The sequence below is a fragment of the Stegostoma tigrinum genome, chromosome 14 (genome assembly GCF_030684315.1).
Source record: "Stegostoma tigrinum isolate sSteTig4 chromosome 14, sSteTig4.hap1, whole genome shotgun sequence".
NCBI lineage: Eukaryota > Metazoa > Chordata > Chondrichthyes > Orectolobiformes > Stegostomatidae > Stegostoma > Stegostoma tigrinum.
Genome location: NC_081367.1, coordinates 40,958,736 through 41,084,602, shown reverse-complemented (window position 1 = coordinate 41,084,602; position 125,867 = coordinate 40,958,736). Strand labels below are relative to the sequence as shown.

The 125,867-nt window shown below is 41.3% G+C and overlaps 2 protein-coding genes across 4 annotated transcripts; both read left to right on the top strand.

The window, feature by feature from the left end:
• Nucleotides 1-12,363: 12,363 nt before the first annotated feature.
• Nucleotides 12,364-25,919, top strand: polr2h (RNA polymerase II, I and III subunit H). The gene is made up of 5 exons (XM_048542362.2): nt 12,364-12,544; nt 15,192-15,275; nt 16,144-16,237; nt 19,007-19,090; nt 25,520-25,919. The coding sequence occupies exons 1-5, from the start codon at nt 12,472-12,474 to the stop codon at nt 25,635-25,637; spliced, it is 453 nt and encodes a 150-aa protein (XP_048398319.1). The 5' UTR covers nt 12,364-12,471; the 3' UTR covers nt 25,638-25,919.
• A 1,454-nt stretch (nt 25,920-27,373) lies between these two features.
• Nucleotides 27,374-114,069, top strand: LOC125457409 (uncharacterized). 3 transcript variants are annotated; one of them, XM_048541573.1, is made up of 13 exons: nt 27,374-27,645; nt 66,479-66,664; nt 71,237-71,299; nt 84,353-84,472; nt 86,952-87,031; nt 89,731-90,058; nt 94,293-94,366; nt 96,252-96,335; nt 97,095-97,224; nt 98,465-98,587; nt 102,488-102,618; nt 106,666-106,789; nt 113,801-114,069. In XM_048541573.1, the coding sequence occupies exons 1-12, from the start codon at nt 27,570-27,572 to the stop codon at nt 106,756-106,758; spliced, it is 1,488 nt and encodes a 495-aa protein (XP_048397530.1). In that variant the 5' UTR covers nt 27,374-27,569; the 3' UTR covers nt 106,759-106,789; nt 113,801-114,069. The 3 variants fall into 3 exon arrangements, 2 of the variants coding, with proteins under 2 accessions (XP_048397530.1, XP_059507081.1); XR_007248622.1 differs by lacking the exon at nt 113,801-114,069 and having other exon boundaries at nt 98,465-98,496; nt 106,666-106,779; XM_059651098.1 differs by lacking the exon at nt 96,252-96,335.
• The last annotated feature ends 11,798 nt before the right edge of the window (nt 114,070-125,867 follow it).

Genomic DNA, 125,867 nt, shown 5'->3' with positions numbered 1-125,867 from the left:
GGTGACCAAAATTGCACACAATACTCCAAGTGCAGTCTTACCAACATATTATGCATCTGTAACATAACATCCCAACTCCTATACTGAATGCCTCAACTGATGAAGGCTGACATGCTAAATGCCTTCTTCACTACCCTGCTTCAATGGCACATCCACTGAATTAAATGTTTGAGTTCTGAAGTTTGAGTTCTGAAGAATGGTCAATGGATGTAAAATTTTAACTCCAATTTCTCTCTACATATGCTGTCCAATCTGCAGAATTTGTCCGGACATTTCTGTTCTGGTTTTGTTTATGATTTTGAGCATCCACAATTCTTTCAGTTTTTTTCTATTTAAGTATTTAGTTCCTTCACTATTGCACAGTGGCAACAATGTGGACCATCTAAGAGAAATTCTGCATCAAGGCTCCTTCAACAACACCTTCTAAATCTGTGTTCCCTACTATCTAGCTGGACAAGGGCAACTGGAGCATAGGAATATCACCACCTGTAAGGTCTCCTGTAAGTTCCCCTCCAAGCCACACATTATCCTGTTATAGAACTATTTTGCCACTTCTTCACTTTTATTGGGTCCAAATCCTGGAACTTTCAACAACAACAGCAGTTTGGTTATCCCTGCATCAGGTCCCAGTGGTTCATGAAGGTGGCTTCCCACCACCTTCTCAACTGCAACTGAGGATAAGCTACAAATATTGCTGACCAGCAACATCCACATCCTCATAGCATAAAAGAATACAAAGATATTTTAACAGATTGTCACTAACAAATACACTACGATCAACACAAGACATTATTTTGTGTACCTGAGAGTTTAAATTCCATGTTTGTTTCACAGCTAATGAAAATCATGTCTGTTAGTGTAATCCCTCTTCTCTCAACTCTAACCGTTGTTATTTTTTGTAAAAAAAACCTTCTGCACAAAATTACGGTAGGAATCTCGTGGTTTCTGGAATGTGCATCTCTCAGTTAGAACACTGGCTTTCATGAATCTACAACAGTACTGTCAGCAGTTGTAAAACAATACTGTCCTAACCCAGTGAAGAATTACTGAGCTGCTAGCCCAGCTGGACTGTTACTCATTGAAAGTAGAACTATCTCCATAACAGAATAGATGCATTACTTGTTTGTCCCTTTATTTGATCATGCAGTAAATGTACCTTGGCAGTAGGACCCTGAAAATGCTGGCCTCAGGATTAAGTTTCATTGTTGAGGAGGAAGGGAAGTAAACTTGTAGCAGCTGCAATTGTTCCATGAACCTAGGAGGTGCTATCCTAATACTTTTTAACTCAGCAATAAGCAAAATGTTGCAGATTTTCTTTGCCGTTTTAAAGGTGACCACTGGTAGTCTCTTCATGGATGGCAGGTAAATTGTATAAACTTTGACAAGAGCAGACAAAATTAAGAGTCTGAAACTGAAATGAGCACTGAAGCCTCATTCAAATGTAGAAATGAGCCCTACATTTACGGTCACCTGAATAAAGGCTCTGACCATTTTAGCAGTGACCTGAATTCCCATGAATGTTGGCAACTGGCCATTGTTAAATCGCTAATTGTACCCATTTCAAAGAGCAGGCTCAATTAAATTTAACCATAATAAGTTTGTATGTAATGTAAATTGAAAAAAATTCAAAAATGTCCTATTTATACAAATTCTCGATTCCAGTAATGCAATTTAAACATAAGACTAGTTCCCTTCTTTTTCCCTAACTGTCTGAGCCCTGGGTACTTGATAGGCAGAATGAATGTTTTAACTAGCACATTAATTGCAACTGATCCTGCAGTTTCCACTTGACAATTAATTAATTATACAAGAGAGAGTGAGCAGCTAGCTCCTCAATCAGGGATAATATAAGCCAAGGAAACTGCAAATTCTCAACCTGTTTTGTGGAACTGCATATTGTTTCTTGTTACTTCAGATTCCAGGCAATTCCTTAAAATTAAATTCATGATGATACATAATAACATAACCAGAACTACCTAGAACTGACCGCAGTCAAGCAAGACTATTTATTTCAGATAATGACAATGGCACAGTATTTTGTTTGTGAAGGAAATAAATGACTGGGGACTCGGGTCTCTGAATTACAGCAGGCTACGGAGACTTGCTACAGAAAACATTTGCCTCCCATTTTGAAGTTGCTGATAATAATATAGAATTCTTTTTTATTTCGTGAGCAGCTTATGAGCAATTTCCTGCATGCTCCCATAATTTTTAAAGTTCAATCCTCGCAAAGCTCTGTTACCATTGCTTTCTTAGGTATTGGAGATGAACAAGTATTCTTGGATATGTATGTACAGTATGTACATGTAAATATATATATATCATAAATATATAGAAAACATGTTGAATGATATACTTCCACCACTTGAGTATTTTTCCAATATGCCTACCCTAATTGAACAATATTTTGGACATTATGTGTCATTACAAGCAGGAGGTCCAATGGACATGAGATGCTGAATGGTCATGGACACATACCTATTCCATTTGTGTCTGCTCTGAAACCAGCGAAGCAATGATGGTAAATCCTGTCAGTGCTTTCAATCGTATCATCAGTTGAACAATATTAACAACTGGTCAAGAAATACAAATTCTTCATGATCTAGAGAATGAATTTATTTCTAACTAGTAAAATCAGTGATCTCACAAATTTTGGTATAGAGAGATAGATTCTAGGCCAAATTTCCATCCTGAGAGAATGTTGGGAAAATATTTGACAGGGTGCATGCTGCACTTGTCTGATGGCTCCTTGATTGGGCCTCAAATAAATATTTGGGTAATCTGCCAATGCTCAGCAAAACCACTTTAGATCCAACTTGCCAGTTGCTATTGGATCCCATGGGTTCTTACTTACCTAATCAACATGCCACATGGGATCTCATCAAAAATCTTGCTAAAATTCCATGTAAGTGATTGAAACATGCTACCCTTATCAACCATTTTTGATGTAGCTCCTCAAAAGATCAAGTTAATTAGACATGACCTGCCTAAACAAATACATCTCGACTGTATTGAGTACAAGAGTTGGCAGGTCATGTTGCAGTTTTATAACACTTTGGTTCGGCCACATTTAGACTGCTGCGTACAGTTCTGGTCGTCACATTACCAAAAGGATGTGAATGCTTTGGAGAGGGTGCAGAGGAGGTTCATCAGAACGTTGCCTGGTATGGAGGGCGCTACCTATGAAGACAGGTTGAGTAGAATAGGATTATTTTCATTAGAAAGACAAAGATTGAGGGGAGACCTGATTGAGGTCTACAAAATCACAAGATGGATAGCAAGAAGCTTATTCCCAGAGCGGGGGACTCAATTACTAGGGGTCATGAGTTCAAAGTGAGAGGAGGAAAGTTTATGGGAGATATACGTGGAAAGTTCTTTACGCAGAGGGTGTTGGGTGCCTGGAACGCGTCGCCAGCGGAGGTGGTAGACGCAGACACAATAGTGTCTTTTAAGATGTATCTGGACAGGTACATGGATGGGCAGGGAGCAAAGGGATACAGACCCTTAGATATTAGATGACAGGTTCAGACAGATGATCTCGATCGGTGCAGGCTTGGAGGGCCGAAGTGCCTGTTCCTGTGCTGTAATTTTCTTTGTTCTTTGTTCTACCCTTAACAAAAATAGTAGGAACTGCAGATGCTGGAGAATCTGAGATAACATAGCTGGATGTACATAGCAGGCCAAGCAGCTTCAGAGGAGCAGGAAGACTGATGTTTCAGGCCTAGACCCTTTTTCAGAAAAAAATTTCTGAACAAAATCATTTATGTATTTCACAAACAGCAAGAGCACCAACACAATGCCTTGTGGAACCCCATTAAAAATAGATTTAGTGTTACAGAAATATCCCGCTAACATGGGTTAGGTGGATTGGCCATGCCAAATTGCCCATAGTATCCAGGGGCATGCAGCCTAGATGGATTAGCCATGGGAATGCAGGGTTACAGGGATTGAGTAGGGGTGTGGGCCTGGGTGGGATGCTCTACGGAGGGTTGGTGTGGACTTGATGGGCTGAATAGCCTGCTTCCACTCTGTAGGGACTCCACAATTACCCCTTGCTTCCTGTCAGCCAACTTTGGATTCAATATGCCAGTTTGACTTGGATTGCATGGGCTCTTACTTTCTTGATCAGTTTGTCATGAGGAATAAAATCAAATGCCCTGCAAAAGTCCATGTAAACCACATCAAATCCATTAACCTCATCAAAACTCTTGGTTAACTCCTTAAAAAAAATCAGATTTGTCAAACGTGGCCTTTCCTTCAACAAATCCATGATTATTTTCCCTGATTAATCCAAGTGTCTCCACAAGCAGATATATTTTATCTATCAGAATGATTTACAATAACTTCCCCAAACTTTAAGGTGAGACTGACTGGCTTGTAATTTCCTGGTCTATCCCCTCCTCCCTTTTTTTGATAATACAATCATGCGTTCCTCCATAGCAGTCCTCCAGTCCTCTGGCACCTTACCTGTGTTCAGAGACGATTTACAAATTACTGCCAGGACCCTGATATCTCCTCCTTTGCCTCCCCTCATTACATAGGACACATCTTATCTGGCTCTGTGGATTTATTCACTTTTAATGCTGCTAAACACTAGTACCTCCTCACTCCTGATATTAATTTATCTTAATATTTCACAATCATCTATCCTGATGTCTCCACTTGCATCATCCTTTTCCACTGTGAAGACTGACGCAAAATGTATCTACATTTTCCAAGTCCACACAGACATAACCTCTATGGTCCATACTCTTTGTTTCGTTATTCACTTGCTTAAAAAAACTCTTGGATTGTCCTCTACTCTACCCACCGATGCTTTCTCATAAATTGTGTTAGTTTTCTAATTTCCTTTTTAAAATTACCCCTCCCCCCCCCAGCTTTTAATACTCCTCTAGAGACTCTGATATATTCTGTCCTTGGCGTCTGCAATTAGCTTTCTTTTCTTAATCCTATCCTTTATGTCCCTTTGCTTTCAAGATTTTTCAGGCTCGGTCCCATCTTTTGTTTTTACAAAACAGGTTTCCCATGTACTCTCACTATTTCCTCCTTGAATGTCTTTCATTGCTCTGGCATAGTTTACTTTTAAACAGCTGTTCCCACTCTACTTTTATACTGCTGTCCTAAATGTAACTAATTTATGGTCACTATCCACAAAATCCTCACCTACTGATATACCATCCCTCTGCTTGGGCTCAACTCTGAATGTTAGGTGCAGAATGTCTCCTCTTTTGTTTGGTCTTCTGTGTATTGGCAAAAAAGATTCTCTTGGAACAATCTGCCGTTGCCTGCATGACAGACCACAGCAAGAAGACACAACACGGCCAGTCACACTAGTCACCCTACTGTACATCAGAGACATATCAGAGATGATCACAAGACTGCTGGGCCCTCAGGTATCAGGGTAGATCACAAACCAACAACCGCCCTGCAACAGCTACTGGCAAATGTAACGGATGCCATACTCAAAACCAATAAAACTAATGTGATATATAAAATACCACGCAAGGACTATCAGAAACATTACATAGGCCAAACTGGAAGAAAACTGACAATAAGGATACACAAACACCAACTAGCCACCAACATACGTGATCAATTCTCACTGGTCTCAATTCATACAGACAAAGATGGACACGAATTTGAGTGGGACAACACATCTACATTAGCACAAACCAAACAGAGACATGCCAGGGAATTCCTGGAGGCCTGGCATTACAACTATAACTCCATCAACAAACACATAGCACTGGACCCAATATACAATCCACTGAAAAACAGAACTGGAAGTGATGCCAACCACCACAGCAAACCGAGGCATACAAATAACAGGTGGCAGCGAACACCAGTGCTTCACCAGAGGCACACTGACGATGTTACCTAGCAGGGTGACTAAACATTTGCAATCAAACACACCGGCTCGGAGAGCAAGTCTACAATTTCATCCACAACCCGAGCTTCAAATATTCTCTGGAATATATTTTAATAAGATAGAAAAGTTGTGTAAACAGAGAAGTATGTGGGAATGTGATCTCATGAGTATGAGAGACTTGGTTGAAAGATGGAACAAAAATAAAGTTGCTGGAAAAGCTCAACAGGCCTGGCAGCATCTGTGAAAGAAAAAACAGAGTTAATATTTTGGGTCCGGACCCGAAATATTAAGGGCCTATTAGCAATTTTAGGGCCTGAACTCTCCCATGTCCCAGCATCCGACCCCACAACATAGGGGTTTAAACCTCTTACTACCACATAGCTTGTCATTACACACCCACTGTGGTTAGTCACTAACAGCCCCCATTAACAACTATTACCCTCCCAGCCTGATCGTTAGCAACTCCTTTGTCTGTCCAACTGTCTTTCTCTCTCTTTGGGTCGTATCCCATCGTTTACTCTCTACCCAACCCACCTCCCCATTTTCTGTATATAAACTGACATTTTCCCAGCCGCCATCAGTTCTGAGGAAGGGTCACTGGATCCAAGACATCGAATCTGTGTTTTTTACCTTCACAGATGCTGCCAGGCCTGCTGGGCTTTTCCAGCAATTTTGTTTTTGTTCCTGATTTACATCGTATGCGGTTCTTTTGGTTTTTATTTGGTTGAAAGATGTGCAGGATAAGCAGCTCAATATTCCTTGTTCTAAGCTATTCAGCGAAGATAGAGGAGGGATAGGAGAAGAGGAGAAGTCACAAAATTGACCATGGAACCAATTCTAATGTGAAGAAGGGGTGACATCTGGGAAGCCTTGTGGACAGAAGTAAAAACACAAGAGGGGCAAACATGCTGTTCATTGTGTACTATAGGCCCCTGATGGAGGATCATGTATATATCAAATTTCAAAGAAGTGCAAGAAAAATTTGGTAGTAACAATAAGGTATATTAACTACCCAAATGTTATTGGTATAGTTTTAGTGTGCAAGACAGGGAGGGAAAAATTTTCTTAAATCTCACTCCTCACGCAAACTATATTTTCAGTTTTTCTTATTATTTACCCAATTGTCTCAATCCATTCCCACAGTTTATCCTGAATCCCATACTTTGAATTTAGTTATAAGCAAAATTTTTTTTGGAAGATCAAAAACACCACATCAAAGAATATGAAGAAGTTGGTCAGCTGTGATCTCCTCCATCTTAAGCCTTATCGATGTTTAGTGCCAAGCAAATAATCCAAACTTGACAACTGTTACATTATAAACAAGTATGTTTCACACCAGTTCCTCTCTACTATATCTTTATAATTGTAACTTTTCAAAATGCTTTCCCTTTTTAATCTACTTCTGTCTGTTTTAGAGTATAAAATGGTTAAAAAGCAGTGACAAGGCTAGGGTGGATGAACTCTAATGTTGAAACACCAAATGAAATGTTTTTTCTTAAAAAAATTCCATCTTTCTTGCAATAGAACACTTAATAGGACTTCACAGTTTTTGCCTCTAAATTGAGTATATGGTTTTGTATTTCCAAATCTTCACATGCATTGAATATTACCATCATTATTTATAGAGCAGTGACAAATAATCACTATTCAGTTTGTATTGGCAGATTGTGGAAATGGTATTGAATCTGTTAAAAAAAAACCATTGTAAGTAGCTTTGTTTGATCTGGCAAGTTCGTAGTTAAATAGACCTTCAAAAAATCCAGCCAACTTCTCTGTTAATAAGTTACTGGCCTCGATGTTCCTGTACAGTTAAACCCAGAAAGATGTCCAGAGGTTGCAAACTTAAGTCAGTGCAGAAATTTTAAGTGTTTTGTACTCACGTTCTTTGATAATTTACTATAGCCTGTCTGTCTCTCTGTCTGAATCCACCATATCTGCTGACGACAATAGCTCTATTCTGAAGTTATAAAGCCAGATTTGTAAATCTCTGCAATTGTTTGGTGGTTCTCTTCAAATTATGACCAAATTTTCAGGTGCACAGGCAACTACAATTGCCAGTTGCAGTCTCCATCAGCAATTCCAGAAATCATTGCACCCCTGTCATGATGCACTTATTGTGAACAACGTAGTCATCACACATATGCATGGCACTGTGATGGGAAGATGCCAGATTGCAGAAGAGTGAACCTCTGGTAGGTCATGCTGACAGTGATGTATTATTTTATTAAGAAAACACTCAATGGCATTCATGTCCCTCTGGATCCTTCTTCTCATCCCCTTCCCTCGGACTACATTCCTTCATCTAATCCCACGCTTGCTGTGTATTCTCCATACCCTCTGACCTTTTGATGAAAAAATAAAGAATTTACAGAGGGATACTGATAGGATAGGAGAATGGTCAGAATCTAGCAGATAGAGTTCAATGTAGATAAATGCAAGGGTGTCCAAGTGGCCCGACAAATAAGAGGGCAAATTATTATTTAATTGGGAAGCACATCCAAAGTGCATCAGTGCAGCGGCATCTGAGTGTGCTTCTGCATGAATCACAGAAAGTGGGTATGCAGGTGCAGCATATAACAAGAAAAGCAAATGGAATCCCAGCATTTGCTGCAGGAGGACTAGATTATAAAAGTAAAGAAGTGCTGTTACAATTATATGAGGTGTTAGTGAGAACACATTTGGAGTGTTGTGTCCAGCTTTGGTCTTCTTGCTCAAGAAAGAATGTAGTGGCACTGGAGACAGTTCAGAAGAGGTTCACCAAGTTGACTCCAGGGATGAAAGGGCTGTCATACAAGGAGTGGTTGAATAGCTGCGGCTTCTTCTCACTGGAGTTCAAAAGAATGAGGTGGGATTTGACTGAGGTATATAAAATGCTAAAGCGGACTAATAAGGTGGACGTTGGATGTATGTTCCTTCTTGTGGGACAGTCTCGAACAATAGGTCATAGATATAGCATGGGAGCAGGTAAGTTCAAAATTGAGATGGGGGAAACTACTTCTCTCATAGGGTTGTGATTCTGTGAAACTCATTGCTCCAGATTGCAGTGAAGGCAGAATCAATTAACAAATTCAAGAAAAAAATAGTACTGTTTGTGATGAAAAGCGGGAGAAAGGGAACTGTGAAGCAGGCAGGAAAGCGGCATTGAGACCAGGATAAGATCAGCCATGATCATTTTAAATGGTGGAGCAGGCCTGAAGGGCTGAATTGCCTACTCATACTCCTAACTCCTATGTTCCCCTCTCTGATGCTGAATGAACTGTGCTTAGCAAGGGACGTAACCAGCTTAATGAATTTCAGGCACAACATGGTGCTAAACTCTTCTTTTGTTGTCTTTGTCTCTGTGCCCATGACCCTGGACAGGAATCCTCTCCCAGCCACAAAGGCTGTTTCCCCTATCTCCAATGCATCCCCTCCACCTGGACTCCTCTGTCTGGTCTTTTGCAAGCTCTTCATTTCTTCATTGAGAACTGCTGGTGTGACACTGGCCACCTTAATTTCTCTAATCCCTTCACCCACTCACATCTATCTCCCTCTGAACTTGCTGAACTCCGTTCTCTCAGGTCTTGTTATCAAAACTATCAATAACGGTTGAGTGGCTGTCATCTGCCATGCTAACTAGTACCTGGCAGAGTGCCAACTCTCAGACACTTCCTCCTATCTCCCCCTGGATCATGACCTGACATTGATCATTGAACATCGGGCTGTAGTCTCCAGGACTATCACTGACCTCATCTCCTTCAGAGATCTCTCCTTCACAGCTCCCAATTCATAGGCCCCCAGCCACGTATAACCCGCTTTTCAAAATCCACAATCAGGACTGCCGAGGCAGGCCCATCATTTTAGCCTGTTCTTACTCCACTGAACTTATTTCTTCTTATTTTGACTCTATTTTTACCCTTCCTTGTTAAGTGTCTTTCAACTTCCATTCATGATTCCTCTGATGCTTTATGTTGGTTCTATAATGATGGTCCTAGCCACCTCTTCTTCACCATGGGCATTAAAGGCCTTAGCAAAGCCATCCCCCATCAGGATGGTCTGAAGGCTCTCCATTTTCTCCCTTGAAAAGAAGCTAATACCATCATACTTCACCTGGCTGAGCTTGTTCTCACTTTGAACAACGTTTCCTTTAACTCATCTGATTTACTGCAAGTCAAAGGTGAAGCTCATTGATACTTGCACGGGCCTCGGATTTGGCCATCTCTCTAATGTAGTGTTTGGAATCATTCCTTTTTCCAGTTGTACTCAGGCTCCCACTCACAATTCTATCTCTGATGTATTGATGATGCCTTTGGTGTTGCTTCCTGCTCTTGTCCAGAATTAGGACAATTCATCAGTTTTATTTATAGTTCTGAAGAAGAGGCATAGCCAGGCTCAAAATACTAACTCTGCTTCTGCCCACAGATGCTGATAGTCCAGCTGAGTTTCTCCTGCATTTTCTGTGTTTATTTCAGATTTCCTTAATCCACAGTATTTTACTTTTATTGTTACTTTGTTAAGGCTGATGCAAGAGAAATACCTCTTGCAGTATCCCACAAAGACAGGATGTTTTTCTTGCTGTAGGAGAGACAGAGCATGGGTTGGCACTGATGCCTGGAAACGTAGTAGCAGCTGCATCTTGGCTGACACCAAGCACCCTTGTGTTGCATTTTGGGTCCGCTGGCACAATTCTCAGCCTGATAACTGGTAGAATGACATTAACAAGATTGTACAACACCTCAGAATCAGACTCGGGACAGGTTAGAAGCTACCAAATTTTGTAACCTAAGAGAGCCTTCTGAGCAAAAACCTTGGCGTTCATCAAGGTAAAATGCTGAAAGTTTGCTGACTGCCTCCTATTGGAGGAACTATTCAAGTGCTGCATTGACTCTCAAAGTTCCAGCATTAACCATTAACTGGATGTGAGTTTGCTCGCTGAGCTGGAAGGTTAGTTTTCAGACGTTTCGTCACCATTCTAGGTAACATCATCAGTGAGCCTCCGACGAAGCGCTGGTGTTATGTCCCGCTTTCTATTTATCTGGTTAGGTTTCCTTGGGTTGGGATTAAATCTACCATCCCCTGAGAAAAAGAACAGGAAATGACATCACCAACCCAAGGAAACCTAACCAGATAAATAGAAAGCGGGACATAACACCAGCGCTTCGTCGGAGGCTCACTGATGATGTTACCTAGAATGGTGACGAAACGTCTGAAAACTAACCTTCCAGCTCAGCGAGCAAACTCACATCCAGAACCTCAACCTGAGCTACAAATCTTCTCAAAACTCGTTAACCATTAACTATATGAAGTTGGTACTAAGCATTATAGCAGAGTTGGAGACAATTCCCACAAAAACCTGTAATCAAGCACTTTCATACTCCAAAAACTTTGCTTGAGGCTTTCAACTTTCATATAGTTGCCACCTCTTCAACTGTCAATGACACCTTTCACCACAGTCTCTAGGAGAAGTGGTGTATTTTCCACTTGCTCAGAACTTCCTCAATTCTTAGATATGGATTTCAGTGCTGGAGCTTTCACTAAGCTTTCAGTTGGTAATCACTTATCCCAGTGGAATGTGTCTGTACTGACACCCAAAACAGGAAAGGCAAGCTCTGATTCTGTTTAGGCAAAGCCTGAAGCTGGACAGCTGAAATTTTTCACCAGGAAAGACTTGAGGAGCAATGGCAACAGTTTTTCCACTGACTCTTCAATTTGACAGCTCAATGTGGTGAAGCTGGCAAGGAAACCAGTTATATTCATCATCTTATTACTCCATAGGATGTGAAGAATGCTGTCAAGGCCAGCATTTATGGCCTGGCTATTTGTCTGAGAGCAGTCTGTGTGTCGTCAGCACACCCACAGTACAGAAGTTCTTGGATATTGTCCCAGCCACAGTGAAGAAACATGACATATTTCCTCGTTCGGATGGCGTGACTTGGAAGGGAAATTGTAGATTGTGATGTTCTCATATGTGCCTGTTGACTTTGTCCTGCTGGGTCACAGGGAGAAGTTTTGGTCCAAAAAAACTTGGCAAGATGCAGCAGTACATCTTGTAGACGGCATATACTGCTTTTATTGCGTGTTGGTGGAATGAGTGAATGTTGCAGGCGGTGGACAAATGTGGGTGGATGCTGCTTCCAGGAAGAATGCTGAGCCCAGCCTTGGTTACTAGCAAGTGTGGACTTGGTCTTGAAGGCCGCACGAAGAGACAGCCCGTTAATGCTATTTCTGAATCCATAGCTGGCTAACAGACCCAGAGAAGTCCCAAACAATTTATAAGTTTCAGATTTACAGTGCCTGTCGTATTTTTCATATGTTTCCATCAACGTTTAAGAAACTGTTCAAAATATAAAGACCTAAAAGAACTAAGCTTGTTTATTTACGTTTAGGAGAAAGAACCTTTCAGTAAACCCCATGTACTGAAACACAAAGCAATGCCTTGATTAAAGATGGCGGAACTGCGGTCATATACTCACATAGAGCTGCTGCCAATCTACTGGGAGGCAGGGAAGGTCTGCCAGTATCCCGGCATACTCCGAGAGATTTGTCGTGGCCTGTTTGGCAGTAGTTTGAAATTCTCTTGCTTGTGTTTGCTAGAAGTTAACAGTAATTTTATTTGTACAAGGATGGCAGGAATTTTATTTGAGGATATCTTTGATGTGAAGGATATTGACCCGGAAGGTGTAAAGTTTGACAGAGGTAAGGGAAAGAGATGAGACCTGCTGCCTTTGCTTCCTGGGTGTTCGAGTTCCCCAAATGAATGGGTTCAGGCAGTTCATGTCCAACATAGGGAAGGGAATAGAGTGATTCAGCTTTCGTCCTCCACTTCTAACTAGCATTTTTTACAGTCTTCCAGTGCTTCGTTTAATACTAGTATCTAGTTCATTGATTTACTCCTACGACCAATTCCTGTGATGTTGTATATGTGTTTTCCTGCAATTGTGGAAAGTTGCAAAAGCCCCATTTCGGACCGAGCAAACCCAAACTGCTTCCATAGCAGGCAATAATTCAGATCATATTTACACCTCCTGTTCTTATCCTTACATTTTTTTTAATTAAACCTAATTTTCTAATCAAGCTGTTCAGGGATGTTATTACACCGACCGTTTTATTCACTGTTCTACTTTCACTATTCAGTCTCAACACGCATGTGGCCCTTCCCCAACCATGAATGTGGCTGGAATTGAATTCCCACAGCCTCGAAACAAATAAAAAAAAAACTTCTTTTGCATTTGGATTCCAATAATATTCCTCATGAAGAATAGTCTTTATTAATTAGGTTGTTTCTACTTACTGTAATTCAGCTTCTGCTGTAGAAAATAGACACAGGACAGGTACCGTTCCATTAAATTGGTGGAAAAAGCTTCAAAAAACATGCTTCACTCTTTAATAATTTTAAATTAATATTGTATTGCATCAAATATGTGTCCTATCAAGCCAGTATCCAATTTTTAAACCTTTGTATTTTCTCATGGGCATTAATGACTTGTTATCACTTATATACAATTGACATTAGTACCTATTGCTTTATTTACAATATATCTTGTATGGAAAAACTTAAATTTCCATTATAATTTGCTTTTACTGATGTGCTGCTTTTAATTAGCTGTGGAGCCATAATACTCTTACATCTTTCTGCACTTCCTCAACAACAAAACAACTTCTGTTTGAAAAATAATTTTGTTTTTTAACTAGAATGCATCACTTCATGCTTTGCGATTATCTGCCTAAATTCATCTGCATTTTAAATTCTTATTCATAACTTTGTTACCTTAGAATTTGATTAGTGAGAAGGCTTCCTATTTGACTTCCCATATTCTGTCCTCTGTGAACTTGAAATCACTTCTATTGCTTGTGGCCTAACTTGCACAGAATTCTTTTTTTCATATCATTCTTGTCCTCACTGACCTACTTTGTTTGCTGTTTCAGCAATGCCTTGATTTTAAAATTCACATCCTTCTTTTCAGATCCTTAGCCTACTCATCCTGAACACTGTAATTTTAACCCTTTGAGATGCCTGCATTTCTTCATTTCTGGCCTTTTGAGCTTCCCTGATTTTAGAACATAAGACAAAGGAGTGGAAGTAAGGCCATTCGGCCCATCAAGTCCACTCCGCCATTTAAATCATGGCTGATGGGCATTTCAACTCCACTTCCCTGCACTCTCCCCATAGCCCTTGATTCCTTTTGAGGTCAAGAATTTGTCGATCTCTGCCTTGAAGGCATCCAACGTCCCGACCTCCACTGCACTCTGCGGCAATGAATTTCACAAGCCCAACACTCTCTGGCTGAAGAAGTGTCGTCTCATTTCAGTTTTAATTTTACACCCTCTAATTCTAAGGCTGTGCCCACGGGTCCTAGTCTCCCCGCCTAACGGAAACAACTTCCAAGCGTCCACCCCTTCTAAACCAAATATTATCTTGTAATTACTTCATTTGTGGTTGCGCCTTACGTTTTGCTCAAGAGTTCTCTTTCTAAATCTCCCTCTGTCTTCTAGCTCTCATTTATCCTTTAGGATGCTTCCAAAACATGACTCTGACCAATCTTTTGATTGTCCAACTTACTGTCTTCTGATGTGGCCGGTGCCAAATTTTGTTAATGCTGGTATGCTTTCCCAAATTAACAATGTTGTTTAAATGCATGTTGTTGTGTTCTACCTGCCAATTTTTCATACATTCTCCAATTTAACAACATTGCATAATATGTTCCTTTTAGTCTGTTTAATTCAAAATAGGATTTTTTTCAATGTGCAAATGTGACACTGCTTTCTCTATTCCTACATCCAGTTCATCGATAAATGCAGTGAAGATAAGTGCATCCACAGTTGTACTATGAAAAATACCACTAAGCCTTTACCAGAATGATCCAAACTTCCCCAACTCCTACAGTTCTCCTTTTGACCAATTTTTTTTTATCTTCTCCCCTCATTCAAAGCTCGGTTATCTCCTTTAATATTCTTTCACGTGACATCTTGTCAAATACTCCTTGAAGTCTTTGTACACTGCACTAAATATACTGCACCTCCATGTTTGCTTCCATGCTAAGTAATAATGCATAACAATTTTAAAATATGATGAACAAAATATACTCTTGCCTAAATTTGGCTTTTCTGCTTGAATTAATTTGTTGCCCTTTGGGCTGGTGTGAATCTTGTGTATTTTTAATGAGGGAGAATATACTATAATACAAAAAAAATTAATTGACAATAAATATGCAATCTTAACAAGATATTACTCTTACAAAAAGATAGTGTTTGATTGTGAATGATAGTTCTGATAAACTGATCAGTAAAAGCAATATTTAGATACCTTTGGGCATATAATAGAACTTCTGTGTCATTTTTACAGTTTCTCGCTTACATTGTGAAAGTGAATCCTTTAAAATGGACCTGATTCTTGATGTAAATATACAGATTTACCCTGTTGAACTTGGTAAGAATTACAATTAATACACATTTTTGTAGTTACTCTGTAATAAACTTCAGATTCAGTTACAATCCAGCTGAATCAACATTGCTATAATGCTCGAGTTTGAAAATGTGTATTTTATATTGTGACACCAATCTAAAAGTAGCAAGACTGGGCAACTTTCAGTTATATTCCATGGTCTTTTTGCTTCTGCACATGGGCATTTAAATGCATGTACATCAGGCTGTCATTACAAATAGAATTATTAATTTTATAAAAAGATTAACAACATGTATTTGTAGTAATCATGAAGACAATTTTATTTGTGATTACATTGGGATTCACACATCCAGTACAATTTGCTGAGCTGGCGTCAGATTTGATAAAATTCAAACAGGTTACTCCAAAATTACTTTGGATAACTCTCTTCTTGGATTTTATGCATTGGGTTCAGTGGTATAATTTGATCATTAAGAATGGCATGCTTGAATGTAATGAAGGTTTGTTATTATGAAATCTCATTTAATTTACATTTGGTATTGTGAAAATGATTAGTTTTTTAGAAGTTGAGAACCTCTGCTGCTATAATGTAAGGACGTGTAAAAATGCTTTGCTTGGTCAAGTGTTTTGATTTTATAACATTTATAGTATCCCTCAGATGTAATTTGATATTTTGTACTTTTTTGACGTACGTATGACTCCTGCATACACCAAGTAGAAAATATTAGTAAACTCATTTATACAGTTACACCATTCTTGGAAGGAAGTGTTTTGAATTCATTCAAGTTTTGGGTAGCATGTAGAATAGAGCAGAGAATTTTTCAAGTTCTAAGACCCAATATTTATTACCCCATCGTGTTGAAACTTTCTGTCTCTTAATGCTTTTCTTAAGGTGACAAATTTCGTCTTGTGATAGCAAGTACTCTTTATGAAGATGGAACGCCAGATGATGGAGAGTATAATCCCACAGATGACCGGCCATCGAGGTACTTTCAGAATAATAAACCTTACAGTACATACAGAGGCCATTGTGACCATGCAAGTCCTATGAAACAGCTATCTACTAAGTTCTGCTGTTTTCTCATGGCCTTACAGTCTTTAGCATTTCCAAGTATTTATTCCCTTTTTGAACATTACCACTGAATTTTTGTTCATCATTCTTTCCAACAATGTATTCCACATCATTGTCATGTCAAAAATCCAATGATACCACGTTATGGTCCATGGGTTTAATTGAACATGCAAGCTTTTCGAGTGTTGCTCCTTCCTCAGGTGTAAGGGTCAAGGATCCAAAACCTGTGTGTTCAATTAAACCTGTTGGTTTATAACCTGGTGTCGTGTGATTTTTGATTTTGCCCAACACAGTTCAACATGGGTACCTCCAGATTCCATCATTGTAACTCACTGAATAGAAACATTTTTGCTGTTCTCACCTTTTTGTTTGGTGGTGTTGTTACGTCTGCATTTCCTGGTTACTAAACTATCTGCTATCGTGAATGGCTTATCCTTGTTTACTGTTTCAAAACTCTTCATGAATTTGAACAGCTTGATTCCCTTGATCCTCATTGCTGCAAGGACAATAATCCTAGACTGTTGTCTGTCCAGGCAGCTGAAGGTTCTCATCCATGGCACCATTCTTGTAAATCTCTACAACCTGTCCAAGGTGTTGAACTTCATCCTAGACCCTATAGATGTTTTTAATAAACCTGTTCAGACATGTTGTTACATACCTCTGTAGCATGTCAGAATTGAACCTAGGCCTCTTGGTTCAGAGGGAGGGGCACTATCATTGAGCCTCCTAGAGTATAAAACTTTACCTTGGGTACCTTACTCCAGCTGAGACCCATTCAGCAATTTCAAAAGTGTTAATAGCATTTCTTTGTCTTGTGTTTTAAAAAGTACCAAAAGCTTTGTGAGGTCCAGCTAATAGAGACTTTATTTATAAGTGCATATTTGTGAGGCATTCTTGGAAAACTTCACCAAGGTCACTTCCTAATGTGATGTCAGGTTGGAAATTTATAGTTTCAAATCTCCCACTTAATTATATTGTTTTACTTCTAGTCAAAGACCACTTGTGAGTGAGGAAATAATCAATGACATTACATATCCTTATCAATAAACAAGGCCACCCGTGCTTTACAGATTTTTTTTCTTTCTCTTTGTAAGCCCCAGGCTGTTTGTTACTACTGTGAGCCTAACAAGTCCTCCTGTCTGTTTCTTTATTCATCTGAGCTTTTTGACTCAAGTTGTGAAGTTTGTAAGTTTTACATTTAGAAATTCTTAGTTTGATATCTTGGGACTAGTTACATATCCTGTTGCGCTGAAAGTAGTGGCTACATTACCGTCATGCTTAGAGAGCATGCTTGTAGCTACATTTGTCTACTGTAAGGTTATTAGTGCATGTTTAAACATATAATTTTACTTAATTATCTCATTGTCTCACTTCATTTGCTTTTGTACTGTGTGACTCTATTTGTAAAGCTGAGAATCCTGATTTTTTTTAAATTAACAGTGTTAAAAAGTCATACAGCATGGAAAAAACGGGCTCTTTAGCCCAACTCGTCCATGCTGACCAGGTTTCATAGAACATAGAACATTACAGCACAGTACAGGCCCCGTTTCCTAAACTGAACTAGTCTCATTTGCCTGCATTTAGTTCATATTCCTCAACTTTTCCCATCCATGTACCTGCCCAGATGCCCTTTAAATGTGGTCATTGTACCCACTTCTACCATTTCCTCTGGCGGCACAGCGGCTTAGTGGTGAGCACTGCTGCCTCACAGCACCAGGGACCCGGGTTCAATTCCACCCTTGGGCGACATTCTGTGTGGAGTTTGCACATTCTCTCAATGTCTGCATGGGTTTCCTCCGGGTGATCCGGTTTCCTCCCACAGTCCAAATATGTGCAGGCTAGGTGGATTGGCCATGCTAAATTGCCTGTAGTGTTCAGGAATGTGTAGCTTACATGGGTCATAAGGGGATGGGTTTGGGTGGGATGCTCCAAGGGTCAGTGTGGACTTGCTGGGCCACAGAGCCTGTTTCCACACTACAGGGATTCTGTGCCTAAATACGAATCACCGTCTGTGTGAACAAGTTGCCTCTCAGTCTCTTTTAAATATCTCCCCTCTGAACGTAAACCTATCCCCTCTAATTTTGGACTCCCGTACTCTAGGGAAAAAGACCTTGGCTATTCACCTTAACCATGCCTCTCATGATTTGGTAAACCTCCATAAGGTCACCCGTCAACATTGTATGGTCCAGGGTAAAAAGTCCCAGCCTATCCAGTGTAGTCTTATAATTCAAACTTTCCAACCTTGGTAACACCCTTGTAAATCTTTTTGTACCCTTTTCATTTCAATAACATACTCCCCATAGCAAGGCAACTACCTACAAAGATTTATGTATGCAAACTCTGTGTATTTTTATTTCTGCACCCCCTTTAAAATTGCACAACATTGAACCAGATCGGTCAATGGGAAGAAAATGCTGGAGAACAGGTATCTAAAATTATTGTGATAAACATGGATTGTATCTGGTTCAATTTTGCCTAAAACACTGCAAAACCTGCTATGATTGCTAAACCTTATAAATGCTACTTAATCAGAATGATCACTTATGATTTCTATCATAAAATAATAGAATTTTGGATGTACTTAACTCACAATCATCTGGGTCTAATAAAGAGAGTAGGTTCAGTTTCTGGGGATTTATTGTGTCATATTACAGAATTTTATTTATTTTCTATTTTCTAACAGGGCTGACCAGTTTGAGTATGTGATGTATGGAAAGGTTTATAGAATAGAAGGTGATGAGAGTTCGACTGAAGCAGCCACCAGACTGTAAGTATCGAGTGAAGAGGACCAGAATAGAAACATAATATATAGGAGCAGAAGTAGGCCTGCAAAGCCTGTTCTCCCATTCAATACAATTATGGCTGATCATTGAACACGGTACCCAGTTTTCACTTTCTTCCCATATTTTTTGATCCCTTTAGTCTGAACAATTATGTTTATATCTATTTTCGGTGTTTTGGCCTCAATAGTTTACAGTGGTGGAGCATTTTACAGGCTCACCACTCCCTTGGTGAAAGAAAAGGTCAAAGAACAAAGAAAATTACAGCACAGGAGCAGGCCCTTAGGTCCTCCGAGCCTGCACTGATCCAGATCCTCTATCTAAACCTGTCGCCTATTTTCCAAGGATCTGTATCCCTCTGCTCCCTGTTCATTCATGCATCAGTCTAAATATGTCTTAAATGACGCTCTTGCCCCTGCCACTACCACCTCTACTGACAACACGTTCCAGGCACCCACCACCCCCTGTGTAAAGAACATTCCAAGCATATCTCCCTTAAAGTTTTCCCCTTTCACCTTGAAATCGTGACCCCTAGTAATTGAGTCCTGCACTCTGGGGAAAAAGCTTCTTGCTGTCCACCCTGTCTATACCTCTCATGATTTTGTAGACCTCAATCAGGTCTCCCCTCAACCTCCATCTTTCTAATGTAAATATTCCTAATCTACTCAAACTCTCTTCATAGCTAGCGCCCTCCATACCAGGCAACATCCTTGTGAATCACCTCTGCACCCTCTCCAAAGTATCCACATCCTTTTGGTAATGTGGCAAACAGAACTGTATGCAGTATTTCAAATGTGGTTGAACCAAGACCTATACAACTGTAACATGACCTGCCAACTCTAGTACTCAATACCCAGTCCAATGAATGAAAGCATGCCGTATACCACCTCGACCACTCTATCCACCTGCGTTGCCACCTTCATGCTACAGTGGACTTGAACACCCGGAACACTCTGTGCATCAATTTTCCCCTGGGGCTTTTCCATTTACTGTATAGTTTGCCTTTGAATTGCATCACCTCGCATTTGCCTGGATTAAATTCCATTTGCCATTTCTCCTCCCAACTCTCCAATCTATATTCTGCTGCATTCTCTGACAGTCCCCTTCACTATCTGCTACTCCACCAATCTTAGTGTCATCTGCAAACTTGCTAATCAGACCATCTATACCTTCCTCCAGATCATTTATGTATATCACAAACTTAAGTGGTCCCATCACAGATCCCTGTGGAACACTACTGGTCATAGCTCTCCATTTTGAGAACCTCCCTTCCACTACAACTCTGTCTCCTGTTGCCCAGCCAGTTCTCTATCCAACTAGCTAGTACTCCCTGGATGCCACGCGACTTCACTTTCTCCGTCAGCTTACCACGGGGAACCTTATCAAATACCTTACTGAAGTCCATGAATATGACATCTACAGCCCTTCCCTCAGCTATCAACTTTGTCATTTCCTCAAATAATTCTATCAAGTTGGTAAGACATGACGTTCCCTGCACTAAACCTTGCTGCCTATCACTAATAAGCCCATTTTCTTCCAAATGTAAATAGATCATTTCCCTCAGTATCTTCTTCAGCAGCTTCCCCATCACTGACGTCAGGCTCACTGGTCTATAATTACGTGGATTATCCTTGCTACCCTTCTTAAACAAGGGGACAACATTAGCAATTCTCCAGTGCTCCTGGACCTCACCCGTGCTCAAGGATGCTGCAAAGATATCTGTTAAGGCCCCAGCTATTTTCTCTCTCGCTCCCCTCAGCAACCTGGGATAGATCTCATCTGAACCTAGGGACTTGTCCACCCTAGTGCCTTTTCGAATAGCTGACACTTGCCCCCCCCCATCGTTATGCTGACTTGACCAAGAGTAATCAAACATCTATCCCTCACCTCAAGATCTGTCATGTCCCTCTCTTCAGTGAGTACCAACGCAAAGTACTCATTAAGAATCTCACTCACTTTCTCTGACTCGTCGCATAACTTCCCTCCTTTGTCCTTGACTGGGCCAACCCGTTCTCTAGTTACCCTTTTGCTCTTTATGTACGAATAAAAGGCTTTGGGATTTTCCTTCACCCTGTTTGCTAAAGATATTTCATGACCTCTTGTCGCCCTCCTAATTCCTCGTTTCAGATTAGTCCTACTTTCCCGATATTCTTCCAAAGCTTCATCTGCTTTCAGTTGCCATGACCTAATGTATGCTTCCTTTTTCCTCTTTCCTAGTCTCACAATTTCACCTGTCATCCATGGTTCCCTAATCTTGCCCTTTCTAACCCTCATTTTCACAGCGACATGTCTGTCCTGCACTACTAAAGGTTGATCTAATCAACCTTTCTTTAAAAGCCACCCACATATCAAATGTGGATTTACCATCAAACAGCTGCTCCCAATCCACATTTCCCAGCTCCTGCCGAATTTTGCTATAGTTGGCCTTCCCCCAATTCAGCACTCTTCCTTGAGGACCACTCTCATCTTTGCCCATCAATATTCTACGGAATTGTGACCACTGTTCCCAAAGTAATCCCCTACTGAAACTTCACCCACCTGGCTGGGATCGTTCCCAACACCAGGTCCAGTATGGCCCCTTCCTGAGTTGGACTATTTACATACCGCTCTAGAAAACCCTCCTGGATGCTCCTTACAAATTCTGCTCCATCTAAACCCCTAACATGAAGTAAATCCCAGTCAATGTTGGGAAAATTAAAATCTCCCATCACCACCACCCTGTTGGTCCTACATCTTTTCATAATCTGTTTACATATTTGTACCTCTATCTCATTCTTGCTGTTGGGAGGCCTATAGTAACAGCCCCAGGTCGTCCTCAGCTATGTCCTAAAAGGCCTACCCGCTACCCTTAGACCATGACCTCTGGTTCTGGACTCCCCATTCAGAGACTGCATCCTTCCTGTGTCTACCCTGTGTACTCTTGTTAGAATTTCATAGGTTTCTATGAGACCTCCTCTCTCCCTGTGCGTTAGTCCTGCCATCTCAGGAATCAGTTAAGTAAACCTTTCTTGGAGTCCCTCAATAAACAGAATATTCTTCCTCAGATAAAGAGACCAAAACTGAACACAGTGCAGGTGATTTTATGTTCTATGTAAGTTTTACATTTATTAAATGGTAACTTGTGTTACCTAAAAAATAGATGTTGCACGTGGTCATGGAGATAATTTGGTAAAATCCTTTGGTGCAATTATCATCTAAAATGTGGATTCGTATCAGGACAGAATGTAATTTCTAAAATTAGTGATTGTGCATTGCTGTTTGGATCAAATCTTTTCATTCCTTCATCTTCGTTTGCTGATGAGAAAGAAGCCTGGGGTAAGTGATTACTACTAGATAAGTGAGATTTTTAAAGACAAATGTACTGTCAATGAACCATTGGACTGCAAAAGTAGTTGATTTGTGATAAATAGGAAGATGTTAGAATAAACTTTGGAAATTGACACTTTATCCATATATTACATTACATTACCCATACATGAGCAGCATGTTGGCTCAGTGTTTAGCACTGCTGCCTCACAGGGACCTGGGTTCGATTCCACCCTCGGGTGACTGTCTGTGTGGAGTTTGCACATTCTCCCTGTGTTTGCATGGATTTCCTCCAGGTGCTCCGGTTTCCTCCCACAGTCCAAAGATGTGCAGGCTAGGTGGGTCGGCCATGCTAAATTGCCTGTAGTGTTCAAGCAATAGATTGGGTGGGTTACAAGGGATGGGTCTGAGTGGGATGCTCTGAGGGGTCAGTGTGGACTGATTGAGTTGAAGGGCCTGTTTCCACTGTAGAGATTCTATGATTACTGGTCAACCAAATAATTCTTATCCGTTGCAAGTTATTGGGAAGATGGTGGTGGCCTCCCGGAATTGCTGCAGTTCACGTGTACCCTATTACTGTTGGATAAGGAATTTGAGGATTTTAGGTGCAGTGATTATATTAGATTCCCTACAGTGCGGAAACAGGCCCTTCGGCCCAACAAATCCACACGGCCCCTTGAAGCATCCCACCCAGACCATCCCCCTATAACTGACACACATCTGAACACTACGAGCAATTTAGCATGGCCAATCCACCTAGCCTGCACATCTTTGGACTGTGGGAGGAAACCGGAGCACCCAGAGGAAACCCACGCAGACACGGGGAGAATGTGCAAACTCCACACAGACAGTCGCCCAAGGCTGGGATTGAACCCGGGTCCCTGGCGCTGTGAGACTGCAGTGCTAACCACTGAGCCACTGTGCCACCCCAGTGGTACAGCCCAAGTCTATAGAAGGTGATGGTGTAGTGATATTGTCACTAGAATAGTGATCCCAAGATCCAAATAGTGTTCTGGGTACTTGGGTTCAAATCCCACCGCAACAGATTGTGGAATTTGAATTCAGTAAAATGTGGAGTTAGAAGTTGAACAATGGTAAAAAAATCGTTGCCAGTTATTATCAAAAACCATCTGGTTTATTAATGTCTTTTGTGTCCTTTGTTGCTCTGGCATACCTGTGACTATGGACCCACAGGACTGACCCTTAATTGGCTAAGTCTTAAAATGCCATGCATTCAATCTCTCAATTATGTCAACTGCTTTAAAAAAAGGTCCCAAAAAAGGGCCTACCAACACTGCAAAATCCTCCTTATTAATATCTGGGGGTATGTGATTAATATGGAGAGCTGTCTTGCATACGAGTCAAGCAAAAGCTTAATATAGTCATACTCGTGGAATCGTAACTTACTCACGATGTCCCAGACGATACCTTTATGGGTATATCCTGTCCCAATAGCAGGACACACTCAGCAGAGATAGCAGTACAGTGAGATACAGTTGGGTGTGCCTTTTTCCTGGGAGTCCTCAACATTATCTCCACACCCATGAAATGTGAAGGTATCAGGTTAAACATGGGCAAGGAAGCTTACTGCAGATTACAACATACTTGAGGGATGCAAGTTGAACACCACTTGGATGAAGCACTAAGAGTGGTAGGGGCACAGTATGTACTTTGGCGGTACAGGGGTGTACTTTAATGTTTATCGGGTTGGAGTCCAACTTGAACAAAGAAAGGTGGTTGTGATTATTGGAGGTTAGTTGTCTTAGGTCGAGGCTATGTCTGCAAGAGTTGCTTAGCCCACCCATCTTCAGCTGCTTCATCAGTGACCTTCGCTCAATCATAAGATCAGAAGTGGGAATGTTTGCTAATAATTGCACAGTGTTCAGCACCATTCACAACTCCTTGAACGCTGAAGCAATCCATGTTCAATTGCATCAAGACTTGGACAATGTCCAGCTTTGGGTTGACAAGTGGAAAATAACATTATTTTTGCCATAAAAGTGCTTGACAATGACTATCTTCAGTAAGAGAATATCTAACCATTATTCCTTCATGTTCAGTGGCATTATTCTATTGCTAAATTCCCCTAGTATCAACGTCCTGGTGGTTATGGTCAAAAGAAACTGAAGTGGACTAGTGATATAAATCCTGTGGCTTTAATAGCAGGTCAGAATTGAGGTATCTTGTAGCAAGTAACTCGCTTCCTGACTCACTAAAGCTTGTCCACTATGTACAAGGCACGAGCCAGGAGTGTGTTAAGATGTGCACGCCACCTGACTGGATGAATGCAACTCCACAGCATTCAATCTTGACAGTATCCAAGACAGAGGAGTTTGTTTGTTTGCCATTATGTCCATGAGCACTCCACCAACGATGCCCAAAAGCAACCGTGTGAACCATATACAAGATGCACTGCAGCAGTTGACTGAGACTCCTTATGCAGCACCATCTGAACCCACAACCACCGCCATCTAGAAGGACAAGAGCAGCAGATATGTGGAACACCACCACCTGTAAATTTCTTTTCAACCACTCATCATGCAACTTGGAAATATATTGCCGTCCCTTCAGTGTTACTACTTAAAATCTCTCCCCAGCTGTAATGTGGATGCACCGATACCAAATGGACTGCAGCAGTTCGCACAGTCAGCTCAATGCTACCTTCTTCTCAAAAGCAACTAAGGATGGGAAATAAATGCTGGCCAATCTTGCAATGCCCACATGCTGTGATTTTTTTTCATTATTAAAAATAGCAGCAAACTCAGAGGCAATTGTTTGCCATTTATTTGCTGTGTTTCCCCCCCTAGATTTGGGTGTTGCATATTTTGCAGTTGTTGCTGAAGAAGCCTGAATGAGTTCAGTGGTGCATGTTATGAATAGGACATGCTACAGTCACAGTACTCTGGTATGAAGATGGTGGTCATTTTGGCCATTAGATAAAGTGTTGACCAACTGGCGATGACTTCAATAAAATCTATCATTGGAATATTCCAATGTTGGTATGTCAGCTTGGTGATTAAAAGAAGTCCTGATTGCTTTGCAACTGTTTTTATTTAAATTTTCGTGAAAATGTTGTAGAAATACTCATTGTGGATTTTCCCTCTTTTCAGATCAGCCTATGTATCATATGGAGGACTACTGATGAGGCTTCAAGGTGATGCAAATAACTTACATGGCTTTGAAGTAGATTCCAGAGTATACCTGTTAATGAAGAAACTTGCTTTTTAAGATATATGGACAATAATGATGGCAACTCCAATGCCTCTTGCTTTATCATTGAAATCAAGTTTGTTTGTTGCTATAATCAACAAGCATTTATTGCTCTACATTTCTAGTTTCCCCTGTTTTAAAGGAGAATATGTAGAAAGTACCTAGCAAAGGAAAACTTTGCCTCACTATGTGGAACAAAAGAATATCTTATAAGCTTGCTATTAAATGAAGAAGTATCTATAGTACAAAATGGATGTAATGGTGATTGAATTTTTCATTGCAAATAAAAATGTGCTTGTGTTCAATGGTAAAGGCTTATTATGAATTATTATACCATAACCAATATTATAACCAGTTTTATTTTTCAACAAATTTGATTTGAGAAAAGGGATCAGTTGATTTATATCAACTGTGGGAGACAATGGATAAACTAGGATTTCTTAAGAAGGCAAGGAGCAAACTGAAGACCCTGGTATTTGGTCATTTGAGCAGCAGAAATATAAGTGAGCTTTTCACTGTGGGCTTGAGGACCATCCGATAGCTTCACCTGTGGGCTAGAAACAGTTATAGACATTGTTCACTAGATTGCTTTTTGGATGTTAGAGGTTGTACTCTGAGAAAAGTTGTCTTAAAAGAGGAGTAGAGAGGCAGAGTTCTGGGCATATGCAACTGAAAATACAATCACCAATGCTAAAGTGATCATAACAGGGCATGCTCAACATACCAGAATTAGAGGACTGCAGATGGCTTGGAGGAGATTCCATAGACGCAGAGAGGTGAGCCATGAGTGGGTTTAATACAAGAGCATTTTAAAAGCAACGTATTGTTTGACAGGAAGCCATTGTAACTCAGTGAGTGCCAAAAACAGAAATTGCTGGAGTAGCTCAGCAGGTATGGGAGCAGCTGTGGAGAGAAATCAGAGTTAATGTTTTGGGTTGAGTGACCATTCCTCAGAATGTTTTGTTTCTGTTTCTGATTACAGCATCTGCAGTTCTTTTGGTTTTTAGTTCAGGGAGTGTACTTGTCTGATAAGTGAGTCAGCATTAATGCGAGTTAAGGCTGCGAAGCAATATTTTGAATGACCTGAATTATTTAGAAGGGAGAATGTTGAAGAACATCCAGGAGTGTTTTGGCATAGTCAACCCGAGAGGTAACAAAAGTATGAACAATGGTTTCAACAACACATAAACTACGAACAAGAGTAGGCCACTTGGTCCTACGGGTCTGCTCAAACATTCAATAACATAAGGCGGCTTTGATTTTTATCAGAAATTTACAGAATGTAGAATTGAGGTTAATCTTTTATTCTCCCGCGTGATTTTGCATCCATCGCTATTCGATGAAGGGAATTCCAAAGATTGGTCAGTAATAAAGGAGGAAGGGTTGCAAGGTGGAGTTTTAATAGCTGCATCAGAAAAAATAATTACTGGTGAGGAGATACAAGGCAAAGCAAACAGTGACTGCAAGTGCTCGAGTGGAGTGGCTTTGAAGACCGGTTTTGCAGCGGCCAGGTGAGAGTGGGCGGGCCAAAATGTGATGGGCGGTGCAGCATGGGAAAGGGGTCTGCAAGAATGGGGTACAGATAGAATGGGCCGGGTGCAGGTGGTGGGTGGAGACAGGCGTTGATGGGTGGGGCCCTTAGTGGGGCAGGGGTCTGCAAGAACGGGGTATAGGTAGGAATGGGCGGGGCGAATGTGGTGGGCGGGGACATCGCGTGACGGGCGGGGCTTCAGCCGGGCTCCGCCACCTGAACGGTTGGTCGTCTGCTCGCGAGGTGGGGGGGGGTCAGCGTCTCGCGGCCCACGTCGAGCCGTCAACTGGACGCTGGTGCGATCTATGCGTCCCGTTAAGAGAGGAGGGAGAATCGGCTGCGCACCACATTGTCCCCCTGGAGTGGCTGCTTCGTCCGGCTGGCAGTAGTAGAAGCAGCTAAAGCAACAAGAGCTGGCAATGGATCAGCGGACCAAGCGCAGGCTCACCAACATCACCATCGGTCTTCTCTTCCTTGTTAGCGGCATCGAGTACGGTAAGCGAGGAACAGATCCAGTCTCTCCATCTCGGCTTGGCGCCGTCACATTTTTTCACAGAGAGTTATTATGAATGAAACGCGAATGTCTGCGAAAGCTCTGAGAGGTCCCTTCAGTTTTCCAGGATGCTCCGATGTTGTTTACATTAGGTTTGTAACCTTACCTGGGTTCGAGGATAAAGTGACATCCCACTCTGTAGATAACGTTTCCTCACTCGGATACTTCATTTTTGTAATGCCACCCCTTGGGTCCAGTAGCTGTGGTGTGACCACCGAGAACGAATGTATGTTTTATTTTCACCGTTTACTGAAATAGACAATAATAGTTTGTTTTGAGAAGGGTGGAGGCTGACAAAAGTGAGAATTTAGAGCCTCCTACATCTTAGTGGACTGGAATAGCAGTCTGGTGTCTTGATTGCCCTGGCTGCCAATTTACCAATTTATCTTTTCGTGAAGACATTTGGATGAGCTATAAAGCATGAAAACACAAGTGATATATGATGGTAGATGGGATGAAATTGAATTTTTTAATCTATTGTAATGCACTATTAAGGATATTCTTTAAAAAAGTGCTGTAAAAGCTCAGCACATCTGATAACAAGAAGCAGTGCTAATATTTCAATTCCAATGTGACTTCTTTGGAACATGGTATCATTTCCTATTGTTAAACTTGAGAGACCCCTCTGTTCAGAAGTTAGATAGTGCGACTGTCATTTGAATCTCTTGTGAAATTATGAATAGCAAGTACAATGGTGCAACTGATTACACTTCCAGAAAGGGGAAAAAAAACAAAAGTACTGGGAAACTTGTTTACTGTTAATAATTGCCTTTGGGGAATGAGGGTCTCTAGGGGAAAGAGCTTTTACTGTTCTCAATGAGCTAGATCACATAATTAATATTAAGAATCTGAACTGTGCAGGCAGATCATACATCAACTATGATTGAGTCAGGGAGAGGAACATGAAACTGTTGAAATAAAACCAGAAAATGCTGCAGAAATTTGGTAGGCCTGGCAGCGTCTGTGTGAAGATGTATTTTGTTTTGCATTTAAAAGTGCTCTGGATGATCCATTTCGACTAACAGTTACAGATGTGCCTTGTGTAATGTAGATTCTTGGAAATGGTACATCTAGTTACCTCTGAGGAAAGGTGACCTTGTCATAGAATCAGAGAGCACGAAAACAGATCCTTTCATCCAACCAGGCCATGCTGACCATAATCCCAAACTAAACTGGACCCATTTGCCTGCTCTTGGCCCATTTCTCTTCAAACATTTCTTATTCAAGTACTTAATCTAAATGCTTTCTAAATGATGTAACTCCTCCCGCATCCTCCACTCCCTCTAGAATTTCATTCCACACATGGACCACTCTTTTTTTTAAAAAAGAAAAGTTGCCCCTTATGTCTTTTTCAAAACTTACTCCTATCACCTTAAAAATATGACCCCTAGTCTTGAAATCTTCCACTGTAGGGAAAAAGACGCCTGCCATTTACCTCATCTATACCCCTCATGATTTTATAAACTTCTATTAGGTCACCCCTTAACCACCTCAGCTCCAGTGAAAGAAGTCCCAGCCTATCCAGCCTCACTTGATAACTCAAACCCTCCGTTTATGGCACCATACTGGTAAATCTTTTTGAATCGTCTCCAGCTTAATAATATCCTTCTTCAGACAAGGCAACCAGAACTGGAAACAGTACTCCAGAAGAGGCCTAACCAACATCTTATGAAACCTCAACCTAATGTCCCAACTCCTAGACTTTTTAGTATGAGCAACGAACACCATATTAACCATCTATATGTAATGCAGACTGAGCCCCTACCTAAGGCACAACTTTTAATTGATAAGGACTGCCTTTGTTTTACCAAAATGCAACACCTCACATTTGTCCAAATCGAACTTCATCTGCCACTCTTCACATTGATCCAATTGATCAAGATCTCTTTTATAATCTTAGATAACCTTCTTCACAGGCCATTATACTACCAAACTTACTAACCATGTCTTCTATATACTCATCTAAATCATTTCTATGAATGACAAACAAAAATGGACCCAGCACTGAACCCTGTGCAGTGTTGTTGGTCACAGACCTCCAATCTGAAGAACAGCACTTCGCCATCACTCTCTATCTCCCATCATTGAGCCAATTTTGTATCATCTATCAGCTGTCCTGTAGGAGGGATGAACTGAAATGACTAGACAAGAAGTAATATTCCTTAGCAGCAAATTAATAAAAATGTAGAAAATTTACACGACTGAAGACCATTCGATACATTGGACTGTATCTTACCAGAAAGTGGCCAAATGTGATTTTTGGTGAGTTTATTGGAGGATTTCTCTTTGAGTGGCTTATTGTGTTTTTTTGTGCTATCATCACACTCACCTAAGTACCTATGAACTATGCCTGTATGGTGATCTTTTTCATGTAATCTCCTACTTGGAGGATATACTTGCTGCTGTTGGGATATCCTAAGATCCCTAACACTGGTCCTATGTTTGAAACCCAGATATGCACCTGGTCAATCAATGACTGTCTGGAATTGCCTTTTACAGGGCACATGATCAGAGAGCGACCTCAAACTGATGCTTCTCTGGGCACAGAGGTGGCGTGGCTGACATGGTATTGCACATATCAGTCCAAAGTCTCACACCCATCGCTATTTAGAATCTGAGCCACACAGCTCACCTGTCCTCTTACCGAGTGTCCAGTGTGGTCCAAATTCTTCTTGTTGTTCAACTTGGGTGTATTACATCCAGGTCCCCGAAATATGATCCAGTGATGCCCATGACTTGCTGTTAGCCTCCTGACTGACAGCAGTCGCCCCGCTTTGACTGAGAACTACTCCCCTGAGACTTGGAGACATGATCATTTGGTTGATGCATATGCTCTATCTTTGCTGTGTAGACTGTTGGCACAAGTTGTAGGTGTGTGAATGACAAGGACTTGTTGCAGTATGGCACCAAGCTACCTTCCTGACGACTTCAGACAGCCATGACAAGTTTCCTGGCTTAGTATGTGCCCTAAACTCCAAGACAAGACAAAATAATTCCACAAGTGTATGACTTCAGTTATGATGTGCTGCAGCTGTTCATAGACCACAAGGGTCTCCCAGTCTCAAAATGCTGCCTGTCTTTTACCAGGACCAGATCAATTTCTGGGACACAGCTGTGTGGCGGCTATCATTAGAAAGGCTATGCTCAGGAATCCACACCTTTACCATCACGGGTTCGAGTGGCTGGCAGACGGGAGGACTGTGGCCATGGGGATGACCAGAAGCAGGGGCATGTTTTCCATCAGGGACCTGAGATCGAGGGTATTGCATGTAGCTCTCCTAATAACTGCAGATTGTGGCAGTTCACGGACACCCAGCCCAGTTGTTTACTTTGTGGCACTATGGAGTACATGGACCATGTGTATATTAGTTGCAGGAGATAGCACCTCTTTTTTAGTTATTTGCAAAATCTTCTGTGTACCTTTTGTTGCATTTCAGCCCTATGCTTCTGATCTCTGGGCAATTAGTGCGGAAGGGTGGGAACAGGTTGGAAGGTCGACTTGTGGTCTGCTTCTGAGCATGGCGACACTGGCTATTAACAGGCCCAGGCAGCGGGCAGTGGAGGGGGTTGTATCAGCCCCCTTCCTGTTTCATACCCAAGTGCCCTTGGATACAGAACACAGGGTGTGATTAAGTGCTCTTGATGCCTTCAAAGAGAAGTGGACACCACAGTGATACAGTGCTTTATCTCCCGCTCCAACTCCATTTTGGACTAGCTCCTTCCCTTTCTCCTTACCTCTCCCTCACTTTTAATGGCTTGCATTCTCCAGAATGGCTTTTGTTTGTAAGTACTTGAGTGGCTGCGTGGGTGATTACTGGTGGAAGTTAAAAGAAAAATTGAAAAAAAGAAATCATGGTGATTTTGGTTATGGGATAATTGCTTGGTTTGCATAATAACACCTCAGAGTATAGGAAAAAAGGACTCTCTCCTATTGGTGGTAGTTAAAAGGAGAAAAAAGACAAGACAGAAACACTGAACATTTAATCTGTAGCTGAGGTGGCATTCTGCTAAACTGCAAGGGAGTGATCCTGTGAACATCCAAGAAGGCACAAAGTGAGCGAATGCTTAGAGACCAAGCATGCAACATTGAGAAGCACCGTGGTTTAATCCATGAGATGGACACACATGGCATCTTGGCAGTAAAAGTGTCAGTGGACTTTGAAGTGCAGACCTGTAATGTGAGAGCGTTGGAGATTTGCCATGGTGATGTGGTGAGGCTGGTACATGGCGAATGCATGGATGGAGGGTTGGGCTGTGAAGCTGTAGTGTGCGCAGTTACTGTCAATGGAGGGTGCCTGAGATGTTGCAACCTTCTGCCCAAGATGGAGGTCTGGCGGCAAGCTGGAGCCACCATTAACTGCTTTGACTTTCATGTTGCCATCTATTGTATAAGCCGACCTATTAATCAGATGAGATTATGTTGTAAAAATGTCCTAATTCATGCAACTAGGTCTATCATTGCTCAGTAGTGAAAATCTTGTCTTGCTGTTCAACACTCAGTTGGAAAATGGAGCTTTTTCTCTCAACACCATTAAGTTCCTGTCTGGCCATCTCATGGGAATTTTTTCTCTGAACATTTTTGCCACGGACCACGCCATTCAGGAGCTGGCAAGATTTTGCCCATTGTGTTTACACTGGCTTAAAAAAGTGATTACCCAGCCTATTTCCACTTAACCGGGATTGCCCATTGTCGTGCAGTGTATGTTGTGATGCTACTGTGCTTTGAGCGATGTGTTCTGTGCTGTTTCTCTTGCAAAGAGGGGTTGCCACAGTGATGTTGAAATATCTCCTTTAGACAGAGAGTTGTTAAACAGCTTTTGAGATTTTCCTGGGTGTTTTATTTAAAAATAAGGTGGGGAAAAAAATCATGAGTGAGCAGGCTCAGGGCTCACACAGACCCAGGAAAACTGTTAGTTTTGCTTTTCACTTAATGAGAAGGTTTCTGCTAGTTGGCTGTTGGACTAACAGCTAGAACTCTGTCTGCTGCTATAGTAAAAAGACAACACACGAGAACAATACCTATTTTGCTGAATTGTATTTTTGCCAAAGGTATGTTTATGAGAATGCTGCCTGTATAGGAACATTTGATGATCAGTGATTAAATAATACTTTATCTTTTTAAGAATTTCAATAGAGTTAAAGTTATATATAATTTTTATTTTATCTGTATTGTAAGAATAAAGCATGTTTTGATTGAAGCCTGGTGGTGTACCAATTAAATCATGTCCGGAACACAGCACCTTGCACTTGTCTTTAAGTAAATATAAAAGTTAGGGGATAGGTTATCTCCTACAATACTTTGGCGGGGGAGTTGGGTCGGGGCCTGGTCTGGTCCAGACTGTAACAATATTTTATAAGCATTTTAAAAAGTGAGAGAGATTTTTGATCCCTACAATCCTTTCACACAACAAATTCCAGCACCACACTACCCTCTTTGTGGCTGAAGTGGGTAAGGAAGACTTTTCCCTCTCATCTTTCCATCTGATATTTTTAGATTGCTGCCACAGTCTTATTGTCCTCTCTGCTAATGGAGATAACTCCTTTCTATCCACACTACCTAACCCTAACCCCTTAATATTTTATATACCTTAATTGAGTCTCCCTTTCAATCTCTTGTAAAGAAAGCATTGTCTATGGCAAAGAAAACCCCAGCCTTTCCAGTATTTCTTAATAGCTAATATTCTCAATGCCTGGAAAAGCTGTTATAGATTTTCATTCCTACCTGCTACAGTATAATCAACTCCTATACTGTGGTGATTAGAATTGTATGCGGTACCCCAGCACTGACCGAGCGAGTGTTTTATGCAGTTGCATCATAACATTCACACTTTTGTACTTTAGACCTTGAGTAATGAAGGAGAGTACTCTGTATGCTTTCTCAACCACCATATCTACCTGTCCCGCAACGTTAAAGGCTCTATATACATGCAGTCCAAGGTCTCCCTGTTCCTCCACACTTCTTGGTATTGAACCATTTATTGTGTAGCCTCCTGCCTTGTTGTGTTCCCAAAAAGTGTTACCTTGCATGTCTCTGGATTCCATTCACTTTGACATATTTCTGCCACCTGACAGTCGATTACAACTTTCTTACCCCTATTTTCACATCATTAATAAACCTGTTAATCATACCCCTGATAGTTAAATTCAAATCATTGATGTGTCATAAGAAGCAAGGCATCACAGTATTTAATCCTGAAAAATCTTATTTGAAACGTCCTTTCAGTCACAAACACACCCAGTGGCCATTAGTTTATTTCCTGCCATTGTGCCAAGTTTGTATTCAGTTTGCCACTTCCCTGATTTGCAAGAGCCTATCCTTTTCTGAACTGTCTTCCATGGGGGACTTTATTGAAAACTTTGCTGAAATTCATGTTGATGAACTGTGCCACCGTCAAAACCCCTCCTACTTATCTCCCCAATATATTCAACTGAGTGAGTTATTCATGATTTTTCATTGTCACGTTTATGCTCTCTTTCCTTAATTTAAGCTGTGGCTTTTTAAGTGAAGATTTATACCCTCCTTTAGATATTCCTTTCCTAATAATTTGCCCATCATGCAGGTTAGGTTGACTTGATTTGCAATGATTTGATTTGTCTTTTTAAATAACAATATAACTTATTCTTAAGTGAGATTAATTTAACGTTAAAATTTCCACTCATTATTATAATTAATCAGTAGCATTACTTTAAATATATGACTTTAAATGTTACACAAGTGCAGTCTTTAATGTGATAGGATTTTATTCAGCTGTGCTATAAATGGAGAATATTTTTATCGGTTTGGTAATGAGATGATAAAGGGAATAAATCCCGAAAAGATTTATGAATTGTTTATTCTGTTGGGAATGAATGGGTCTTTTTATATAAACGAATAGGTCTATAGAACATAGAACAATACAGCGCAGAACAGGCCCTTTGGCCCCTGATGTTGTGCCGGCCTGTGAACTAATCTAAGCCTATCCCCGTACACTATCCCATCATCATCCATATGCTTATCTAAGGACTGTTTAAATGCCCCTAATGTGGCTGAGTTCACTGCATTGGCAGGCAGGGCGTTCCATGCCCTTACCACTGTCTGTGTAAAGAACCTGCCTCTGACATCTGTCTTAAATCTACCGCCCCTCAATTTGTAGCTGTGCCCCCTCCTACAAGCTAACGTCATCACCTTCGGAAAAAGACTCTCAATGTCCACCCTATCTAATCCTCTGATCATCTTGAATGTCTCTATTAAATCCCCTCTTAGCCGCCTTCTCTCCAATGAGAACAGACCCTAGTCCCTCAGCCTTTCTTCAAAAGATCTTTGCTCCAGACCAGGCAACATCCTGGTAAATCTCCTCTGCACCTTTTCCAGTGCTTCCACGTCCTTCCTGTAATGGGGTGACCAGAACTGCACGCAATATTCCAAATACTGTTGAGTAAATATTTGTTCCATCACAGCCATAATCATGAAGAATGGTGGAGCAGGCTTGAAGGGCTGTTTGGCCTCCTCCTGCTCCTATCTTTTATATTTCTATGTTATGTTATGTTTCTAAGAATTAGGAGCTGCTGATTTACAATGACTGAATAAGCCAAATTCTATTTTTATTAAAGGCATTTTGGGGTTTTTACTGGTTCATTGAGTTAGAATTTTGTAACTGTGACCAACACTGTGTGGTAACTGGGAAGATGCCCATTTTTACACATTGAATCATAGTGTCATGTAGCATGGAAACAGACCACTTCGTCCTACTTGTCCGCTCCAACCAGACATCTCAATTTGACCTGGCCCTATTTGTCAGCATTTGACCCATATCCTCTAAACCCTTCCTTTTCATATACCTATCCAGATGCATTTTAAATTTTCTAATTGTACCTGCCTCCACCACTTTTTCTGGCTGCTCATTCCATATATGCACCACCTTTTGCATGGAAAAAGTTACCCCTCAGGTCCCTTTAAGATCTTTCCCCTGTCACCTTAAACCTATGCCTTCTCGTTTTGGACTCCCCTACGCTAGGAAAAATACCTTGTCTGTTCACCCACTCCATGCCGCTGAAGATTTTATAAACTTCGATGTGGTAACCCCTCAGCCTCCAATGCTCCAGGGGAAAAAATGTCCAAGTCTATTCAGCCTGTCACTATTACTAAAACCCTCCAGTCCCAGCAATAACCTTGTAAATCTTTTTAACACTCTCTCAAGTTTAACAACCTCTTTTCTATAGATGGGTGACCAGAATTGTATGCAGTATTCTAAAAGTGGCCCCATCAACATCCTGTACATCCCCAACATAACGTCCAACTCCTATACTTATTGTTCTGACCAAGGAAACCAAGCATGCCAAACTCCTTCACTGCCCAGTTTAGCTGCAACTCCGAGGAAATGTGCACCTGTATTTCTAGGTCTTTTTGTTTGGCAGCACTGTGCAGGACCCTACCATTAATTGTGAAGGCTTACCCTGGGTTGCCTTACTAAAATGCAACACCTCACAGTTATCTAAATTAAACTCCACCTGGCCCTCCTCAGCCCATTGACCCATCTGATCAGTATCCTATGGGAGTGGTTTTGGTAGGGTGCTGTTCGGAGGGTCATTGTGGGCTCTATAGGCTCAATGGATTCTATGATACTTTGATAATCTGCACTGTGCGCTACACCGTCTATTTTGGTGTCATCTGTAAACTTAATAAGCAGGCCTCCTATATTCACATCCAAGTCATTTGTATAATGACAAAAAACAGTGGACCCAGCAATGATGTTTGTGGCACATTGGTAGTCACAGGCCTCCGGTAGGTAAAGGAACCCTCTACCACCATCCTCTGTCTGTTATCTTCAAGCCAATTTTGTATCCAATTAGCAAGTTCCCCCAAGATTCCATGTGATCTAATCTTACTAACCATGACACTTCACCTGACAAAGGAGCAGTGCTGCAAAAGCTTATGGTTTCAAATAAACCTGTTGGACTATAACCTGGTGTCGTGCGACTTCTGACAGTGTCTACTACTCCAGTCCAACACCGGAACCTTCACACCTTACTTACCATGTGGAGCTTTGTCAAATGCTTTGCGGAAGTCCATATTGACAACATGTTCGTCTTAAGCTATGTATTTTTATTATTGCTTTTGAATGAAAGCTGAGAATACATGGTAAGATAAATGCATGATACACTAATCAGATATCAGATCCCTGATATTAGTCCTTGGGATGTGAAATAAGGTCTGGCTACAAGTGAAAAGATTGTTCTGAACTGAAAAAGGATGTGTGATGCACTGTTTTTGATCTGTTATCTCATATGCTTCCTGAAACATTTAGCAAGTCTTTATTAGGCAAGTTTGGTAGAACATTAAATTATATTATTTAAAAAAGGAAGAAAAGATAAATCAGCTAATTATAGGGCAGAACACTGACCCAAGGACAGTGGACTTGAAACATTAACTTTCTTTTCTTCTGTACAGATGCTGCCAGAGCTGATGAGTTTCTCCAACACTTTCTGTTTGTGTTTCTGGTAGAAAATTGATTGGCAACTATTGCAGATTTTGTTATGTTAGCAGATGACCAATGCTGGATTATAGACAGCTTTGCTGTATTTTGTCATTTGACAAAATAAGCCCCATCTGTTGAATGTTGGCAGGTTATTTGATTGCTGAAGCTGAACCTATCCTCTACTCATGTCTCTTTGTAGGCAGTTAATTGGATGGTAACTATCGTGAATGGAACTTGCCTTATTTTGTTTTCTTGTTGATGTTGATAATTCAACACAAGTCAAGAATCAGAATAATTATCTATTACTGTACCCACAGTATGACGCAAATCTAGCAACTGTACCATTGATGGAACCTCTGGTATATTTCGTGTTCACTTTTTTCAAACAGGAATTAAGGCAGTTGAAGAAGGCCGGTGTAATCATGTTAATTGAATAAATCTGTGGAAGCCAACTTCACCAGTATAAATACTTTAGAAAGTAATCTGTCGTGTTTCAAGTGAAGGAACTGCTGAAAACATGAGCCTTTTTCAGTCCAAATGTGTATTGAGAGCAGACCTGCTTTGACTCAGTTTCAAGCACCTGATCAACAGGGGTATATATCTGAATGTTTTCCCAACTAGAAAAACAAGTCACGTGTTCATTTCAAGAAGTGTTTCAATAAATTAGCTTGCAATTCTGTATTAGGACTCCACTTCATAGCTGTGTTACTCCTACGAATCAGGCAACAAATGTAAATGCTTTGATCAGCCTGGAGGTGAGCTCAGTGCCTAGGTAGTGACAGCAAGTATTGCCATGATGTAAGAGCAGCTTATGAAGGATATGCAGCAAAGGAGACCACAGGCCCTATCATGGCTGCTTCTGCCTTGCTGCATACAGAAGTCAACATTTTGGAGGGCTAGCATTCACATCCTGTGCAAAAATGGTCAACTAAGTTACTATGCCCAATCTGGAGCAAGATCTTCCAGCTCCAAAAAATTTTAGTTTGGGGAAAAAAAATCTTCAATTTCTCCCTAGGTGGGACTTAATAACTGTGCTCTTAAGTGCATCAGACTGGTTGGCTTCAGGAATTTGACAAATTGGAAATGGTCTACTGGTTCACCCCTGCTCATGAACAAGATCCTAAAGGAGCTTAGCAGACCACTAATTGAAGGCAAATGGATTCCTGACAACTACCTACTCCCACCTTGCTCAGAACACTGACATTCTAATGGAAAATGCTGTATTCAAAGCATGCCTGTTCTTGTTCTAGCCCCTCTGGGCAATTGAGAATCCTAGCCTTCACTTTTAAAAGCTTGTTTATTTGAGTAGAAATAAAATGACATTAAGACTTCAGCAAAGTAGAGTGATGGATAATGCCGTGTATGTATGCGAAAAGGCAAGGTATTCAGTCTAAGATTTTATTTGGTTCCTAATTGTACTGCTCTGGAATTTTAAATTAGAAATTAATATTTTTATTGTCTCACAAGTGAATCATGTCATATTTTATCATTTTTGTACCTTCCTTTCTGGTTAGTGGACAGTATAATAAACTGCTTTCAAAATACAGACAAACTAGCAGATTACAAAATATCATGTTAATTCTGTTTGAGAAATGTTGAGGTCTGTGCCTGATCTCACTCCACAGTAGAGTGAGATTTTGATACCTCTCTCTCCTTCCTGGACCTCTCTGTCTCCATCTCCGGCATCCACCTAGAAACCGTTATCCATTTCAAACCTATTGACTCCCACAACTGCCTAGGATACACCTCCTCTCACCCACCTTCCTGCAAAAAGGCCATCCCCTGTTCCCAATTCCCTCGCTTCTACCGCATCTGCTCCCAAGATGAGGCATTTCACTCCCAGACATCCCAGATGCCCCCTTGTCTTTCATGGACTGCAACTTGCCCTCCACAATGGTCGAAAATGCCCTCAACCATGTTTCATGCATTTCGCTGCATACTCCCCTCCAGCCCTACCGCCCCCGGCACTTTTCCCCGCAACCAAAGCAAGTGCTACACCTGTCCCCACACCTCTCCCCTCACCTCCATCCCAAGCCTTAAGAAAACCTTCCACATCAAACAGATGCTCACTTGCACATCTGCTAATGTGGCATACTGTATTCGCTGTTCCTGTTGTGGCCTCCTCTACATCAGGGAAATCAAGCGGAGACTTGGGGACTGCTTTGCGGAACACCTACGCTCAATTCGCAGTAAACAACTAGACCTCCCAGTCGTGAACCATTTCAACTCCCCCTCCCACTTCTTGGATGACATGTCCATCCTGGGCTTCCTGCATTGCCACAATGACGCCACCCGAAAGCTGCGCGAACAGCATTTCATATTTTGCTTGGGAACCCTGCAGCCTAAGGATATCACTGTGGACTTAACAAGCTTCAAATCTTCCCTTCTCCTACTGCATCCCAAAACTAGCTTAGCTAGTCCCTGCCTCCCTAACCATTCCCCTTACCCCAAGCCCCACCCCCATCTCCTACCCACCAACCTCATCCCGCCTCCTTGACCTGTCCGTCCTTCCTGGACCGACCTATCCCCACCTACATTCACCTTCACTGGCTCCAACCCCACCTCTTTGACCCAGCTATCTCCTCTCCATCTATCTTTTCCTTCATCCATCTTGTATCTGCCTCCCCTATATCAACCTATTTATTTCAGAATCCCCTTCCCCTCCCCCATTTCTGAAGAAGGGTCTCAACCTGAAACGTCAGCTTTTCTACTCCTCTCATGCTGCTTGGCATGCTGTGTTCATCCAGCTGTATACCGTGTTGTCTCAGATTCTCCAGCATCAGCAGTTCCTACTATCTCTGCAAGTGTTTTTAATGGTTTCTGTTTTCTCTCGAGTGTTCTTATTGGGAATTTGCGTTTAAATTAAAAATGCCCGAATGATTTTCTGATTATTGCAACTAGTTGCCATTATAAATCAAGAAGTCCTAGAGATCTGCATTACAAAGAAAGGACCTTAGGCCTAATGTGCCTTGCTGGCCAAAAATAACCACCTAAATATTATAATCTCTTTTCCAGCACTTGGCTCACTGTATGCGCTGTATGCTTTGGCATGGCAAGTGACTATCTAAATATTTCTTAAATGTAATGTGGGTTTTTACCCTACTACCCTCGCCGGCAGAGAGTTCCAGATCACCACACCCTCCGGCTGAAAAAGACTTTCCTTGCATTTCCTCTAAACAGTCTGCCCCATGCCTTCAATCTCTGTCCTTGTTGTTGATCACCGAGGGGAAAAGTTTCGTCCTCTCTACCCCTGATAATTTTATGTATCTCAGTCATTTCCCTTCTCAATATCCTCTGCTCTAAGGGAAAAAAAAACAACAGTCTGTTTAATCTCTCTTCATAACTGAAACTCTCCAGCTCAGGCAACATCCTGCTAAATCTCCTCTGCTCCTGCTCCAGTGCTATAACTTCCCTCCATTTTTGATTCAGATTCCAGAACTGCACACAGTACTGTGGTTATGGCCTGACCAATGTTTTGTATAAATCCAACACAATCTCTCTGCTCTTAGGCTCTATACCTTGACTAATAAAGGCAAGTATATGATATATATTTTAATGACTTTATCCACCTGTCCTGACAACTTAGGGGAGCAGTGCACATGCACGCCAAGATCCCTCTGATCCTTGCTGCTTTCCACGGTCCTACTGTTTATCACATATTCCCTTGCCTTGTTTGTCTTGCCCAAGTGCATCACCCCATGTTTATCTGGAATGTATTCCATTTGCCACTGTTCAACCCATCTATATCCTCTTGTAGTTTAAGGCTATCCTCCTCATTATTTACCACACTGGTCTCAACTGCACACTGTATCACATTCCTTGCCCCTGATTTCAATACGCATATTGTGCCTCTCTCAACACCAACCCAAAGAACTCATTTAGAGCCTATCTACATCCCCTGTCTCCATGCACAAATTACCCCTGTTGTCCTTAATGACACCTATGTTTTCCCTTGTTAACTTTTTACCCTGAAATAACATAGGCCTTTCCTCTATTTTTACCTGCCAGTATCCTTTTTGATATCCCTTTTTAGCTCTCCTAATCTTGCTTTTAAGTTCCCTGTTACACATCTTATATTCCTCTAAGGATTTGTCTCTTCTGAGCACTCAGTATCTACCATAAGCCTCCCCTTGCCCTCTTTATAAATTTCTGTATATCTCTTGTTTTTCAGAATTCACAAGATTTGATGATTTCCCCCCTTTCTGTTTATTGCAATATGTTGGCCTTGTACTCTTCATATTTCCTTCTTGAATTCAACCCACTACTCTGAAACAGACTTAGCTGAAAATATCTAGCCAAATCATACTTAAACTTCTTAAAGTAAGCCTTTCCCCTGTTGAGAACTGTGATTTCAGGCCCATTCTCTTCCATAACAATCTTAAATCTAATGGAGTTACGATTGCTATCTGTAAAATGCTATCTGTAAAATGCTCTCTCACTCATCCTTCAACCACTTACCCAACTTTGTTATCTAAAGTTAGGTTGAAGACCACCTTGTGGGGCTTTCTATGTATTGGCTTAAAAACCTATTCCTATTTTATTTCAGAAAAATAAAAGTTTGTGATCTTCTGACTTGAGAGATTCAAAGCAAATTTTGGAGATTAGTTTTACCTTGCATAAATTTCTAAGCCTGTGCATTGTTTTTTTGTTGGTGGAGTTAGAAAATATTAATCGCACAATTATCTTATAAATTCCTTCAATTACATCACTGTTTAAATGTGTTAACATTATTAATAAATTTGTGCAATGCTATTGAGTTATAGAACTGTTACTGTTGGTGTCTGGCTCATTACCAATCCACACTGAAACAACCGTAGTTTTCAATAATGAATGGGTCACTTAATTTTTCGCTTGATTCAGAATATTATCGTCTTTAGCCTGGTAATGGTTGCCTACAATAAATCCCATTATTTGTTGAGATTTTCTGCATTTTTAGCTTGATAAAAGATACAAGACTTCCTAACAAATTAGTTTTATCTAAAAAAAATTGATGTGAATTGTATTCTTCAATTTGATTTCGAGCAGACTAAATTACTGAATAACATGCTGCTATAAATATTGACGAAAAGCATTATTTTGCAATAAAACTTAATATTGTCTGCACCTTGAAGGAATTCTTGATACCTTAGTATTTGCTGGTTTTTGTAACAATTCATTGATATCTGAAATGTTTTGGAGATAGGCTTAGTTGGTTTTATTTTCAACTGATATTCACTAATATTTTCATCTGACTGTTCATTAAAATTGTATGGTCAGCATGATTGCAACGATAAAAACATTTTTATTTTCAAAAGATCAGTTTTGTTGGTGAGCCAAGACTAATGTTTTATGGATCTGCATTACAATGGTTCAATCAACATGTAGACATGCAACAACATATCAGCTTTTTGTGATATCGAGTGTTAAAATATTATTTTGGATGATTTTAATATATTGTGAAAGTTATTTCCTATTGGATTTAATGTTAGAATATTCTGAATCACTGCTTCTTGCTTTTTAAGTATGTTTTGAGTGTACAAATCGGAGATGACCAGCAAAGTGCAATCCAATGCTCTGCAAAGCTAAAGTTACGTTTTTGGTGTTTGGTATAGACGGTATAGCAGCAGACCACTTATTAATATTCACTAAAGTGGATAGAAAAAAAATGAACTATTGAACATTAGGAATAAGAATGCTACTATATAGGTGGCATGATAGCTCAGTAGTTAGCACTGCTGCTTCATAGCACAGGGACCTAGGTTCAACTCCACCCTTGGGCAACTGTGAGGAGTTTGCATATTCTCCCTGTGTCTGTGTGGGTTACCTCCCACAGCCCAAAGACGCACAGGTTAAGTGGATTGGTTGTGCTAAATTCCCCATAGTGCCCAGTGATGTGTAGGCTAGGTAGAATACTCATGGGAAAGACGGTGTTCCAGGGATAGAACCCACCTTGTGGGTCTGGGTGTGATCGCAGTTTGAAGGGTTGATATGGGCCGAATGGCTTGCTCCCAAACTGTAGGGATTCTATGATTCTATATGACATTGAGCTTTAAACTGTGCACCTTTGCACAGTACGTATTTATAAATGTTGCAATTTCGCCCAACTGACCATTGAATTTCCAAGTTAATAGCCTTTATTTTTAAAGCCACCCTCATGAGCTTGCATTAGTAATAACACTGTTATGTGATAAAAATGAAGTTACAAATAGCATTTTTAACCAGCAGAATAGTCATTCACATTTTAAAGCTTCTGAAGGTGCAAAATTGTGTTAATCATTAACTATAACATGACGTAATATAGAAATACATACATAAATGTGGAATGGTCTACTCCAGTTAAGGTAAATATAAATAGCTGATACCAAAATTGATCAGTTAAATTTTAAATGGAGATAAACTCAAATTTTTGATTTCAAATTAATTGCCTATTTTGTCAAGTTCCTATGTTTGAATACTTCAGGTCTAATTGCCAGTCAATGAATGTTGGTGAAACAGGATCAAATAAATAAATTAAGTTCACTGCATGCTTGTTTTAGTATAGGATGTTGTGTGGCAGGCACAGAGGAGTCATTGCTACTTGTATGGTACTGCGGTAAAAGTTGAGTGAGTTAGGCTGTGAGTGGTGTCTCATTGTCAGCTCTAAAGTTGATACCAATCAGTTACAGATTTTGGAGAAATACCACAATACAGCTTTTTTTATAAAATGGCATCCGGATACTTTAATCAGTTTGTTGAGGAGTTTACACTATCACAATACCGTATTGAAGTCTTTTAAAGCTATCATTCTTAACTTACAAATAGTTTTGATACGGAACCCAATAAATTGTTGCATGTGAAACTTTTGTATTTCAATAAACTTCCAAAATATTTTCATCGACATTTGGCCCATTCATTAAAACAATGGTAATACTTTTCTTATTACGTATTATATGCGTGTTATGAGCAAAACATTGCTACCTGCCACTGCTTGCAATTTTTCTTTTGTTTCTAGTATGTTTTCTTTGCATGTAAGGGATAGAGAAGCTTTCGATCTGCTTGTCCTATTTTTCGCTGTATCATGCCTTTCAATATCTGTGCTCTTGTTTGCGCATACTCTCTCGCTCTCTTTCACTCTTCTGTTCCACACCCTTCCCACCTGTCTGTCCTCCCCATTTGCACTCTTGTTCATGCATTTTGTCTTCCTCTCACCGACCTGCTGCTGCTTCCTCTTTCTTTCTCTCTTTTGGCCTGTTCACTTTTTAAAAATTTGGTTCTCTATCTCCTCCTTTGAACCACTACAACAGATATTTTAACTGTGATTAATTTTATGCAGGTAGTGGGCCTTAACTGGCAATATAAACACAGTTGAAAAAGTGCTAATAAACCAGAATTGAAATAGGTCTTGTATACCTAAAATGTGTAGCTCTGTAAATAAATGTCAAAACGTATGAAGGTTAGCTCCAGTTATATCTTTCACCAACTATTCTTCTGAGATACCACCTAGGAACAGAAGGTGGTTACATTGAGGTCAGTGTTGAAAACTAAGGAAATTAATTCTCAGATGGCAAACTGCCAGCTTAGTTATCAATTTCGTAACTGGCAAAAAGTAAGTGTAAATTGAAGGGTAACCCTAACAACTGGGAGAATGGAATGGATACAAAGGAACAGGGTATGACCTTAAGACTTAGTTTCCATGAGAAGTAAAATCAGAAATGTAATTTGTGAGAGAAATGCCTGTTCGATAGTGATGAGGGTTTGAGTTTTCTGCTGGAGCTCCTGAAAGAAATTTCTGATGAAAATAATTTATTTGAAATGCTAAATCTGTTTCTCTCTCCCCAGGTGCTGCTGAATAATTGTAGTATTATTGTTTTTATGTACATTTTCCTGCATTGATCATGCTTTGCTTATGTATGTATGTTTGCAATTCTGAATTGTGCTCAGATGTTTCATTTGGACAGGCTGCTGATTCTAACTGGTTTAGGTACTTGGAGAGGTTCTTGCGGAAAGCCCTGAAAACTCTGCAAAGGTCCAAAGAATAGAGGACGGAAATGCCAATTTTCTAAATGCTCCGGATACTAAGTGTAGGAGTCAATACAGTGAAAGGGTTAGTTAGAAGCTGAATGAGATTGAAGCACCTTTAGATTTGGCTAGTACAGCAGCAGACAGAGGTGAAACAGCTATAACATGTGAATGAGTTGCAGGGATGATGGAGGAACATTTAACAGCTGTGACTTGAAGTATCGATGTGATGAGCAAGCCAAAGTGAAGAGTCAAGATTCTTGAAATGAAACATAGCAAAAAGAATTCTGAGGAACTAGGTAAAGATAATGATATGTTGAATTAATTGTAATGTTCATAAGGAATTTTAATTTTATGAAGAATATATCAGATGTGGGTTTGTTTAATTATCTGGGTTCTGATCCTGTCATGGTAGAGGTGGAATTTGAATTCAATAAAAATCTGGAATTAAAAGCCTAATTGATTGTTGGGAGGAAAAAATTCCCATCTGGCTCGTTACTGTCCTTTTAGGGAAGAAAACTGCCATCCTTTGAGATAATGGGAATTGCAGATGCTGAAGAATCTGAGAAAACAAAGTGTGGAGCTGGATGAACACAGCAGGCCAAGCAGCAGCATAGGAGCACAAAAACTGACGTTTTGGGCCTAGACCCTTCATCAGAAAAGGGAGATGGAGAGAGGATTCTGAAATAAATAGGGACAGAGGGGGAGGTGGAATGAAGATGGAGAGAGGAGAAGATAGGTAGAGAGGAAAGTGTGGGTGGGGAGGTAGAGAGGGGATAGGTCAGTCCGGGGAGGACGGACAGGTCAAGGGGGCAGGATGAGGTTAGTAGGTAGGAAATAGAGGTGCGGCTTGAGGTGGGAGGAGGGGATAGGTGAGAGGTAATTGTAGCACTTTGTGCGGTTGCAGGGGAAAGTGCCGGGTGTGGTGGGGTTGGAGGGGAGTGTGGAGTGGACAAAGGAGTTGCGGAAAGAGTGGTCTCTCTGGAAGGCAGACAAGAGTGGGGATGGAAAAATGTCTTTAGTGGTGGGGTCGGATTGTAGATGGCGGAAGTGTCGGAGGATGATGCGTTGCATCCGGAGGTTGGTGGGGTGGTATTTGAGGACAAAGGGGATTCTGTTTTGGCGGTTATTGCAGGGACAGGGTAGGGGGATGAGTTGTGGGAAATGCGGGAGATTTGGTTGAGGGCGTTCTTGACCACTGTGGGGGGGAGTTGCGGTCCTTGAAGAACGAGAACATCTGAGATGTACGGGAGTGGAATGCCTCATCCTGGGCGCAGATGCAGTGGAGGCGAAGGAATTGAGAATAGGGGATGGAATTTTTGCAGGAAGGTGGATGGGAGGAGTTGTATTCTAGGTGGCTGCGGGAGTCGGTGGGCTTGAAATCGACATTGGTTTGTAGGTGGTTGCCTGAGATGGAGACAGAGAGGTCCAGGAAGGGGAGGGATATGTTGGAGATGGTCCAGGTGAACTGGAGGTTGGGGTGGAACATGTTGGTGAAGTGGATGAATTGTTCAGGCTCTTCTACCTACTAACCTCATCCCACCCCCTTGACCTGTCCGTCCTGCCCGGACTGACCTATCCCCTCCCTACCTCCCCACCTGTACTCTCATCTCCACCTATCTTCTCCTCTATCCATCTCTGGTCTGCCTCCCCCTCTCTCCCTATTTATTTCAGAATCCTCTCCCCATCCCCCTTTTTTGATGAAGTGTCTAGGCCCCAAAACATCAGCTTTTGTGCTCCTAAGATGCTGCTCGGCCTGCTGTGTTCATCCAGCTTCACACTTTGTTATCTCTGTCATCCTGAGTTGGTCTGTCCTACATGTGATTCCAGACCCATAGCAATGTGTTGACTCTTAACTGCCTCTGGGCAATTCGGAATGAGCAATAAATGCTGGTCCAGTGAGCGACTTTCACACGGCATGAATGAATAAATGAAAAAATATTATGGAAGTCGCAAACTAAATAGGTGCTGGAGTTGAGCACAATGTTTCTGAATAGCATTTTCTGTTTTTGTTATTAATGACTACTTCGGAGAGATGTGACAACATGAACATCATAATCATAAGTACTGCACTTGAAAGTTATTTTAGCAGTGGATTCTGAATGGGATCATGTGGCACTTGATAAAAGGCTGCATGAGTCTTTATCTGATTAAGCAGAATTGGAGTTTGGACTTGTACAGTTGTTACAAATCAATCATTCTGGATAGTTGGCAGATACATTTCCTATCACTTGGTCCAGGAGCAGAATTTCGAAACACATTTGTGCTATGCAATATTCCTGCTGCTCTACAAGTTCCTTCAAATAGTTCCATCTTTTTCTGCACGTCTGAATGCTATAGTACCAGGGAACTGTGCTCTCCTTGTCTTGGGATCTTGGAGAAAATTAAGAGAGCCTGAAGCATCATACTGGATAATCTGTGAAAGGAGCTGACTTTGGAGTCTTTTTCATTTGATTGTGCGACATAGATATTGCTGGTTCAACATTTATTGCCTATCCTTAATTGCTCTTCAGGTGGTGACGTGCTGCTGTCTTGAACCTCTGCAGCCCATGTGGTGCAGTTGGGAGCTTCAGCGTTTTAACTCAGCAATTCTGTAAGGGAATGTCATAGAAATGAAAGAGTCCCAATGACGTAGTAAGTCAAATGATGGGAAGGCAGTTGTAAGATAGTTATTTCTCAATCATTTTGTCCTGATTTGGCAAAATATAATTGAATTATATTCTGTTTAACTGCAGTCAGTGAAAGACACTTGTGTCGCGGAGCCATTTGGATTCAGTGCATGACTGTGTGTTAAGCGGAATCTATCGTATGCCCTCAAGTCAAATAAGCAATTAAAGGACACTGCTTTTACAGCCCAAGCTAAGGTAAACCCAGGCAAACAAATACTAAATTTCTTTGAAGCGAAGCCAACCTTTAGGTTTCAGGACAGAATGACATTTCAAATTGTAAACAAAAAAAAACAAAAGAACTGTAGATGCTGGAAATCTGAAACAAAAACAGAAATTGCTGGAAAATCTCTGCAGTTCTGGCAGCAGCTGTGGAGAGATAACATATTGGGTCCTGCAGGGTTCTGAAAAAGGGCCACTGGACCCAAAACGTTAACTCTGATTTCTGTCCACAGATGCTGCCAGACCTGCTGAGCTTTTCCAGCAGGTCTGTTCTGTTTTTTGCCTTAATTTGGTTTATTTCTTAAATTAGCTTGTTCAAAAGTTCCAGTATGTAACTGGCATAGTTTTATAATTCAAAAATAATTAGTTTTGCTTGGTTATTTTGACCTTTATGTATTTTATTGTATCAAGTAATGGTGTTTTGTAACCTCAATTTTAATACAGTTTCGTTAGTGATGAGGTGTAATTCTTGCTCATGTTATTCCAAATCTGTTTTATTTAAAGTAGCATTATTTAACTTAGTAATTTTTTTCAACAAATAGAAGTTTAGGTCGCAGACTTGCTGGCTGAGCTGGTGTGTTTGATTGCAGATGTTTTGTCATTGTGCTAGATAACATTGTCACTGTGCCTCTGGTGAAGCATTGGTGTTCAGTTCTGCTTATTATTTATATATCTTGGTTTGCTGGGGTAGTTGGCATTACAACGGTTCTGTTTTTCAGTAATTTGTACATAGGGCCCAGTTCGATGTGTTTGTTGATGAAGTTCCGGTTGGAAGGCCACACCTCCAGGCATTCCCTGGCATGTCTCTGAGATAATGGGAACTGCAGATGCTGGAGAATTCCAAGATAATAAAATGTGAGGCTGGATGAACACAGCAGGCCAAGCAGCATCTCAGGAGCACAAAAGCTGACGTTTCGGGCCTCGACCCTTCATCAGAGAGGGGGATGGGGAGAGGGAACTGGAATAAATAGGGAGAGAGGGGGAGGCGGACCGAAGATGGAGAGTAAAGAAGATAGGTGGAGAAAGTGTAGGTGGGGAGGTAGGGAGGGGATAGGTCAGCCCAGGGAAGACGGACAGGTCAAGGAGGTGGGATGAGGTTAGTAGGTAGCTGGGGGTGCGGCTTGGGGTGGGAGGAAGGGATGGGTGAGAGGAAGAACCGGTTAGGGAGGCAGAGACAGGTTGGACTGGTTTTGGGATGCAGTGGGTGGGGGGGGAAGAGCTGGGCTGGTTGTGTGGTGCAGTGGAGGGAGGGGACGAACTGGGCTGGTTTAGGGATGCAGTGGGGGAAGGGGAGATTTTGAAACTGGTGAAGTTCACATTGATACCATATGGCTGCAGGGTTCCCAGGCGGAATATGAGTTGCTGTTCCTGCAACCTTCGGGTGGCATCATTGTGGCACTGCAGGAGGCCACAGTTATCGAGAACGCCCTTGATCGCGTCTCCCGTATTTCCCGCAACACATCCCTCACACCCCGCCCTGCCACAACCGCCCCAAGAGGATCCCCCTCGTTCTCACACACCACCCTACCAACCTCCGGATACAACGCATTATCCTCCGACACTTCCGCCATTTACAATCCGACCCCACCACCCAAGACATTTTTCCATCCCCTCCCCTGTCAGCTTTCCGGAGAGACCACTCTCTCCGTGACTCCCTTGTTCGCTCCACACTGCCCTCCAACCCCACCACACCCGGCACCTTCCCCTGCAACCGCAGGAAATGCTACACTTGTCCCCACACCTCCTCCCTCACCCCCATCCCAGGCCCCAAGATGACATTCCATATTAAGCAGAGGTTCACCTGCACATCTGCCAATGTGGTATACTGCATCCACTGTACCCGGTGCGGCTTCCTCTACATTGGGGAAACCAAGCGGAGGCTTGGGGACCGCTTTGCAGAACACCTCCGCTCAGTTCGCAACAAACAACTGCACCTCCCAGTCGCAAACCATTTCCACTCCCCCTCCCATTCTCTAGATGACATGTCCATCATGGGCCTCCTGCAGTGCCACAATGATGCCACCCGAAGGTTGCAGGAACAGCAACTCATATTCTGCCTGGGAACCCTGCAGCCATATCGTATCAATGTGGACTTCACCAGTTTCAGTGGTGAGTGGAGTTCCACAGGGCTCTGTCCTTGGGCCTCTACTGTTTGTAATTTTTATTAATGACTTGGACGAGGGAATTGAAGGATGGGTCAGCAAGTTTGCAGACGACACAAAGGTCGGAGGTGTCGTTGACAGTGTAGAGGGCTGTTGTAGGCTGCAGCGGGACATTGACAGGATGCAGAGATGGGCTGAGAGGTGGCAGATGGAGTTCAACCTGGATAAATGCGAGGTGATGCATTTTGGAAGGTCGAATTTGAAAGCTGAGTACAGGATTAAGGATAGGATTCTTGGCAGCGTGGAGGAACAGAGGGATCTTGGTGTGCAGATACATAGATCCCTTAAAATGGCCACCCAAGTGGACAGGGTTGATAAGAAAGCATATGGTGTTTTGGCTTTCATTAACAGGGGGATTGAGTTTAAGAGTCGTGAGATCTTGTTGCAGCTCTATAAAACTTTGGTTAGACCGCACTTGGAATACTGCGTCCAGTTCTGGTCGCCGTATTATAGGAAAGATGTGGATGCTTTGGAGAGGGTTCAGAGGAGGTTTACCAGGATGCTGCCTGGACTGGAGGCCTTATCTTATGAAGAGAGGTTGACTGAGCTCGGTCTCTTTTCATTGGAGAAAAGGAGGAGGAGAGGGGACCTAATTGAGGTATACAAGATAATGAGAGGCATAGATAGAGTTGATAGCCAGAGACTATTTCCCAGGGCAGAAATGGCTAGCACGAGGGGTCATAGTTTTAAGCTGGTTGGTGGAAAGTATAGAGGGGATGTCAGAGGCAGGTTCTTTACGCAGAGAGTTGTGAGAGCATGGAATGCGTTGCCAGCAGCAGTTGTGGAAGCAAGGTCATTGGGGTCATTTAAGAGACTGCTGGACATGTATATGGTCACAGAAATTTGAGGGTGCATACATGAGGATCAATGGTCGGCACAACATTGTGGGCTGAAGGGCCTGTTCTGTGCTGTGCTGTTCTATGTTCTATGTTCAAAATCTCCCCTTCCCCTACTGCATCCCTAAACCAGTCCAGTGCGTCCCCTCCCCCCACTGCACCACACAACCAGCCCAGCTCTTCCCCCCCCCACCCACTGCATCCCAAAACCAGTCCAACCTGTCTCTGCCTCCCTAACCGGTTCTTCCTCTCACCCATCCCTTCCTCCCACCCCAAGCCGCACCCCCAGCTACCTACTAACCTCATCCCACCTCCTTGACCTGTCCGTCTTCCCTGGACTGACCTATCCCCTCCCTACCTCCCCACCTACACTCTCTCCACCTATCTTCTTTACTCTCCATCTTCGGTCCGCCCCCCCCCTCTCCCTATTTATTCCAGTTCCCTCTCCCCATCCCCCTCTCTGATGAAGGGTCTAGGCCCGAAACGTCAGCTTTTGTGCTCCTGAGATGCTGCTTGGCCTGCTGTGTTCATCCAGCCTCACATTTTATTACCCTGGCATGTCTCTGCTTGGCTTGTACCATTATGGATGTGTTGTCCCAGTCAAATTCATATCTTCCTTCATCCTTGTGTACTGAGACCAGTGAGAATTGGTCATTCTGTTGGTGGCTGGTTAGCATTTGTGTATCCTTATTGTCAGTTTTCTTCCAGTTTGCCCTATGTAATGTTTCTAACAGTCCTTGCATGATATTTTATATATTACTTTAGTTTTATTGGTTGTGGGTATAGGATCCTTTACAGTCGTTAGTTGCATTTGCAGGCTGGTTGTTCGTTTGTGGGCTACCCTGATGCCTTGGAGTTTGAGTAGTCTTGTGGTCATCTCTATGTCTGTGATGTACAGTAGGGTGACTCGTGTGTCAAGTCATGTTGTGTCTTCTTGTTGTGGTCTGTCACAGAGATAACAGCAAATTGTGTTTTTCGGGTATCCATTCCTTTTAAAAACTCAGTGTAAGTTCTCCTGTCCTGCTTTGCGCAATTCTGGGTTGCTGCAATGTGTTGTGGCTCATTTAAATAATGCCCTGATACAACTCTGTTTATGGGTGTTGAGGTGGTTGCTGGAATAATTAAGTATGTGGTCTGTATGTGTGATCTTTCTGTACAATCCAGTCTGGAGTCCACCATTGTTCTTATGTTCTACCATCGTGTCTGGGAAGTGTAGTCAGATGTTGATCTCTACTTCTTTTTATAAATGTTATTCCAAAGAGGATGTTGTTTATGTGTCAGTGGATTTATTCTAGTCTTGTGTGTTTGATCATCACAAAGGTGTCGTCTACATAGCAAAGGACTCACGGATGAAATACAACAGACTATCCAACCGATGATAGGCCTAACTCTGAGCAGAAAAGGTAAGTGGAACACATCCAACATAAGAGAAGAACGCCCTGGAATGGCTCAAGAAAGACAGAAACATTGGTCTCTTACTGGTGGACAAAGTACCACGAAAATAATCCTTAATAGAGCCCAGTACATTGAGAAAGCTAATGCACTACTAGCAGATACCGATACCTACAAACAGATGACGATAGACCCAACACCACAGTTAGAGAACAAAACAACCCGAAAGTAATTATACAACTGAGGAGGTATCAGCAATACACTACCGAAAAATGATACCACAGGGATCGAACACACCCTGCATCTATGGACTCTCCAAGGTATACAAGTCAGAGATCTGGGTGCACAGTGGCTCAGTGGTTAGCACTGCAGCCTCACAGCACCAGGGACCCGGGTTCGATTCCAGCCTCGGGCAACTGTCTGTGTAGAGTTTGCACATTCTCCCCGTGTCTGCGTGGGTTTCCTCCCACTGTCCAAAGATGTGCAGGCTAGGTGGATTGGCCGTGCTAAATTGCCCGTAGTGTTCAGGGGTGTGTGGGTTATAGGGGGATGGGTCTGGGTGGATGGCTCCAAAGGGTGGTGTGGACTTGTTGGACCAAAGGGCCTGTTTCCACACTGTAGGGAATCTAATCTAATCTAATCTCCCTCAGACCTGTTATCTTACTACCAGGCGTGCTAACATACAGACTGGCCAAAGAACTGCAATAGAAACTGAAGTACCTAGTTGACAACTCTACCCACTCCATCAGTTCCTCCCAAGAATTTCTCAACGTCATCAAGGGCAACAGAATAGAAGAGGTTGAGATAATGATATCCTTTGACATAACAGCACTATTTGCATCCATAAACATTGACATAGCTAAAGAGATAATTGTCATGCTGCTGAACGGATTAGCAAGGCAGGCATCCTCTTTACCCAGAGATTGGTAAGCCTGAGGACTTCTCTGCCACAGAAAGCAGTTGAGGCCAAAGCATTAAATGTTTTGAAGAAGGACTTAGCTATGGCGCTTAAGCTAAAAAGATCAAAGGGTATGGAGAGAAAGTGGGAACAGGATACTGAGTTTATGATCATCATGATCACGTTAAATGGCAGAGCAGGCTCAAAGGGCTGAATATGCCTATTCTTGCTCCTGTTTTCAGTGTATCTAAAAGATGTTAATTGTTTTTGAAATTTCCGGAATGCTCAGACGTTGCATTATTTGGGATCATGTTAAGCACGAGGGTGTGACCACTCTCTCTTGGCTAATGGCTTGGTGCACCTCCAGGTTGATCAATGCTTAGAGGAAGCAATGATGCTGACAAGTATGCAGAATGTACTCTGGCTGGGGGATTTTAGATTTCACCACCAAAAGTGGCTTGGAAACAGCCTGACTGAATGAGCTGTTTGAGTGCCACAGAGCATTGCTTCTCTATTGGGTCTATGGCAGGTGGTAAGGGAAACAAGAAAAGGGAAAAACATACTTGACCTCATCCTTAGGAATCTACCTCCTACAGATTCATCTAACCTTGACCGTATTGATGAGAGACCTTGCAGCGATGAGGGCATCCCTTCACCTTGATAGGATCTTACATCATGTTATGTAGTGCTATCACTGCGTTAAAGAGAACCAACTTTGAACAGGTCTAGCAATTCAAGACTGGATATTGATGAGCAACAGAATCACACCCCAGTACAATCTGCAACTCATGGCCTAGCATAACTCCCACTGTATTATTGCCATCAAGCCCAGGGATCAACTCTGGTTCAAAGGAGAGTGCAGGAAGGTATGCTAGGCCCAGTACCTGGCATACTTAAAAATGAAGTGCCACCTTGGCGAAACTGTAAAATGGGACTTTGCATGCCAAACAGCAGAAGTAACAAATGGTAGATTAGATTAGATTCCCTACAGTGTGGAAACAGGCCCTTCAGCCCAACAAGTCCACACAACCCCTTGAAGCATCCTACCCAGGCCCATCCCCCTATAACCCACACACTCCTGAACACTACGAGCAATTTAGCATGGCCAATCCACCTAGCCTGCACATCTTTGGACTGTGGGAGGAAACCGGAGCACTGGAGGAAACCCACGCAGACATGGGGAGAATGTGCAAACTCCACACAGACAGTTGCCCGACCCTGGAATTGAACCTTGGTGCTGTGAGGCTGCAGTGCTAACCACTGAGCCACTGTGCTACCCCAGATCTAAGAAATCCCACAACCAATGAACCAGATCTAAGCTGTGCAATCTGCCACGTCCAGGCATGAACGGTGGTGTATAATTTAAAAAAAGCTCACGACAGGAAGATGCTCCACAAATATCTCTGTTCTCAATGATATAACATCCCAACACATCAATACTAAAGGTAATGCTGAAGCATTCACAAAAAACATCAGCCAGAAGTGCCAAATGGAGACCCATCTTAGACTTCTCCGCTGGTGTCCAGCAATTCAGATGCCAGTCTTCAGCTGATTTGATTTACTCCAAGTGGTTTCAAGAAATAGTTGGAGGCACTGGATACTGCAAAAGCTATGGAACCTAAAAGAAAAAATCCAGCAATAGTTCTGGAGACTTGTGCTTTAGAAATTGCTGCACCCTTAACCGACCTATTCTAGTACAGCTACAACGCTGGCATCAATGTGACAATGTGGAAAATTGTCCCAAGTATGTCCTATACACACAAAAGCAGGACAGAATCAACCTGGCCAATTCTGCCCACCAACATACTCTACACCATCAGTAAAGCGATAGAGGCTAGAAATCCTGCTGCAACTAACTCACCTCCTAACTCCCAAAAGCCTGCCTACCATTTACAAGGCACCTGTCATGAGTGTAATGAAATAATTGCCACTTACCTGGATGAGTGCAGCTCCAACAGCACTTGAGAAGTTTGACACCATCCAGGACAAAGCAGCCAGCTTGAATGACATCTCATCCACAAATATCTATTCCTTCCACCGTCAATACTCAGTAGCAAAAACAGGTATCATCTGTAAGATGCCTTGCAGAAATTCACCAAAGATCCTTAGATAGCATGTTCGAAATCCACAAACACGACCATGTAGAAGGACAAGGGCAGCAGATGTACCACAACTGTCTACAAGTTGTAGGGTTCTGGTTTGCAATCACCTAATTGGTTGATTTAATTTTTGGTGATTTGAATCACCCCAGATGTCAGGTTCTGACACTACTTATTTAAGAATGTGAAATGAAGAAAGCAGTAGATGGGTGTTTGTGGACAAAAGAATCTTGGTATTTCTTAAATATAAAAGGTAAGTAAGATACAAGAAATAGAGGCAAATGTAATAAACAGTGAAATTGACTCATCATCTAAAAGGACAGTCACTAAATACAGTATTAAATTAAACACAGGTTAAACAATGATGGAAGCTAAACAGCAGTTTTAATCAGAGAAACTTTAATTAGGCTTTCAGCCATTGGGGTCCCTGTCACTACCCATCTTCCCTTCCCTACTGGCTAGGTTGGAAATTTTGGGGTCTCAAAAGTTCAAGCTCATAAGGGAAAAACGTGATTTTGAAGTACAGCTGGCTGTTCCGACTTGCCGCACCTGGTGCTTCAATGAAGACTTCAGACAATGTAGGCCTTCAGTCTGGGTTGACTCTGCTGATATAGTAGGATGCAGTTTGGATTTATTGGGTAGGTACTTGGATTTCCTTATTGTGTAGTGGTTTTGCGGGTTGGTTTTTACCTCAGGATCGTCTGAGGTATGGTGGTGTTGGTTGGGTTGGTGATTTTTGGAGGTTGCTGGCTTTTAGGTCTGCTGGCAATGTTGCTGTTGGTTTCCCTTGTGCAGAACAGGCCTGTGATGGTAGGTTTTGGAATTGCTGTCAGGGTCCCTCTTCTGGAGATAGCTGTGCAGTTAGCTCTCTCAGAGTTTTGGAAGAGATCAGGGCCTGCAGTTATACTACTTACAGACCTCTTCACACCAAATCTGCACTTGCTGTTGCATTACTGGTGAAGTCAATTGGCTTCCCGTTAGTTAACAAGTATGTATAAATGTATTTTTATTGAGGTTGAATGCCGGTTATGTTTCTGAATGAATATTGATTGAAGTTGAATGTCTAGGATCTGTATAGGTTCCTTTAATGTCTAGGTTGTGTAGCCCGAGGTGTAAAAGTTAGTTTCAGGCTGAAGTGTTGCATTTGGTTTGTTGCTCTCTTAGAGTGAAGGTGTAAACTGAATTTTCAGGCTGAACAACCGTGCCAGACCGAAATCATTCTGGCTCTGTGTGTACTTGTTGCAGCCTCAGCTCAGGCTTTTGTCTAGTATTTTAGATGTTAGAAAAGTCCAGGGTCTTGGTCCAGAATTGTAGAATGTGTGGATTTTTGCTCAATCCTATAAAGTCCCTGTCTAAGCCACTCACCATCCTGACTTGGAAGATAGTGCCTTTCTTCCAATGTCACTAGGTAAAATCCTGGAATTATGAATAAGAAAAAGCTACATACAGTTTAAACAGAAAACAAATTACTCTGGTAGATATCCCTTTCAGTTTATTAACTGAAAAGATAAGCTATAATAAAATAGCATGTCTGCAAGTTGTGAAAATGAAGGAAGTAATATCGGTCAAGATGTCGAGGACTTTTAGGTAAAACAATTGAGGAATTGGGCACACACGGCCGAATCAGTCTGTAATTGATCATGCGCTGTTCATATGTCATCAAGCCCATTAGATTTGAGGAAGCCCCTGACTATGCATGGGAGGGCTAGCTAGAGTTAATAAGCTATAACTCTTTGTAAGAAGATAGAACACAAAAGGAGAACTTCAGGTAATGGAGCAGAAACAAGAGTCATGCCTTCACTCAGCAAGAGGTCACAAACTGGATTTCATTGTGAATTAACTGAAACCACTGCTTTTATTAATTATCATTGTTCTCTACTTTTAAACTTCAATTCTATGAAACCGATTTTGCAATGGCTTTGTAACTAATCAGGACGAGTAAACTTGCAGAATGGCTCTCCCAAACCTTGCTGTCTATAATTGTAAATTGGTGTAAGTCTTGCAGGAATGATAAAGTGAGCTCCAGACTCTTACAGGCACTTGCCTGTGAAAATGAATTCCTTGCAATTAATCATAGCCTGTTACTTAATACCAGTTTCTGAGCAGTTGATTTAAAATGATATGCAAAAGAAGCAAAGATGATGTGAGGAGAAATATTTTCACTAGGATAGGGTACGGAATGCACTGACTGGAAGTGTACTGAAAGCTGGTTCAAGAGGATGTTGGATGAATATATGGATGGAAATAACGTGCAAGGGAATGGGAAAAAGCAGATTACCAAGTGCCAATGAAAATCATTTGAAGAGTTCATGCAAGCACGATGAACCAAATGACTGCCTTCTGCTCTGTGGCGATCTGTGATACAAAAAGACAAGAAACCTTGGAGCAGAATTATTGCATGTGTTGTGATGATGGCCATGAGGACCAAAATACCATTGATCAACGGTTGCAAAGTGGTCGTGTGTATGATCACGACAAGGTTGATGACATTTTGCATCCAAACGCCAGTTGCCCAGAGTGAATACATAGTTGACATAAAGCTCATGGTTCTGGTGAATGGAACACTAGGACATTTGTATATCGCAGGATAGCTGTTGGCAAGTTTGAATATTGGGTGAATGTTTAATATCATGACATACCTGTGGATTGATACAAAGGGGTGAATGAGGGGAAGAGTAAAAAAAAGTCCCATACCAGACTTGAAAGTGGGTCCAGAACGACATCGTGCATCTGAAAACTATCGTGTATAGGTGTCAACTTGGTAGTTCTCTTGCGTCTGAAATACAGTCATCTGGATTTTAGACCTCTTCCAGGACTTGAGTGCAAAAATGAAGACTGACATTCTAGTGCAGTACTGTGGGAGGCATTGCGGTGTTGAACTTAGTCTTTGGTATGAAGCATTAAACCAATGATTGTCAGCCTTTTTGGTTGGATGTAAAAATCCCATGACATTATTGTCATAAAGAGAAGGGTCGTAATCCCTGGCGACCTGGCTAATATTTGTCCTTGCATCACTATCTTAAATTAAAACATTGCCAGATCATTATTGCCGTGTCTGCTTTTAGGGAGCTTGCCGAGCACACACTGCATGCTACCGTTCTTGCATTGCATGAGTCACTGCACTTGAAATTCTTCATTAGAAATGAAGTTGTATGGGTATCTTGTGGTCACAAAAAGCATTTATAATTCTTCTTACCAGAGAAAAGCTCTGTAATAATGCAAGGAAGAGGAAGCAGTCTTGTAATAGTGCAAAGTGTATTTTGAGGCCAAAGCTTGAATAAATTAGACAAAGAAATGAAGGTTGCAAATAGAATTCAAACAAAACTAAAAGCAGAAGATCTCCTGTTAAATTTTGATGGTTGCCAATAGGCCCAGGGCTAGACTAATAGAAGTGAGGCACGAGAATTAGATAATTGAAGAGAGTTGATAGTTCAGAGTAAACGATCAAATCTTGGTTAACAAAGTGTGGAGCTGGATGAACACAACATGCCAAGCAGCATCTCAGGAGTACAAAAGCTGATGTTTCGGGCCTAGACCCTTCATCAGAAAAAGCTAATGAAGGGTCTAGGCCCGAAACGTCAGCTTTTGTGCTCCTAAGAGGCTGTTTAGCTTGCTGTGTTCATCCAGCTCCACACTTTGCTATCTCGGGATTCTCCAGCATCTGCAGTTCCCATTATCTGTGATCAAATCTTGGTTATTTGTTTGAATTTGTTTTGTAAAGTCCTTGCATGTGGAGCCTGTAAGTCTAGTTGCTAGGTGTTTTGAAGAGTGACTATTCATGCATGCTTTAGAATGAGGCCAACCACGTCTGGAACAGTAATCTAAAGGTTTTTTAAGCCCAGTTGATCACACATTCATAGAATTTCGATCCAAGGTAGTGGCAGAGTAGGTCTCCTCAGTCAGAGCTCATCTGCTCTGTCCATTTCTTTTCTTTTTCTCTTTTTGATTTTTCTCTTTTGTGTTGTCTTTCATCTTGGCCATGTCCTGAATTCCCAGCTTCAGTGCAGACCTGGCATGCTGATCTCTTGGCCTGTTATGGCAACCTCTTGGCCCGGTGTGGCTGTCTCCCAGCCCAGCATGGTGGCCAATTAGTGCCTCAGCACAGTATCCTTCTGGCCTGGCGTGGCCTCAGCATGCACGTCCAGCCTCAAGATAATTCCAGAGTGGTCTCCCGGCCGAGAGCCTTGTAGTGAAGCTCTACGTGGTCTCAAGTCAAGGCTGGGTGCGGATTGGAGGCTGAGAGCTTTTATGGACAGGGTTGGAAACACTGTTATTCTGAACTTTTTTTTTATTTCTTTCTTTTTCTAATTTTTTTTTCCATAAGAATTTTGGATGTAAATGTAGGAGGTATGGTTAGTAAGTTTGCAAATGACACTGAAATTGGTGGTGTGGACAGCAAAGAAGGTTACCTCAGAGTACAGTGGGACCTTGATCAAATGGGCCAATCGGCTGAGGAGTGTCAGATGAAGTTTAATTCAGATGAATGTGAAGTGCTGCATTTTGGAAAGGCAAATCAGGGCAGGACTTAGATGCTTAATGGTGAGGTTCTGGGGAGTGTTGCTGAGCAAAGAGACCTTGGAGTGAGCTACGTAGCTCCTTGAAAGTAGAGTCGCCGGTAGTTATGTTAGTGAAGAAGGTGTCAGTTCATGAAGTATAGGAGTTGGGAGATCATGCTGCGGCTGTTCAGGGCGTTTTATGCTCACTTTTGGAATACTGCATTCAGTTATGGTCTCCCTGCTACAGGAAGGATGTGGTGAAACTTCAGCAAGTTCAGAAAAAGATTTATAAGGACATTGCCAGAGTTGGAAGGCTTGAGTTGTCGGGAGGAGCTGAGTTGGCTGGGGCTATTTTCCTTGGAGCGTCAGAGGCTGAGGGTTGACGTTACAGAAGTTTATAAAATCATGAGGGGCATGATAGGGTGAATGATCCTGGTCTCTTCATCAGAGTAGGGGCGTCCAAAGCTAGAGGGCATAGGTTTGCGGTTAGAGGGAAAGGTTTAAAAGGGACCTAAGGGGCAACTTTTTCACACAGGGTGGTGCGTGTATGGAATAAGCTGCCAGAGGAAGTGATGGATGCTGGTACAGTTACAATATTTAAAAGGCATCTGGATGGGTAGTTGAATAGGATAGAGGGCTATGGCCAAATGCTGGCAAATGGGACTAGAGTTATTTAGATTATCTGGTTTACGTGGATGAGTTTGACTGAAGGGTCTGTTTCCATGCTGTACAGCTCAATGACTCTAATTTGTACTTAAGAATCTGTTCCTGGGTACCTTTGCACCTGAGATGGTGTAGTAAGTGGCCACTTATAAACTTCTCCCTGCACTCTTGAGTGCATGTGATAATAAAGCTAGAGTCAACACGGTGTGGAACTGGAGGAACACAGCAGGTCAGGTGGCATCAGAGGAACAGGAAAATCGATTTCCTGTTCTGATGAAGGGTCTCAACCAAAATGTCAACTTTCCTGTTCCCCCGCCTGACCTGCTGCGTTCCTCCAGCTCCACGCTGTATTGATTCTGACTCCAGCATCTACAGTTCTTGCTATCTCTGACAATAAAGCTAATTATAATTCTATTTCAATTGACAAAAGGCTGCCTTTCCGCAGGACGGTACCTCTCAAAGAACAGTGGTTCTTAAGCCGCCTAAAGGGGTAGCAGCTGCAGTAGGAAAACTAGATGTAAAATATTATATCTGTAACCTGAGCAACACTTCCAGCATGTGATTTTTTTTTAGTAAAATTAGTTCTGCTTAAAACAGCCTCTGTTTAACTGAAAGCAAATCTGGCAACATGTTATTAGTACAAATAGCAAAACTTTCAGGCACTTTCATGAAATTAGCTGATGATTTCTTAAGGGGTGGTGCTGCAGAATTTGAGGAGTATTAGTTAGTTGAGGGTAAAGTTTAAACTGAAAGCAAAAATATGTTGGAAATCACAGCAGGTCATGCAGCCTCTATGCAGAGGGACCAAGCGCACGTTTCGAGTCTAGATGACTTCATTGGAGCTGATGTGAAGTGATATAAAATTTAAATTGGGAGTTAGGCTTAGGTGGTATAACAGAGTTCTGTTGATTGTGGAATTGTTTAGCTCTATCACATGCTGTTTGGCACAAGAGTAGTCTTCAACAGTTTGATACCACATTTTTGGGTTTACCTGACGCTACTCCTGCTCTCCTCTCCTGCAGGCTTTATTGAACCTGGATCGACCTTCTGACCAGATGGTAATGGTAGAGTGGGGAATTTGCTGGGCCACGAGATCACTGATTGTGCTGGAGTACAGCTCTGCTGCTGATGATCCTTTTCACCTCATGGGTGTCCGGTCTTGAGACATTAGATATGTTTGACATCTATCCCTTTTACATGGTGGTCATGCTAAACAACATGAACATCCTAAATGTGAAGCCGTGAGCTTGCCATCCTCATTGTTTCCTCCAGTAGTGTTCAATGTTGAGGTATACTGATTCATCTTGAAGGGTTGGGTGGGTTGAGGGGTTGTATATGATAATTAGTAGGAGGTTTCCTTGCCCGTTCTTGACCTGAAGCCATGAGACTTCAGTGGTCTGGAGTTGTCCTTTAGCTTACGATCTAAGATGACATAAATGTTGTCTTTGACTGCTGATCATTATATCAAAAGAGCCAATGAAGTCAGTGGCAATGGGACTCAATGTTTCAAAAAATTGAGCGATTTATATTTTAGAGACCATTTCAAATCATATGTAGTTAATTGTTCCTCTGGGATAATATTAATTCTTTGAAAAAGCCACTACACGTTAACCTTGTTGGTTTGAATCAGATGCTGGTGATAATGGAAATGTCTATAATTAGTCTGGTGGATGCATATCAGTACTGTTTTACAAAAGAAACGTGACTTCAAAGGAGTTTCTCAGGGCTCTAGAAGAGTGGTGTTGCATATTTATTGCTTTGTGCAGAGAATGTTTTTATTGATTTAATACTTTTAAGTGTTAGTTGTGAAAGTATGAACAGTGGATGTGAGTTTGCTCGCTGAGCTGGAAGGTTAGTTTTCAGACGTTTCGTCACCATTCTAGGTAACATCATCAGTGAGCCTCCGACGAAGCGCTGGTGTTATGTCCCGCTTTCTGTTTATCTGGTTAGGTTTCCTTGGGTTGGTGATGTCATTTCCTGTTCTTTTTCTCAGGGGATGGTAGATTGACTTGGAGCCAATGTGTTTGTTGGTGGAATTCCGGTTGGAATGCCATGCTTCTAGGAATTCCCGTGCATGTCTCTGTTTGGCTTGTCCTAGGATGGATGTGTTGTCGTCCTTCCTTATCTGTATGTAAGGATACGAGTGATAGTGGGTCATGTCGTTTTGTGGCTAGTTGATGTTCATGTACCCTGGTGGCTAGCTTCCTGCCAGTTTGTCCAATGCAGTGTTTGTCACAGTTCTTGCAAGGTATTTTGTAGATGATGTTCGTTTTATTTCTTGTCTGTATAGGGTCTTTTAAGTTCATTAGCTGCTGTTTTAGTGTGTTGGTGGGTTTGTGGGCTACCCTGATGCCAAGGGGTCCGAGTAGTCTGGCAGTCATTTCGGAAATGTCTTTGATGTAGGGGAGAGTGGTTATGGTTTCTGAGCCCGTTTTGTCTGTTTGTTTGGGTTTGTTGCTGAGAAATCGGCGGACTGTGTTCATAGGGTACCCATTCTTTTTGAATACGCTGTGTAGGTGATTTTCCTCTGCTCTGCGTAGTTCCTCTGTGCTGCAGTGTGTGGTGGCTCGTTGGAATAATGTTCTAATGCAGCTTCGTTTGTGGGTGTTGGGATGGTTGCTCCTGTAGTTCAGTATTTGGTCCGTATGTGTTGTTTTCCTGTAGACACTGGTTTGAAGTTCCCCATTGGCTGTTCGCTCTACTGTGACATCTAGGAATGGCAGTTTGTTGTTGTTTTCCTCCTCTTTTGTGAATGTTATGCCAGTAAGGGTATTATTGATGGTCTTGAAGGTTTCCTCTAATTTGTTTTGTTTAGTGATGACAAAGGTGTCATCCACACAGCGGACCCAAAGTTTGGGTTGGATGATTGGCAGAGCTGTTTGTTCGAGCTCTGCCAATCATCCAACCCAAACTTTGGGTCCGCTGTGTGGATGACACCTTTGTCATCACTAAACAAAACAAATTAGAGGAAACCTTCAAGACCATCAATAATACCCTTACTGGCATAACATTCACAAAAGAGGAGGAAAACAACAACAAACTGCCATTCCTAGATGTCACAGTAGAGCGAACAGCCAATGGGGAACTTCAAACCAGTGTCTACAGGAAAACAACACATACGGACCAAATACTGAACTACAGGAGCAACCATCCCAACACCCACAAACGAAGCTGCATTAGAACATTATTCCAACGAGCCACCACACACTGCAGCACAGAGGAACTACGCAGAGCAGAGGAAAATCACCTATACAGCGTATTCAAAAAGAATGGGTACCCTATGAACACAGTCCGCCGATTTCTCAGCAACAAACCCAAACAAACAGACAAAACGGGCTCAGAAACCATAACCACTCTCCCCTACATCAAAGACATTTCCGAAATGACTGCCAGACTACTCGGACCCCTTGGCATCAGGGTAGCCCACAAACCCACCAACACACTAAAACAGCAGCTAATGAACTTAAAAGACCCTATACAGACAAGAAATAAAACGAACATCATCTACAAAATACCTTGCAAGAACTGTGACAAACACTGCATTGGACAAACTGGCAGGAAGCTAGCCACCAGGGTACATGAACATCAACTAGCCACAAAACGACATGACCCACTATCACTCGTATCCTTACATACAGATAAGGAAGGACGACAACACATCCATCCTAGGACAAGCCAAACAGAGACATGCACGGGAATTCCTAGAAGCATGGCATTCCAACCGGAATTCCACCAACAAACACATTGGCTCCAAGTCAATCTACCATCCCCTGAGAAAAAGAACAGGAAATGACATCACCAACCCAAGGAAACCTAACCAGATAAACAGAAAGCGGGACATAACACCAGCGCTTCGTCGGAGGCTCACTGATGATGTTACCTAGAATGGTGACGAAACGTCTGAAAACTAACCTACTAGCTCAGCGAGCAAACTCACATCCAGAACCTCAACCTGAGCTACAAATCTTCTCAAAACACGCTAGTATGAACAGTTTATAATCTCATTTAAAGAGAGCAAAGGATCCTATTGATGTCTTGCAGTTGGAGGACATTAACTGCTCCATTGAATAGACGCTGAAAATGTCTCTTCGTGTTAAGAGGTTAGACTTGTAACATGTAACTCTAAATAAATGCTAATTAAAGATTTGCTCCAGTTCTATCAGTCACAAACTGTTTTGGTGGAATTTAAAGTCCAGTTTGTCTTTGTGTGTGACTGTCTCTTCCTTTTAAATTTTTTACTCTTGCTACATCTGTCCTAGCCTGACTGATATTTGAAGTGATTCTTCTCTCTTACTTGCCTGCTACCTTACAGATGTTATTGTTTTCTTTGATTCACGAACTCTGTCATCTACTTGCTCTTATTTTTCTCTTTCACTTTCCCTTGGGCCCTCTCTACATGCGTGCATGTGCTGACTTTATCTGCTCAAAATGGGACCTTGTCACCCATCTATCCTTCACCATTCCTTCTTTCTCGTCCCCAGCATCCTCCATGCTCTTTTTCTCATATTCTCTCCATAACCTGTCTGCCTGCTCAGATTTGCCTAGTACTCTTTCTTACTGTTCTCTTTCTTACCTCTTCTCATGCACGTCTGGCTACCTTTCCTCAGTGTTGTAAGGAATGGTCATTGGACCAGAAACGTTAACTCTTTTCTTTAGTTTTTTCTTCACAGATGCTGCCAGACCTGCTGAGCTTTTCCAGCAACTTCTGTTTTTGTGGCTACTCTCTTCCACCTCTTTGCTCTCTCATCCATTTGTGCATGCTATCTTTAGCAATTCACCTTCTTAGATTTAAACAAAAAATGTGTGAAGTTACAATCTGAAGAACAGTTTGTTGAACTCAATCAGACTTGGCTGCAACGGGACAGATCTTCACAATGCACCATATATGTATATTATGTATAACTTATTGAAATTATAAGGTTTAACAGAAGCAACATTATTGGAGATGCAATGGTTTTGAATTTAGAATTTATATGATTGTGGCGATAACGTAATCAGTTGTAATCCATGTTATGACCCCATTTTTATCCTTGTCTCACTTCTCATTTGACCGACAAAAGATTTTGAACTTTAAAATCACATGTTGCATCGCCAATTTACTTGACTGTGTATTCAATATGTACCTGGATGTGTGCAGTCTTCCAAAAAATAAGCTAGACAGACATTCTTGCATTCAACTCTTATGGAATTGTATTGCTAAAACCAAGTTGTCTAAAAGATATTTATAAATATCAAACATATACAAATAAGTCCAACTTTACACTAGTATCACACTAATATTCACAAATACTCATGCTCTTGAGCATGTAAATTATAACAATTTTAATAATTTTGGATGCTAATTTTGGCTGAGGGGTATAAAATGCAAATAAAAGACAGCTTTAGAAAAAACTCTAATTGTGGAAGTTTGGTGTATTTTCCATTTTCCTGGCAAGGGGCATTGAGTTGAAATTTGCCTTTAAAATTTGCTGTTTGTTGTGGGGCAGATTTCAGTCTGGTTTTTGAAGCCACAGACTGGGTTTAAAGCTGTAAGGGAATTTTTGGAGTCAGATGGGGATTATATGTAACAGCGATTAACATCTGAAAGAACCATCCTCCATCTTGATGAGATTGGAAGGAACTGTTCTCATCTCCTGATGTGTCATTATTTCTCTGAGTTTTCACAGAAGTTGACTGTTGCCTCGCAGGTGTAAGTAAGCAGTTGCTTCAAGCTGGTGTCCTTTGTTTAATAAGAAGTACACTTTTTGGAAAGTTCTCTGTATAACTAATGATAAAATTGCAATACAACCAAAGAACCATGGATGCTGGAAACCAAATAAAATTACAATTTTATGTTTAATATGCAAATCTCCATGACATGAGTTATAATTTAAGGTGTAATTAAACTTTTTTTTAAACTATTGTTTCAGCTGTGATACTTCCAACAATCTGGGCATATCTTCAGACTCTTCATGCTGAACCTTATTTTCTCGGTTTGGGACTATCTGCATTCAGTTTTAGTGGGTTGATTGCAAGTCCCATCTTTGGACGTGTATCAGACAGCACACGGAAGACAAAAGCTATCATATTATTTGCTAATTTATTTGAAATTGCTGGTAAGTTGATATTACTCGCTCCTTTTGTACAAAGCTGGAAATTGATCCCTGACACAATGGGTTGTTTTCCAGAAACAGGTAGAGTGTAACAGAAGGGAAAGAGCATGGGAGCCAACATCGGGAATATTCTTCCACATCTAGCCTGTCCAGTCTCATCAGGTTTTTGTAGGTTTCTATGAAATCCACACCCCCCCGGCCCCGCCTTATTCTTCTAAATTCCGGTCAGTATTTTCTTAAGATTGCTTGTGGAAGAGGAGCACTGGGACTGCTAACCTCCCTGGCTGCCATGCTGTTTCCCCTCTATTACACTCTATCTGTTTCTGAAAAAACAGCCCATTGTGTCAGGGATCAATCCCCAGCTTTCTGCATCTGATCCACTGCTCTGGAGTGTTTTACGACTGACTGGAGGCCAAACCTGACATCCAGGCACGGAGGCAAACTGTGGAGTTGAAGCTCCATTGTAAATATTATTAATATTTCATCTTTAATCGTACTTTGTGTATCTAGATCTTTTGACTCTGCAAGATCACCAAACTCTGCGTTCCTCTCCATAGGTGTTGCCAGCACTTGCTGTTTTTAATTAAGCCAAAAATGGACTTATAGTTAGTAAATAAGAACAAAGAACAATACATCATAGGAACAGGTCCTTTAGCCCACGAAGACTGCGTTGATACTCGATGCCTTTCTAAACTAAAAGCCTTTGGCCTCTGCTAAATCCATTTCCTCTATTCCCTGTCTATTCATTTATCTGCCAAGATGTCTCTTAAACATTGCTATTGTATCTGCATCTACCTCTGGCGTGCATTCCAGTCACCTACCACCCTTTGTGTACAAAAGAAAAGTTTCTTTTTATCTACTTTAAACTTACACCCTTTTACCTATGTTTCCTAGTAACTGATATTTCTACCTGGGAAAAAGACTCCATGCCTCTCACGATTTTATAAACTTCTATCAGGTTGCCTTTATCCTTTATTCAAAAGAAAACAAACCAAGTTTGTTCAATCTCTCCTCGTAGTTAATGCTATCTAAAGCAGCCAACATCCTGGAAAAACATTTCAGTACCCCTTCCAAAGCCTCCACATTCTTCTGACAGTGTGGTGACCAAACTGTGCACAATAATCCAAATGTGGCCGAACTAAAGATCTGTACAGCGCCGACATGATTTGCCACTTTTTAATACTCTCTGCCCTGATTGATGGAGGCAAGTATGCTTTATGCCTTCTTGACCATCTTATCCACTTGTCTGACCACTTTCATAGAGTCATACAGCCTGGGACAGACCCTTCGGTTTCAGAGAACTATGGACCTGTACATGTAGATCTCTCTGTATGTTGATGCTACTAAGGGTTTTGCCATTTATTGTATATTTGCCTCCCACATTAGATCTTCCAAAATGCATCACTTTGCATTTGTCTGGATTAAACTCCATCTGTCATTGTTCTGCCCAAGTCTCCAGCCTATCAATAAGTTGCCATATCCTCTGACAATCCTCCTCACTATCCACAGCTCCTCCAATCTTTGTGTCTTCTGCAAACTTAATAACCAGACCATCTATATTCTCCTTCAAATCATTTATCGACATATTAAACATGAACAAGGGTTCCAGCACTAATCACTGTGGTTCACCACTGGTCACAGATGTCCAGTCAGAAAAACACCCTTCCATTACTACTGTGTCTTCAATGACCAAGTCACTTCTGTATCCGTCTTACCAGCTTTCTGCAGATCCCATGTGACTTCACCTTTTGTATCAGCCTGCTGTGACAGACTTTGTCAAAGGCCTTGCTAAAATCCATACTGACAACATCTGCTGCCCTGCCTTCATTGAGGATCTTTGTCACTTACTCAATGAATTCAAACAGGTTTCTGAGACACAGTATTCCCTGCATAAGCAAAAACAGAAAGAAATTGCAGGTCTGACAGCATCTGTGGAGAGAAATCAGAGTTAATATTTTGGGTCGGGTGTTCCTCAGAACTTCCCCACACAATACCATGCTGCCAATCGCTAATAAGATCATGTTTTTCCAAATGTAAGTAAATCCTATCCCTTAGAATTTTCTCGAGTACTCTTGTACCCTTGAAGTAAGGCTAACTGGCCTGTAATTTCCTGGATTATCTCTGTTGCCCTTCTTAAACGAAAGAACGATTTTGGCTATTCACCAGTCCTCTGGGACTCTCCTGTGACAAAAGAGGATACAAAGATTTTGTGCAAGGCCCCAGTAATTTCTTAATCTGCCTCCCTCAGCATTCTAGGGTATGTCCCATCAGGGGCCGGTACATGTCTGCCTCAATATTTTCAAAACACCCAACACCATTTTTTTGTATTGATGCGCCCTAGAATATCAATATACCCCTGCTGAGTGCCACAGTTCACCATGACCTTCTCCTTTGCGAATGCCAATGCAAGTTATTTGTTAAAGACCTCACCCAAATTCTTCAGCTGCCTGCATAAATTTCCTCCTTCACCCTTGAGTGGGTCTACACTTTCCCTATCTATACCTCTTGTTTCTTAAATATACATAAAGTGCACTGGGTTTTTAGATAATCTTGTTTGCGACAGACATGTTATGGCCCCTTTTAGCTCTCCTAATTTCCTGTTTGAGTTATTTCTTGCTATGAATCTCGGAATCTCTCCACTGTGGAAGCAGGCCATTTGACTCATTGTGTCCTTCCTAGGAGTATCCCACACAGACCAATTCCCCCTACCCTGTCCCTGCATTTCCCATACTGAGCATGAACATCCCGAGACATCATATGCAATTTAGAATGGCCAATCCACTTCAACTGCACATCTTTGGTCAGGGGAGCACCCGGAGGCAACCTTTGCAGACATGGGGAGAATGTGCAAAATCCATGCAGACACACGCCTGAGGCTGGAATTGAACCTGGGCCCCTGGCGCTGTGAAGCAGGAGTGCTAACCACTGAGACATCGTGCCACGTCATGATACTAAGACACAAATATCAGTGTGTTCTTCAAGGGCTCTCTGTCTGTCTTCAAATTCCTTTACCTTATATATGCCTCCCTTTTCTTTTAGACTCAATTTTTCCTGTCATCCAAGGTTCCTAAATTTTGCCATCCTTATTCTTCAATTTCACAGGAACTTACCGGTCCTGTACTCTAATCAACTGGCCTTTAAAAGATTTCCACAGACTAGATGTAGATTTACCCCTAAACAGCTGGCTCCAATCTACATTTCCCAGTTCCTGCCTAATATTGTGATAGTTAGCCTTCCCCCAGTTTAGTACTTTCACCCAAGGACAACGCTTGGCCTCATACATAAGTAACTTAAAACGTACAGAATTATTGTCACTGTTTCCGGAATGCTGACTGACTGAAACTTTGATCACATGATTGGGCTCATCGCCCAATACCAGGTCTCATTTGGCCCCATGCTGGACTATTTATATACTGTTTCAAAAAACTGTCCTGGACACAGCTAACAGATTTCCCCTGACCCAAGCTCTTGCACTAGCGAGTCCCAGTTAATAGACTGCACGTTGAAATCACCCAACACAGCAACCCTGTTGTTTTTACATTTTTCCGTAATCTGCCCATGTATCTATTCCTTTATCACCTGCTGGCTGTTCGGATGCTTTTGTAGTAAAGTTCCATCAAAGTGATGGCGCCCTTCCTATTCTTGAGCTCTACCCAAATGCCCTTGCTGGATCAGCCCTCCAAAGTATATTCTCTCAGTATAGCTGTGAAATTCTCCCTAATCAGTAATGCAACTCCCCTACCTCTTTTACACCACCCCATCTCATCTGAAACATCTAAATCCCAAATGTTAAACAGCCAGTCTTGTCCCTCTCTAACCCAATTCTTTGTATTAGATAAAACATCATTGTTACACATATTAATCAAAGCTCCAAGTTCAACTGCTTTACCTGTCATACTCCTTGCATTAAAACAAGTACACCTCAGACTCCTAGTCCTGCTGGTGTTCAGTAACTGCTCCCTATCCCTTCTTCCTCTTAGTCTCACTATTCTTAGTCTCTGACTCCTCCTTGGGCATTTTACTTGCTTAACCTGTTGCTGTGGTTCCCACCTCTCTGCCACACAGAATGATGCTAGCATCTCTGCCAGGATATTGGTGCCCCTCCAGTTTAGATGTGACCCATCCTTTTTGTAGAGGTCCCAAACTCCCTGGAAGACATCCCGATGATCCACACACCTGAAACCCTCCCTCCTGTACCCACTTCTTACTTATGTATTTTAACTGTACTATTCTGAGTTGTTTCCTTTTCCTAGCCTCGTTAAGATGTAGTGCAGGAAGTAATCCCGAGATTACAGCCCGAGAGATCCTGCTTTTCATCTGAAAGAGAATGACTTATGAACGATTTGGTTGACATTTTTCTTCCGAACGGATGTTGTTCAGGACTGGTCTTGTGTTGATAATGCTGAAAAAAATTCCACTCCAAATATTTCCTTGCCCATTTCTCTTTCTATAGCTAACTTAAATGAAGTATATACGTGGTATTGTCTTACCATTTGATGAAAACAATTTTGATGAATTGTAATTCAGGGAAAATGTTAATTGTTTTGGAATTAAAATAACTGACTTTGTTTTTAGGCAATTTTATGTACTTTATGGGATATTCGAAATGGTTACTACTTAGCAGTCGACTTGTAGCAGGTAAGTTGAATTACCAACAGCTGTATTACTGTGGAAAGAAACTTGCCTTCGTCTTTCTTTACTTTCTTGCTTTGAATTATATTTGATCATTTTATTGTAAAAGGGTAAAATAATTGGTTGATTTTAATGGCACTTCTGAAGATGTCTCCTGATTTTTTTTTTCCTATTTTGGAGGCAGTACTAACCCTTTACAGTGCTGTTGTGGAGGATTGTGCTTCTGTTAACAGCGACAAAAATAATGTTTTGGCTGTAAAGCTCCGCTGCAATTGCTTCACTATAAATCACACTGAAAGAACTGAACTTAACTTACTTGTTTGAACACTAAGATATAACATTTATAAAGAACTATTGGAATTAACTTGCCAGAATACTGGAACCTCTGGAGGATAACAGGAACATTGGTGATGTGTGCATTGGATTAAATATTGGATAGGAGGTAATCTGATAATTCTTATTGACTGAGTCATAGGCTGATCAGGTACACTTTAAACTGTTAAATCTTCAGAAACAAAAGTGCTGGCAAAAGCATCATTGGCACACAGACATAGAGAACTAATGTTCTGGAAATAGGAGGCATTCTTGGAGATGATAATGGACCTGAACTTCGCTTAGAGTTGAACAAAGTTTGAACATAGAGTGAAGCTGGATGAACACAGCAGGCCAAGCAGCATCAGAGGAGATCTGCCTGCATCAGAGGAGTTCTGAAGAAGGGTCCCGACCTGAAATGTCAAACTTTCCTGCTCCTTTGCTGCTTGGCCTGCTGTGTTCATCCAGCTTCACACCGTGTTGTTCTCAGATTCCCCAGCATCGGCAGTTCTTACTGTCTCTGTAACCAAGTTTGAACATAGTCGAATTCAGCCTGAATAAGTCAATACAAATAGTGGAATTGGTCCATGAAACTGAGTTTCCTGGAAATGGGGAATTTAATGTGTATACACTATAAAATACGTCTTTGTATTCTCACAACTTGATTGTTGGCACACTCCTCCCAATTATGCTTCATTGTACCACAAGATGCCAGAAAATGGATGAAACTCAGTTATACCACCAAGACCTCATTTGTCTGTTTGACTGCTCTTCAGGGGAAAATCAATTCACACACACACACACACCAACAAAAAATTTATTCTATTTATAGTAGCACATTTACATTTTAAAAAACTGCAGAGAAAACAAAGGATTCCTAATCCACGACCGTGCAAATTGAATTATACGTCTTGAAAACCCCAAATATACACACACATTCCTTCACAATTAAGAGATGGTTTGACATATTATAGGGTGGAAAAGCATATGGATAGGATAAGCAAAATTCCAAAGATCAAGAGTCTGGATCCTCAGGGTGGGTTGTTATCTCTTCAGCTTTTTTATTTTGGCAGTTTTGACACTGTTACCTGTGAAGTGAAGGTTACTTCTCACTATGATAGTTGATCTGGTGGGGTGTGTTCTTTTGTCAGAATTCTTTTTTTCCAAGCTTTCTTAGTATTTTTTTTCCACGGACGGAGGGGGAGAGAGATGTGTTCATCTGGCAGGCTCCTCGGCTGCCTTTGCACTAAGAGATTTGTAAGAAACTGTAACTCAGCCAATCAGCAATTTGTGGTCAGGTAAAATATCTTCAACTCAAAGTCTCTCAGTGCCACTCTGTCTCAAAGTATTCCTGTTATTTCTTCAACAAATAACGTTCACTTACACAATTGAAAAAGTGAACCCCCTATGCCATTTTGCAAAACGCTTTAGGTATTTCAGCTGTACAGCAGACAAACTTGGTTTATAGTCCTAAAAAAACTAACTATATAGTGATTATGTTACAGGAGGGATCTCATGAGACTGAAATAGAGATCTGATCTGATTCTAGGCATAATACATCTGAACTGTAATAAGAAACAACAAAAGCCGAGTTTGTCAGTAGTCAAGAGTAGAATGAATGGGAAACGCTAGAGAAACTGTTTACCTCAGTTCTATGAATTGTAATGAAGGACTAGTGGTTAAAGTTTAACAGGCAAAATAACAAACAGATCACATTTAGCTTGGGATGAACTGCCCAGTGTAGCAATTGAAGCAGACAATCGCAATATTTTAAAGAGGTTGTGAAATATTGTATTATGATTCTCCTTATGAACTCACTCACAGATGCTCTGTTTACTATACCACTTTTCCATTCACTCAGTTATAAAACTGTGTTTTTGTAATACATTTTACTGTTAAAAGATGAACTAAATAAAACACCCCTTCCGATCCATTACTGTTTCTTTTACAATTTTAAAATCTTATTGGCCGCATACTACAAGCAGTGTTGACCTGTTTCTGTATCAAAGATACCCCTGAATAAGTGTTAATACCGTAACCTACGGAGACGATTGCCTTCCACCAACGTGTCTTCATAATTCACTTGAAACAATGCAAAGATTAGAATATTAATGAGCCCTGTGGTAACCATCTTTTGGGATGTGAATCGGTTGCAGGACATCTAACAATTTCCTCCACTAGCGTGTCCCTACAGTCTGGTTCTCTTTTTCCCTTAGATAATGCATAAGAAAATTTCAATTTCTATAATATTGCACTACCTAGTCCTAACTTTAACTTAGGACATCTTTCTTATACTAACATGTGTGTTTTAAAAAGTATAAATCCATATTAAATAGGGCCGCTACCCCCTTTAAGAAACTTACTATCCAAACAGCGCTTCTGTGAAACTGCATGAATGAATGTGTAAGAACTGTCTAAACCAACAATCATAAATGAAATCTCACAACCCAGCTGCGGGAGATTAGTTTAATATCCTCTACTTTTATTTAGTACACGTATAATTTCTCACTTATTTAGATCATATCAATTAGGTCTAGTGTTTTTACTACCATTACTAACTTTACAGACAGAAGGACTAATTGTGCAAATTCAGACCAGAAAGACATTTTAATCCCATTTAGCAAGTGCTTAAACTATCTCCTGCTTCTCCAGGACAGCTGTCATGCAAAATTGTGTGACAACATATTGTTTAAATGAGTTAAAATTTTAACACTAAGAAGTTTACACAAAGTGACAAAAATTAAAAAAAAGATTTTTTTCATGTTCTTATTACTTCTTCTATTAACAGGCATCCTTCTTTGAGGATCTCAGATAATTTCTTGCAGAAAATGCCTTTTTTAAAAAAGAAATTTGTCTCTGGGACTTGTATCAATTCATTTTATTTTGAACAAAAACAAAGTTGCTGGAAAAGCTCAGCAGGTCTGGCAGCATCTGCAGGGGAGAAAACAGAGTTCACGTTTCGGGTCCAGTGAACCTTCCTCTGAGATTTTCCAGCAAATTTGTTTTTGTTCCTGAAATTTACAGCGTCTGCAATTCTTTTGGTTTTCATTTTATTTTGAATCTTTTCTTCGGAACATTTCCTTTATGCTAGCAAGGCCAATTGTCAACTTTCCCTTAGCAGTACTCTTTGCCAAGTGTACATTGTTCTAAAGACAGTGGGTATTCCTATGGATGAACATTTCTCAGATTGTTCCTTGTGTATGATTTTCTTTTAAGTATTGGATAAATATCCCTTTATCTCTAAAGTTTCCCCTTGCACCAGCTAACGTACTATGTCATATACTAACATATATAACGTTTAGTGCCAGGTTTTTTTTGTGTTGGCACCTCAGATCAACAGACAACATTCATTATTTTTCCCACCCGGAGCGTGATGAACCCTGCCATACCTGAATAACGACCCGGAAGATTGGAAGGTGGAGCATAAGACCATAAGACATAGGAGTGGAAGTAAGGTCATTCGGCCCATCGAGTCCACTCCGCCATTTAAATCATGACTGAGCATTTCAACTCCACTTCCCTGCACTCTCCCCGTAGCCCTCGATTCCTTGTGAGATCAAGAATTTATCGATCTCTGCCTTGAAGGCGTTTAACGTCCCGGCCTCCACTGCACTCCGAGGCAATGAATTCCACAAACCCACCACTCTCTGGCTGAAGAAGTGTCTCCTCATTTCCATTTTAAATTTACCCCCTCTAATTCTAAGGCTGTGCCCACAGGTCCTAGTCTCCCCACCTAACGGAAACAACTTTGCAGCGTCCACCCTTTCTAAGCCATACATTGTCTTATAAGTTTCTATTAGATCTCCCCTCAACCTTCTAAGCTCTCATGAATACAATCCCAGGATCCTTAGCCGTTTATCATACAATAAACCTACCATTCCAGGGATCATACGTGTGAATCTCCGCCGGACATGCTCTAGGGCCAGTACGTCGTTCCTGAGGTGTTGGGCCCAAAATTGGACACAGTATTCTAAATGGGGCCTAATTAGAGCTTTATAAAGTCTCAGAAGCACATCACTGCTTTTATATTCCAACCCTCTCGACATAAACGACAACATTACATTCGCTTTCTTAATCACGGACTCTACCTGCAAGTTAACTTCTGGAGAACCCTGGACCAACACTCCCAGATCCCTTTGTACTTCTGCTTTACGAATTTTCTCATCATTTAGAAAATAGTCCATGCCTGTATTCTTCTTTCCAAAGTGCAAAACCTCGCATTTGCTCACGTTGAATTTCGTCAGCCATCTCATGGACCACTCTCCTGAACTGTCTAAATCTTTCTACAGCCTCCCCACCTCCTCAGTACTACCTGCCTGTCCACCTGTCTTCGTATTATCGGCAAATGTCTCCACAATGCCCCCAGTCCCTTCATCCAGATCATTAATATATAAAGTAAACAGCTGCGGGCCCAACACTGAACCCTGCGGGACACCACTCGCCACCATTTGCTGTTGTGAAAAAGAGCCTTTTACCCCAACTCTCTGCCTTCTGTCAGACAGCCAATCCTCAATCCAAGCCAGTAGCTCACCTCGAACGCCATGGGCCCTCACCTTGCTCAGCAGCCTCCCATGAGGCACCTTATCAAAGACCTTTTGGAGGTCTAGATATATAACATCCACTGGGTTTCCCTGGTTTAACATACTTGTTATCTCTTCAAAGAATTCTAACAGGTTTGTCAGGCATGACCTCCCCTTACTAAATCCATGCTGACTTGTTCTAATCTGACGCTGCACTTCGAGGAATTTAGAAATCTCATGCTTAACAATGGATTCTAGAATTTTACCAACAACAGAGGTTAGGCAAATCGGCTTAAAATTTTCCATCTTTTGTTCTTGATCATTTCTAAAACAAGGGGTTACAACAGCAATTTTCCAATCATCTGGGACTTTCCCAGACTCCAGTGACTTTTGAAAGATCACAACCAAAGCCTCCGCTATTTCCTCAGCCACCTCCATCAGAACTCTAGGATGTAGCCCATTGGGGCCAGGAGATTTATCAATTTTTAGATGTTTTGGCTTTTCTAGCACTTTCTCTTTTGTAATGCCTACCATACTCAACTGTGCCCCCTGACTCTCCCTAATTGTTGGCATACTACGCATGTCTTCCACTGTGAAGACTGACGCAAAGTACCTATTAAGTTCTTCAGCTATTTCCTTATCTCTCATCACTAGCCTTCCAGCATCAATTTGGAGCGGCCCAGTGTCTACTTTTGCCTCTCGTTTGTTTCTTACGTATTGAAAGAAATTTTTACTATCATTTCTAATATTACTAGCTAGGCTATCTTCATATTTGATCCTCTCCTTCCTTATTTCTCTCTTTGTTATCCTCTGTTTGTTTTTGTAGTCTTTCCAATCTTAACATTCAAGCATTGTTAAAAAGGACTAGCTTCAAATCTCCTGGGTGATCCAAGACTGGATATGTGTGTTTTTCTGAATTGAATGTTTTACTTGTTCTTGAGATTTCCTCCATAGTAACATATTTCATTATAGTATTCCGTTCCAGCCAGTTGTAGTTTACATTGAGGACACAGCTAGTTTAACTGTCTGACAAATAACTTGACTGTTTTTTTACCTGATTGCAAAATCATCTCTCTGTGAGGATCTTGACTGATTTATTATCACATTCACTGAAATACAGTGAAAAGCTTTGTTTATTGGTGGTACAGACAGATCACAGCAAGCAAAGATGTACACATCAAAAAAACTTAGAGGCATACAGGTTACATGCAGCTTAAATTTTTGAGGCTAGAGTCCATTCAACAGTCTCATAACAGCTGGAAAGAAGTTGTTCCTGAACCTGCTGGTGCGTGTGTTCAAGCTTCTGTATCTTCTGTCTGACGGAAGAAGTTGTTGGAGGACGTTACTAGGGAGCGATGGGTCTTTGATGTCATAGAATAGAATCATAGAATCTCTACAATGTGGAAACAGGCCCTTCGGCTCAACAAGTCCACACCAAACCTCCACAGCATCCCACCCCCCAGACCTGTTCCCTTGTAACCCACCTAATCCACACATCACTGAACGCTATGGGCAATTTAACATGGCCAGTCCACCTAACCTGCACATCTTTGGAAACCAGGCCACACGGAGGGAACACACGGAGGGAACCCACGCAGACATGGCGAGGTTGTGCAAACTCCACACAGACAGTCACCCGAGGCTAGAATTGAACCCAGGTCCCTGGTGCTGTGAGGCAGCAGTGCTAAACAATGAGCCACCATGCTGATCACCTTTCTGTGGCAGTGGGCCATGTAAGTAGAGTCTGTGGATGGAAGATTGGCTTCAGTGATGGTCTGGGCTGTGCACACCACCTTCTGTAGTTTCTTCTGGTCCTGGGCAGAGTATTTGTCATACTAGGTGGTTATGCACCCAGACAGTATGCTTTCACTGGTGCACCAGTAGAAGTTGGTGAGGGTCTTTGTAAACATGCCAAATTTTCTGAGCTGCCTGAGGAAGAAGAGGCATTGTGCGCCCTCTTGACTGTTGCATTTACGTGAAAAGTCCAGGACAAGTCATTGGTTATCGTCAGACTGAGGAGCTTGATGCTGTTTATTCTCAACCTCAGTTCCATTGATGTGGATGGGGGTTGTTTTCTCCTTTCTTTCTGAAATCGATGGTCAGTTCTTTAGTTTTGATGACATTGAAAGACGGATTGTTTTCAATGCACCACGTCACCAAACCCTCTGTTTCCCTTCCGTATTTTGACTAATCATTGTTAGATGTCCCACCCGACCTGGCCCGGTTTCTTAGGATGGAACTTACATTTTTCAAGTAATACTGTTTATTTTAAGTTACTCATGACTTATTGTGCTTAATGTTTAATCCTATATGTTTAAAGGTCACAAAGCCTGATTTCCAAACTTACATTCCCTTTTTTTAAAATCTGTAACGCATTGCTCAAATTCCACAAAACTACTTTGCAGCGAGTTATCAATATACGTCATAAAGACGCTTGCCATTTCTGTCCATGATACCAGTTTCTGGGTCTGCTTTAAGCTGAGTGGTCCAGCTTGTTGGAACTAACTGCAAAGTACTATACTTTTGCTTCATTTCACAGCTTGTTTTCATCTTTTTAAACAGTTTCAGAAATACTTCACTCTGAAACTTTTCTCCCTGCAAAAATGTAGCTTTTACCCTGACTTATATTCCCAGGAGTATATTGCTTAAAGAGCTAAGAAGATATTCAAGATCACTTTTCCTGCAGTGGGGAATCTACTCTGTTATCCTGATTACCAAGGTTTTGTTTTTGAAACCCTGAGCCATTAATCTGACTTTGGCCTGAAATATCAAATCAGGAAAGGCTTTTGCTGTCTGTTTGTCTGGTAAGGCTGGCTGTCCTCTATCTGGAACCTCTGTGTATATCAAATCTTTCCAGCTTCGAACTCCTTGTTTGGCATTCTTTATCAAATGATCTTCTAATGCGCTTGTAGCTGCTAAAATCTGTCTTTTGTAAGACCATCTCCTCCTTGCAATATATCTAATTTGTTTCATAGTTCTTGTGTTTATCAAACTGTGACCTCTTCTGGATGATCCGTCTTGTTCTGGGCTGCCACTACAAGATCTTCCACTTCTATGATCAGAATTCCTTTTCCTTGTGTAGGTTTTCAATATTTACATTAAATTCCAGGCCCATTTTCAGAACTTGAACTGCACTTCTGGCCTTACACATGTTTACCACATTTTGCTAATGTTTGGATCTTCCTTCTGTTCCTCAACTTGCATGTTTACATAATGTTTGCATTAATGGATGGCTTTCCAAATTTGCACATGAGACAAAGTTGAGTGAGAGGGTGGGCTCTGAGGATGATGCAGGGATGCTAAAGTGTGACTTAGATGAGCTGAGTGCGTGGGCACATATATGGCAGATGCAGTGTAATGTGGATAAATTGTCCATTTTAGTAGTTAAAAACTGGAAGGCAGATTATTAACTGATTCTAAATTGAGAGAGGCACTCTACCATGAGATCTGGATGTCCTCATATACCAGTGCTGAAGATAAGCATGCAGGTGAAGAAGCCAGACTGCATGTTGGTCTGAATAGCGAGAGAATTAGACTTTAGGAGCTGGGGTATCTTACTGTAATTACGCAGTGCCTTGGCTAGATTACACTTGGAATATTCCATGTACTTCTGACTTCCTTTTCTGAGGAAGGATGTTCTTGCTATAGAAGGAATGCATTGACGGTTTACCAGACTGATCCCTGGGATGGCAGGACTGATACGAGGAGAGATCAAATTGATTACGATCGTATTTGCTGAAGTTCAGAAGAACGAACAGGGACATTATAAAATCCTACAGCAGACAGGGCAGATGCAGGAAGGATGTTCCTGATGGTGGAAAGTGTCCAGAACTCGGTCACAGTTTAAGGATACGAGGTAAACCATTAAGGACTGAGATGAGGAGAAACATCTTCACCCAGAGTTAAGAGCCTCTGCTTTCTGTGGAAGTGAATTTCAATCGAAATCAAAAGCTTGTATTATTTAGAGAAGGAATTGGATATTGCTCTTGGGGGTAAAGGGATCAAAGTATATGGAGGAAAAGTACAAACAAGTTATTGAGTTAGATATTCGGCCATCATCATATTAAATGGCAGAAAAGCCTCAAAAGGCCTACTTCTGCTAATATTTTCCATGCTTTGCAGTTCTCTCAATAATAATGCCATTCCTCAATCACTGGCTTCTTCTGGAATATATGTGACTTTGCTTTGGAGGCAACAAATAGCCTTTACCTGCCAAAAACCTAGTCTTTGAATTGTCTAATAAATGTGTTTGTGAATTACATGGCTATCACCTTTCTTTGACTTGTTCAGAATCTGTGTATTCAGTGCCACTTATCCTTGATGAATGCACCCGAGCAAATTGATTCCCATGCTGTAAAATTACTGTTTTCCATCACAACCTTAAACTTATCAGACCTTTCTACTCTTTCTTTTCTTCGTGTTTGTAATATGCTATTTCCCCCAGATTAAAATTTATTATGATGGTCACAAATGATGTTGGAAAGCTCATTAAGCTTTCTCTGAAAGCTCTTTTCCTTTGGTCAGGATATTGAAGTGCTCTGAAAAGACAGAGTTAATTGTACTCCCTTCCCAAGCTGGGAAGGAGTTTTTGGATTTCTCCCAGAAACTAATTGATATGGACTGCAGTCCCCATCCATTTGCAGTGAGTTCTTCACATGGACTGCATGTATTGGGACAGATGTTAGTTTACTACTGTGATCAGAGATAATGGGAACTGCAGATGCCGGAGAATCCGAGATAACAAAGTGTGAAGCTGGATGAACACAGCAGGCCAAGCAGCATCTCAGGAGCACAAAAAAGCTGACGTTTCGGGCCTAGACCCTTCATCAGAGAGGGGGATGGGGAGAGGGTTCTGAAATAAATAGGGAGAGAGGGGGAGGCGGACCGAAGATGGATAGAGGAGAAGGTGGGTGGGGAGGTGGGGAGGCGATAGTTTAGCCTGGGGAGGATGAAAAGGTCAAGGAGGCGGGATGAGGTTAGTAGATAGGAAATTGAGGTGTGGCTAGAGGTGGGAGGAGGGGATAGGTGAGAGGAAGAACAGGTTAGGCAGGCGGGGGAAGAGCTGGGCTGGTTTTGGGATGCAGTGTGGAGAGGGGATGAGCTGGGCTGATTTTGGGATGCGGGGGGAAGGGGAGATTTTGAAGCTTGTCAAGTCCACATTGATACCATTGGGCTGCAGAGTTCCCAAGCGGAATATGAGTTGCTGTTCCTGCAACCTTCGGGTGGCATCATTGTGGCACTGCAGGAGGCCCAAGATGGACATGTCGTCTAAGGAATGGGAGGGGGAGTTAAAATGGTTCGTGATTGGGAGGTGCAGTTGTTTATTGCGAACCGAGCGGAGGTGTTCTGCCAAACGGTCCCCAAGCCTCCGCTTGGTTTCCCCAATGTAGAGGAAGCCACACCAGGTACAGTGGATACAGTATGCTCCATTGGCAGATGTGCAGGTGAACATCTGCTTAATATGGAAAGTCATCTTGGGGCCTGGGATGGGGGTGAGGGAAGAGGTGTGGGGACAAGTGTAGCACTTCCTGCGGTTGCAGGGGAAGGTGCCGGATGTGGTGGGGTTGGAGAAGAATGTGGAGCGGACAAGGGAGTCACGGAGAGAGTGGTCTCTGCAGAAGGCAGAGAAGGGTGGGGATGGAAGAATGTCTTGGGTAGTGGGGTCGGATTGTAGATGGCAGAAGTGTCGGAGGATGATGCGTTGCATCCGGAGGTTGGTGGGATGATATCTGAGGACGAGGGGGATTCTCTTAGGGTGGTTATTGCGGGGGCGGGGTGTGAGGGATGTGTTGCGGGAAATGTGGGAGACATTGTCAAGGGCGTTCTCGACCACTGCAGGGGTGGGGTGGGGTCGTTGCGGTCCTTGAAAATGCGGCCATCTGGGATTTGTGGGAGTGGAATGCCTCATCCTGGGAGCAGATGCGGTGGAGGCGAAGGAATTGGGAATAAGGAATGGAATTTTTGCAGGGGGGTGGGTGGGAGGAGGTGTATTCTAAGTAGCTGTGGGAGCCGGTGGGCTTGAAATGGACATCAGTTTCTAGCTGGTTGCCTGAGATGGAGACAGAGAGGTCCCGGAAGTTGAGGGATGTGTTGGAGATGGCCCAGGTGAACTTGAGGTTGGGGTGGAAGGTGTTGGTAAATTGGATGAACTGTTCAAGCTCCTCTTGGGAGCAAGAGGCGGCGCTGATACAGTCATCAATGTAACGGAGGAAGAGGTGGGATTTGGGGTCAGTGTAGGTGTGGAATTGTCTGCTAAGATTTAATGGGGCATCTCATCTATTGTCCAGTGATATCTTTGACACAGTCAGTTACTGAACAGACTTTTTGCTGCCATATTTGTTGTCATAAAGTTCGTATTTCCTCACACATCTCTAAATTTAATAATGGACAAATTTCTTCTCGCCTGCCATCCCATTGTCAGTTAGGAATTTAGCTTGTGCCCTCAGTCTGGACCTTGTTCATTTCTCCATTCTTACATCCACTGTTATTCTTTTCACAGTGTTTGTGTAAACTGACTAAATCTATTGTTATTCCTCGGGTAGCAAGCTGGAACTTGAGCCCTGCTATACTCTGAATGATCACAAATGTTTAAGACTTTTTTTTAAAAAACTGCAAAATTCCTGAATTCATAACTTTTCAAACCACATTGACTGAAAGCACACACTAAGTTTTTAAATATGTAACGAGAATTATTTCTAGTATTCCAAATAATAGATTTCAGCTACAGGTGGACAACTATGAGCTGTCGATGTATTCTTATCCTAGTTAAAACTCTGATTTATTAAATGCCCCTGCACATGCACATAGACAGATGCATCAAAACAATTTGGTGTCATGGATGTTGGGGGGAAATCTGTGCAGACGGTTTAATGGTCCTTGTCTGTAGGGTTTGCTGAGATGATCCTTTTGGCATGTCAGGAGCTGCTCCTCCACAATCTTGTTTCCCCAGGTAGTTCCACTTGCTTGCAGGAGACACTAGTTCATAGATATAAAGTCTCTGCATTATTGGATTGGATTATGCAAAATGTAAATCTGCTGACTTCCCAAGAACAATTGCATTGTCATGTTCCATGAAATAGCCATTGAGCCTTTTTCATAACCTGCACAACAATAAGGGTATTTCAGTTTACATTGTCTTTGATGAAGTGTTTACCCCAGCTATTTTGCAGATATCACCACTATTTTGGTGATTCAGCATGTCGTCATCCCCAAACATGAATCACATGGAGCTCTCAAATTTGCTAATCTTGCTTTCATTTTTTATCATTTAACAGATCTAGGTAATATTTTCACCAATGCATTCCGTACAATGCAAATGTGCATTCACTGTGTGCTATAATGCAATTGAATGAGTCTGTGACTAAAACATTCATGACTGGGCTGAGGCATTGTGTAACTAGTACAGCACAATCCCTTCTGTGTGAGCAATATTACCATTTTCTCCTTCTGAACTATCCATGTCATGCACAATTTAAAAACAAATTGTTCTTCTATTTTAGGACAATTAATTACATGATGGAATTTTGTGTCATACTTAAAACACCTGTTGACCACACACAGGCTTGCATGGGGTTCATTTTTCTGTTATATTTTGACAGTTCATGTCATCCGTTACAGTTACCAGAGATTCCTCCATTATCACTTTTAATTGTAATTCTCCTTTTGCATTGATCCTTTCAGCTTGCTCTAGTGGTCTTGCATTCTTGCTATCCTCCATTCTTTGTGTTGCTGCTGAAAATCTCAGTTAAACTATGAAGATGGCTGGAATAAATTACTCCTAGGACCTTTTGAAGGCCTACTGCAAAAATATGTTTCAGTTTAAAAATGTAACTGTGATTAATACTAGAAGTCTGCTTATTACCTTTAGAGTCAAACAATTTAAAGGAAAGGACCGAATGAGAAATTTACGAATAGATTTTTTTTGCGTATCTACAATCTGAAATATTTTCTGCTGGACCTGTTCAGAGAGATTATTTGACATCTCTGGAACAGATGGGACTTGAACCAGGGTCTCCTGGTCTAGACATGGGGATGCTGCGATTGCATCAGAAGAACCTCACCTCTGGAGTCTTGCAGCTCCTTTCTACACGTCAATCCATTCCCTCTGTTTTTTTGCCCAGTCAATTAATTAATTACCTAAATTTAAATCACCTGCTCATCTACTTGCTGTATTAACATTAAGTATTTTACTTGTCATCTGAATAGATTTGTACTTATCACTTTACAGGTATAGGTACAGGGGCAGGTGCATGCATTTTTGGATACCTTACTCGATCAACAACAACAGAAGAACGGGCGACAGTATTTGCTGTTGTCATGGCTGCACGGCAGGCTGGGCTTCTGATTGGTAAGTCCATTTTAATGTATTAATCATGGAGATGTCAAGACATTGAAAACCTATTTCTTTTTCAATGGAGAAGTTCTGCTGTCTTAACCAGAACTGCAAATTAAGTTGTCTTATGACACACCTATCCAAGTTCTGGATATAGACCCTTCTCTAATTCAATTTATTTGGATTGAACTCCTTATATGAATCCTGGAAATGACCCTTTTAGTCATATTTGATACGCATTACTGTGGACTTGCAAAAATCACACTCCGAACCTAACCACTCAGTTATTTGTGTTTTCATGGTTCATTGTTATGAGATCACAGAATCATAGAATTCCTACAGTGTGGAAACAGGCCATTCGGCTCAACAAGTCCACATAAGCCCTCCGAACATCCCACTCAGTCCCATGTCCCTAATGTACATATCCCTGAACACAATGGGCAACTTAGCATGGCCAATCCACCTAGTCTGCACATCTTTGGACTGTGGGAGGAAACTGGAGCACCCAGAGGCAAAACAAGCAGACATGGGGAGAATATGCAAACTCCACACAGACAGCCAAGAGTGGAATTGAATCCAGGTTCCTGGTGCTGTGAGGCAGCAGTGCTAACCACTGAGCACTGTGCCGCTCATTCTTGATTAAACCTTTGGGTTAGTATGGCAGCAACTAGTATTATTTGAATTACCTGAGTACCAAAAAGGATTTCAGTTTAAACAAAACATCCAATGCACTTGGCAATGTGTGACACATTAAGTGTGGTGGGACTCTGATGGAGGCAACATCTGAGATCAAGTGACTGTTAAATAACCAATTAAATGATTTTTTTTGCCATATCAGTGCCACCAGATGGCATGCTGCTTTAATTAACTAGAGTGCAGCTAAATCCTTTGTAATGAATAAGTAATTTAAAGGACAAGAGATTCTTCCTAAAGGCAAAGAAAATGAAATAAGCTCTCACTTTTTAATGAATTGATAACGGTAATCTTCAAATTCCCAGTTGAATCACACTTGTGACTGAGTTGGATCTGCCACTTGAGCTGAACTGAGCCACAAAACGTGATGGATTTTCAAAGCTGCACACTTCATATCACTGTTAACAGGTGTGTGGTAAACTTTGAAATTGACTTTGAAATGAGCCATAGAAACATTCACCAGCTCTACTAACCACAACAATGGAGTAAGGTACACTAGTCATAGCCAACCTGAGAAATTGACAATATGACCCACTATAGCAGTTTAGTGAACTGTTTGGTTTGTTGTTGTAGGAGACTGCAACTAAGGAGTTTATTCAAATTTTATTCCACCTCCCCCAACAACCCAATGAATATTTACATCATAGTTTTTCTTTTATATCTTTCTTCCTTTGTCCCCCAACATCTCATTCCCCCCCCCCCATAACACCCTGCTGAGCTGAGCTCTTTCTCAACTTCAAATCTTATGGAGTAGTACATAGAACACAGAACCCTACAGCACAGTACAGGCCCTTCGGCCCACGATGTTGTGCTGAACTTTTATCCTAAACCTAAAGTCTATCTAACCTCCACCCCTACCTTATACTACCATCCATATGCCTATCTAATAGCCGCTTAAATGCCCCTAATGATGTTTGCTTCACTACCCTCTCTGGCAATGCATTCCACACCCCTACCGCTGCCTAGGTAATGAACCTACCTCTGACGCCTCCTCTATATATACCTCCACTCACTTTAAAACTATACCTCTGTGTAATAGCTGCCTCCACCCTAGGAAAAAGCCTCTGGCTGTCCACGCTATCCATAACGCAAACCATTTTGTACACCAATGTATTATGGACGCAAAGCAAAACTGAAGTCATTGAGTGCCAATAGGAAGAACCTCTGGCCATCAGGAGACACATACGACATTGGTAATGCTTGTTGGATTCCGTTAATTGCTGTCCTAGGATATAATTGTAAGACCTCATTAAGGAAGCAATATTTTGCTCAATTTTAACTAATTCATTGAAGACCTTCTCTCTATCATAATGTCAAAGTTGAAATTGTTCAGACTCGACAGTTTTTGCTTAGATGTAGTCACAACTCTAATAATGAAACTAGCTATGGAGGCTTCAGTAGGAATTGGATAACATTTAGGCTGCTGGGCAGGAAGTGGAATTCCTGTTGTTAGTGCAGGATAATGATCACCTTAAACAAAAGAGAGGTCAGCCAGGGAATTGCGTTCTAGAGGTAAATGCTTTTTGTTTTTCAGTGCTTTGAAGATAAGGGTCAGCAATTTTTTTTTAAAATAAACATTGGTCAGATCTTGCAATTTAAGCTAAAGGCACAAGCAAGCCAGCAGATATGATAATTTCTGAGTGTTTACAACTTTGAAGTTTACAATGCTGATGGCAAGGGGCCACAAAGAGGTCCATTCAGAACGAAACAATCTGTTGACTATCGAAACAATTTAAATATTAAAAACTATTTGTATATATTATGTTTACATTTAGACATGTTTTTCTGCCATTTCCTTTAGGGCCAGGATTTAATCTCTTCCTGAGGCTTTGTAACTTCAAACTGGGTCCATTTGAAGTAAATAAATACACTTCACCTGGGGTAAGAATTGCTCTGTTCATCTTTTAAACATTTTTTAGAAAGTTATAACATTTATTGTACAGAATATAGTAACAGTAGCATATTCATGTATTAGTCTACAAATCATAGATATATAAGGATACTAGCTATCCCCAGCTCATTTTGCCTAATCAAGATTTTCATGTGCTTTTCTCTTCAGTACTTTTATGGTGTTTCCAATTTTTTTAGCTTAATGTTATTTTCAGGGAGTTTTATAAAAGGTCTGTACCTAGGCCCATGATGATCGTTCTTACGAAATCTTCTGTTTACCTTTTTAAATATTACATTTGTAGCTACGTTAATGTCACATTTACAGATGAGCCACGTACTACATGTGCTTCAACCAGATGACAATGTCTGAAAGTCAAAGGGGAACAGTCTTGAATGGAGTGAAGGGAGACTATGATCAGTCAGGGGTTGCTGCAACACATAGTCAAAGGCATTGTCCAATTTCTGTTAAGGGGATTGGACACAGCCAGGCACTTGGTGCGACTGGGACCTGGCAATCAGTGACCTTGTGGACCAAGGACTGGCCCGTAGTTACTCCTACAAGTGAAATTCAACCAGTCCTGGGATAACAGGTAAATTGGTGAGTTGTGAAGACATCAGACTGGAGACTAGGCTGTGATCAGTGGGGTTGTCCTCACAGGTCAGTCATGGGAGTCTTGGTCAGTCTTGCAGGTCTCACCAGTAAACATCAAGGGTGGTTATCAGCAATGATAGTGTAGTGGTGAATGGGAAACTCAATTCTGGGAGCTTTTTGAACACCAAGATATACTGTACTAAGTAGGCCAGAAACTTTTAAGGAGAGGTGATGGTCAATTGGTATTATTGCTGGACTGTTAATCCAGCGATCCAGACAATGTTCTGGAGTCTTGGGTTCAATTCCCACTATGGCAGATATTGGAATTTGAATTCAATAATAAAAAAAATCTGGAATTAAGAGTCTAAGGATGATCATGCAACCATTGTCGATTATCGGAAAAATCCATCTGGTTCACTAATGTCCTTTAGGGAAGGAAACTGCCATCCTTACCTGGTCTGGCCTACATGTGACTCCAGACCCACACCAATATGATTCACTTTTAACTGCCCTCTGGGCAATTAGGGATGGATAATAAATGCTGGCCTAGTCAGTGAAGCCCTCATCCTGTCAATGAATAAAGAAACAAATTTGTGATTACCTTATAAGATAGGAATACATCTGAATGCTTTACAGTTCAGGAGAAAAGTATTCTAATTAAGATTTCAAACCTACAGTTGCTGATGATAGAGAAAAGAGGGCAAAGAAATGTCAGTATTAGAGGCATATAGAGTATGTACAAGGACATAAGATAGAAACATCTAATTTTTAAACAGTAACATACAGAATGGATAGCCAGTTGAGTTTACTGAGGAAATTAATGGTGAAATTATAATAGTTTCTTGTAGGCAAAGGCAAGTATTATAACATTTTCTCAATGAGTTGAAGCATATATGTGCTTAATTCAAGTTCTGACAATGGAAGAAAGATATGATTGATTGAAATTTTGTATGTTGTAGAAAGTTATTTTAGAATGGAGTTGATGCAAGGAGCTAAGTTGTGTTTGAGGTTGAGTTAGCTAAGTTATGCTACTTAAGATTTTGAAGTCAGAGTTGCTGAGTGAGTTGAAATGGATGGCTAGTTCAGCTTGAGGAAACTTTGGATTATCTAATTCTGAATATTCAAGAGATCTTCTACTGACCACCTTTGGCCAGTGGAAGAAGCAGCAAAGCATAATTGGGCTCTACCAACATGTACAAAATTAAAAATTGTTGGTGAAACTCAGCAGGTCTGGCAGCAGCTGTGTGGGGATAAACGGAGTTAATGTTTTGGATGTTTTTAGGTACTATTGTCAAAGAAAGCACATAGATGATTGAATGTATTGTTTGCCAAGAAAGAGACATTTGGTTATATTGGATGTGACTGTGAAAGCAAGGAAAAGCACCAGCCAAAATTCAATGGGTTTCTAGTTACTACCAGATGAGTGAAACCAACTAAGGGCAGCCCCACTGAAATGGGCAACAGAGGATTGACTTTTTGTGATCAGCTGTGCCTAGGACAAAGGACAGGGGCAGGATGATGTATCATGGTACAGAAGATACTATTTGCAGGCTTGGTTAGGTTACGAACTACAGATGTAAAGAAGACAAAATTTAATATTTTATAAATGCTTAGCAATAAACGGTAAATGTCTAGAATTGTGAATATGTTGAAGCGTCAATTGTTTCTGCAAACATATTAGGATGGTGTATTAATAAATTGCAAGAAATCATGTGCAAAGATATTTTCGCATAATGAAATTTTCACAGAATTTAAAGATATTCAGAATTAACAATGCACAAAAGTTCTTGGCCCAACAGGTTTATTTGAAATTGCAAGCTTTCGGCAAGCTGCTTATTCATCAGGTGAAGGAGCTTACTGAAATCTTGTGATTTCAAATAAACCTGTTGGACTGTAACCTAGATAATAAGGTGTAGAGCTGGATGAACACAGCAGGCCAAGCAGCATCTTAGGAGCAGGAAAGCTGACGTTTCGGGTCTAGACCCTTCAGGGTGTCCTGTGACTTCTGACTTTGCCCACCCCAGCCCAACAGCGGCACCTCCACATCAGAACTTTCTTGCACATCCTAATGTTCTTTTTTTGTTTCTTTTTGTTACAGCTATTCATGTGTCTTATGTGGATAATTCTTCAAGTGATAATAATTTTTATGTATTATGATCTTCCATTGGTTACCAAAAACAATTCTCAAAGAACGTTAATTGAGGAGGAGGAAGAACCTTTAGTTCGTAGTGATGTGAACCATGAAGTTGCCAAGAACAATCAGTATGGTGGCATTAATGAACATGAAAAATTGTGTGTTCAACCAACTGATGAACTGGATGGTGAAAATAGCAGAGTGGATGAATATCAGTATATCCCTAATGGACACATTGATGAAAATTGCAAAATGAATGATAATCCTTTCCACAAGTTTAGTGCCACTAAAGGTGGGTATTCGCAAATCGGTTCTTTTAAATGCTTGTACAGTTCTGCACAGACATTTATGGTTTGATGAACCTTTTGTCTACAGAAACTCAATTTATCAGTGTTAATAAAACCTACACATCCTTATTGAACGTCATTTATTTCAGAAACATTTCTACTGTGGATTATCTGTGCATTCTGCTTATAGGCTGCCATTTTTCTTTCAAAAAATTGCACTTGATTTTTATCAGGTTTTCAGACTAAGACAGACTTTTTCCAGCGTCAGGGTGGCAGGAAAGTAATGGGGAGCTGAGTTAAGAATAGCTTTGCCACCATTGGGGGTTTTGAAATCAATGGGAAAATCCAGGGCTAAATGTCTGCCCATATTCCAGATTTTGTATTCCAAGCAAAAAGTGCAAGATTTAATAATTATATAAATAATTTAATCTATTTCTGTTTATCATCTTTTTTCCTCTCCTTTTCTCCCTTCTGCCTATTATTTGTCCTATCAATACCATGCAAGTTTAATGCGACCAAAACAATTTCTTTTTATTGTCTTGTAATGCCTCAGTTGAGAACACATTATCCCATAATGACGTCATCTTAAACTCGATGGAAGTAATAACCAAAATTCTGTTCTGTTGTCCTGGGCGTGTATGCACTTGCAACATCCATAGGCTTTTCAGCCTGTTAACTTGCAAATAGTGGTATGGCATTTTTCAAAAATCTTGCTTTGCATAAATTCCTCCTGCAGTAGAGACCTCCTTACTGGACATAGATTTGGAGCTTATATCTGGCTTATGCCTTGGTTTGTATAGCTCAGTATTACTCTGAAACATATAATAAAATTCCTTTTATTAACAAACTGAAAATAAAGTAAGAACTTGTTTGTTAGAAGTTGTTTGTTTCAAAGTTATGCAATTGCAAAAATATTGGGCCTTTTAATTGCAGGTAGGGAAAGAAACGTTTTAAGACTTGATGCTGATGCACATTGGTTGCAATGCAGGAAGGTAGATTTTTATCTGAATGGTGGCAGTTTAGGACAAGATGAGATGCAGTGAGACCTGGGTGCCATGGTGGGACAATCAATGAAGCTTGGCATGCAAGTGCAGCAGGCAGTGAGGAAAATGAATGGCATGCTGGCATCATAGCAAAAGGATTTAAGTATTGGAGTAAGATGCCATGCTGTCATTATACAGGGCCTTGGTGAGGCCACACCTTGAGTATTGTATGCAGCTTTGATCTCATAGTCTGAGTAAGGACATTCTTGCTATTGAGGGAATCCAGCAAAAATTCACCAGACTGACTCCTGGGAAGCCAGGACTGACATATGAGGAAAGACTAGATTGACTGGGCTTGTATTCATTAGAATTTAGAAGAATAAGGGGATTCTCATAGAAACATATAAAATTCTGATGGGATTGGACAGGCCAGATGCAGGAAGTATGTGTCTGATGTTGGGGAAGTCTGGAACTAGGGATCACAGTCTAAGAGTAAGGAATAAGCCATTTCTTTCCTCAGTTGCGAACCTTTGGAATTCTCTCCCACAGGGAGATGTTGGGGCCAGTTCATGAGATGTATTCAAGAGAGACCTAGACGTGGCCCTTGCGGCTAAAGGCCTCAAGGGGTGTATGGGGAAAGGGTGGGAATGGGATGCTGAGATTGTATGATCTGCTGTGATTGTATTGAATGGTGGTGCAGGCTCAATGGGCTGAATGCCCTCCTCCTGCACCTATTTTCTATGCTTCAACATACTTATAGTTGAAAGTAATGTATGAATATAAACATTTCACAGTGAGAAATCTGAGACTTCCCAAAATTTTAAAATACTTTGTGTAGCATTGTGTTTTGGTTATTTTATTTCAGCTTTGGTTACCATATTAGCACAATGATTTAAAAAGAAATCAGTGTCACACGACTAATGAGGATGTATTAATCAAACCTAAAATGCTGTTAAATGTTTAGTTAGTTAGAAGATTTTAATTGATTAATATGTATAGGTAATTCCCTGAATTTCTTTCAAGTCACTGTCCTGAGAGAACAAGAGATTTTTCCAGTGTACAGAAGAGGTGACATTTTAGGTCAGACAATGTATATTTGGTGTGAAGTCTTGCTTAGAATCTGTTTGTGATTTGGTTTGGAGTCTGACTCGTTTTATTTCTTAAGTAGGAATTTATAAAATGCCACATTGACTGTCCATAAATTGTACTTTTTTTGAACAAAGTAAAATGAATCGTGTGTGTGTGTGTGCGCGTGCGGAGGGTGGGGAGGTGAGTGTGAGAGAGACCGAGAAAGTGTGAGTGTGTAAGGGAGAGAGAAGGTGTATAATGTGGTGGTGCGACATGAGCCCAAGGCCATCCTCATGGGTACTGAACTTGGCTGTTTGCTTGGCAACCCTGCATTGTTGTGTAACCCAAAGTCCACCTTGGAGGATGTTTACCCAAACATCCAAGGCCAAATGTCCTTGACTGCTGAAGTGATGAAGCTTTAGTTCTGATGAAAAGTCATCTAGACTTGATGCTAGCTTGCAGTCTCTCCATGGATGCTGCCTGACCCACTGTAATCTCGAGCATTTGTTGTTTTCAATACACATTCTAGCATCTGCAGTAATTTGCTCTTAACCTTTATGTGGGTTGGCACAATACAGTGTGCTATGAATGAAAAAAAAACTATTTAACAGAGTAGACATAATTTAAAATTACCCTTTTCATTCTTTTGCTTTCTAATTTACTTGGGTCTAGCCCTTATTTCTTGCTCTTTTAAGTGCAACTCTGTCTCTCACAATATAAGCAGTTTCTTTGTTAAAAATTTTGGTTCTCTAATTGAGTTAGGTATATCAAAAAATAATTTAGTTTGGTTCTCAACATTTGCAATTTGGCAATTAGATTGTTGCATTGGGAGTTCTTAGCTTATTCTAAATGTATGCTTGCATGGTATATAAAAAAGGTAACTGTGAAGAGCTACCGAGACCATTAAGAAGCAATTAAATGACTTCAGTCCAGGTAGTCCTAAACAGTATAAATCAGAGTTATATCTTTATTTTCCAAGTAAACTGGTTTAGCTATTTGCAAATGTATTTGCCTTCCTTCAGATGTAAGATTAACACTAAAATGAGAAATCTCTTTTTATTCATTTTTGTACGTTAAGCATCTCAGTTGATTGTAGACAGTCATTATTAAAGAGAGAAATTTTTCAGTATCCCTAATGTCTGTTGAAAATATGGAAAGAGTTACATTATTATCCTAGAATTTGATTGGATTAGCTAAAACATTTTTTTTGGTGCAAAATTAGTTTTTAGACTTAACGGTGCTTAGTTATACTTGTTTTATTCTTTATGGTAATTTGTAAAATTCTGTTGCCTTTGGGATCCTGTTGGCAGTCTCAATGTACCACCTTGTGGCAAAATTTTTCTAACTGTGGTGAGAAATCTCTTCATTATGAATAAATAAATGATGAACTTAAGTAGCAAATCTATTTTAAATTTTTGACAAAATAAAGGCGCCTCATTACTTTTTTAAAGAAAATGGTATATTATCATTTATAGTCAGTTCTCAGGATATTTGCTTTAAGAATTGCACCTTATCAAATGAAATAAAATACTCAATCATCTTAGCTACGTAAATAAACATTGTCTCCAGACCGGCCAGGTAAAGTAACAGATGTGATTCAATGGTTCGCTTCTTAATTCTGACATGAAATCTTATGCTGAATGATATGGCTGCAATGTTCTGAAATTTCGCCTGAATGAAATATATTTAAAAATAAATTTCTTCAGAAGAATGCATTATTGGTTTACTTTTTACTTGGCTACAGGAACATGGGGCGAAAACAATGTTTTTTTAAAAATTCATTTGAGATGTGGGTGTCGCTGACTGACTGGCCAGTATTTTTAATGTTTTTTCCCCTAGTTGGGAAGGTCGTGGTGAGCTGCCTTGAAGCACTGCATTTCATGTGCTGGAGATAGAAGACCATGTACTGTAGACACTGCGTTTTATAACCTTTTTTGTTGGATTTAATAAAACTCTGCATTCAATCATAAAATTTATTTGTAAAACCAGTTGAAGCTTATTCCACCTTCCATGCCTGAGCAGTAATTTGGTGAAGCCTATTTGTTATAGAATTCACTTCATCTTTCATTTCTTTGAACTTATTGCCCAAATGATGAAAATAAAAATATTCATTCCAATGTTTCCTATAAATGCAAATTTATTTTGTTTTAAATTTAGTTTATAATTAGTATGGTGTTCTCTATTTCAGAGTACCTAAGAGAAGAGGTTGTGGTTGTTCTTACTGCACAGTTCATTACACTATTCAATCAAACTGCTTTAGAGGTATGCAAGTAGATTTGACTCCAGCATCTTGATTTGGATACAACCAATTTATTAAGTTTAATGTGACATTTGCCTTTCAAAGCCCTGCTTAGCATTGATGGATTGATCTACACATTTCTATATTGGTTGCTTTCGAAAGCAGATGTAGCTCAATTTTTGATAATGAAGATGTTGCTGAACTGAATTTAATTCTCCGCACTTGTATTTATTAGCGACTTGTAATCAATCACTTGTTCTTTTCACTCTAGAAATAGTTAATTTTAATTCCATAAAGCAATTTGATAAGTGAGTCGATAGCTAATGTTATTTTGACTGTTCCAATAGAGTTTTGTTACATTAAAGGAGTATTCTGGCAAAGGACAGTGTGCACTATGTGACCTGTCCGAAACTTAATTTTAAACATCCTGTGTACATTGTAAAAGTAAATCTGGCATTTTTCTGTAAAACAACCATGCATTTGATACATCTGTGAAACTTTTATCACTATATTTTAGATGCAGTATTGCAGATACTGTACTAACCTTGCACTTCATAAAAACCCATTTATGTCAGTTAAATTACGCACTCCTCTCTTTCTGGACACCAATATGAAACTGATACTTTATTGGAAGCAAGAAACTGTCTTACCGGTGGAATAGATGAAATAAATCATATCTTTCATTGCTTTGAGATTGTTATGTGTGAATGATCCCAAAGTATTAACATAAAAATAGTTTTTAATGTAGGAAACAAAATTCTTCGACTGATTTGCCCACCTTAGTAAACTTCAATGTTATTACCCTACCACTCCAATTAGATTGTTGCTACTTACTTTCCCGTGTTAGTGTTTAGTTAGTTTTACTGTGCTTTTGTGTTGGCATTGGCTCACAATATACTTAAGTGACTTACCATTATGTGTTACTTAATGATTAATTCACTGCAAAGTGATCAAAAACATTTTTAATTTAATTAGTAAATTAGTAATTGAAATAAAACACTTCTAATCCATGTAATGAAACGTGTGCTTTTTATGTATTTGGCTGTTGGTCCAGTTTTTCGAAAGGACTTGAGAAGATTTGTTTTTCCAGAACCATGATTTTGAAACTAAATGAGTTAGTAGAAGTTTGTTTTTATTGTGGAACTGTATGATAGAGAAAAATACATTTGCAGAGTCCAGGATAAGCACTTCTCTTTTCAGTTTTAGTCCACAAGTTTTCAGGAGTTTCAAGGAAATCTGACTGGAGTCAGAAACAAATATAATTCCTCTTGCAAAAACACGATTGTTCAGGGCAGGTCAGGAAATATTTTTCTTTAGGTCAAAGTGTACATTCTGTGAAGCTTCCAGACCAGAAGTGTTTGGATAGAATTCCACATATTATTAAAAGACCAAGAAAGTCTCTCACAATTGGGCAGTTAAAGGAAAAAACCTGACAGCTCTCAGAACCGGAACTGAGAAGAATCAGTTAAGTCAAATTGATATATTTGAAAGGAAAGGAGGCATTTTGGATTTTTGAAAATCTGTAATATGATGGTGTTGCAAGTAGCTGGGATTTTGTCCTGTGTTTTGAAATCTTTCAAGTGGTGTTATATGTAAATAGCTTGGTTTTATTTATTTTTATTTCTGTTGTATAATAAACTTCAATTTTGTTTTTATAACCAAATCAACAGCCTTGTGCGCTCATGTTACAGTGAAAGACTGCCATGTTAAATCAAAAGAAATATGACCTATCAGGCCAAATTTAATTCCAGAGTCTGACTTGTCTGGTGATAACTTAAGCTGGGATCCTAACAATACACAACTGTTTGGAACTTTTCGGGACAGGTGTTTTGAAGTTTTCTGTGTCTCAGCTCACCTTTCGGAACATGTTGAAGATGTTTAGGTTAACATGCTGAATTTTAATTTCAGACAATGGTTACTCCTATTACACAGAAGTATTTCCATTTTGGGGAATTGGAAAACAGTTTGATGTACTGTATATGTGGAGTAGAAGTGAGTAATAATTCATGTCATGATGAAGTATGGTGGACATTGCCTTTGTTAATCGACTGTTAATGGTGATTCTGACAGTATATTTTGAGTGATCTGGCTGTAGAGAAAAGAGAAATAATTCATTAGAAAAGAAGGAAATAATTCCTTGGGAAAAATATACCATCTAATACTCTGACAAATAGAACATTCGTTAAATCTACCCGGAATTGATTTAAGTATGTATATGAGAGTGCTACCTTCTTAAATCGGAATTTGCACGCTCAGTGCAATCTTGGATGTAATCAATTTCTTCATTACTTAGAACTTTATCTAACTCTCATGTTCTAAATTGCTCTTTACACATAAATTGAAAGACTGAAATACTTGTAATGATTGATAATAATGTCATTTTTATTTTTAAATTTTAATTGTTTTTAAGATTAAAAATTATCCAATAATTCAGGTTAAGCAGCGTAACCATAAAATGGAATTTCAATGTTTAAAATTATTTGAATTCTATGATATCTGGATTAAACAACTTTGAATTAAGATTATGATTCTATAAAGTCCTAGTTATATTCTTTGTGAATCATATCTGAACTAATTTACATTATCACACATTATCATCATTGTTTGGATGCTTAACTGAAATGTTGGTAAAAGAAACAAAACTCTAATTTAAATGCAGGTATGGACTAATTGTGGCATTTAATATTGGAGCATATTAGCAATGTAGAATTATTTTCTGCCACTACATTCTAACTTTTTTGCATTTTATAGGTGATAGTTGGATTCTTTCTTGTGAGGTGGTTAAGCACTAAGTTTGCTGATCGAGTAATCCTGGCAGTGGGTCTTCTTATATGCAATATTTCTTGTATTTGGTGTTTAATTTTCCTGGCAAATCCGAAAGGTAAGAATTTTGTTACATTTATTTATTTTTATTACTTTCCCTTGGGTTTAATATAAAGCATTCCTTATGCAAATATAATTTCTGGAATAGAAAGATATAATTTCTCTAAGAAATTATACTTCCTCCAAGTTGGTTAACAGTATACTTATTGGGTGATTGACATTTAGAATCAATAGTATTTACATATCGATTAATTAATTTTGCATAGCCCTTACAATTGAAGTGAATTCAAACAAGATGAAATGAGTGCTTCTGTTCTGCATGGTGTTGAACAGGTAGGCCACAGAATAAACTTCAATGATGTGTCCAATGATTTTGCATGTATAATTATTTTATGTAGTGAAAAATGTCTAACCATTTTGCTCCTGAGATGCTGCTTGGCCTGCTGTGTTCATCCAGCTTCACACTTTGTTATCTTGGATTCTCCAGCATCTGTAGTTCCCATTATCTCTACCCATTTTTACTGACTTGTTTTGATTTTAAACATCCATGATGAGTCCATATAGGTGCTAGCTGTGTTTTGCTGATATTAAACGCAATGTTAAACTTAAAACAGTTATGTATTATGACTGTGTATTTAAACTCATGACCTTGACGTGGATGAAGAGACTTTACTCCAGATCTGTAGCTGTTTTGTAGAAATGAATCCTCCCTTGGAAAAAGATCAGGGTCATCAGATATTGATTCCTGCTTGCTGCATATTTGGCAGTGCAGCTCCTGGAGCAGTAACTTTTTCCATGTGATGTGGATGTCGCTGGCTGGATGAGCATTTATTGCCAATCCCAAATTGCCCCTGATCTGAATGGCTTGCTGTGATATTTTAAGAGTCACCCACATTGCAATGGGCCTGGAGTCACACACAAGCCACAGTAGATTTATTTCCCTAAAGAACACTGCTGCACCAGGTGGGTTTTTATGACAACAGTGATTACATGGTTGACATCAAGCTGGATTTTAATTTTTTTTAAATTGATTTCACATTTCTGCAATTGTGGGATTTGAAACCTTGTCCTCAGAGCATTAGCCTGTCTTCTGGATTGCTAATCCAATGATATTACCAGTGTATCACATTGTCCATAAAGTTGCAGGTCTATTAGCCACCACTCCAGTAAAGCACCACTGCTGCTTTACTGTTCTCCAAATTCAAATAAATTGCACTTTATTGGGGCCAGTTATGTGTAAATGTATTTACTTGTGTTGTTTTAAAATGGTGAACCTGTTGTCTTTTGTCTTTTTGCAGGGAGTTTTGCCATGTTGCTAACAGAGTTTGTGGTAGGTGTGTTTCTCCAAATTCTGGGGTTGCCATTTGTTGCAGTTTCTCAAGTATCTTTGTTTTCAAAAGTTACAGAAGAGAACACGCAAGGTCAGTGGGTGTGGTTTCTCTTCCCCACTCCCAGTTTTTGTGATGAGTTCATATATTGACATCGGTTTTATTGTATCCTGTTTCCCCACAAAGCATGACATAGCATTTTCAGAATACCTAATTTGTTGTAGGTCCGGGAATTATGTTTTGCATCTTTTGATGAATGTTCATGATAATGTTGTCCCCATTTCAAAGCTTGAGTTTTAACATGGACAGATCTATGTATTGCTTTAAGTTTGATTTGTATTTCAATATCGTTTGTGTTAAAGGGCATTATACTTTTAGTTTCATTTTTAATTTTGTGCTAAATGGTGCAGAGGTGTTTGAAGTTTGTTGATGCACATATTTTTAATAGGTTATCCCTCACTAGGGTATAGTGCTGGAAGTGAGAGCTCATAAAAGTTAAAGATTTTAAAGAAGTATGCAAACATTACCTGCCTTGTTGGACCCAGTTTGATAGAAAAAAAAACCAGGTTTCTATACTTAACAAGAGGTACTATTTAATACAAGTAATTAGATTCTAGCTACAGGTACACAACTAAGAATGGTTGATAAATAACCCTACTAGTTAAAACTCTAACCCCGTAAGATTTAGGAATAGACTGAGGCTATTTGGTCCATCGAGTCTGTTGTGCCATTTGATCATGATCGATAAATTTCTCAAACCCATTCTCCTGTCTTCTCCCTGTAACCTTTGATTGTCTTACCAATCAAGAATCTATCTGTCTCTGGTCTTAAGTATGCTCAATGGTTTGGCCTCTGCAACAATGCATTCACAGATTCATCATCCTCTGGCTGAAGAATATCCTCCTCATCTCAGTTCTAAAGTGTCATCCCTTCACTCTGAGCCAGTGCTGTTGGGTCTCTTACTAGTGAAAACATCTTATCCATGTCCATTCTATCCAGGCCTATCAGTGTTCTGTAAGTTTCAATCAGATCACCCCTCATCCAACTAAATTTAATCTGGTACAGACCCCTTTCAAGTTTCACAATATTCTTTCCCACAGCAAAGAGACCAGATTGAACACAGTTTGCTATGTCCTGTAAAGGTGCAACATGACCTCCCAACTCTAAGCTCAATGCACAGACCAGTAAAGGCAAGGATGCCAAATGCTGCCTTCACTATTCTATCTACCTGTGACTCCACTTTCAAGGAATTATGCAAGTGCATTCCAAGGTCTCTTTGTTTGGCAACACTCCCTAGGACCGTACCATTTAAGTATATATCTCCTGCCCTGGTTTGCCTTTACAAAGTGCAGTACTTTACATTTATCTTAATTAAACATCATCTGCCACTCCTCAGCCCACTGGCCCATCTGACCAAGGTCCCAATGTACTCTGACATAACCTTCTTGGCTTTCCATTACACCACCACTTTTTATCATCTGCAAACGTACTAACCATAGCTCCTGCATTCACATCCAAATCATTTACATAAATGACAAAAAGCAGTGGACCTGCACTGATCCTTGTGGCACACCACTGGTCATGAGCCCCCAGTCTGAAAAGCAACTCTCTACCGTTCCCCTCTGTCTCTTACCTTCAAGCCAGTTATGCATCCAAATGGCTAGTTCTCCATGTCTTCCATGTGATCTAATCTTGTTAACTAGTCTACCATGTGGAATCTTGTCAAACGCCTTACTGAAGTCTATATAGAACATGTCTAATGCTCTGCCTTCATTGATCCTCTTCGTCACTTCCTGAAAAAACTCAGTTCAGTTACTGAGACACTATTCATACACACAATCATAGAAAGTCAGTACCAGCCAGAAAGGTATACAAGTGCATTCAGAACGAAACGTTGACGTTAGTTTGTCAGCCTACAAAACGTCCGGCTTTGGAATATGTTCTGAGTGGATTAGAAGGAAACTCCAGAAGCAGCAAACTGCTGGAAGCTAGGTATGGGAAACCCTTGTGTTTTCCCTACAACTGTTTAGAAGTCGTTAAGAATGAAGTTTCCGAAACCATCAAAGTCATAATAACTAAACAAGACACTTTAAAATGAAGACCCAGCCGTAACCCATCACTGAAATTTAAGTAAGAGAGATTTAAGGTTTTTCTTGCGGGTGAAAGAAATTGTAATGTCTCTTCTGGTATTTGTATTAAGACCATTGCAAATATTTCTTCAATGATGTAATTCTATTTTTCCTTTTATGTGCAGTAAACTTTGATTTTTATTGTTAAAAGTAAATTGACAGCCTCTTAATATATTCAGTGACTGGCTACTATTTTATGGAAGGCAAGTTTCACTTCTGGATCTGACTTTCCCAGTATTACCATAAGATGGGATCATAACTACATAATTTTATCACCAATTATTTCAAAAATCTTGGAACATTATTAAATGCATATTTTTAAAGTGTAGTGCTAATAATGTAATTTTGAACTTGTAAACTACAATGTCATTTCACTAATTAGACAAAGGAAAGCCATATAAAGCGCAAAGTAATGTCATCAACATTAGGGCTGCTTGCTGAGGATTCCAAGGAGATGATCTCATTCCCAACTCTTATCTAAATAAGTTAGCCCATGCCAGAGGACCGCAGGACCAGTATGATCAGGCTTAGCCTGTTCTGACATAGAAACATTGTTTCAGTATAGCTGTTTTAAATAATTCAGAATATGTTTTGTTAACTATGCAGCTAACACAGGAATCTGGATGTTGTCTATTTAATAGTTTGAGGAAGGGAACCATTTCTCTTTGTATCTTTGTTATACAGCCTTTTTGTTTGCTGTTCCATTTTGATATTGTGCATAAGTCTTTATAATAGAGGTGAATCAGAAGCAGGAGGAAGAGAAAATGATAAGGCACAGAGGGTAAGATTGTGTCCAAGACTAGTCAACCGTCAAGAGTTATGCTTAAAGAAGCAGTGGTTTAGTGAGGAAATGTGGAAGGATCTGTGTACCTTTTTGCAAATTGAGCATCCTCACAAATGTAAATCAGAGATTTCTTGACATTTAAACTTCACATAGATGTGGTTTTGTTGCATGTAAAGGCATGTCAACCATGTATAATTGCACAAATGCATTCATTCTGATTGAGCTTATCCTTGGTACCTATTAACTGTTCTTAAATGGATCCTAGTGCTTGTGACATGGTGATACTTGAGGTCTTTTGAAATTTGAAATTGCAGACCCAGGGTAATTAACTTGCAGGTCTATATTTTCCTACTATTACATTCCATTTTGACTTCAGACATCACTTTCAACAAACTCCTGTGGCATTTATAAGGGTAATAAATGAAGGAATACAAAGGCCCAGGGAAATATATAAACATTCACGCTGAGGTTGTTAAACTTCCATAGTAATGTTCCTCTACAAAACGGCTACCTAATTCCAGCATAGAATCCAAACAAGCTCCTTATTTTTGTTACCATCACATAACAGTTAAATAGCTAATTTGCCACTTTCTTCTTCAAATTGTGTGCTGTCTTTCTGGCCCATTTGTTCCAGTGTCTCTGTTATCTCTTCAATTTTATATTTCTGGATGCAGGTACTCTATCCCTTATCTCTTTATTACTGATGTGAAGCCTGCCTTTTACCCCATGGTAAGATGTTCCCCAAATCCAAGCCTATTCAAGGTTTATAGGCTGGGGATATTGCTCAATTAGCTTTGTAAATGTAAATTTACAGCAGTGCTGCAAACTGATGTGTTCTGTACGGCCCACTGGCTTTAAATACTCGAACTTTTCCCTGGGCTATCATTTCTTTGAGTGTAAAAGCAGACCCCTATCAATAAGTTGCAACTCGACCATGCTTTCCCAAACTCTTAAAATACAGGTTTTAATTTTTAACTATTGTGGTATTTCTAAAATAATGCAAACTTTGTTTGAGAATATACTTTACATTCCTGTTATTTATGGATGAGTAACTCCAAGTACATCCTTTCCCTTTTGCAGGGTTCAGTCAAGGATTTCGTCGTTCGATTGGAGGACTTGCCACAATATTAGGTCCCATGTGGGCAGGAGGCTTAACTAATAACCTTTACATAATGTTGGGAGTCATGATGGGTCTTCTGACACTTCTGACTGTAAGTTAAATTGAATTACGAATCAGTTACTAGTTCTTGATGTTATTTGTGGTTTGTAAATTGGAATATCAGCTGCCAAATTATATAAAATTTCTTTTTCCTTCACCAATCTCAACAGTTGCTTAAATAATAGCAGACAGGAAAAAAAGATACTCTGGTTCATGCAGCTTGCCTCACTTGAATCAAATGCTTTGTGCATAATAACATTAAGACGTCAAATCCATTATGTTGCATTACACTTTGAAATATCAGCGCCAATTCAGTTCTGTGCTTGTGCAGTTCTTCTGTGCTTAACAAATAGCAGCTGAGAACTTGAAGCCTCAGCTGATGTTTTGCAATCCCCTCCTTTTGGTCTGGGGTTGTGAGTGCAACTCGAGAATCCCTGCTGCAGTCAATGTACCAAATAATAAAATTTGGACTTCTGCTCCATTAAGATCAACTATTTCTTCAGTCATCAGAGAACCATGTGGATTCATTTCTATTTTGACAAATAACGGAGGTCAGAGTAAACTTTTCATCACATTTTTAATCGTCCACTTTTCTGGTTTTAATAATGGATCGAAGAATGCATAAACTAACTCATTTACATCTAAAGGTTTCTGTTAAAAGTTAGAAAGCTATATCACAGACTGTTCAAAAACAGCCTGATATTGCCATGCTCTCAAAAGTCACATTTTCCTGCATACATCCAGGATTTCTCGGTCAACTGTTCCTAAATATGTCCTATTCTTGTGGGAGTACATACCCACTAAAGTGGTGGCACAATGCTAAACATTCACTCCTCCTAACTCTACTTAGTTTCGCTATCTGCACAACTGCATACACTCAAGGACAAACCCAGATCCCCCTTCACTGCCCCAGTGAATCGCATGGTTGTACATCATAGAACCTTCACAGTGTGGAAACAGGCCATTTGACCCAACAAATCCACATGGACACTCCGAAGAGCATCCCACCCAGACCCACCCCCCTACCCTACCCCTATAAAACTACATATCTCTTGGCTAATACACCTAGCTTGCACATCCCTGAACACCCCGGGCAGTTTAGTATGGCCAATCCACCTCACTTGCATATTTTAGACTGTGGGAGGAAATCAGAGCACCTGGTGGAAATTTACACAGACAGGGAGAATGTGCAAACTCCACACAGTCACTGAGGTTGGAATTGAACCCAGGCCCCTGGCGCTGTGAGGCAGCAGTGCTAGCCACTGAGCCACCATGCCACGCAGGAAACTTGGAGAATTTCCATAATAGTGGAATTTGTGTTTTTTCTGTCATTCGCAAGAGGTGTAGACCCCAATCCTGTGTGGAATACAATATACTGTTGGGATGGAGTGATCCGGAAAGATTCAAAATTGATGCAGGACTCCATCAAGTTTTCTAACAATAGGTCAAACATAGTCAATGGAACCATCTACGCCTCCAGGTCCTTCCAAAAAGACTCTGTAGGCCTTCTGCTTTTGCCTTGAACAGAACCAGACTAGCCTTGTTCTCACATTGCTCTTTTTGACTCTACTCTCTTCATCAAATAAAAGGTGCTGCCATGCAAGCTTATTTGGGTCCCAGCTAGAACTGAAAACTATTTTTAGGCTATGCCTGCCATTTTGCGAGATACATGGAGTTGTTTTTGTTTCAGTCCTCCACCAGTCTCCTCCATTGTCAATGTCCAGCATATTGATGACTGTTTCCTATTCTCACATCCATCTGGAATATTGGATCAACTTTGCCTTTATATGCAATGCTTTCCTCACTATTACAAGATCCATTTCCAATTCAGTTGAGTCAGTCGATAGCCACTATAAGTGTGAACAGTTTTCTAAAGCTATCGTTCTGTTCCATTTCCTATTTCTTCAGTTCTTCTACATCTTTTCTGTACCTTCAATACCAGTGCTTCTGATATATCTTCCTTTATCCTCAAACAAGAGTTTTCTTGCTTGACAGAACTTTTGAACAGATCTGTTTCCTATTATTCTCGTTTTCTCCCAGAATTTAAATACGGCTGCAGTTGTCCATGCCTTCCATCCAACCAGATTCCATATTCAATGGATCATCTTCCACCACTTCCAGTGCAACAGCATGCCCTGTTTCTCTTCCCTCCTTTTCCTTTCTTTCACCATTCTGAAGGGACCATTTCTTCCACATTACCTGGATCCACTCCTAAGTCAACCCATGGCATAGTCTCACGCAAGTGCAGGAGTTGCAAGCTTATCTGTTTTATCTCCTCCCTATATTTCAGGACTGCACCCACTCCAGGTGAAACAGTGCTTTACTTTTGCTTGCAATTTGATGCATTGTAGCTACTGTGCATGACAGGAACTCCTTTATGGTTTTCAGAACATCTCTATTTCGTCTGTAAGCATGACCCCCTCAAACTGCCACTTTAATTCTCCACCCCAGTCTGTCCCTGACCCCTTTCTGTTGTTGGTTTGCTACACTGTTTCAGTGAAGTTCGATGTTCATTTGAGGAACGGGAACTTCACGGTGTCTGTTCCAACATTTCACTCAACAATTTTCGATCATAATTTCTGCTCTTTTTTTTTCAGATGGCAAATGCTTATGGTTCCACTGTTTTGACATAAACTGTGACTTATGTGAATTATTTTAGTTTGTGCTATCTCCTTTTGTTACTTAATTATTCTTGCCTTCCCTGCTACCAAAGGCCATTATTTTCTTTTTGTCCCTTCTCCCATCCCTTTCACTGCCCCTATTCCTAAATCCTGTTATACTTTTAATCTTTTCCAGTCCCAGATTTCCCAGAAATATTAACTGTTTCTCTTTACTTACTTTCTGACCAGCTGAGTTCAGTATTTACTGTTTATATTTCTGGGAATCAAAATTATTTGTTTGCAACTTACTGTCCTGCCTTAGCTGTAAGGCCACAGAATGTATTCTGCTTCGGAGTCCTCTTGTCCATCACCACAAATAGCTCAGCTACATTCTCCTGACCAAAATGGCTGAGTCTTGAAGGACATATCTAACAAACCGGGTTTGCGCACAACTCCATTTCAGCATTGCAAGGAGTTCTTAGTTGTTCTTCTTTCCAGTGAGAGCACTGTCCACAGTGGTGTGTGACTGTGTCAAATAGCATAGGTCCAGAATAGATCTAGCAATTCAAAAACTACATATTTGTGTGGTACTTTGCATAATCAGAAGCAGAATTATATTCATCATAGTCTGCAGTTTCCGGCCTGGCATGTAGAAGAGCATTCCAAAGAATCATCATTTTGGTCTCAAAACATTTACTCTGTTTCTCACTCCACAGGTGCTTCCAGACTTGATGAATTTCTCATGCACTTACAGTTTTTATTTCCAAACTCCAGTGTCTGCAGTGCTTAGCTGTTATGTTAGAGCAAAAAGCATTTCAGGTGTAATACCAGGTGTACTTAATAATAAACAGCCAATCTAGTGAAGTTAAGATACATGTTAAAACATGGAAGCAGCAAATGGCGATAAACAATTTCACATTAAAATTCTGCAGTCCTACTGCATCCAGTTATGAATGGCTGTCACCAGTGGACAACTAATGGTAAGAGGATGCTGTGCGAACATCCCAATCCTGAGTGTGAAACCCCAGCACATGCATTCAAAAACCAAAGGCTGAAGCATTTACAGCTATTTTCAGCCAGAAATGTCGTGATAATTGAAATTGGTCTCCTCCTGTAGTTTCTGCCATCACAGATTATGTTCTTCATCTCTTCACAACCATGATATCAGGAGGCACCTGAACACACTGGATACCACAAAGACTCTGAGCTTCACCAACATTCAAACAGTAGTACTGAAGCCTTGTGCGGTAGGACTAGTGTGGTTGTAACCAAACTGTATAGGATGGTTATTACTGAAAAAGAGTCATACCAATGTGAAGCGTTAATTCTGTTTCCAACTCCATAACTGCTGCCAAACCGGAGTTTCTACAACATTCTCGATGTTTGTTTTTTTTAAAATACTAAGTTTGACTGAACTGTTAATCATCTTTATGTGTATTAAACTCTTACAATTTATATAACAATGACCTGAGTTCATCCAACCATCTTTTCTATTTTAGATAATGATGGTATTATCATACAGCTATCTCACTGAAACTCCCCCAACCTTGACTTCATCTGTGACAGGGAGAAATGTGGATGATGATTGCTGAAAGTGCACATGAAATCCAGAAAAACTACAAGGTAGAGTGACATGATGAACTTATTGATTGTGTAAAATACATCTAGCTCCAAAGGTAACACCAGAAACTACAGGACCAGAAAGGCTATTTTGGCCCATTTGTTATGTCTGAGTTCAAAAACAATGTACTGTATTATCTATACCTCGGTTATTTATTTCTCTGGCCAGAAGCCTATTTATTTTCGAAGTTAGCATAAATCATTCTGTGCAGCCTTTTGTGTGAAGGTTATGCTTGGTTTGTCAAAACATCTTACCTCTTCTAAACTTCATCCTATGCCCCCTTGTTCTGATTCTTGGAGTCACTGTCCTGTCATCCGTTTTTGTTTCTCCTTAACAATATAACTACAATAATACCTCATTGACTAAATTAATGGTAGAAGACCAACTTAATTCTGAGATTTCAGTCGGTGAATTATATATGCTGCAGCAAAACTGTTTTGTAAACTGTGCAGACATTTCAACTCACAGCCAAGGAACTTTCAGATGTTTTAATTATAACTAATGTACTTTGGGTGGAGTACTTCATTGTCTGTCACCACAAGTGGCTCAGTAGCACCACCACAGACCAAGCTGCAAGACTGGGTTTGCAGCTGGTGGTGAGGAAAAACCTCTGTTGACTTCGGGCTCCTCAGACTCCTCACACAAATCTGTCCACGAACCATGGTAATGTCCATAGGGTAAACATGACAGAGTTATTGTGGAGATAAAGTACTGTCCTCAAACTGAGGTACTGTCCATCGTGTTGTGTGGCACAGTCACAGTGCTAAGTGGATCAGACATCAGACAGATTCAGCAACTCAAAGTTGGTGAAGCCACAACACTGGAGTACTTGCTTCCTGAACAGTGGAACTATTATCCAGAGCAAAGTGATCCAACAACTGTGGGGATTGGATCTGAGCTCTGCAGTCCTGCCATGTTCAGCCATGAATGGTAATAGACCATTAAACTACAAACAGGAGGCAGTCACTCTATCTCTGTCTCAACCCTTAATGCTGAAGGAACTCATTGATGAAAAAAATGAGTCTGAAGTGTTATAATCGCTGAGTTGATGATCTGTCTTGGCTTCCTCGTGAGCTTCACCCCATTATGGAGGACATCTATTGGTCAATTTGATTCACTCTATTTGATATCAAGAAATAGCAGAAGGCACTTGATCCTGACTACATTTCAGCAATGGTACTGAGCACTTCTACTTCAAGTCAAGCTGCTCCAGTGCAGCTGCAACAGTGCCATCTACCTGACACAGTGGAAACTTGCTGAGATAGGTTCTATCCACAACAAGCAGGTCAAATGCAATTTACTGAATTACTGCCCTACAAGTCTACTCACAGTAATGTAAATGATGGAAGGAGCTGTTCACAGTGCTATCAAAGGAATAATCTGCTCATTCATACTTAGTTTGAGTCCCACCAGGGCCGTACAGCTTCTGATGTCATTACAATTATGGCTGAAACCTAGGACAAAAGAGCTGAACTGCAGGCAAAAGATGAGAGTGATTGCCCTCAACATCAATTGTTTCAACCCCAGGGCTTCCCTGGAGGAGTTCTCAGGGCAGTGTCCTAGGCCCAACCATTTTCAGCTGATTATCAATGACCTTCACTCTATTATTAAATCAGAAAATAGGAACGTTCACATTTTTGCACTTTGTTAGCCCCTTTCAAACTTCCTCAGATATTGAAGTAATCTATGTGCAAGTGCAGTAAGACCTGGACAGCATGCAGACTGGTAAATGGTAACTAACACTTATGCCATGCAAGTGCTATAACCACCTCCATCAAGAGATATTCTAACATTGTCCTTAACATTCAATGTGATTACCGCACTATCAACTACCTGAAGGTTACCATTGACCAAAACGCAAACTGGATCAGTGTTATGAAATGCTGTTACAATAACCGGTAAGAGGCTAGGAATTCTGTGGCAAGTGAGTTAGCTCCCTCTGCCTCACCAATACCATTTCACCCACAAAGTACGTCAGGAGCTCTCTGCCTGATGGGTGCAGCTCCAAAAGCACTTGGGAACTTCAACACTATGCAGGACATCATCTCCTTCTCCATCAGTGCACAGTGGCAGCAGTGTTTGCTATCTACAAAGTGTACTGTAGTAATTTACTAAGGCTCCTACAAAAGCATATTCCAAATTTGTGACCCCTGCTACCTAGAGGATAAGGGTAGCAGATACATGGGAACACCAAGTTTCACACTATCCTGACTTGGAATTGTATCGCCATTCTTTCGCTATTATTGGGTCAAAATCCTGGAGCTCCTAACGTAAGGGCACTGTTGGTGTACTAACACCGCGCGGACATCAACAGTTCAAGAAGACAGCTCACTAACATCTTTTCAATGGTAGCCAGGGATAGGCAATAAATGCTGGCCTTGCCAGCACTGCCCATATTCCATGAACCTCATACAATTCTTAAATATTAAAGACAGAAGCAGAGCTTCTGTAAATCTATCCCAATATAAAAACTTTATGCTCCTCATTAATGGCTTTGATGTGACCAGAATTTTAACTAAAATCTGCTGTGTGTGTGTGTGTGTGTGTGTGTGTGTGTGTGCGTGTTAGCCAAAGGAAAGAAAATCAACTGAGCTGTGATTACTGCTCATTCTGTGGAAGTACCCAGTAAAAGTGTGCCTGTTAGCAAAATTAATTCAAGTGCCTTATGATGCTGTTCAAAACCATTTATTTGCAAGTCAAGAATTATGCATTAATCTTGTATAATTTATCAGAACACTTCAGTATGCCATTTTATATATTTGAAATTGATCCTATGGAGGAAAACGTAAAAAAACTTATCAGAACAGACTGAAACAATTGAATTTGTTTTCACTGGACTGTGCAAGATGAGACTTGAAGCATATAGGGAGTATTCATTGCACTAAAACTGGAATCAATATGGTTGAACTGAACGTCTAACTTTGTTCATAACAATAACTTGAACTCATATTTATGCACACTATCTATAGCTAGACCTTGATCCTTTTTACGTAAGAAATATCTTATTTTTTAATTTACTTCTGAGACATGGGTATCACTGGCTGGACCAGCATTTATTGTCCCTACCTGGGTATCTTTGAGAAAATAGTGGGGAGCTGCCTTCTAAAACCGCTAGGTCCTTGTGCTATAGATAGACCCACAATGCCGTTAGGGAGGGAATTCCAGGATTATGATCCAGTGACAGTGGAGGAATGGTGATGTACTTCCAAACCAGGGTGGTGAATGGCTTAGTGGGAACTTGCAGGGGGTGGTGTTCCTATGTACCTGGTGCCTTTGCCCTTCGTACCCTTCATAGAATAGAATTGGTTGTGGGTTTGAATGTTTTTAAAAGGATCTTTCCGAGTTCCTGTAGTACGTCTTCAGCCTTTTCTTTTGCACTGATGTCTTGGTTTCTGCCATTATTGAGGATGTGGATATTTGTGGAGTCACCTCCTCCGGTGAATTGTTTGATTGTTCGCCAAGACTGCAGAGCTTAGATCATTGCAGGATCACTCAGCTCTGTTTATCACTTACTGCTTATGCTGTTCGGCATGGATGCTGCATATGGCATGCCCTCCTGAACTTTTTATTGAACCTCCAGCGTTGATCTCTGGCTTGATGGTAATGATGTGCTGGACCATGAGTTTGCAGGTTGCCTGGGAGTACAATTCCGGTGCTGATGGCCCACAGCGTCTCATGGATGCACAGTCTTGAGGTGATAGATCTGTTTGAAGCCTGTCCCGTTTAACATCACAGTAGTGCCACAACACAGCATAAGCTATTGTCAGTGTGAAGGCAGGCTTTCATCTCCACAAGGATTATGTGGCAATCACTGTTACAATATTGTCCTGAACAGATGCATCTGTAGCAGGTAGATTGATGAGGATGAGGTCAAACATGTTTTTTCCCCTCTTGTTGGTTCCCTCCCTAGACTGCTGCTAGACTGGGCAGCAATGTCCTATAGGATCTGACCAGCTCAATCAGTAAGGCTGCTTCTGAGCCACTCTTGGTACTGTTCATTGAAATCCCCTCCGAGTACATGCTGCACCCTTACCACTCTCAGTGCATCCTTCAAGTGTTGCTCAACATCAGCTGAGGGAAGACTGTGTATTGTAATCAGCAGAAAATTTCCTTGTCCATGTTGAATTAATGCAATGAGACCTCCGTGAGGCATGGTCTCAATATTGAGGAATCGCTGGGCTCCAACCTCCTAACTGTACCAACTGTGCCACAAGCTGTGCTGGCTTGCCCTGCTGGTGGGACAGGACTTATCCAAGGATGGTAATGATGGTGTCTGGGGCACTGTAAAGTATAATTCCATAAGTATGACCATATCAGGCTATTGCTTGATTAATCTATAAACCTGCTGTCCCAATTTTGTCACTAGATATTTGTAAGGAGGACTTTACAGGATTGATTGGCCTATGTTTGCCATTGTCATTTCTGGTGCCTAGTTGTTGCCAAGTGATTCATCTGGTTTCATTTCATTTTTGAGACTTTATAGCATTGTTACAACTGATATTTGGAACACTGTTTATTTTGCCATTAAATACGTAAGCCCTAATATTTAAACCATTGCACAATTAAGGAACTTGTTTCTGTTCAACTTAAGTCAGGGGAATGGATGAGTGAATTGAATGGGGAAAGAGAAATGACTGATGTTGTAAACTCGATAGCCTCTGAAAGAATTGGTAGCGGAAAGTGTTGAGTGGCTGGTTGAGTGATGGGTGTAGGAAAGTAACAGTTGAAGGCATTTTTAGGCAACTAATAGTCTGATGTTAGAAATCTACATGTTACTTTGCTTTCTTATTTCTGATTAAACATCAATAATATCTGTTGCCTGAATATACTTGAAGTTAATCGCATGCATCATTTTTAATGTAAGAATTTTATTTATTCAGGGTTGTAGGCTTGTGATTCCATTAAACATTTATATATTTTATCTTGTCAAATTTAGATTTCCCATTGTAGATTTTTCTTGTTTTATTGTTTTGTTCTCCAATATAAACAAAAGAATGTTAACACTATAACTTAATTTACAAAGTCCATGAAATTATAGTAGTAACTTCCCAATTTCCAAGCACTGACTTTGTACGGTATTTGGCAACTGAAAATGGTAGGGAAATCTCAGACGTTTCAATCCTCCCATCCTCCATGGCTACTGCTTCTTCCTCCTTTTCCATCCCTTCTCTCTCTCCCTCTCTCTCTCTCTCTCTCTCTCTCTCTCTCTCTCTCTCTCTCTCTCTCTCTCTTTCCCCCCCCCCCCCCCCAACCCTGTCACTACTCCAGCATATCCAAAGCCTATAGTTGAAATTCTTAAGTGTTAATGCATTAAGTGTACTTTATAATTTTCACCATAGGCTGCCAAAGGTGTTTCATATCATGTATGTAATCTAGAGAAAATATTTCAAGCCCATTTAGACTAATGTAGAATGACTCCATAACGCAATGAACGAACAGTCAACATTTTCTGTCTGCTGATGGCTAAGGGGTGAATGTCAGCCAGACAGAAGAAACATTGCCTGTTCTTTGAATATTGTTGTAAAATCTTAAATAATCATGTGAACCACCAGTACAGTTCAACAGTTCCATCAACGAATGAAATCTCAAACAATATGTCAATACAGCAGTAGTATTGGACTACATAATTTAGTTCAGAAAATGAATACCTTACATGAGCAATATTGGAGATCAATGTTTTTTCATACATCATACATGACGTGACATAATATTGTCATTATATAAACATTAATCTCTCCCATTAGTTAAGGAGTACTTTGAATGCATATAGGTTTTCTAAAGTCACTCTCAAAATATCAAGGAACCAATAAATAAAACTTACAATTTCTCCCAGTGAAATGATATGTTGGAAGGGGCTTGATTCATGGAAATTCATGGAGTTCAGATGGATGGTTCTCTGAAAGTGGAGTGACAGGTAGACAGGGCATTTGGTACATAGAAGTTGGGAAGTAATGTTGCAGTTCTACAGGACATTGGTGAGCTCACACTTGAGTATTGTGTTCAGTTTTAGTAACTTTGCTATAGGAAGGACCTTATTAAACTGGAAAGAGTGCAGAAGAAACTTTAAAGAATGTTGCCAGGATACAAGGGATTGAGTTATAGGGAGAGGTTGGATAAGTTAGGACTTTTACCTTCAGAACATAGGAGACTGATAGAAGTGCATAAGATCATGAAAGGCATTGATAGGGTAAATGCAGTCAATCTTTTTCCCAGGGTTGGGGAATCAAGGACTAGAGTGCATCAGTTTAAGGTAAGAGGGGAAAGAATGGAAACCTGAGGGGCAACGTTTTACACAGAGAGTGCTTTGCATACGGAATGAGCTGCCAGCAGAAGTGGTTGAGGTGGGTACATTAGCAACATTTGGAAGGCATCTGGATGAACACGTGGATTGGAAAGGTTTAGAAGAAAATGGACAAAGTGCAGGGAATTGGGTTTAGAATGGATTGGCATTTTGGTCAGCATGGACCAGTTTGGGCTGAACGGCCTATTTCCATGCTGTAGGACTCCGTGACACTGAGTTTTCTGTAGTTACCTGTGAGTTATCAAAGTCTGTCTCACTTCCCTAACATGGTTATGTTATCTCAATACCAGAACTCCTCAGCAGTGAAATATGAACCATGGGAAATGCTTCATATTTCAACATCATATTATTGCTGGCCTTCAAGCTGCTATATGGAAGTTCCTCAAAATTGGCAGCAGCACATGTCAACTACCCTGTAAAAAGTATGTGTTACTGAAAAAAAATACAATCTGTATTATTCAGAACAATGAAGATCGCAATAGACGCAGTAATACTATCCTCGGATTCAGTTATAAACGATTTGGGCTTTGTTTCCGTTTCATCATCTGAAACATTTAATTAAATTACTGCTTTGCAGTTTATTCCGTAGCCTTCATCATTCTTTGTTGTGCATCCATGTTCTATTTCCAGTACAGTGTTGATTCTTCTTTTCAATGAAATTCCTTTTTAACAATTTATTTGCACAAAAGTGATCCTTTTGTTTTGATTCCAGATCTCAAGTCGCTGTTGCTGTTGTGAGACTGCAAGCATCGTCTTATATGCACATTTATTGCCATATTTATGTGAACACTTCTGAGTCTATTTTTTGTACATTTTGGCAACTGTGAAAATGAACTGATATTCTTTTGCTGTAAAAAGATGTTAGATAAACAATAGAGAGATAATATAAAATGTGAACAAATGAATGCAGTGTATTCTTATTTGTTCCAATTCCATATTAATATTTAGATAAGTGTAAAGATTATATTTTAAATTACAAACTGTTGTGCGTATATTTGCTAATAAATCACTGTTAAATAAATTAAATTTTGGAGATAAAAACATTTTGTTACATTGTCAAATAATGTCATAAAAGCAAATATGATTGTGATGTATATCACAATATGTTGGACCCTAGTATTGCTGTGTTAAAACTACTGACATTTGAGTTAATTTGCAGTATTTTTAAGAATTAAAATTCACAGTGTCAGCTTTAAATATTGAGAAGCACCAAATGCCTCAGTTTTAACTTCCTTGCCCATTAGAAGCCAGTTTGGGGTGAGGTAGAGTTAATATGGTATAGAGGACTTCCTGTGCTTGCCTGATCAGAAGAAATTTTAAATTTCAGAAATGAGCCTTTAGAGGAGTCTCTCAGCCTTATGTCCTGTGTCCGTTAGCTCTTGAAAATGCTGCCCTTTAAGTTTCTGCAAGGTCCCTCCTACCAGCAGTAGGCTGTAACTCCTGGGATTGAAGGTCAGTTGGTTTGTAAATGTGGAATGAGGCTGAGGGAGGTAAAGCCTCACTGCACCTTGACCTCCAAGTTTGTTGTTGACCATGGTTTCTCTTGTGCACTAATCTGGTCAATGTTCAATGAATACAGCAGGCCAAGCAGCATCAGAGGAGCAGGAAAGTTTGATGTTTTGGGTCGAGACTCTTTACACCATGTTATCTCAGATTCTCCAGCATCGGCAGTTCCTACTGTCTCTATAACAATTTTAACCCCACTGCGAAATTTCTAAGCATGCCTACCTTAAAGAAGTTACCCTCCTCCCTGCAGAAGGGTCTTCTCCTGAAACGTCAAACTTTTCTGCTCCTCTGATGCTGCTTGGCGTGCTGTGTTCATCCAGCTTCACACCGTGTTATCTCAGATTCTCCACCTTCGGCAGTTCCTACTATCTCTGGTCAATATTCAAGCTCATTTTGAAAGACTATAAACATTCGGACAGTGATTTTGAAATCGTTTCTGCAGGCTGAATGAGGAATAGAAAATAACAACTGGATTTTCACATTTTTCTCCCCCAATTTTCTCATGTGGTGATCTTTTCTTTATTCCAGTTTTTTTGTTTTGATCCTTCAATTTTTGTAATATTGGTAGATACGTGAGTAGCTTGCCTGTCAACTTTTCTGTTTTTCAGCAGTACATATACTGCCAACATCCAAGTTATATATTGCTCATGTACTGTTGATCACCTGAATGCCACAAGAATGCTGTGTGATGGTTTTAACTTTAAAATTAGTGATAGGTCATTCTAAGGTTTTGTCAGGTCACACTTCTTTTCACAACTGATAGTGATGATATGGAAATCTCTTCACTAAAAAACTGTTGTAGTTCCGTCAGTTGAAAATTTCAGAACTAAGATTGATATATTTCAGTGAGAAAAAGTTAGTAAGCAACATGGAACTGAGATGAATAATTAGAGTTGATATATAAATTTGCAATGATGGCATCGAATATTGGAGCAGGCTTGAGAAATTGGATGGGCCACTGATTGAGATCCCATCACGGCAGAAAGTGGAATTTGTATCGATTGAAGATTTCAAGTTAGTAGTCTAATGATGACCTTGAAACCATCATCACTTACTGTAAGAACCCATCTAGTTCACTAATATTTTTTAAGGAAGGAAATTGCAATCCTTACCTGGTCTAGCCTGCATTTATTCCCATAGCAATGTGGTGGACTTACATGATTCTGGTCGTACATCTAGTTTCATTTCTTTCTTTAGACTTTGCCATGGTTGATACAACTGAGTAGTTTGATAGGCCATTTCAGAGGGTAATTAAAAGTCAACCATGTAGCCATCCCAGAAAAAGATGGCAATCCTCACCTGTATCCTGTATTCTTCTGCACAGCTATCTAGCAGTAAGTAGTCAAAGTATAGAACTTCTTGGACTACTCAAGAGATCTATGAAAACTGTTCTGGAATATATTCAAGGTTAAGTTAGATGCATCATATAAGTTCATTAAGTTAGATCTCCAAAGGAGTTGTGAATTATGAGGTGCAAACAGAAACTAAAGGTCAGGCCACAACAAGACCAATATTGATCTTATTGAAAGACACAGCAGGTTCAAGAAGCAATGTCTTTACTTGCTTTTACTCCTTATGTTCTTACTGTATTTGAGGATTTTAACAAAATTTAATGGTACTACGTTACTTTAAAAATACATTGAAACTTAAGGGTAACTGTGTCTGGTGAAATTGCATACGGACCGAAGATCATGCATTAAATTAATCCTTAATCAGGATGTTCTAAACATAGATTGTTTCACTTTTGTCATTAGTCTATGTTTATAATGTTCATTTAAATTACAAACTAGTAATGGAAAACTTGGATAGAAGACCACACTAGTAATAATAGTATAAGTGTCCTGCTCATCTGCTTTTTTTTTTGTTTTAAAACTTCAGAACACATAAGCATTTTCTTGTTACTCAGAGCGTTGTGAATCTTTGGAATTTTCTATCCTAGATGACTGAGCTTCCACAATCTGTGAGATTATAATCAGGAATTTATCAGTGGCATAAATAGTTATGGAGATAAAAAGCACTGAACTGCTCAAATCACCCATTACCATGTTAAATGTCAGACCAGGCTTGATGGGTTGAATGGACTATGTCTCTTCCTACAGTCCTGTCAGTGAACATGGATTTGCCTGTAATGTCTTAGTGATTTTATGAAACTAAAATTAGGAATCTGCAGACCAGCATGAGAAGCTTGGGGTGGGAATTTGGCAAAAGACAGTCGCCAACAGGAAAGAAGGTATCTTTAGCTAGAGTATACAGAGAATAGGTTACCTCTGGATATTGGAGCAGCAGTGTCATCAAAGACTGTCCGTCTCGAAAGAGAGACTGTCACATCTTTGTTTCATGATGGTGTATGGATTGAGTTGCTTTTGCTTTTGGATTCATGGTTACCTGATGATTGTAGTGATTGTTACAAGGTTAGACAGGTGGATCTCGTAGAATATGAGTTCCTTGATTTGACCAGATTAACAGCCCTATTAAGGGAGCTGTGGCTGACAGATAATAACTGGAATGTCAGAGGTTCTGTTCATTCTGAGAGTCAGTTTTGAGAAAACCAAATAATTGTCAAATAGTAGGCACGTGTAAATAAAAGGTGATTTTATCTCAGGATACCGGCCTTTGAAGTTCTTTCATTGATAACGAGAAAAAGATGTGCTCCTGTAGAAGTTCACTTGCAACAGTCATCTTTGAATTGGGGTAAGCATTTGTGGCATCATGCCATTCTTTGGGAAACTTGTCTGATTTGATCCTGCCGTCAAAGACTGGGCTCAATGTGTGGAAAGAATTTGATATTTTTTAGGGCAGATGAAAGGCAACAAGTAATTCTCCTGATAGCTTGTGGACCCACAGTCTTCTCAGTTATTAGGAGTCAAACATTTCCTGAGGCAGCAGATACTAAAACCTTTCAAGTGTCAACAGATTTACTTAAGGAATATTACAACCCTAAGCCACAACAGTAAACCACTTCTCACTGCTGGCTAAATACCCAATTCCTTGCATAGAAGATGCAAAGTTGGGGGAGGGGGTGGGGCGTGGTGACTGTCCTTCATGGAGCTGACATAAGCCATGTGTATCTTCAGTTGCAATTAGGTGAGGATTCCCTGAAGTATGCTACAAATGCTATCCATAAGGGTTTGTGCCACGATAAAAGACTGCCATTTGGGTCATTGCCAGCCTGTGCTATTTTTCAGTGGATGATAGAGAATATTTTACACAGTCTACCCCAGGTCGCCATTTATCTGGATTGCATGCTAATAACAGGGAAGATCACTAAAGGGCATTTAGAAAATTTGGACATAGTCCTTGGACATTTCTCCCAGGCAGGTGTATGCCTTAGAAGGGACAAATATGTTTCAAGCACCCAAGTGACCTACTTGGGCTGGAGAGTTGACAAGACCAGGTTATACCATTGGAAGATAAAGCGAGGGCGATCAAAGGTGCCCCAGCTTCCACGTTTTTGCCAAAGCTTGGGTCTTTCTTTGGATTGGTAAATTATTATTGTTACTGAAAGGTCATATGTAATCTGGCCTCCATCATGGCACCCGTACACCACCTATTGAAAAAGGAAATGGTCTCATAAACAAGATGTAACCTTTAGGGAAGTAAAGAAGTAGCTATCATCATCAAAGGTGTTCACACACTATGATCCCAGGTGAGATCTGGTGCTGACATGTAATGCCTCCCCACATGCTATCAGAGTAGTGTTGGCTCACAGGTGGCTCATTGGAGAGGAACACTCCATAGCGTGCTCTTCCTGGACTTTGGCTGATGAGGAGTGCAAGTATGCCCAAATAGAGAAGAAAAGTTTGGCAGCCATCTTTGGTGTGAGAATGTTTCAATAATACCTTTGCAGACATAAATTTGTAATTGTAATAGACCTTAAACCCCTGGGCTAAGGCTACTCCAAGGCCAGGTTGCCCATGCTTATAGGCCTAATACGTTGGTGCACTCTCATTCTAAGTGAATACAATTACAAGTTGGAACATCGTCCAGGAGGCCAAACTGTAAATGTGGATGTTTTGAGCTACCTCCCACTGGCTGATACACCACCAGTAGTGCTGCTACTAGAAGACTCCATTCAGGTTTTAAACTTCCTAGACCCCTTTCCAGTCACTGCTGACAATATCAGGCTGCAGACACAAAAAGATCCACTCCTGGCAAAACTAAAACAGCTGGGTGATGGGCAACAAAACCAGAATTAAAACCTTTCTGGGCCCAGTGAGACCAGATCACTGTAAATAAGAGTATTTATTTTGGTCAGCAAGAATGTACATCTCGAGCAAAGGTCACTGACAAATACTGGCTGAATTCCACCAGGGTCATCCAGGAGTCTCCAAAATGAGTATGTTGTGAAAAGTTATGTCTGGTGGCCAGGACTGAATGCAGACCAAGCTGCATTGGTGGGCTAGTGCCCAGAGTGCCAGCAAGCACAGAAAATACTGCTAGCAGCTAGCATTTGTAAGAATGGCTGGGTATCGACCTGGTTATATGTTGGCTACGTAGGTTTTTCCATGGGCTCAATGTTCTTGATCATTGTGGACATCCACTCAGTGGGTGGACATGCGTAGATTTAATTTATCAAACACGGGATTGACAATAGAAGAGCTGTGAGCACTTTTTACAAAACACAAGCTCCTGGAAGTGTTGGTCACAGACAATGGGCCAGCAGGGAATTTGTGTACTTCCTAAAGTTGAATGGAATTTGTCATGTAAGGACAACTCCATACCAGCCATCATCCAGTGTTCTGGCAGAAAAAGCAGTCCAAACTTTGCAAGCAGACTTAAAGAAACAGTCCACAGTTTCACTTGATAGCAAACTGTCCAGGTTCCAATTTGATTATCAGACACCACTCATGCAACTCCAGAAGTAGCTCCAGCAGAATTGCTACTGGGGAGAAGACTCCGCACCAGGTTAAATCTGATCTTCCCAGCATGTGGGGGCAAGGTGAAACAACATCAGGAATGCCAATGTTGGACACAAGACTCCCTAAGCAAGTGAGAGACAGTATACTTCAGGGGATGAAGTTTGGAGCTGAAACCATGGAAATGGCCCTGAATGGGTAAGAGGAATGGTCGACGTGAAGTCCAGGTTTGGGTAGGTGAGGCAATCCTGATCAGAGATATGGACCACATGAAAGCTGTGAACTCATAAATGGGGCAGCAGCAAAGCATACCTGGCCACTCATCATTCGGGGAGGTTGTCAGAACCAGTGGGTTCTCCCCGTCCATCTAGTTTCAAAGAAACTTCAGAGTCTGAGATGGACATGATGGATGTCACTGCCTCGCCACCTTTACTGCTTGAAGAAGACAATTTTTTCTGAGACAGTCTGGACATAGGAGGCAGGAAATGATCTGGTGCACACTGCCATAATTGAGGCTGAGTCAGACGAACTGGACCCAGTGCAAAAATGCCCCAGGACAGGCCACAATAAAAAGAACATAACTACGGCCTTGGACGTGAAGCGAGGAGGGATGTAGTGATCGTTTTAAAAAAAAAAGTCAGCCAGGTGGACCTTGCAAAATGAGTTTCTTGCTTGGGGCTGTTAATCCGATTGAATCAGGGAGCCTTGGCTGGAATAATATAAACAGGAGTGTCACAGCTACTGTTCACTCTGAGAGCTGGCTCTGAGGAAGCTAAGTTGGACCAGTGTCAAGTACTATGCATGTGTAAATAAATGGTGTCTTGGTGATGGGATACTGGCCTCTGTGGAATTATTTCAATCGCTGTTTTAGTGAAGGTCAGGTTGGGCTTTAAATTCTACCTCCATTTCATTCCAGGAGCTCACTGGAGGCCCGGCATCTCTTAAGCATTGCATCAATGTCATGACTGTATTTAGCAGGGCCAACCAATCCACTATCACACTGATATAGTCAGTTAATCTGAGAGCCTTCAACTTTGAGACTATCATTAGAATCCTGAAAGTGAAGGCTGCACAAGTGACTACTCAGACTCTATCAATTATTTAGTGCCTTCCTTCATTAATAGAATGGAATTCCTTCCTATTAATGTGTAACTGGTCTATGATCACCACCAATAGATCTTGCAGGAGTATGCTGAGTACTCGATGCAATCACAGCGCCCATTTATTGAGGTACTTCCAGGTTCCTCAGTTTTTCACTCCTATCTCTCCAACTCCAAATTTCAGGTTAGATTCTTGGCATCCAGGACTGCCCAACAAAGAAATAACTGCTGACTCTGGTGAGGAATGTAATGAGTGAAGCAGAAATACAATACTAGCCACATGACAACCTGAACCACCTTCAAGCACACCGTTACATTCCTGAAAATTAAATTCAGTACCTGGATCATTCCATTGGGGCATTTCAATGTGATTTCTAGATTCAGTGGTTTACAGTGCACTGTGATGAAATAAATGACAGTACCTGGAAAGCCATGAGGGGCTACGAGGAAGATGTAATGATATAGCCACTAGGAAATCTTGGGAGCTGCTTGTAGCCATATGGCTTGGATGAATCTTTCCACATCCTCCTTCCAGTCCATCTTTTCACCCTCCAGTGTTGCTTTTAATTGTTTGAAATCCTGATCCCTGTCCTTGGAGTCATCCAATTTCCCTTCGGGCAGGTTGTGATATTCCTGCACTTCCAGGAAGCCTCCAACAATAGGTGGAAATGTTGCCAAAATGAATAACACCTTTAGTACAAATACTGACATACAGAGTCAACTGTGGCTGTGCAGGCAGGTTGTCAAGCTGACCTGACCACAGCTGGCCATCTCCATTTTCAAATCGGAACTTGCTTGGGCAGAGGTCTCCTTCTGCAAATGAGGACCTCCCTCCTTTATTCAGTGGCCTTAAATGAAGCTATTTTCCTTTCCAACAGAGCGGCCCAACTATCATTGTTCTTTTTAAGGGTAAGTAAAATGATTTACTGACCTTTGGACTTCTCAGCAGGGTAGTGGTTGGTTAAATATTTGTGATTAACTGCATCTATGTGTTCAGTGTTAGGTTTGGATAGCCCTTATCATTCCAAAGCAGTTCTTCTCACTGTTATAATTAAGCCCTTCTTCAATGCATTTACAGTAAAATGCTTCTGTAAATATACAATTGAAAATTCTGGATGTGAGTTTGCTCGCTGAGCTGGAAGGTTAGTTTTCAGACGTTTCGTCACCATTCTAGGTAACATCATCAGTGAGCCTCCGACGAAATGCTGGTGTTATGTCCCGCTTTCTATTTATCTGGTTAGGTTTCCTTGGGTTGGTGATGTCATTTCCTGTGTTGGTGATGTCATTTCCTGTTCTTCATCACCAACCCAAGGAAACCTAACCAGATAAATAGAAAGCGGGACATAACACCAGCGCTTCGTCGGAGGCTCACTGATGATGTTACCTTGAATGGTGACAAAACATCTGGGAACAAACCTTACAGCTCAGTGAACCAGCTTACATCTCGAACACAATAAAGACCCACTCTCTTGTGGACCGAGAGGACGAGAGTGCTGTCTTGGAGGTGAAAGGAGGACGTCGGGTTGGCTGTGCACCCTTGCGACCAGTGAATCTTAATGCTGGCTTCGGCCTAACGCTGGTTCAGGGGAGCAGCCAACCTGCAACGATGGCTGCGGCAAGCGCTCGTGCCCCAGGTCAGGGGGTCCGGAACACCATCCGTGTTTCTGTAAAGAAGGTGGATGAAGGTGCACCTGTGGACTGCACCTTCTTCGTGAAGAGGGTCCTGTTGGACTGTTGTGGGTTTGCTGCTGCGGACATTTACTGCCTGCAGGATTTCCCCGGAGGAGGTTTTTACGATGTGACCTTCCGGAGTACCAAGCTTTGCGAGCGCTTCCTGGAGGTTTTCAAGGAGAAAGGAGGTGAGGGCCCCCTCTCTGTATTGACCGCTGTCCCACTATTTGTGATGCCAGCACAGAGGAGCCGTATGGTGACTGTACACATGTACAACCCGCATGTGCCAGCAGTTGATGTCCTGACCTTCCTCGGAAGGTATGTGAAGGTGGAAGGGGACCTAACTGACATCGTGGACCCCTTTGGCATCTGGACGAGTAAGAGGCAGGTCAAGGTGACGCTGAGGATGGGCGCAGACGGGAATGTCGCACACCCACCGTCCAGCTTTGCGATCGGCGGGAGCAGGGGCTACCTGACCTATGCAGGGCAACCTAAAGTCTGCCATGCCTGTGGTAGGTCAGGTCACATGGCGGCCGACTGCAAAGCCACCATCTGCAGGAACTGCAGGGAGGAGGGACACCCTGCCAAGGATTGCCCACGAGAGAGAAGCTGCAACCTTTGCGGGGAAGCGGGCCACTTCTATAGGGCATGCCCGCGGCGGGGTACCACCTACGCCCAGGTCGCCGGCAGGGGAAATGCGGGGCCAGCCCCCCCGGAGGAGAGGAAGGCACCAGGGCCCAGCAAGGACCCCACTAATGTGCAGGAGGGCCAGGCCGTGCAGGAGGGCCCAGCCCTGCAGGATGGGCCCGAGACCAGCAAAGCACCCCTGCAGGCTCCGATCCCCCCCGACAACCCGGAGCCAATGGAGGCGGCGACAGGTGACCTAGGGGAGTGGACAACAGTCCGGAAAGCGAGGAGGAAGGTGCGTCAACGGGCCCAGGAACCGCAACAATCAGGCGGGAAGAGGCAGCTACAGGGGGGCTATAAGAGCTCCTCTGACGAGGAGGATTCGGAGAGGGCCCACCCGAAGCAGAAGTTAAAGGTCTCGAGGGGGAAGGAAAGCAGCACCCCGCTTCCAGGTGATGGGAGGCGTCCTGAGGCTCCCTCCGACACCCAGTCAAGTGCCGCTGGAGCACTGGAGGGCCCCCCGGAACTTCCAGGCGGGAAGGAGGAAACAGCACGTCCCCAGCCTGACCCGGAGCCGGACCCTCCTGCCTCCGCACCCCTGACGGGGGGATGCCACCCGGAAGGCAGCACGGACGGTTTCCTGAGCCCAGAGAGCGTCCAGTAGTTAGCCCGGGCAATGGGCATGAAGGGACAGATGGAGGGGCTGGACCTTGGACTTGGGGAGGGTACTGCGGTCACTGCCCACAATGGGGGTACGAATTGCGAGCATTAATGTGCGCAGCGTCAAGTCAACCGCGAGATGTGTGTCCACGTTGGCCTACCTGACCACCATCAAGGCGGACCTCCTGTTTCTGCAGGAGTGCGGGATACCGCACCTCGGCAGGTACGGGAAATGGTCCGGCGCCTGGACCTGTGGGCCTTCGATCTGGTCGGGGGGTAACGACTGTCGCTCCTCGGGCCTGGCTATTCTGCTGCGGGGGCACAACTTCACCATCTCTCAAGTTCAGGAGGTGGTGGGGGGGCGCCTCCTAGCGGCTGACATCACCTACAGGAATGCTCCCCTGCGGCTGATCAACGTGTACGCCCCAGCGGTACGGAGTGAGCGGTTGGCCGTCCTGCAGCCGCTTCCACCCCTGCTGGCTACGTCCAGGCCGGTCATCCTAGGCGGAGACTTCAACTGCATCATTGATGCAGATGGAAGATCCGGCGTGGGGACAGCGGGTGGGGGGGATTCAACTGGACGTCACGTCCAGATTCCTGATGGGCATGGTGAAGGACGCCAAGCTGCTCGACGTCTTCAGCACCCCTGCAGACGGAGCGCAGCAGAGGTACACCTGGTCGCGGCCAGACGGGTCTATCCGCTCAAGGATAGGCTTGCTGTTTGTGTCACAGACGTTCTCGGTCAGATCCACCGGTGTCGAGCCAGTGTTCTTCTCTGACCACTGCCTCCTGTTGGCCGACTGTCACTTACAGGACGACCAGCCGGCCGGCAAGGGGACGTGGAAGCTCATCACGACTCTGTTGACCCCAGAGAACATCGAGGAGCTTAAGAGGGAGTACGCCGGTTGGAGAACCGTGAAACCCCTCTTTGAGTCTCCAGGCAACTGGTGGGAGAAGGTGAAGGAGAACATCAAGAGGTTCTTTGTCCTCAAGGGTGTTCAGAAGGCAAGAGAGAGGCGGGGAAAGCTGTCGCGACTCCAGAAAAGGGTGCAGAACCTGCTCCTTCTGCAGTTGATGGGGGTCGATGTCACGGACGACCTCCGCGAGGTGAGGGGCCAGCAAGCCTCGCTCTTCGCCGCGGAGGCATCCAGGATAATCTTCCGGTCCGGGGTCCGCTCCGTGGAGCAGGACGAGACGTGCTCGCGTTTCTTCTTTCAGAAGGTGCACAAAGAGAGCTCTGTGCTTAGCCGGCTGAAGGAGGACGACGGCTCGGTGACGTCGTCTCGGCCCGACGTTTTGAGGATCAGCAGATCCTTCTATGCCGGACTGTACGACACGAAGCCCACGGACAGCACGGCCTCCGAGTCGTTCCTGTCGTCTATCACAGAGGTCTTAGACGACGGCACGAGGGAGTGGCTGGACCGGCCGATATCCCTGGACGAGCTGGCCAGAGCCCTCAAGTCCTTGCAGAGGAATAGGACTCCCAGAAGCGACGGCTTACCGGTCGAGCTGTATTCCGCTCTGTGGGGCCTGGTCGGCCAGGACCTGCTGGAGGTGTACGATAGTGCACTTCGGGCAGGGGAAATGTGCAAGTCCATGAGGAAGGGCATCATCACCCTCATTTACAAGAGGAAGGGGGAGAGGAAAGAAATTAAGAATTGGCGTCCCATTTCACTTTTGAACGTGGACTACAAAATCCTGGCCAAGGTCATTGCCAACCGGGTCAGGTCTGTCCTGGAGTCAGTGATTCACCCTGACCAAACCTGTGCTGTGCCGGGCAGGAAGATCGCTGAGAGCCTCGTGCTCATCAGGGATACGATCGCCTACGTACAGGACAGGCGGGTGGACACCTGCCTCGTCAGCCTGGACCAGGAGAAGGCCTTCGACAGGGTCTCTCATGCTTACATGAGGGACGTCCTGTCCAAATTGGGGTTCGGGGAGGGCATCCGCAATTGGATCCGGCTGCTCTACGCCAACATCGTTAGCGCAGTCTCGATCAACGGGTGGGAATCAGACAGTTTTCCTGTTAGATCTGGAGTCAGGCAGGGCTGCCCGCTCTCTCCTGCCTTGTTCGTGTGCTGTGTGGAGCCCTTCGCCGCCTCCATCAGGAAGGACGTGAGCCTGAAGGGCGTGACTATCCCAGGCAGCGGAGGCCTTCAGGTCAAGACCTCCCTGTACATGGATGACGTCGCCGTCTTCTGCACCGATCGTCGGTCGGTGAGTAGGCTGTTGGACATCTGCGGCCAGTTTGAACTGGCCTCGGGTGCCAAAGTCAATAGGGGTAAGAGCGAGGCCATGTTCTTCAGGAACTGGGACGACTGCTCCTTCATCCCCTTCACCGTCAGGACAGACTACCTGA

What these genes read in the sequence shown, in the direction of transcription:
- polr2h (XM_048542362.2), top strand. Translation starts at nt 12,472, where the DNA reads ATGGCAGGAATTTTATTTGAGGATATCTTTGATGTGAAGGATATTGAC. An exon ending in GATTTACCCTGTTGAACTTG is followed by an intron (nt 15,276 to 16,143) that starts GTAAGAATTACA and finishes GCTTTTCTTAAG; the next exon opens with GTGACAAATTTCGTCTTGTG. An exon ending in ACAGATGACCGGCCATCGAG is followed by an intron (nt 16,238 to 19,006) that starts GTACTTTCAGAA and finishes ATTTTCTAACAG; the next exon opens with GGCTGACCAGTTTGAGTATG.
- LOC125457409 (XM_048541573.1), top strand. Translation starts at nt 27,570, where the DNA reads ATGGATCAGCGGACCAAGCGCAGGCTCACCAACATCACCATCGGTCTT. An exon ending in CAAGTTTAGTGCCACTAAAG is followed by an intron (nt 90,059 to 94,292) that starts GTGGGTATTCGC and finishes TCTCTATTTCAG; the next exon opens with AGTACCTAAGAGAAGAGGTT. An exon ending in TCAATCAAACTGCTTTAGAG is followed by an intron (nt 94,367 to 96,251) that starts GTATGCAAGTAG and finishes TTTTAATTTCAG; the next exon opens with ACAATGGTTACTCCTATTAC.